Raw genomic sequence first — 144,179 nt, 5'->3', positions numbered from 1 at the left:
CTGGTTGCTCAATCTATCAAATCTCACTTTGCACCAAAGCATAAGGATGTGAAGAACACAGCTGAGTGGTGTGAAAAAAGGAACCAAGCTGAATGGTCACTCCCTGTGAATCCCATGGCTACCGTTCCCTGTGCTGTGTAAGCAAAATGATAGGAATGAGCGTGGTGGAATCCCGTCCTTCGGGATTTTTTTCCAAGTTAGTTTTGCTCCACTTCAGTTCCTACACTCCCCAGCAGATGCCAAACCCATGCTTGAAGGAGGGAAAGCTCACTTTCATTCCTTTATTGATCTATCAGACAAGAACTTAATCAATCTTCTTTATAAGCTATTAAAGCAGAGCAAGAGAAATGAACTCACCTGATACATTCAGCATTGATTGCTTCTTTCTAAGAAGGGAATGTCAGCCTTATCTGCGACTACAGCTGGGATTCAATTTCTCAGAAACAAGTTCTTCCCCTCATTAGCTCCCCAGAAATAGGGCAATTAAAAATGTATTTTAGACAAAATAGAGAATAAAATCAAAATTAAATGAACACCACTTTCATTTAAGTTTCATTAGTTAAGTGTGTTCCAGAGAACACTGAAACCATAAGATCGGTCCGGTTAAGGAAAATCTTTTAACGAAACATAAGCTGTGACCACCCCATTACTAATTCCAAGGGAAATTTTGCATGCCAAGCAACCTTGGAATCCAACAAGAGGAATTTCCACTGTATTAGACCTATCAAAAAAAAAAAAGAAAAAATAAAGGCAAAAAAAAAAAGAAAGGCAGCAAACATGCTTACTACAAAATGGACTGTATTCAGGGGATTTTCAATATTCAAATTATCATTTTAAGTCATCTTAGCAACACCTGAAGGATTCTGATTCGCCGAACTGTGCCCAAATAGTTTCGTTAACAATATAACCTTATATTAGGTACATCCATGTCCAGAGGAGCTCCTGGGAGCTGCAGCTCGACTCCTTCCTTTGAAATCATCCCCATGACTCAACAACTAAATCACCTTTCCTCTATTTCCTTGCCTAATCCTCCCCTTAAAGGAATTAAAGTGCTGTAGGAGGGTAGATGAATCATGGGAAGTGTAGTTTACAATTCCAGAGCCAAATTCAGAAGGGGAAAAGCTGCTGCAAACCACAGCTCAGTTAAGATCTTATCACCTCTGTTATCACCTGGCTTGTGGTGTAGCACCACAAAAAGGACCAAAGCCAATGTGGAAGTGATTGGAGAACAACAAACAAAACATTTCTGTTCCATAAAACAAACTGCTGGGCTCTTTTGGCAAGAGGAGATTTTGATGTAATTGAATTTATTCGCAGGTGTTCACCCTACCAAACATTGTGATAGTTGGTAGCTTTCATGCCATTTGAAATGGGAGCAGGGATCAAAACCAGGAATCCCACTGGATGAAGAGCTTGGCTTTTCCTTGCTTTGCCAGGAGTTAATGCACACACTCCCCTAAACACAAGGAACGACCCCCATGACCACTGCCAATTTATCTCCCAATCCAGATAAAAATGTGGCCTTTCTCCTGCTGCACTGTAGAAAGGAGCCTTCCTTTACTACAAACAATCTTTACCATGCAAGACACTGGAACTGGGAGAAGGCACAACTGCCACGTGTCAACAAATCTTCCTGGAATCTCAGATGGAACAGAATGGAAAGCATTTTGTCTCGCCAAACACTAAAATAAAAATGTTGCTTTCGAGCTCTTTTATTTTTTTCCTTTCACTGGAAGGGAAAAAACAGCCTTTGCTATTAAGCGTGTCTATTTTCATGGGAAATCCTTCCATTTGCAATATCTGCATATCATGTTTAAATATCTCCCCCAGGAAGATATACCACTTAATAATGCTTCTGTTTATTTATTGCAAAAATCAAGAATAGCTGGAAGTCCATTATGAGAATCTTTTAGCAAATTTAATTAATTTGTAATTAATTTTATTGGTATTTATGAGAGAAATCTTTAATCAGCATAATTTAGGCTGAAAATTACAATATTAACTAATATTAATTAAACAACAATGTAACAATTTCAATAGTTTTAATTATTTTTAGATTAAATTACCTGCTAGTCAATTCTACACTGCTTTTGAAATTAATTAGCCAACTTAAGCATGCTCTGTATCCACTAATCTACCAAGGGTAGAACATGATGTCTAAACAAGCCAAGAAATACTCCCTCCAAATGTCAGCTGGGTTGTCACAGTTTAAAAAACTACTTTTTAATCCTAATTTTAAATAAGACATGTTCTATTTGAAGTTGGTGGCAAGCTGCTTTTTAATCCTGATTTTAAATAAACTGTGTTCTGTTTAAATTTAGGGGAAGTTTTCAGGTAGTGCAGGGACTTGGATTTTGGAGCTGCCTTTTCTTTTAGTCCCTTTCCAGCTCGTGCCTGTGTCACCTCTTATTGATAAAGCAGAGTCAGTGTAACATTATTTTTCACATGTTTGAAGTGAAAAGGGGCAAAAGAGAGGCACTTCACCTCCAAACTTAACAGGAGCTCCTAAATACTGCAGCACACAAGTATCTATCAGATTATCGCCAGGACATGTTCCCATACAGAAAAATGAGTTTTCTTGGAGCTAGAGCAGCCCTTCTTCATCACACAAAGTCCATTGAACAGGACAGATTCAGGAAAACAACATTTCCATTTCTCAGCAGGCACTTAATGGGGAAAATGTCGTATATCATCTTTTCACCTTTGGACTCTCCTTGGAATTTTCCATGAAGCAAAAAAACCCTGAAAGGACAGTATTTCTTCTGGTTCATCATACTTTGAGTTTTACTGGGATAATATTGTGCCTCTCACCATGTACAGCCAGTGACAAAAGAACAAACCTTGTTGTGTTCAGGGCTTCCCTTCCCAACCAGCACTGTGATTTTATCCGTGAGGAAGAGCACAGCATTTGCAGGATATGGATCCATCTGTACGCTGGCACCGAGTTGGGTTTGAACCTTGGCCTCCTACGACATCAATATCGCTTTCATTGATCTCTGGGTCACCCAGATGAGGACCAGAGTGAGTAAATATTTCACTCTTAAAACAACTTCCATTCATCTGCTTATACTTCAGGCATGGAAATCTGCTGACAGAGAATTCTCTAAGTGTTAGCCACAGTTCTCAAAAGCAACTGGTCATTTGGGGAAGCCGAGTTTTGTGTGCTGAATTTGGAGCTCCTTGAAGAGATGAGATTTTCAAAGGGCAGCTCTGCACACTCTGAAATTCAGGCTGGGTTTTTTCTGTTTTCAGGCCAGTCATTAAACAGGTTTGATCATGGCAAAGCTGTTAGAGATACAGAACGCAGAATATAGAAACCAACGGTGCCCAAAAGGCAAACCATAAAGCAGTACATTATCTGGCAGGGCAACTGTTATTCTTATTTCCTTCAGAATTCCTCAATAAAACACCTCCATGGCCTTAAAGGAATTACACAGAATTAGTCCAATGAATAAAGACCAGGTTTTCAAATGTATTTGAGCAACTCCAGTTTCTCAGGTGCTTTGGAAATTCTTACTGTGTGTTTATTTAGACCTTGAAATTCCTAAGAATCTCAGGAAATCTCTTTTGAGTGTTGCAGGACCTGCATTATTCCTCTGAATGTCACAAAGAGACCTACAAAAATACAGGATGTTTTCCAGGGAAAAAATTAGGCCCAAAAGCTGACCTTTAAACAGAAACGGTCCCTGGTGCAGAGGGTCAGGTTGGCACCCACAGAGTTAAACTGACTAAGTCTACAACAAAGGAAAAAATATTAGCATTGCTATCTGTGTAAACGACATTAGTAGCAAGACTGAATTATCTTCTGAATTATTTTATTCCAATTATATTTTGATATAATTCAAGGTCTAGTGATTTTTTTAATGTTTGCAGTCCCCCAGTTTAATACCAGAAAAGCAATCAGTCATTTGCTTCTCAGACACCAAGTGGCTGGAATAGTTTTTCCATCCATTTGAAAAATATACAATCTGTATTTGCCTTTAAGTATACATTAGGTGACTATTGTAAGTGATTCGTAATTGTTTTTAAATAGTTGAACTTATTTTAATATGTATTTGCAGTTATATAGTTATTTAAATGTTCATGTTATCAGCAGTTTTTTTCAGATTAACAAATTGTTCATTAATTTTTCATTTTTTTAAAAAGGGTGAATAGGAAAAAGATTAAAATGTGCTTTATTAGAACACATTTTATGTGTTGCTTATTAAAAATCTCCTCTGTAACAACTGGTAATATAAAAAGCTAAAAGATACCTAGAAAAATATTAAAAATGATCCATTTGGAAGTCCAACACTGCTTGTGTGTGGAAAGGCAATACAAGGACCAGCTCAAGACCTAGGTTTTTTAGTAGTTCAGTTTTCTGAGTGTTCAAAAGTTCCTCATGATACCAAGGCACATTTGTTCTCCTAAAGGTATGATTTTAAACCAGCTTAATTCAGTACTGAACAGCATCTCTGTTCCAAGGGTTTGTGTTGCACATCCTGCCCTACGTGCAGATCTAAGCTACAGAAAGATTTCAGTGTCAACCAGAAAGCTCAGAACAGAGGCACAGCCCAGAAAAGCCCCATGTCAGGGCTCAGCCACCCCACTTCAGCATGTTCCTGCTCCTCAGAGGTTTCGGTAAAAGTGAAACTGGTGGTAAAAGAAATCCCAAACACAAACAGGACAATCTAGCAAACACTTCCCATTCCTCAGGTCCTCCAGGAGCAACCCTTCTGTTGCCAAAACAATCTTTGATCCAAACCGAAACTAAAAAGCAACTCACAAACCTACTATGCAATAAAAACAGTGAGTTATTCCATTACGGAATTGCTTAAATGTGTTCAAGCAGCAAGTGGTCCAGGATAAGAGAGAGCCTGGCTGCTCCAGTAGGCCAGGTACCTGATCCCTACTGCTCCCTGCAGTGGGTACCAGAAGAGACACCTGAAGGAGCAGCCTAACGCAGACAGTGCGGGACTTTGCCAAGGCCATGCATTTTCTTTCTTACTGATGTGAAGAAGCCCAAGCTTATTGACTTGCAGAAGCCTTCCAGTCCTCTTTATTATCCTTGACATTTAGAAAAGGAAGAGGTTTTGTAGTATCAAACATAGGTCATTATTGCCTAATGGCCATTTGTTAGTCTATACAAACTGAATTTGGTAGTTCCAGGTCTGACCCCCAATGGATGTTTGCTATTATTATTTATCAGCAGCAGCACACCTGACAACACTTTTAATGGCCTTCTCCAGGAGAGAAGTGAGGGCTGAATGGACCAAAGGAGAGAACTCTTTCAATCTGAGTGCTGGTTTCTCCAGCAAGGGCTGGAGGTCTCTCAGCCAGGCAATGGAGGAAAACGGGCCTCTGGTCTGCCAAATTTGTAAGAAAAATGGTTTAAATTTATCTTAACACATGAGGAGAAAGTGGGTAAGGCTGCACTGGGGGTCAGTCTGTACAGTTACACAACACAGACCCCCCCCTCCAGGTTCATTTTCACAGTTGCCTTGACACCTGTCTACAGCCCTGCAATTATTCATTTTGCGTTGCACCTTCCTTCATCTCCAGGAATTGTTTCCACCTATTTCCTAACACACTGAACTTCTCACATGCATATCCTTGATCCCCATGCTGATTTCAGACATGACCTTCTGCAGCATTCCAGGATATATGTGGACATAAAGAAGGCACCCTGCAGGCCACTCACATAAGCACCTCCAAATTGATGACCATCAGCTATGCTATCAATTTGAGGTATCAATCATCCATCTTCTTTGGCTCCTTTTGCCTCATGTACTTAAGTAGCGGAATTGGAAGAGACGCTGGCTCAACCAGATCCATGGTATTTTAAAAATTAATTCTGCTTTGGACAGGTCAAGGTATGGCCTCCAAGCCAGTAAAATACAGTCAAAGAGAAGAACTACACAACCAGCTGCAGTGTTCATTGCTCTCACTACAACAATTATTGACTAAATTGGATTAAAATCTATGGCTAATTGTCTTTTAACATTTAGCAAGCCTGCATTTATCTAAATCTTACAAGATCAGATGACACTGGCTATGATCACCTGAAGCATAACTTTATTTTCAGCTCATTTTTGAAGCCCACATAACTGTAAAGAAGCAGTTTGGAGCAGAGGCTCCTCTCAGGAATGTGTGCACAGACCCTGGAGCAGAAAGAGCCCCTGTCCATAAATCGTCTGGGGCATCCTTCCCTTCCATGCTGGAGAGCAGGCAGGCAGTTCCTTGGAAGAGCTGACCAAAAACATGCCCTTCCCTGCTTCTCAGCACACTGTGGATATGGAGCAAGCTGCTGGCTGAACACATAGAAATAACCTTGACCCAGACCAAAGGCTACCTGCCTGGAAGTAGAACTGTGTGAACAGTCATATTTTTATTTTCTTGCTCTTTGCCTATTTTGGTAAAACTGGTATTTTCCTGAGGCTACACAGTGATAAGAGCCACTAGGAAAACAAAAACCAGAAAACAGCAATAGCAAAGCATTAAAATGGGGGAAGAATTCTCAAAATTAAGAATAAAGTTTGAGAAAAAGTTATGATAAATTTCTTTTGAAATGTGTAATGCGGCAATTTAATTGAAACATTTCTATTTAAAAATTCCACCTTAAAATCTCTTGGGATTTTAAATGTTGGCCAGCCTAAATTCTTGTCTGAGATGGAACTCCCTTGGATTGTAGTTTGAGTAGGATATTCCCAATTCTGGTAGGATTAACAGCACACTAATATGGCAAAACTGCTCCTTTTATTGTGATGACTAAGATTTCTCTGTAGCCAACAGCCCAACAATACTGGCATGTGGCTTAGACATTTGTTGATTGAATACTGTATGTTGTCCTGAAGGCTTGTATACAAACAGGAAAAATTCTAGAAATATGTTGTTATCACAGCAAGTGAAAGGCTTGGTTAAGAACTGAAGTATTTAGTAAAAAAAAAAGGTTATTATGGGTCTGCCATATATCAGGTTAAAAGTCTAGGCAAGGCATGCATTCTGTTTACACACAAATACATTATTGATTTCTAGCAGTTCATTCATTTGCATAAAAAATCTGTATCTAAATAGGATCTTCAGTTTTAAGCCATATGTACTAAGAGCTTGACAGACTAAATAGTATTTAAAAGTGTATTCCTTACATACGGCAAAATGGAAAATATTGAAGTTCTGCACTGCAGAAAACAGAAGATTTTTAACAATGCATAGGAAAACGCATCTGTTAGATTTTACCTGTTCTCGAGGCACCAGAGCTGCACACTTGAAATGCATCTCCTTTCAACAGCTTTGTAGATTTTGTATCATAACATCACTTCAGACATTTGTTTGAAGGCAAACAGCAACTCTGTTTTAAAAGCAAAGCCATTTAAATCCCATCCAGTCCCAGATTTTTGCATCCAATTCCTACTGCAATGCCTACAAGTTTCCCTGGTACAGAACAAAACAATGCTGCTCTACAGACAGACAAGTACAGAAAACTTTAAGAAAATGTTCTAAGGTAAACAAATGAGGTTAAAGAGAACAGCAATAGAGACACCCTCAAGATTTATTTATTCAAAACAATAGTTTATCATCTGTTCCTACTTCTGAGCCACATATGTGCACACTCCAGAGCGAGCAGAGGGGACGGCAAAACACAGTTGCTGCAGTTTGCTCTTGGCTTCCAGGAGACCTTTGAAGTTGCTATCCTGGAGACAGCACAAACACAATCACAGAGAGGTGCCAGGTTTGGAGCTGAGGTCTCCTCGCTACTGGCTTATTCTTGGCCCTTCCCCTCCTGGCTTTTATTAATCTGAGGATTCCCCAGCTTAAGTTCTGAAACTTCATTTCAGTGAACGTAATGCAATTTTCCCTTTCTCCTATTGCTCTATATTTTAAAATCTTTTGCAAATAGGCTGCAAGACACCAAAATGAGGAGTGATACAGTCAGCCTGCCTTTGGAGTACACTGACATGGACCCTTCTGACAAGGTTTGTATCAGAGAGAGACAAAATAAATACTGCTGGGAACAGCACCGGGCAGGGACTCATTTTAAGCTGCAATGAAGAAAGCTGCAAAGAAGAGGAGCTGAAATAAATGAAAAATGCAGTCAGTGGGAGATCCCAGGGTGTGCAGCCTGTCTGAAATTAAGCTACGTTTGCAGACATCTGAAAAGTCTTAGGAAAACAAATGTCCCCCAGAACCTGGAAAAGCTCTCTTTTGGTAACCCAACTATGCCAACAGCAGCTCACTCCCAACAGCTGAAGAAGTGAGCTCCACTGCAGAAATGAAGCAGCTGTTTACCTGCAATGAAAGGCAAAGCTGTCGTTTTGATCTATGAAAGAGAGAGGCTGAGAGGAACAGATTGTGTTAGAGCTGGGATAAAACCTCAGCTAACTCACTCTCACTCACATCCCTGTGTCAGCTGAGCTCAAGCAACTCCAGTGGAATGGGAATATACAAATGTGAGTGGCACGTAGATAATAGTCAGAATTCCACACTGTCTCACTTAACCCACCTAGGAAGAGACAGAAACACTTACTACTCAGGGAGACAGAAGCTGACCCCACTCAAGGACCTTCAGGTCCATCCCTGCAAGATTCCTCAAGCAAATCAAGAAAACATTTATGGATACTTTACCAGTATTGATCTAGCGATCAGCTGCCTTAGATAATAATGCTGTGTCTGTACCGGAGCCAGGCCTAAACTCCAAGATGTGCAGTGAGAAAAAGACACAGGAGTTCTTTCACACAGAGCCACTGTAAAGTTTGGACATGAAGGAATAAAATAAAACTGAATTCATCCCTAACTCTCACTGTAACCTGCCATAAATAAATATTCAGAGGGTTCTGTGGCTGTCCTATGGCACAAAACTATCACTAATTTCAAACACACCACTCTGTTCAGTGCCACCTAAGTCTCCACTACTGACATGCCTGATACTCTTTCAAATATTTAAACACTGGGATTTTTAAATGAATCCATTGAATTTTACTGGAATTTGGGCTCTCATATTCTTTAATCTGCTTTCAATATATCAGTCATAGTTCCTTAATATTTAAACATTTTCTGTCATTTATTAACTCCAGAAATACTTAGATATAACAGGAAAAAAAAAAAAAAAAAAAAAAAAGAGATAAAGAAAAAACCCATCCAGCAAGTTTTAAATGACCACACAGAGGCCAGTGAGTAAGAGCAAGCACACAAGTTCCTGTTTAGGACTGATCATATTATCGACTTTGGAAGGATTTACAGGTCTCAGCTGCTCGTGTTTCTGTACCACACTACATTACATTTATGTGTACCATTGCCCTCTACAGGATGGAATCCGGGATTTATGTAAGTGTTGCAATTATTTTGCTTTCTAGGAGCTCACAAAGCAGCATATATTTAATTCCAGAGGTGGAAGACTGTAATTTTATCACAGAAGGTTCTAGATTCCAGACCTGATAACATATTCTGTGATATAAAGAACCAACCATGAATACAGACTACTGTGTACTGAACAGCTGTACCAATACATACAAAAACATTCAGAATCATCCCTTCAAAGCACAAATGTGATTGTAAATACAAATGCAGAAAGCACCTTTACCTCCCAATAATGGCTTTCTTGTTATAATCAGCATTTTATACAGGACATGTGCAATAAGCACTTCTGAATATCTAGATTATTTTTAAAACAGATCACATTTTTAAAACGTGAAATGTGAAAAGCACTTAAAATATACAAGAAGAACCCTGCAAATTCTAATCTGGCATTCTGAGAGCACAGTTCTAGCATTTTATTTCACCATTATTTGCATTCACAAAGCTGCAGCAGCAATTCTGGTTACAGAAAAAGAAGATGGTTAACTTTTACATGATATTACTTACATAATATGCCTATATTTTCATTTACAATCTGGCCTCTGGGCACACTTGGAATACTGGAAAAGGCCCACAGTGTAAGCAAAACCCTAGGTATGTTTATAAGTACAAATGGACACTGAATGAGATCTCAGTAGAGCAAGTGAGAAATTTTGGGACTAATTTAAAAAAGGGTAAAATTCTCATGAAATTCCCATCTGAAATTTCAATCTTCACAAAGTATTTATCTCTGAACTTTAAAGTGCACAAAAATGAGTTTCAGCAGACACACTGAGATCATCTCAATTTCCGTCATTATCGGAACTATCACGTCTCCAGTTTCGTGTAGTTTTCAGATTTCAGATTAAATCAAGGAATTTCTGTAAAGACAGACCAAGAGGCCACTGCTTCAGGTTAGCTGTTAACAAGGTTCCCTTCATTTAGAAATTAAACTTCATTGTGTAAACCTCATGCATAAAAAAATTGAACAGATACAGGTAGGCCTTCTAATACAGGATGAGATATCCCTAACAAGGCTTTTACCTCCATCAGTGGTAAAAAGAACTTTTAAAATTATCATTCATCTTCCTTTTTGTTAATTACAGAGAAGGAGAAATATTCTTTATGGAAAGAAAAGTTCTTTTAAAAATACATTTAGAAAAGCATTGAACAAGACATTAATAACAAACTGAAAGGATAAGCAGAATGGAAGCCTGAAAATTTCTATATTTGTATTATACAGGCATTGTTTTCATTCTTGGCACCTTATTTTTCATGGACATAAAGAGAACACAAGCTACAGCAGGGTGAGACAAAGATCAATGCTGAATGTATTACTTGGCATTGGTCAGACTCAGTTTAATAAGAAAAGAATTGATCCATTAAGCTAAACCTAATTCTTGGCCGAAAATGGTTGAAATCTCTTCTTTATACTGCTAGCTTCATAAAGACCTATAATATTCAGAAGAAACAACTCAGAGCTGAGTTTAATAAGATTAAATGTATTACAAATATACTTAACAAGAATCTATCAAGTTGTTAATGATTACTATTAATATCAAACAATTTTTGTATAGAATTTTTTATTAGAGTGGTTGTAAAATATAGCTATGTGAAATGCAATATAAAGAGGGGTTTAGGTAATTTGTAACAGCTACAATTGCAGAACCAAAACCTTAACCTATAAGATACAGTAATTTATTTTATCAATCCAGTTTCTCGTACAAGTGCAATTCAATTTGTAAAGTATTTAAGTGCCAGTCATTAACACTGTATAGCAAAGTGCAGAAGGACAGCATCTACTGTATGTGATTGTGTTATTCTATGTGAAGAGACTGCAAAATAAATTACTTTTGCTGTCAGCAAGGATGGAGCCCTATTGTTAAAACACAACTTCAGATTTCTATGAACTCCTCTACAAAGCTCCATTTCGTAGCTCTGACAGCTAAAAGCAGCTCTTGGTACTGTGGGGACGCTCTGTGCTGCCAAAGGGACACAGTGACAGTCACCTCCCTCTGCCACTCCTCCCCTGAAAAGCAAAGGTGCAGCATCAGAGCCCATCCCAAGGCCTCTGTGAGGGCCCATCCTGCAGCATGGCATCGCTGGGATGCACCAGGGAGAAAAATCCCCACCTTGGGCATACATAAAAGAATAAGAGCAGGAATTCTGCTTCACGTAGGATTTGAGCAGAAGAGGACAGAGCCGGAATCTACTCAGCAGTGGGTACAATGCAGTTAGAGTTTTAATTAAGATGACAATGTGGCAAAAAATACACGCACACAAAAATCAAACCTCTGAATTCAGCGAAGAGAATTATTGAAACAGTGGGTGAGAGTGAATGGAAAACAGCACTGGAGGAAAAGACAGAGAAGGAAATGGAAAGTACTGAAAGTCAATTATTACATGCCCAAAGGTGAGATGTGCTGTCTGGCATCAGAACCTTGTGTGGTAAAATATATACTGAGAATGAAGAAAAAAATGAAAGAAAATTAATTTATTAAAAAGGCATATTTAAGGTACAAAAATAAATATAAGGAAGACAACTAGAAAGATTATAGCATGAAGTTAAGAGAGTGACATGCTGATAAGGAAAGCAAAGGGGGAAAATGAAAGGAAAAGTTCACATAAGGTGAGGAAATTGTAAATAAAATTTTTTTCTTTTCAAGCACGTAAAGAGCATAAGGTCACTGACAGAAACAGAAGCACGCCTATGAAATGGCAAATGGCAGTTTACTAACAGGAAGGAGAGACTGCTTAAAAATGAACTCTCTATTTTATTGTACATAAAACAAGGTTGGGACTGATGACAGGATCTGACATAAATTTCCTGGGGGAGGAAGAATAAACACCAAAGAAAATCAGTAACATGCCAGAACAGCTCATCAAGAAATTAGAAAGTCTGAAGGTTGACATAACTCCAGGAATAGACAGAATTAATTCAGAGCTCAGAAAGATATGTCCAAAGAGGTAGAGAAATCATTAGCAGATATATTTAACACCTGGTCAGAATATGAGCTATACTCAAGAGAGGTTAGTGATAACCACGATCTAGAAAAATACAAACCCCTGACTTCACAGCCATGTCAGACTCTTGAAATATTATTATTTCAGGAAACAATACCATTAGGAGTTTGTACAGCTGCAAGAGAAACTGCTGGCACAGCTCACCAAAGGGATATCAAGCCTAAAGATGCCCTCAGCACTTTTAAAAGAAGAATTACAAGTTACTGATCACAATGGAATATATGGGCACACATTCCACACTCTCTAGAAAAGCTTCTGCTACATTAATACACGGAAAACTCATCTACAAGGTCAAGAAGTGTGGGAACTATCAGTAAGGTGACATGGTATGTTACAAAGAGAAAAACAGGCCAGTTCATCAATGAAAATAAACGGAATGAAATTCAGACTGACTAAAGTACACTCAGAGAGACTGGAAACCTGGCAGAGCAGAAGTGCAGAGAGATTCATTCAGTGTAGACAAATTTATGATGACAAAACTAACAGCAGATAACAAGCAAAGGGGCTCTATCCTTGGAGGTTGTTAAGTTCAGGTCTCCCACATTGATGTACTTCATTAATTTCAAATTTTTCATTATCTGTCCATGATAACACAGAGATTTCCACAAGAAGTTAAAGCTAATACAGAATATAAAAATAGATTTAAAATTTTTTAAAAACTTTCTAATACACATTTCCAGGAACTGTATCTCTCATCAGCCTGTTAATTTACTGAGTTTTGGCAGATGCTTCGAAAATCCTTCTCCAGACTTTTAAAATCTTGACTACCCTAGATAGCAGCATTTCATCTGCAAATTCTGTTCAAAGTTCACCCAATTTTAAACCACAATATTGAATAACACCAGCCCTAATCCAGCTCAACCAGTGCCATCATTGGTATAAACCTCAACTTTATCACTTTAACCACAATTCTTGGATAAACTCGAACATTCCAGTAGATTAGAGATTAGATAGATTCTATTTTTCTTTTAAATAATACATGTTGAATTATACAAATCACAAACTACTTACAACAGAATGCTCTTTTAAATCAGGCACATTTTTAAACTTCCAATTTTCCACCACAGTAGCTGGTTTCAAAGTGAAGTTATATTAAATGATTACCAACATATTAGCTGCATGAAGTGGAATGGGGCAGTAATTGCTACAGAAATGGGAAACCGACAGTTAAAATGGAAACGTAGCATGAGCAAAAGAAAAGGGAAGATGATTTCTAAATTTCACCAGCCACAGAACAGAGTCCCTTTTACAGAGCAGATGGGCAGGTAACATCTTCAGAACTAAATGGGGTGAGGGAAAAAACACTTACATATTTAATCCAGATACAGTTACTGTCGATCTAGAAAATAATCTCTTCAACTAAACATTAGATTACCTAACTCCATGCTTTGATAAATAAATACTCTTATACCTGTGAGATGATGTGTTTTCACCTTTATCTCTATTTTGGTTTTTCTACTGTCTACTTCATACATTCCTCCCTAATCAGCCACAGCTGCTGTTGGCCTCAAGGCAGGATGTCATTCAGTGCTATTACAAGTATTGCTTTGAAGCAGAAGAATGAAGATGGAATTCGTACCTGTTTGGTTGTTAATGCTTAAAGAGGTTTGCCATAAATTCCTTTAGAAAAGCCAAAATTAGGTAAGTAAAACTTAAAAAGCACCTAAAAACATCTAAAATGTGTAACATTCAAAAGTACTCAGTTGGCCTAATTCTGTTAAAAATTTGACTTCAACAGATGCAGAGTCAGGCCAGCACTGAGCACAGGAAAAATCACTCCATACAGAATAAACTCTGATCAATAAAGGTTTGGTTTTTTATGACTTAACAGCTTGTGAAAGGAGCACATTGAAAACTCTCTGTTTATCTGCACAGCACATCTCATCATGAACCAGTGCAGCACCAGTTTCTTGATGAAATTAAGGTATCTCACACCTATCCTTTAGAAGTGAGGAGACTTTTCTCCATGTCTGTCCAGCCAGATGAGAAAGCTAGCAAGATGGATATGAGGAATGGGGAGTTCTGTGATGAACACCTTTCAAGCAGACTGATCACATAAGACATGGTATGGCCAGCTGACAGTCACAGCTTTTAACTAGGACTGAGATGGAATGAAATTTATATCACTAGTTCCTGGAAAACTTTTTGTATCCAGTACCAAATTCTCAGCATGAGATGGTGATTGAAAATCTTAGGGGAAAATAAACAAACCCCAGTAAAAAACCCCACAGACACCTCTGATTATGACATCTGTGATTTCTGTCATGCCTATGATGTTTCACTTACTGCAGTTTTTATGGACTGATTTAGTCCTGATAGGCGGAAAACAAAAAGGAGAGCCCCAAACCCAGTATTTATCACACACCCTTTGTCTTTTCAAATGAAGCTGTTAAAGCATCCCAGAAAAAGGTCCTGGGAAGTATCACTGTGACAGAATATGTGTGTGCAGTGTATAGGAGGTGCAGGTGGGGGACAGGGGAAATTGTTAGTTAAAAGGACCAAATGAGGGAAAAAGGAAAAGACAGAAATTACGGTAGAGCTAATAATATGTCTGTTATACAGTGAATGCTCTTGCATTTACTCCATTTGAAATCTGGTACATGTTATTGTCTATTTTGCTTTTTAATTTTCAGCATGGTCTCCTTCAGTGGTGCTCATGTTGAACTCAGGAGTTCCTTGTTTCGAATTGTAGTGGAAACCTCATTTTGAACAATTTAGTCAGGCAATGAAGGAAAGCTGGAGGTAGTCAGGCAGCAGAAGTTTCTGCTATACCTTAGCATGCTGTCCTGATTATAGTGCTATTATAGTTTGCTGTTCATAGAAATCAAGGAATTTATGAATCATTAAAAGGGGCAGGCGATAGAGAAGCTATTATAATAGCACTCAGAAATATTACAGGAACTATCACAAAAGCTACAGTGTTAATACCATTGACTTAATATAAATGTATTTGTGAAATTATGTGATAGCTGAGGATGTGGAAATGCCAAATTTTCAGCCTCAAACCAGTCACTAGGCATGTGCACGTTTTTGATATATGGCTACATCTGTACAAAACTGGTTTGGGAGTTTAAAAAATGCACCAGAGGTCATTAAAAGTGCATAGTGATCGTGACAAGACCCTGGGCTGGAGCTTGTGAAAACACAGGCTTGGGAATATTAATAGACTTTATACTAAGTTCCTCATTTTCTTATCTTTTGCTCACAATTGCCCAGTGTATTAGAAGTATATCAGGTGCCAGACATACCCGCCCATAATGACACCAGTGACCAATTCCATGCACTTTCCATCTCTGAGAACAAGACTTCTTACTTTATTTTTTTCATTCCACAATGCATCCATAGGACAACAATGAAGCATTTTGCTTTGTGTGTGTAAACATCACGTATTCAAAAGATAGGATAGAAACATTTGGGGCAAATCCTTATTTTGGTTATGTGAAGACCTTTAAAATTAGTCTGACTTTCTGAATTTCAAATGTGTCTCCTGAAAACCTGAGCAACTCATACTTAGCATGCACTGCTACCACCACCAAAGGCATCAGTGTTTGTATTGATATTATTATTTTAGATGCATAACCATAAAACTACCAAGACCAAACCCAGAACTATTTAGGGACTACAATTTCAGGAAGTTATTCAGCTGGATTTTAAAATTGCACATCCTTTGAATAAAAGCAGAAGATATTTAACAAGGTTTAAGACATGTCTTACATGTAAATAGAATCTGTTGTATCTGAAAATTTGCTGATTTTTTTTTCTGGTCTTTCTTACACCTATAATTTTAATTGACTATTTAATTGACTCAGTGGGGCATAACCAGAGCTATTCTGCTCTGCTGCTATGGGAAGTTCTTAGCCCTGGTCATTTTGCCTCATAGGACACTGCCTGTTCCTCGTGTCAGCCCTTACCTCATCCCTCTGCTCAGTATTTTCCCAACATCCTTTAAAACAAAGGATCCAGACTCCATGCAAGAGAAACCAGATGAACTGCACTAACTATAGGCCAATTCCCCTTTCTCCTCTTTGAACTAGAGAGGCCTGGCAGTTCACTGAGAGGGTCAGGTTTGCAGGCCATTAGCACAGCTGGGAGCGCCTGCACAACACCTCCCCACGCTGCTCTCACTTGTTAGAGCTGCAGCCAAACCTCCCTTGCTTTGACGGTCACTGAAATTCATCAAGTTCAGCTCTCAGAACACATTTAAGACAGAAGGAAAGTAAGTACTTGACCAGTCTGCACCATCTTTTCTTGACAAATGCATGGGGAAAAACAGGCAAAATTCCTCAGTTCTATGTTATCTGTATTACCTCCTTCCTTGGGCACCTTGGGAAGGTCCTTTAGTTTCTCCAAGTCCTAATCCATCCAGCTGCAATATAAGCCTTCTTGCCTGACTGCTGTAGAAGAGGTACAGCCACTTCAATATTATATTCACAGATTCTTCAATTTAACAAACGATAAAGGACCAAGGAAAAAAGTATTTAAAGACTGCTCATCCGTTTCTTGCAGTGTTTCTCAGCAGCATCAAATGCAAAACGTTGGCCTGTATAGAAAAGACACTGCTGGAATTCAGACCTTAAAGAACAGCAAAGAAACTATAGGAAGTGTGTGGAAGGAGGTGTTCTCTACCTCAGAGGAGTCATTTAGTCCCTGACAAATCCCCAATAATAGTAAGCTGTAGTTTTACTCTTCATCCTAATAGCTGGGATAGAGGAATTTATACATATAGGTTTTCACAATGTTTTGTCTCAGAAATATTTATCATTCTAAGAGGCAATAGATGACATTCCATAATGCTACCTCTTACTGTAGTTAACACTGCAGGGAAGAAATCTGTCTCTGTCCTCAAGTTCCATTATAATAAAAAAAGCAATAAAAGAAAACTAACAAGTGCATATAAAGTAAATAACTATTTCTGACAAATGTGTATTTGTCATCATAGCTGCCAAGTGATGTAATCACTTGCTCCTCCATCACAATTGAGGACCACCACAAACCAGTAATAGTAACAGTTTATTTTTATATAGCACACCACATTTTAATCTGAAAGCTCTCTGCAGAACAAGGGCAAGGTGGTGAGAGACCACAGTCAAAAAACTGTCCTACAGCAACCTACAAAAGAGAGTCAGGAATCCAGTGCAAAAAACTGCCCACGTTTGAGATTTCAGTCTGTCTGGGTAATTCCAGCATTTGACCAGCCCCGCAAGATAAATTCTTCCTAAAACCTAATCAGAATTTTCCCTATTGCAGCCCATGCCTAATGCCTCTTCCCCTTTCACTGAGCACCTCTGAAGAAAGTGTGGACTTTAAAAGTGTCTCCTTAAAAGGACACATCCTCTCCCATCACATACAGGAAGACAGAAATAGAGTCCCACTTTAGCTTCAAATCTAATTTTTCAAGAACATTCCAAAACACCATGTGAGACAACTTACTCTACCAAATTTATGTATCTCTAAAGGAGAAAGTGTTGTATCAATCCAACTGGGATTTTAATTTTTCCTAGAGACACTTCAGATAGAATTACTCATTGATAATTGATGAATTTAAATTACTTCTGACAATTAACAAAAATTACAAGTGCAAAGTCCTGCTTATTGGCAAATAAAATGTGTCGGAATCTGCCTGCCTTCTTCATGTAATATTCCCTGTGCTGGCTCCCCAGTGGGATTTTTCACAATAAAATAAGCTGGTTTGTGCCCAAAAAGCACGTGATAATAAAGCTTTCCCTTATAAAGCTTATTTTGTGCAACTTATCTTGTTTATTTGTGTAAACTTATATTATGCACTTGTGGATGGCTCCAACCTGAGGTCAGAATTATTAGAGAGCTGCCACAGTTCCATGAACACAAAATCTTTCCTTAGCAATAAAACATCCCAGGACTCCTGGCAGGTGCTGTGCCTGCAAGGATGGATGCCATGCAAATCCAAAGGGCTGGGAGAAGAAAAAGCTCTCAACATTCACCTGGTGAAAAGCTGCAGATCCACAAAACCTTTAAAGACTGTGAGTAACTTACAGGCACAGGTTGCACACGTAAAAGATGACAGGTCCTGTATGTTAGCTCAAGCGGAAAGCTTGGAAGTGCTACAAACGCAGCAAATGTTGATGTGTGTATGTTTTAATGGAAAACAGAGTAGAAAAATGACAAAGCAACTGACCTTGACAGTTTTGCAGGGATAGTGCTTCCATGAAGAGCATTGGTTATTCCCACTGAGTGCCACAAGGCTGTCCAACAGGAGACAGAGGTCCTCTGATTTTTTATTTCTCAAATGCAAGAATTTGTGGTGGAAAATGCAAAACTGAAGTTGCTTTAAAATGGAAACCGCTTAAATAACATTCCTAAATAACCTGAAGCTATTGCTCGGTTTTTGGTTCTCTAATCCCATACATCCTTTGTTGTCACTTGCAGGTTTCAAAGACTGACCAGTCAGGTAATGGAATTTATCTGCTTTACACAGGCAAAAAGCACCACAGAAGAGATAAGAATTAGGCTCCTACTATTTAATCAAGTCTTCTACCACCTTTGTAATTTTAACAAAGAATTGCTATTGATATTGACTTTCCCTATGGCCTTTAACCAAATAGCCAAATGTGTGCACTGGTGCCAGTAACAACATCTGGGAGGATCTAAAGCAAAAAATAGCAGAGGTTTATCTTGTTGAGGATTTTCTTTCCCTGTGAGACTCAATTTTTTGCATATTTCACTTGGCAAAAAGTCTTCTTTATTTCTGACCAGATATTTCTTTACCCGATTTGATGTTGTACTGCTCATTGTGAAGGAAAGACAAAACCTTCAGCTCTTTACCTGGTGCTTTCAGTCAAAATGTGTGACCAGCAATTGAACACCCTTCAAACCCTCGTTAAAACATACCTGCATATTTCATCACGTTTATGGCAAGGCTTAAATGGGGCTCCCGACAGCTCAGATTCTCTTAACGCCAATGTTTTAATGAAACCAACAGTGGGGATCAAAGGTTTCTCTCATACTCTGTTTCCTTACTAAATGCATAAGGTCCGGCTGAGCTAAATGTCACATTCTGACTTGCTTGATTTAGCCCTGCTATTTAGTAGTAATTATGGACAGAAGTCTCATTTAGGTGTATTGATCCAGTCTTTAACATGAGGAATAAATTCAGCAGCTGAGCTATGGAAAACACTGGATGAATTCTCAATTCATGGCTCTCCACAAAGAACAAAGGAGCAGCAATGCATTTGCTATAGCACCAATTCTCACACACGTATGTCTGGAGTTAAACACACTAAAAAAACCTTCTCCTCGGGGAGAAGCCACAGCACGAGCAACAAAAAACCTGTGGCCCATCAATAAAGCCATGGAGGAGGAAGGTTCCAATCATGCCTCCATGGAAGGCAGTATCCCAATTCGGGAAAGCATTTAATCATATGTTTCGGTCCATCAGAATTCATGAGAGTCCTTAAGTATGTGCTTATTTTTAAAAGATGCTTAAGTGCCATTGATTTCAAGTACATGTGTAAGTGCTGTCCTCAATATAAATGATTTCTGAAACCAGGGTTGATGGGAGTTTTATCATTGATTTTAATAAGAGCAGAACAGGAACTGAAGAATTTAATGCTTATCCAAATGAATGTCTACATGACAATAAGGGAAGTATAATCATGGAATGTTGCATATTTATATTTCTGCTACCTAAGTAAAGAAATTCTGAAATTAATGAAAACTCCTAAGCTCCTCATGCTAACAAAAAACATATACCACTGAAGGGATAAGAACTTCTCTACCTCACTATCACCCTAAATTTTTACCTTTACACATATTTTCCTATTTTAGAGGTTTGTGGAGGGTTTTTTTAAGACTAACAATACAATTTTCTGGTAAAATATACTTATTTTATAAGTTATAAAAAAATCCATAATATAGTTCTATGAGAGTTACCATAATAGACTGTAACAGCTGCTATGGTCTATTGTGTAAATAAGTAATTACAGAATTTACAGACTATCATGTAAATATGTAATTATGGACTTTTTAAAATGTGCATTATTTCCTCGATAGTCTATCGTTTAAATATGTAATTATGGACTTTAAAACATGTATTATTTACTCAGACTGCAACAGCTCCTTGGGACAGAGCTGTTCTGGCCTATTGGGTAAACATGTAATTACGGAAATTTTAAAAATATGTATTATTTATTTGCCAGTGCTGCTGTCGATACATCATGGCAGCCATTTGGAAGTGGGTATCATATAGTCAATATTCTGTCAAGTTTTCATTAGTCACTTGAAGTTATTCTCTGCATGTTCTGGTCTGGTCCAAGGGAGGAAACACTCCCAAGTACATGCTTCTGGCACGGTTTAATCACAGAGGAATCCAGTTTTGGTGCTGGGAGACCACTCCACACTGAGAACCCCAGTGCTGGAAGTGGGCCCGATCCCTGCAAACATTATTCTTGATCTCAATTAAAACATCGAGGTAGGAACACCCACAGAACACGATCCATGGTGCCACTTGCATCCCGATTTCTGTGCATGTTAAGCAGGAGACAGGTTGGAGCAAACAGTTCTACAGATTATGAAGTGTGGCATTTTTGTAATATACAAAACTATGAATTCCAGATATGCTTCCAATGACAAGAAAATACTCTTCAAAGTGGTGGGAGAAACTTATTAAGGGGGTTTCACTCATCCAAGATGGAACTTCAAAGACATTATTATTCTGAAAAAGGGGCAATTACCATTACCATTAAATATTTATGTTTCTAAATTACCCATAGGCCCCAATCAGAGACAAATTCTAGGTGCTCTGCAAACATTTATGAATATCCCAACCTCAAAGACTTCACAATTTAAGAAATATTTTCGAAAATATTATACTCTATAGAATGCTTTTTAAAAGCAAAATGAATGTGGTCTTAGGTCAAAATGCATGCACTAAGTTTCTGATCTGCTGTGTCTGCATCTATTTACCAATAATTCTAACATTTAGGCATGATTTCCCTAATGGACCACAGCAAAAAGCAGAACCAGAACACCTTATTCCTGTAAATACATAGGACAGTTATGTAGAACAGGACTGTGTTACACTACGAACAATTCTATCCTTACATTGGAAATAGGAGTGGAATTGTCATTTACCTAAAATTATCTTCTCACCTAGAAAAGGAATGAGAAGAAAGAAAAAACTCAGAAAATAAAAAAATATTTTACATATAAGGAATATTGCCATAGTAAGGTACATTTGTTATTTATTTTTACTGATGTCACTGTCTCCATAGTCTGCAAGCCTTGTGTAATAATAAAGCCCTAAGAACTGAAACTAAATAGAAAACAGTAAGAGCACTGAAAAAGCCAAAATAATTCCCATCCTGATGAAAGATGGCAGGGCATTGGCTGCAGTCAGACTGAGTCCAGCGAAGTCAGCTCAACCCTTCGGGATGGGTCTGGACTAACGAGGGCAGGGCTGAAATGTGACCTCTGAGGAACAGGGGAAGAACCTGTGACTGCTTAGGTGTGAGAGGGGTGACTGGAAGGGACACAGTGAAGTTCTTTGGATACACCAGAAGACAGAGGGGAGTGAACAGACTCCTCTTTATGGCCAATTTAGATAGAACAAGTGGTAATGAAATTCAATTTGCCAAGGGAGATTTAGGTCAATGGGGTGCCCAGAAAGACTGCAAAATCTTTGCAGTTTCTAAAAATGGAGTGAACAAACTTCCACCAATAACGGCACAGCTATCCTGCCTTTGAGAAAGGAAGATGGACTCTCCACATCCTTTCCTGGCTGGTTTCTACAGGGTTTTTTTGCTCCAGAACTGACCACAAGCCATAGACTCAGTTTTATGCCTAAAAAACTAATGAAATCCACTGAAATTTTAACAAGAACTCAAAAAAAGAAGAAGCTGAATCACACAGATCTTTGACACAGTCTAAATAATGTGTATTTCAAGATCCTGTGTCATATCATTTCTCCTGAACAAGAATGTCCTGCCCTCTACCCAGAGTCTGGCAGCCCATATTCAAAGACAGGTGTGAGGAAGAGCCAGATTGCATCAGGTTGTTTTGAACTGTGAGAAAGGGATGTGTGGGAAGACATTTTCTTATCTCCATATATGTGCCACAAACGTACATGTTATTTTCAACTTTAGAACGGTCACAGTTTATTTCAGAAAGGTAGAAAAAAATTGTTTCATCCCAATCTATTGTTCACTCAGCAAGAGAAAAAAGCTGGCAAGAAAATGTATGGGAGAAAGGAACAACAGCCTGAACAAGTGATGAATGTAGGTGTTGTCACACCATGAGAACCAACAATCCACATCTGGAACATGGGAGCAGTGAAATCTCCAGCCATGACGAGGATTTTCAGTTCCCTGTGATGAGTTCCACTGACCATGGATGTTCTGTAATAACAAGCCTGGCTTTCTGATAGTAGTTGGAAATTGTTGTTCTCTGGGTACTTCACCACCTGTGTAATGCAGGCATGTTTTTTAGGAAAAGTCTCTGCAGGCTTGGAACCAAACACTGGGATTTCCTTCCAGAACCTGGGAATCTGCCATAGTCCTCGCTCTTCTGAGCTGTTTATTCTGGAGCTCAGCCTGCATTTGCAAGGTCATGCTGGATACTACTCGTCACACTGTGTTGCCTATGCGTGAAATCCTCATTTTGTGCGAAGCTCACAAATATATACTCATGTCATAGCACCTTAACATCCAGGGATGGTTGGAGCACGCCAAAGCAAGGGGGGCTCTCCCACACACTCTGCCTTAGTGTGGCAAAACAAGGCCAAGTGGGAAGTTGTCAGCTGGAGATTGGAAATCTTATGTGAAGGTTTCTGGAACCAGGTGGAGGGGAAAATATAGACCTTGCCTTGTGTGTCTGCAATTAGTTATGTGTGAAGTAGACCCACCAAAATGGGAGCAGTGTCCATTTTGTAGCAGTAATTATTATTGTGAAGCCATTTTCAAGGTGGGATTATGGGCACTAAACCGCTGGGACTGGCTGTGCTGGCCATGCGTTAAATCCTCATTTTGTGCAGACTTAATGAAAAAGATAGTTTCTTGTAATATGTTCTGTCTTGTCAGTTGCTCCTACACAGCAGTATTGGGATGCTTTCTTTGTGCTTAATACATGCAGTGATAATTTTTTCACATGTTCTTTCTGTAAATGTTCCACCACAAAACATTCTGTTAAACTGGAATTAAGGTTGTAAATATGCATTAATAAGTTAGAGCAAATTCTGTACTAATTGCTTGCCTACACAACCTCACTGCCATAGATGAAGAAAAAGCTACTGAAGAACATTGCAAGCTGGGTTCTCATCCCAGAAATGTTATTCTATCTCCACGTACAGTGGTCTAACAGAGAAACAAATCCTGTGCTGAAGTTTGTAAGAAACACATACTTGAGTATCAGGAATGCAAGATTTCACTCCCACTTCACGAACATAAAGGACAGGATTGCAAAAGCACTTGTCAGGGGCCTAAATCTGCTCTCCTTGGAGTAAATGGCATTTTCACCACTGGCAGTAGAACTAAGCCAGTAATCCCTCCTTTTGGAAACCCTATCCTGGGAGACATGAATTAAACAAATCCTATCCTTTGTGATTCGAATTAAACAAAACACTTTGGGTTTCTTTTGTTCCCTCAGCTAACGTCTTTGTACAGTCTCATCAGCCTTTCACCTGCAGTTACATCACAGGATGAACCACACATCAGAGTGATCCCAAACTTACTTTCTGTTCCAGCCACATAAAATACATCCCACTGGCAAAATTCTCTGCTAATTCCTTCAGGAATCAGTCAGTATTATTTTCCCTCTTAGCTCTGACAGATCTGTCCATTCCCATGGCTGAAATTAATTTTTTTTTCTGTTTCATAAGATTGCATTTTATTGTCAGCATATTAGGAGGGAGAACAGTACAGAGAGTAGACAAATCAGATAATAATTAACAGAAAATTAAATAACAGTAATTAATAATGATACCTTTCACCTAGTCTCTGAATGATAATACAAAAATTCACAATGGTGTTGTGAAGCTTGGTTTATTCCTAACTGTAATTTACTTTGAGGTCTTAGCATAAAAGGTGCTTAGAATTGAAAAATATCATTATTAGCATAAAAATGAGGTATGTTCTATTTATTTTGTGTATTAATTTAGCAGAATATATTTTTACACAACTTTATACTGTAAGCACAAGGTCACACAGGATATGACTTGTCACACTGTGTTGCCTATGCATGAAATCCTCATTTTGTGCAGAGCTCTGAAATATATATTCATGTCAGAATATCTTACTGTCCAGCGACAGCCCCAGAGTTTCATTCTATTACATACTGGGGAAACAGATTCAGCATCATTTGAGAGGTCTCTTCTTCTCTCAATACCCGAATGAACTCTCATTAATCAAAAACCTACAAACACTCACCACGAGAGAGCCAGCCCCAGTAATGCTCTCCTCAGCCTGAGACATGATGATATCCATTCCACCAGCATTGTTTTATCATTTCAGTGTGACTACCACGGTCAAACAGCCAAAAGAGAGCATTGATTTTACAGTTACTAGAAAACAGAACTTAGCTTCACAATAAATGAAAGAAATTGTTTCTAGGGATGGAATTTCTCTGGCACTGCCACTGTTGCATGCACTGCACAGACCCCAAGACAGATAATACACCTTTCTCCAAACTTCAGTCAGCCTGGGAGCACACACTGGAAGTTGAAGCTCTGCTTACACTGAACACACTGATGTTTGCAGCTAGATAAACAGGAGTTCCTGCAGAACTCTGTTAACCACCTACCCATCAACTCGTCATTGTTTTGCCCAGCTTTAGATGTTTTTCTCCTCTAAACACATTCCTGCTGCAAAAACAGAAACAAAATTATTTCAGTGCTATATCTCAGGGCAGCCTTTTTTTTCAGTTTCTTTTTTTTAGCAGCCATAAAATTGAGGTTTTTGTCTAAACAGCTTCAAGTGGGACACCTTGCTCATCAAAATCCTTAAATCTAAGGCAATGTCAGTTTGCATTAAGAAGAGAAATATTACCTTGGTCTTCAATAGCTCAGTAGAAAGCAACAGCAGTTTAGAGATCAGAGCGGATCACCAGTGTAGCCTCCAGACCAGAACAGCAGGTTTGACATGATACTCAAGCAAATAGCCAGAACAGAACAGCAATTAACAGTTAACAGGCCACTTAAATTAAGAGCTTTCCTTGAGAAAACAGCCTCAGACCTTCAGAGACTCTAGGAAGTAAAGTGGCAAAAGATCGAAGTGCATGGGGAATTTCCTCAATAGGCCTTTTATCTGCAGAATGTACAAACCCAGAAAAGCCTGGCCGAAATGTCGATGTAGGCAAATGTAGCAGCACCGAGGAGGAAATAATGAGAGAAAAGGAAACAAGAGATTTTGAGTAATGACCTTCTAAGCAATGGAAACATAACTTTCTTCGCTGATGTCTCCAGAGCCAAAATTTTGCATGGTTTGACATTTGGTGCTACCCTGTGTTTTGTACCCTTGTTATGCAACGTGTCACCGCAACATCTGGTAATGGAAGACAGACATCAAGGGTTTGTAGCCAGCCACAGCCCTTGGTCAGGCCACTGACCCTCCCTTGGTGCCTCCAGACTTAGCAAAGCGATGGATACACACACTGAGAACCAAAGCCACAGTTCCTGGATAAACACACCCAGCCACGGCACCAGTAAGCACCTCCACCCATTTCTGTTTCACTCACTGTTTCGGTGCACCACTGCCACTATGCTGATATGCACACCGGCTTCTCACCATCACACAACACACAACAGTAAAACCCATTGCCACAGATGAGCGTGAAAAGTGAATGTCTCAAACTCCCAGTCCCAAACCCTTTTTCGCTTACACTGCTTCGTAACTTCACAATATAAATCATTTATCTTTCATTCATGAATTTGACCTCCACGAACTTTTTAAGTCAAACAGTTCAAAGAGTCAATAAAGATGTATCTTTGCTACTTTTCTCAATCTCACATAGCTCTATGCACTCTGAATTTGAGACGTGTAGGAACACAGCCTCAGAAACATTTGTAGGTTCAGCACTGCAACAGAAAAAGCCTGGAACCAGCCAAGTGTCTTCCCCAGCCCCTGCGTCCTACTACCTCAGAAGTCATTTTGCTGGTCCTTCTGCTGCCAAGCCCTGGAAGCAATACATGCATCTCCCAAACATTCCAATACAGGGATAAGTGCGGTGCAGCAGGACTCACAGCCAGTGTGTTTGGGTCACAAAACCAGGGAGAGAACACTGCCCCTTAGCCACATCCAGAAGGGCAGAGGTGCCAAATTAGCTTTACAGCTTTCTAGCACTGAGATGTGTCTGGGGCCAGGGGACTTTTTGATGGACGCATGGGAGCAACACTTGCAGCCTGCTTGAAAGGGTCATTTCCACATTTCACAGCAGTGGCCTATGGCGGGGGGGGGGGGGGGGGGGGGCCAGTGTCAGATCAGCAGTCTTGGGGCTGGTGTTGGCAGGGGGAGGGACCCAGGCGCCTTTCTGGCTGTTTCGGGGGTGGGGGTAGGACGTGGAACATAGTTCTGTGCAGCACCAAAAGCTAAACCTGTCACTTGACTGAGGGAGGTTGGGAGCAAGAGGATTTTGGGGGGTAAAACGTTAGGAGTGCAGATGTTTTAGTTCAAGAAGATCGGGGTTGGTGCTGTTCGGGGCTGCCGCTGTTTGCAGACAAGGGCGTTTGGGAGCGAGGGAGACTGGAACAAAAGCATTTGGGGGCAAGGATGTTTGGAAGCAAGGGCAAGGACCATTGAAGGTGAGGGTGTTGCAGGCTGATGGCACTTGAGGCATAAGAGCATTTGCAGAGTAAAAACATTTGGGGGAAGGGGCATTTGGGTCAAGGGCATTTGGCAGCTAGCACGTTTGGGGGTGAGGGTGTTTCGGGGAGAGGGGTTTTGCGCTGCTGCCAGCTCCCAACCGCCTCCGCCAGTGCCCACGCTCGCTCTGCGCTGCGGCTCTCGGACACCGGGAGAAGCCTCATCGAGCCGCCCCCACAACCGTCCGCGCATCTACCCCCGCTGCCCATTTCGGGGCCTCTCGCTCCCCAGGAGCGGAGCCCCGCGATGGTGCGGGCGCGGCGGCGGAGCCCCCTCCCCGTGCCCGGGCGGGCAGTTCCCTGCGCCCGGCGGGGCACGGCGGCGGCGGCGGGCGGGGGGCGGCCGCGGGGGCGGAGCCGGCAGTCAGCGCCGGGCGCCGTGACCCCGGGGCGGGGACGGGCACGGGGACAGAGACGAGCACGGGGACAGGCGGCCCCTGGCCGGCGCGGCGGCGAGCGCAGCCCGTGTGCCCCTCGCGACACAGACACACACAGACACACACACACGCATCGGGCGGGGGGAGCCGCTCGCCCCCGCCCCAGCGCCCGCCCGGGTCCGGCCGCCGCAAGCTCCGCACTTACCAGGGCCGCGGCGAGGTGTCGGCGGGCGGGCTCCGGCGAGCCGCGACTGCGGGGGGCCGGGGGGGGCCGCTTGGGTTTGGGGGGGGTTCCGTAATCCAAGAGGCTTTGGGCTGCCAAATGTAAACACTCCGCCATGATTTCTTTGTTTAGATAATTGAACCTGCCTCCCTCTCCCTCGCCGACTCTCGCTCGCTTTTATTTATTTATTTCCCCCCCTCCCGTCATCATCATCATCATCATTATGGCTTGTGTGGGGTGTTTGTCTTTTCTTTTTTTTTTTTTTTTTAAGGGTGGTTATTTACTAGCTGCATTTATCATTTGCTGGTTTTGCAAATATATATATATATATATATTTGAGTATATCGCTATGGGGGGGGGGGGGGAGCGGTGGGAGGCATGAAGGACAGGAAGTTGTTCGCGCGGGTTTGGGGGTTGAGGTTGTTCCTCCTCCCCTGGCTGCCGGGGCCGGCGGGGCCGGGGGCAGCGGCCGCATCACCTCCCGCAGCGCCCGGCGCTCCCAGGGAAAAGGCAGCGGTTCCAAAGGCATCGCCCGCTCCAGCGGGAAGGATGCTGTGTGCAGGGGGCAGACGGGTGGAAACTTCCAGCCTTAAGTTTCTTCACTGCATTTCCTCAAAATTCAGGCTCGACAAGACAGCAGGCATGTTATTATTATCTATTATTGTTATTATTATTATGCAAGAATTCCCTGTCAGGAAATAGGGGTTTATTATAGGAACTGTACAGGAAGTGTTAGCATGACACGTTCCACCTGCAGCCCTACTTTGGCAGCAAGTTTTTCAATTTGGAAATACCAGTGTATTTCCTGTCAGTACTACTTGAAAAAGACCTCCATGCACTTCATCAGTGTCCATAAATCTCTTTCCATAGACCTGATCCTATCAGATGCCCATTTCCCAAAGCTCTGGTGGAAGTGCCTAGGGATGCAGGAGGCTGACTTGCAGTGCCAACCTTGTCAGCTACCCAGGAAGGACCTGGTGCCCCACAATTCTCATGGGGTATTTGAGGAATTTTAGGCACCACATCGCTCAGGAATTGTGCCAAAGACTCCATAAATTCTCCATGGCTTGTATTTTATTCCTTTTTGTATTAAGGAAGAGCACCACCTCCTGATGTCTCCCTATTTAATCATTTCTAGGAGGTCCTCAAATGCCACAGAATGTACAGCATTACCTTTGCTGCTCATGTATAGAAAGAGCGATACAGCAAAGACCATCTAAAGAGCTGTTATATAGAAAAACAAGGTGATTTACTCACCCTGTTACACAGTAAAGATAAAATGCTCTGTGACAGCTACCAATCATCAGATGAGTTCCCAATCCCTTTTGCCCTGAGCCTGGTGGTATGATAATGGCCACCATTCCCACAGCCAACTGCCTAGGCTTTGGAAACATATTGACCATTTGTGCGTTATTGTACCTCAAATATCGTGTCTGCCTTGGGCAGAGGTCCTTGTACCTTAAATATTGTGTCTGCCACGGGCAGAGGTCCTCTCTCGGCACAGGGATCACCCGTTTGGACCCCCAAACCTTCTCTAAGTCTCACTAATCCCTCAAAAAGCCATTGTTAATTGTTGGGATAAGGAGCTCTGTATGTACAGTGAGCACACAGAAAAATAAAAAACAGTATTCATATGTATTACACTGCCAGTCTACAGGAATACAGGGCTGCATTACAAGTTACATTTTAGAACTGCACAGGTGTTTATAAACTATTTTACAATAAAAGGGAAAGTGATTGGGTCATGGCCAGAGTGGAGCAATTGCTGTGCAGGCCTTGGAGTTGCTCTCAATAGTTTGGCAGCTCTCAGGTCACCCCTCACAGTCTGACCTCACTCCTGTTTTCCAAATACCACAACAAACACCATCATTTAGTTTTCCACAGTGTCCCCAGCTCTGCTGCCCTACTTTTTTCTAGTTCTTTTATACAGAAGTGCAAGAATATTTCCCAGTTTCTGCTTTCTCTGCTTCCCTTTTTAAGGTTACGCTATTTGCTTACAATGCTATTTTTATTTCCCTGCCAGGATTTCATTGCAATCTCCCCTTTGTGGATTTTTTACTTGTGGCCATTTAAATTCATTTCAGGCTAGAACTTGGCATAAAAGTTCGCAGCTTCTCAGCCAGATTTGAATTACTATATTTAATCCATACTCAGCTCTTAGTTTGTTTTTTTTTTTTTTTTAAATGAGAGTGAAGATAGAAATAATTTTGTTGTGGTTCCAAATGGTGCCATCATTCTGTACTGCTTTCAGATCTTGTCTTCATTCCACTAGCTTTTCAAAAGGACATGCCAGAGCATTTGAGACGTGACTTTAGAAGCATGTTGCTTTACAATCCTTTAAAAATGGGTTATTTCAGTAAAAAACTTTGTGAAAATTAAGCATTGTGGGTGCACAAGGGTATTTGTATTGCACTCTTAGATATGGCTCGCTGAACAGCAAAGCCATTTTTCATGTGGTCTAAAAGAGGGCAAAAATCTTTGTTATGCTTTGAAAAACAGTTTTGCACAATTGTGTTTGTGTTATTAATTTTTGGGAATATTCAAGCAGTGCTGTGTTGGCTCTGCAGATATGAAGAAGAGGTAATGACATGCAGATTTTTATTACACAAGATTCCATTGGATAGCTTAAATTTCCTTTCTCTATTTATCCATTTAAAAAACAAATGCAGTACTTAATCCAAGATTAATTCCATTGTGTAAGTCCAGCTGAGTAGTTGCTTGAGAAATATTTCTACAAAGTCAAGCTTTTGTTTGTTCCAGGGTTGTTTATTATTATTATCAATATTATTATTATTACTATTATTATTAAACTATTTTATTACAGTGACCAGAAAATGGCAGAGCTACTGGTAGCATTAAATAAATGTAATTAAGATAGTGGTTTTTGTCACAGCACATGCATAGGTGGTAGAGGGATCCTGTGATAGATCCTGCAGTGCTGGTTAGAGGCAGTGTCGCCAGTCAGACTGGACAGAATTTTCCAACCTCTTGCTTCCAGCTGTGGGAAGCTGTGGAAAATCACACCAGACCTGCATGATAGTATTTCCTCTGACTTTATAGAGCTGCTAATGATTGATTTTATAATTAGCTATTGTATCACACCCTGATGTGATGAGCAGGAGCAGAGAGGACCCTGCAGTGCTGGTGACAAATGGGATAAGTGGCAGTCCCCTGTCTCGTGAGCAAGCAGGCACAAATCCAGCAGATCCATGGCCAACTCCATCCTGACTGCCATGCTCACCTGTGCAGGGAGCAGGCTGCTTATTGCACACTTTGGGAAAGGCTGGCAGAAGGAGACTAATTACTGGCCTGAGTGGGGGTGGAAGTAGAAGGATCGTAGGAGAAAGTGTACAAAGAGCTGCAATAATGTCATCCATACTCAAGAATCTTTATGGTGTCTATGATGGGGCATCTCGCACTGGAAATGGGCACTGCAAAAGGCTCTTTTGCAGACAAAGTTTGAAAGAATGTCACAGATTTTTAAAACTACAAAAAGAAGCTCAAATAAAGGGAATATGCACATTTTCCTCCATTCTTCTCATTTGGGGGGTAAGTATTTATGGTAAAGTAACTAGATTCTTTGCAAAGCTGTTTTCTGTATTAGTTTACCTTCCCTGAGATTGCATATGAAATGTCTGTGAAAAAAGCAATGATGTGTAGACTGGGAGTGTTTTAATCAATGCAATATGACAATGTATCCCCTGGCCATAAAATGGTTGCAATGTGAGAGCTCTGTAATAAGCTGCCCTGTTGTTCAAGGGAGTAGAGAAAAGATCTTAAAAACAGCAGTAAAAGTCTTGCCTAAGAAGTCCAGATCCTAAAACAAGGTTGAGATTAAATCTGTCAGTCTAAGAGCCTGCATCTACTGGACCAAAAAATAAAAAGACTCAGGTGCGGAGTTTCTCTTTTGCAAGCAGATCTTTCTGCTGGAAATAGGGGTAAAAGCAATTATGGAAGAAAATATGAAAAATAAAGTTTTCTTTGAGTGCTTTGCACGGAGTTAACAAATTGCTATTGCACAATAGTAACACTGCATTAATTATGTCACTATTTTTCCTTCGTGATAGATTATTGTTAGTAATTCATCACTGTAACATATTAATAGTGGTATTAGTTTTTAAACAGAACAATCATATTAGTAGCATACTTGTCATATTAGTGAAAATTAACAAAATGATGAAAAATTACTACCAAGGCTTTGGGGCTCTAAGACTGCAAGGAAATCACTTTTTTCCCAATCCAGCAGTTTTTCAATGAGTTTTATATTTTCTTGCAAAGATAAAGAGACTGTTTTACAGTGTTCTCTGTCCAAGCCCCAGGAGCCATTTCAAAATATTTATGCCATCCTTTTAATGCCAAATGTGTGTATTCTTTTAGGATTCTAATACTGTTATGTTCTGCCTTTTAAAAGTCTGAGTGCTGTCATTCACAACCCCTGGCATGAGGTTTGAGGCCATTAACTCCCTTTTTGTTGGGGATTGGGAGCCTTTACTGTCTGGTGAACTTCTGGAGCACAATCCAACTGGCCTTTTTACAGGATTAAGGAACACTGCCTGCAGAGCCACTTATCTGTGAACTTTTCAGGGGGCTTCTGTTTGTTTGGAAAGGAGGTAGCTTCAGGCCTCTCTCACCATCCTCCATCCCACTTCCTCATCCTGGCCTTTTGCATTTTCAGCATCTTTATCTCTGCCATAGGACCTCTAGCTAATATACAAAGATGATGTATGGATTTCCCTCTAAGAGTAACAACTTGAATTAGGGAATGGGGTTATAGACTGGATTTCCTGCTCCTTGCCTTATGAATATCTGGTGCCTCAGAATCAAAAGAAGAGATAACATTGACCAAACCCTGAGAATCCTATTTGGAGCTGGAGTCACTGGTTTTGCCTATTGCTTTGTGAAACCAAGAGACAAATCTTCAACCTCTTGTGTGTTTAGAAGCCAGCAAAATACAACATTTTCCCCATTTTTGCGTCAACTTTGGATAGGCTGTTTTATAATTTACAAAGCAGTTTCTTTGGCTTAAGTCTGCTAATTTAATGGAAGACAAGAATAGATTTCATTTGATTAACAACAGAACATCACACTGGGAAAATAAGTATTTATGGCCAAGCAATCGGCCACAACAGGCCACCTTTTATTCAATAATCACTTGAGTCCAGTCAGTCAAATGCAGATGAAATGATACATTTCTTGAGTTTTCAGAATGACCAAAACGATGGCTTTATATTCTTGTCTCTGTGCAAGACTGCTTTCTTTGACTACATGATTCATCAGTGAAAGTATTTTTGAGATTTAGAAGCACAATCAGGACCAGAATTCCCAATATCTGTCTTAACAATCCTCGGTCTGTTTTTTGCCAAAGCGTCTCTTGACAAAATCCATACTGCCACAAGCTGGAACCATCCTAGGGGAGTCAGAGCACTGAACGAGCCTGCACCAACCACAGATGTGACCCACACACACAGCAGGGTTAATAACAATGCCCTCATTGCAAAGATTAATTAATGCTTATAAACAGCTTTTATTCTCAGAACTGTGGTTGGATTAGCCAGGCCACAGCATCTGTGTGAGCAAAAGTATGTGCAGCTGTGACACCTGGGCTGCGCTTGGCTGAAAAAAGTTCCTCAGTAAACATCCACAGTGATGTTGGGACCAACTTTACAGTGACCCCAAGTCCATACCCAGCGACCATCTGCCCTGAAAGCCTCTCAGTTTCTCCCATGGCAGCAAGTCTGTGTAGGGTTGGAAGTGCTGCTGAGCTCCCAGCTCTGAGTTGGGCCTGGCCCCTGTCCCCACCTCTCCCACCTTTCCCACTCCTGTGTGTAGAACTCACGTAGGCACAGCACAGCTCACACAGGGGCCACAGTGTCAGCCTGTGCCAGCCCCAGGACCCCCTGCTCTGCAGTTCCCTTCATTGGAAGCTCAGCTTTTCTCTGTGTTTTTCCTAGCAGCAGATAAACCATGGGGAGAAGCAAGTGGCTTAGGTGACCTCCCCTTGGTCTGTGAGTAACAACAGAGAAGTAAAGTTGGTATTTTACTGTCCTGTTCTGAAATTTAATTTTCCAAGTATTTCTAAGCTCTAAGGTGTTGTGCAAGTGATGGCTGCAAGCAGCTGTACACTTCCAAATGAAAATCTCCCCAGTGATGTTTATAGAGTTGTGCATGTTTTGTGGCACTGATTTTAATACAAAACATTAGATTGACATCCAATCTACATGTAACATGCATTTGACTGACATGGGCATTTTTTATACATTGATGTGACATATGCCAAGCATAACAACAGCTCTGACTGACAACACAGCAAAAAAGGACTTGTGTTATCCATGCTTGAGTCAGAATGTTTCCATCCTTTCCTATTTAGTGCTAGTAATTGTGCTACTCATAAGAGAAGGTATTTTTGGAGTAATACAGCACTGGAAATTGGCCCGAGTGGCACCTAAGTCCATGGCAGAAAGAGCAAGAGGTCTTTTTAGTCTCTAAGCATTTAGAAAAGATAACATAACTAGGGCTCCAGTGAATTGGAGTTGTCAAAATTCACACCTAAGAGAAAGGGGGTGTTGGGCCTGTTGCCAGGAAACAGCATCTGGTATCACATTTCTAACAGGATGCATGCATATGAATGCAAGTGGGAGCTGCAGCATGATAAATCTATCCCAGAAATTGCACCTCCTCACTCTGCGTTGTGGCACCCGCCCATACAGACTTCCTTGCCCTCATTCCCTAACAATACTTTCCTCAACAGCCAGAGATGTGCAGGCAGGTCATCTGCAGGGCCAGTTACAGGTTCACCTTCCGTGTGGCTGGTGCCACAGACTGTGTGCCACCGACTCTGTGCTGGGCCTGAAAGCAAGCCTGGCTTCTCTTTGTGTGGGTATTATGTTATATTATACTATATTATATTATATTACATTATCTTCTTGCACAGTGTCTAACTTGCTCTCTGGCTCAGTTCTGAGGCCACACTTGGACATGGTTTGTGTGAACAGGACTGCATTAAGCTTGCCTCCCACCACTCCTCCAGCACTGTCCCATCTTTAATATTTTCTATGCCCTGATGCCACTCTCCACGGTACAGCAACAAACCCTCAGAGTGTTTCAGTTCCTGAGAGCACAGACACACTCACACAAGAATAATTCTGTTGTGTGGACATGGGGACATGGCACAGAGCTTAGGGGAGATCCAAGGTCAGTGTGATCTTGGCCAGCTAATCTACCCTGCCCTGAGGGAAGAAGATGTATCTGGGCCTTGCTTTATTCACGGAGGAGAGATACAGACCTAGGAGATGGAAGAGAACAGACTGGGGTAATACTGGAAGTATTACTTGTGATCAGGGCACCGAAATAGGTTGGTATGGGAAGTTAAAAATATTCACTCTTAACTTTTCCAAGACTGTGGAGTTCTTTTGGAGGACAGAAATCTACGGAATATATTGGGGTAAAGCCAGGCAAAATCTTGACTGGAAATTTAAGGCCCTGAGCAGGCTCTCCTCACCCAGTGATGGTCTGGGTAGACGTCCAGGGACTCTGGGAACATCTGGTGTCCTGACAAAGTTCCCAGGACAGTTTGTATTAATCAATATTGAATGGACACTATGTTACTGAGTTTTCATAAATTTACAGACTCACAAATACTTTGTAGTTCACCAAATTAGGAAACGCACTTATTCAAGAAGGAAAACCTGAATAAATAACAGGCTTTTATTCTGGGCACCCATTCTATATCATCTCAGCACAGTTTTCACAGAGCTCTTTTTTTAAACAGCATTTCTGTTCACTCTCAGAATGGGCCATAATGCAGAAGACAAAGACCTGTTATTTATTGTTTTGGGGTTTTTTTCAATAATTCCCAGCAATAATTGTCATCATTCTAAAGTTTAAGTGATTTTCCCAACCAGATCGTACTTCTTAGATATGGAAATCTGTTAAAACTTAAACTACCTGACAACGTTAAAATTGAGGCAGACAAGGAGATTTAGGAACTGGCAATGTAAAGCCCCTTTTCTGAAGAAAGTAAAAATTTCTTATAGAAAAGACAGTGTCCCCTTACTTCCCCAGTTAGGAGAATGGCTGATGAATGGTAAAATCTGGTCTTGTAGAGTTTTAATTGCCCAGGTAGGTATTGCTCCAGGGTAACAGAGAGAAAAAGCTGGATAAGGAAGATACACAGTAAGTTAACATTCTCACAAATTATTTGTCCCCCTGTGTTTAAAATGCCTTTCATTTCAGATGGCTTTTGGCACTACAACTGTTCTGTGGCTAAGTAGCTAATTCCTTTTGTAGCATGTCATTCCCGTGTCTCTGTATGACTGTTGTATTTATTTTTAAGCAAGGCCTTGGCAGACCAATTTGTTTTACTTATGGTTTTATTGCTAATTTTAATCACATTAACCTTGTGTATTTGTAATCTCTTAAACTGTGCTTTGTAATAAAGCACTCGGGTGCTCTTGGGCAGCAGGTTTTACAGGCACATTTTCTGAAGAGACAATCGTCATATATTATGATTATTCATATCACATCTGAAATCAGGTTATGTGGCCTTTTTTTAATGGGTTTATTTACATGACTTAACAGAAAAGTTTTTTCAAACTAAAGGATTTTTGAGTGGAGAATCATCGATTTGTGTTAGAATCTGTCCATAGCTGAACAGGACAGTATTGCTTGGTACTGCTGGTCACTTGGTTTAGGATTTGTCCTATGAAGGCTGATTTATTTGAATGCTACTTTCTGTGTTGTTCAGTACCTTCAAGGATCAAGAGTCTTACTAGAAGATTCCTAACACTGATTTGTGAATGCACTTAATATAAAAACCTGAAAGGAAATTTTAGTGTAGAATTTATCTCTTCAATGCCATTCACCAAGCTGTTGTCACATGCCAGTTAATTGTAACTGCTAAATATTCTCTTTATTCTTCATATTTACTCACAAGAAACTTCTGCAGATACAGATATCAAAGATCTGATATCAGCTGAAAAAATGTGTTAAGTTTTCAATTGTAAGTATGCAAAATAACAGGTGTATTGTAATTAGAAAAAATGTCCAATGTTCAGTTTTCATAATGCATTTAATAAAATATTTGGAAGTAATTAGTAATCGATAGGTTTTTAATATACTGCTTTCTTGGCAATTGTCAGCAACGATCTGTATCACTTACTAGGAAGAAGTAGGGCAACTAATTTTTAGTGCACATGAAAATTGCAAATTAGAACAGGGAGCATATCCAGAAGTTCTGTGTTGTTATGGTGAGTAAATAAATTTCCTTGTAGGCATGTTAAATGAAAACAATAGTGGAGTGGAGTTCACGTATCTTATTCCACATAGATGTTTTTATAGCCTGATTTTTTTTTAATTGTGCCTGAAATAATATTAGTTATCAAGAGCCTTTTAATTAATTAGAATAATTTAAATTAATCATGAACAGTTTCTTCTTTAAACCAGCTTTGCATGTCTGTTGCTTTAAATTTTCTGAGGTACGAGTTCTGGATGGACAAGCCATATTTCCAGATTTCCCAGATTTTCCCTCTGTTTTATGTTATTTTGGCTGGTTTTGTCTGCCAGAGGGTACAGAAGAGGTTTAGATTTCAGAGCGATAGAGATGCTAAGAAGCAAGAGTATCCAAAAGTGGATAAGGCTGTGTGCTACATCCCACAGTCTCCCTCAGCTCCCATATAAGCACTACTGAAAGTATGTGGGCCTGCTAAGATTTTGTATCAATGTGCTGTTCATGAAAATGAGACATCAACAAAAACATGACATGGTGACCCCTCAAATCAACATCGTGTTTGAAGAGGTTTTATTGTGCCCTATGTGGCTTCTCTAAAAATGTAAATTAGCTGGAGATGTGTGAAAAGGCAGCAAAACAGAAAAACCTGCTGGGGAGGTGGTTGCGAGAGGCCATGAATAAAAGCGATCTTTACCACTGCAATTACCTTGATTTCTTTTGGAAAAGCAGTACATGTGCAAAATAAATTAGTTCTCCAAAGAAACTTCTTACTCTTTGTCAACAAAAGCTGCCTTTGGATAATGTTCCACTTGAATTGTCAGTAGAAGTTTGGAATTGAGAACGTAAGTCTGGTTTACTTGCAGAAACTTCTTTTTGTTTTAAATTTGTCCAATCCTTAACTTAAGTTCAGGTCACTCTTAAAACTCGAATCCGATCTTATTTATGAAGATTAATTAATACTGAAAAAAGGTGCATGTAAAGAGCAATTTTTTGAATTTCTGTTGCACAAGAGAAATACAAGAGCTAAAGACCTAGAATTTCCTGCTGGCCTCCAGGTTGTGACTGCCTTGATCTACCACTGGGGAGGGGGCATGTATTAACCAGTGCGAAATATAAAATGGGAAGGGACAGTCTACAACTCTGACTTTTGCCGTCTGAAATGCAAAATATTATTTAAAGTCTCACGCACAGCTCTCAGCAAACTTCTGTCCCTTTGCAATGTTCACAAGATGCTATTAGATAGTTATGCCTGCACAAAAAATTGCACACCATGTGGAAATTCACTGTGGTTGTGATGCATGTCCACATGGGGATTCATTAGGCAATCAGAGTTAATTTCATGTATAACTCCAGGTAGGGTTTAGCTTTAATGTTTGGAAATTCTAGTTACTCTGACCCCTGTGTCGTATCAGATACTTCATCAAAAGTAGTCACATTTCCAGCCACAGACTACACGTAGCACACCAGAAACACTGTCTTGTGGTTGAATCTGACAAATACATTCAGTCACTTGGAAAAAAGCATTAGGGTGGGTGGAAAACTTTCTGGATGGCAAAGAATTATTTAGGTTAGTCAGCACTACAGAGCACTGCAGAGATGTTCAATGAGACCTAATAAGCTGCACAATGGCTGCCAAATTCAGCATTGACAAATATGAAAATACACATATTGGAAGGAACAGATTGAATTGCTCATGCACATTGCTGGGTTCTAAATTAACTGTAACAACTTGGGAAAAAGACCTGAGGGTCACTGCGGGCAGCTCAATTAAACATCTGATCAATGAGCAGTGGAGGTTAAAAACGCAAACAAAATGTGAGGATGTAGAAAGAATGGGATGGAAAACAATGACAATATTATAATTGTGCAATTATACACATTGTTGGCACACTCTTCCCAAATACAATATTCATTTCTGGTCATGCCATCTTAAAATACATAGAGGAAATAGAAGAAGCCCAAAGTTAGGCAACAGAAGGGAACAGAGACAAGGAGGAACCTCCATATTAAGAGAGATTTAAAAGATGAGAAGTGGTTAGTTGGAAGAGGAAATTAATAAGTGGGGACATGATAGAGAGATATAAAATAATTAATGGTATGGAGAAGGTCAGTTGAATGCTCCTATTTACTCTTCCTCATAATGTAAAGAACAAAGTGACATCCATTAAATTGAAAAGAAACAAATTTAAAACTGATAAAAAGAAATACTTTTTTTACACAATGCATAATTAGCCTGTTGAACTCACTGCAACAAGCTATCATTATGCCCAAGAGCTTAGTAGGATTCAAAAAGGATTATACACTTATTTGGATAATGAGAGCGCCCAGGGATACCTTAGATAGGATAAAAATGGTTGGGGGTGGAGATGTATGAACCCTCATGCTTCAGGGCATAAACCAATCATTAGCTGTCTGGGATTAGGAAGAAACTTCCCCTATGAGTAAATTATTCAATAATTGTCCATTAAGGGCTTTCTTGCAAATTCCACTGAAGCATCTGGTCCTGGCCACTCACTGTAGAGACAGAGTTCTGGACCACTGATATGATCCAGTGTGGAATTTACATTTCCCAAATTGCCATGTGTGTTTGCCGTGCGGCTGGGAAAGCCATCTCTGCACCAAAAGGGATGGTTCCCTCTGTTCCGTGACCTCCCTGCTGCCTGGCAATTACCGTGCAGTTACTTATGTATTTATTTGTGACACAGAGAGGCCAGGATCAAGTTCCATCTCTGGGAGAGGACAGCTTTTCCATTTGAAATGCATCATGCCCGGCTTGCGCGGAGCTGTCTGACGCCAACATGTGAGAGCGTTTTATCCTTCAAAGTTCTGGAAAGCCTTTTGTGAGATTCACTGATAGTCAAAAGAGCATGTGATTCTACTGAAGTGTTATTATCTCTATTTTGTTTTTTATTTTGTTCCTTTTGATAGTTCACTTGACAGATTTTTTTCCTTTTTTCACTTGCTCCACAAGTGGGAAATACACCCTGAAACAATGTTTTAAAGAAGCAGTACTCCAGTCTCCTATTGCACTAGTCCTATAACAATCCAGGTTAGATTGTCCAAGGAAGGAACCTAAATTTACCCATCCTGGAAAATCAGTCAGATACTCAAAGTTACTTCCTGGGGGTGCTTTGTCTGTAGCGAAGTCAAGTAAACCTGCCAATTTTTCCTACTGTGTAATATATTAAAAATGACATGCCATTGAGATACTTTTGCATCTATTATCACTTTATGGTTTGTTCTCTGCCATTTACCCTGTTTTTAATTCATTCACTGCATCTTATGATCAAGTTTTACTATTACTATCTAGTTTTACTATTTTACTATTACCATCTAGGGGCTTTTTACTATCACTTTTTTTTCCTACAATTACTATCTACTATTTTACTATTACTATATAGTTTTACTATTACTGTTATTTACTATCGAGTTTTACTGTACCATTTTACTACATAAAATGCTGCAACAAAGAGAGTGTGAGATGAAGATGGAACCTCTGCATTAAACCATGTGTGTACATGATGTAGAACCAGTGTCATCGTTCTGGAATATCCCTTTCTCACATTTGGGACTTACCCACCGACCTCTGGAACTCTCATCTACACACATGTTTACCTATGGGTAATGCTGATAAGATCCAGTAGGGTCAAATAAGCACTAAATACAATCTAAACTGCCTTGTTTAATATATGTAATTGTCAGGACTCATTGTAAGTTTTTATGGTACTGCGACCTGACAATATTGAAAACAAAAGGATAAAAATGCCTCAAAGACAAACTGTTTGTGGAGAAAGGAGTCAACAGTGGAGAGAGTAAAACAAGGTAGATTAATCTGAGGGAGTAAATTCTTAAAGTCAATAGAAAAACAACTTTAAAACATGTAATTGTTTCATTATGCTGCATAAAAATCATCCTTAAACCACACAATTATACAACTATGTTCCACACAAGAACCATGTAAATATATTTAAATCCAGTTTATGGAAAACAGATAGAAAGAGTACTTGGAATGGTCAAATAGCTTTTATGTTTTAAACCCAACAGAATGGTTTAAAGTTCTGTAAGCTTGCTTAGAGTTTGGAAAATTTGGAATAAGGTTTTCATACAGCAAAAAATGTTTTCCTCATATGCAATGTATTAGTCTGCATTATTTGTATGTGTGTTTTAATGATACATTTACCTTAAATAATAATAGTAACCAATCTGATTTTGAAACTTCAGGAGCCCTTAGGAGATATATCCAGTGTTTATCAATCTGCAAGTAGCAGATGCAATTTCAGATGGAATACAATGGAGAAAATGAATGATGAAGCTAAGTGCAAGGATCAGCACTTCCAGAAAGCCTCATGAATAATGACAACGAAGTTGGAAGCATAGCTTTAGAAAAGTATATCCAGGGAGACCAGCTGGATTGAGTTAACAAATACTTTACAAGAAACTTTCTAAGTCTCTGGGTTGAATTCAGCTGTAGTTAGCAGTGACCAAAAGGAGTTACTATCCAACAACTCTGTCTGTGGCCCAGATTAAGTGAGTTTTCTGGGTTTGATCCAATTCCTATCTCCCCAGTGTTCACACAGCAGGAATTACCACTGGAGTGGTCCGGGTTAGCATCCTTGCTGGAAGTCTCACACATGTATGGACTGACTGGGCACAGGGAATGAGCAGTGTTGGCAGCCCCATGTGGGCTCCTCTGGGTTGTGCTGGAGGCTCTGCAGAAGTGAGCAAACGGAGTTCCTGCCTATGCTCTACACTTACAGGTAAATGGAGGTCATCAGCCTCCAGGATGCCAATCAGTGCCTTTTCTCAGCCTAGATTTCCCATTTACAGCTGGGATTCCTGGCTCCTAAAAGCCATGGACTGTTGGAGGGCTTCAGGTATTCATAGGAGCAAAGTACCAGAGAAATACAGGCAGTACGGAATGAGAAAACACTTAATATCTGTTTCCTTGAAAAAGGCTTTGTGACACTGTTGAACAGCCTTTGCTGCAATTGCTGAATTTAATACAGCATAGGGGTTTCTGCTGCGAAAGCCTCAGATCTCTGCCTGTTATGGGGCACAAATGATGCTGCATTGAAACTGTTTCTACAGCAAGGATGTAAAGTAAGTGAAGGTCACTTTAGTATAGTTTCAGAACAGTGTTTTTAAAACTTCATCCTTCAAATGAGTCCTCAGAGAAGTTCAGGCCCTTCTTTAATACACACTTGCACCAGTCCAAGCTACTGATTCTGTGGCATTGGCAAAGATTTTTCTTGGAAGATGTTCCACCCCCGATCACCACTTATGCAGGCCTGAGAGCTCTCCTGTGACAGCTGAGGATCAGGGCCATTGTGTAGTGCTGGGTTTTAGATTCTTCCCCAAAAAGTACAATTAAATGTATTAGAATAGATATAGAAAGAAAATCTCATATAAGGAATCTGAAAATGCACTGTATAAGATTCTATTTAAAAAGTAGTCCCATAAAGACTCATTGCTACAGCATATTTTCTTCATTATTTCTGCCTCATTGTATGTGAAACTATATTAGTATAATGAAGTGAGAAATAGTAGACTATTGGATATTATATTTCCTGCCTAGCAGTTTTAGAGAATTTAGCTCAAGGCAAGAGAAAATGCAGCCTTTCTGCCCTGAAGAATAAACAAAAACCTGTTACAGAAATAAAAGTGTCAGTAAGAAATCAGGTGGTCTCTCCACGTGCATCAGCACATTTCTTACCATGGCTTTAGAGAGACCTGCTTAGGGTTGGGTTGGGTTGGGTTTGGTTTGGTGTGGTTAGTTTAGACACACTCAGGTCTGTTACACACTTATGTGTATCTTTCTCTTCATAAAGAATGGGGACATTTGGGATGTGGAATAACCAAGCTGCCATTTATCAAACTTGAATGTCAGAGGAATGTTGCAAAGCTCCCTGCTTTAGGACTTCAGGTCTCCTAGATCCCAATTAAGAAAAAAATTATTTCTTTTCCTCTCTTTTAGCCCCCATTCTTTATTTTTCTTTTTCTCTATGTAAGATATCTGATATTTCAAAAATTGCTGTTTCTTTGGTGTGCCATTAGTCAGTCTTCAAACACAGAGTTCTTCCTCCACATAAATAGTAAATCCATCACAGTTTCATTTGTCAGCTATTTCACTTGCTTAAGTACACAAAGAAATTTTATCCAATCAGGGAGAGGAAGACCCCAAAGCCACAGATACCAACATTTGCATTTAACAGTAGAAAAATACGGCTATCCAAAATACAGGAACCAAATCACCAAATTACTGATAATTGCATAATTCTAGAAAATTACATACAAAAAAACAATTAAAGTTACAAAATAGCAGAGGATCAATGCTGTTGGATGAATATTAGTGGACAAAAGTCCTGTTTCTAGGAAAGATACCTTGCACTCTTTTACATAAGCTATTTTTAATGTATAGCACTGGTAGACTCTCTCTTCAGCAAGCTTATTCACCTAATAGGTTTAGGTCAGAGAGTTTCAACAGCTAGTGTTCAGAGATTTCATAACTTAGGAAGCTTATTAATTTACCAAGTATTTGTTTAAAATGTCTCTTTTCCCTTTACCAGGCCTTAACAATAAAACAAAAATGTATTCTCAAAGCAGTGGATCTTCTACATTCCATTTCTACAGTGGAACTTTCTACATTATTAAAAAAAAGTAAAATGTCCAAAAAATCATACTCTTAAATTCTGATATTCTTAAATGTTAAATGCACTGACTTTCTGCTGAATCTTGGGCTTGGCCAAGTAAAGGCAGTGCACCTAGAAGAACACACAGACCTAAGTAGCCCTTTGGCTTGAAAGCTCACAGTTTATATAAATAAGTATATGAAACAAATTTATAGTATTCAGAAGCCAGCAAGGCAAGTAGCCCATGTCAGAGGTTGAAGTGAGGTGATTTTATTCCACTTCCATGGTTATGTCTTTGGACCTTGGTGTCCACCCGAGCTGCTTTGAGAACCTGGACTCCCTTGAAATTGCTTGCTGATCTCTGGAAGCTCATCGTCTTTCCGGCCCCCTTTTTGCCTTTCAAAGAGAGATCCAAGAGTTACTGAACCTGGATCTCCTCCACTCCACTCTCCTACTGCTGGATATTTGCCCCCCTTACTCCAGTTCAGACTGCTGCAGTAAGACAGAAGGCCAACAAGAGCTCCCTTTGCATGAAACTGCAATCACTGGCATAGCTTTGGGCAACTTAAAATATAAAAAAATGGCTGTTCCTGCAGATGGAAACCACAAAGAATAAGGAGTGCTCTTGTGACCTTGTTTTTCCCCTGCCATTTATTCTAGTGAAGCAACACCAAGATACCCTCATCCAAGGACTTCCCACTTATTGCTGCTTGAGGACATGTTTGGAGAAAAGGAAAATTACCCTAATGAAAGGCAGCTTCCAGCTCTGCACATCAAACTTCATTAACTGACATTTAAACATTTGCCTCTTTACTACAAACTGCCATTAATTTTCATCCTCTTACAGTTTGCTCTGTATTACAGCACAGTTAGCAGTTACTTCACTGCTTGGATCTGTCACTTGCAGTTTCTTGGTGAATTCACAACACATGTTGTACCAAAATTCCTTTGTTTTACCTTACAGCCCAAACTAAACCACTTTTAACAATATTTCCCAGTACAGATGCCAGTCTATTCTATTTCTCAATTGTGACCAAAGAATAGTACTTCAGCAGTTGCCTCCAAACTCCATGCTTTGCATATATCCCAGAAAGCAAACTTATCCTAGGAGTCAGATGATCAGTTTTGCGGGAAAAACTGTTTCAGCCTTCAGCTAAGGCTTCCTTTCTATCCAGAGCTTGCTGTGAACTGAGTTTTCTTTCTGGTAACTTTTCAAATTGTTCTATATGACATTTCTGTATTTTCTCCTAACTCAGTCATCCTATCTTTGTTGCAGGGATAAGACCTGTAATATATTCTCATATTTGCCACAGAGCAAGCACAGATTCATCTAAGATGTGACAACCAGCAGGTTTTCTTATCTATAGAGAGGGTCATCTGTTGTGGTTAAGAATATGGTGCAAATGATTGTACCAGTATATTGCTAATGCTTAAATCTACATTTCTATGTAAAATTAATTTTCTCTATTGTCTGTAGTTGCAACTTGGAACGCCTTCCTTATATGCACTATAAAATGTTAATAGTAAAATTTAGTGTGACTTTATGACTGTGGTGTCATTTTTCTCAGCTTGATCAGCTCTTTCAAATGGCATCATTATGATCAAAGTTGTTTACAGTAATAAAACAAGAATAGTTCCAATAAAATAGTAGGTGCCTTTACAGTTAAAGAGTAGCTGGCATTTAAGAATACAGCAGCTCCTCATTCTGTGGGTGCAGAATCATTCAAGTTCACAATATAGTAGAGTTAATGCATGTAATTACGAGATTGCCCCCCTCAGGATTTGAGGGCATTGAAAGAGACAACAGGAAATACATTATGAATCTGAAAGAGGGAAAAGTACCAAAATTACATATATATATTGACTGTGGAAGGAGAAACAACTGCATTGAAGCTTTGAAATCTCCAAAATTGTGGATTACTCTAATACAACATTATTGTTCACCAGTAATTTGTCACCAGTTATTGACTTCTGAGAATAAAGTGGTGACACTTAAAGGTGCATTTATAAATATTTCATCAATGTTACAAGATTAACAGAATACTTCAAAACTAACTTATTGTAGGCATGTTTTAATATGTGGGAACACAGATGAGTGATGTTCCAAAAGATGTTTCAGGAATGACGGTGTAACTATCAGCTGTAAACATTAATGCTCTGGGACATAGGAAGTAATTTATAAAGCATGGGTCTCTATAAAATCTTTAAAGAAACTTTGTAGTGGTAAGAACATAATCAGTGATGGTGCTTTACACCACTTCCCTCCTTGTCCAGAGTCAGCTTGGATATGGTGCAGCTCTGTAATCTGCTGGAAAAAGAGCTCAGCTGGGAGAAAAAGCTACAAGAGGCCTCACAGGGGGGTTGAAAGCTGCTCAGGACAGTAATAGTGATATTTTCTTGGTTAACAGTGATAAGTGGTGAAGTTGGGATCAAGGTTAAACAAGTGAAACCTCACTTGGAGCGTTCATATCCTTGGCAGTAATTTATTAGCAAAGGTTTTACCTGGGACAGTAACAAGTAAATCCCAGAGTGATGGTTGCTCTCCTACAATTAAATCTAGTAGCAGTACTGATTCCATTTGAAGGCTGTACTTCAAGATTGCACTTCCCTGACAGAGAACTGAGGATGTGATTGATTTACATGACAGTGTTTTAACTGAGAACACCATCAAATAATTCAAAACCAGTTTGACATCTTGGAAGACAACCTTATATTAAGAAACGTCAAGATTGTAGAGCACTGAAAGAGAAGCCCATGATGTATTTTTTCAATGAATACCAGAAGTGGTAGGGATGCCTACCTATAAAACTCCTGAACAATGTGTTGCAGCACATTGTATCCTTGGAAAGGCCAATCAAGTAGCACATTATATGGTACTTGTGAAATGTTGCAAGTCTTGGAATGAGGAACAAAAATTTGAAACAGGCATATAAATCTGAGTCACGCTGTTAGGGCTGAAGAATTTTCTTTTATCTGGATTACCCTGCTCCTCTTATTTGATGTTGAAAGGTGTTTATAACTGTTAAACTGGGAATGAAAAATATAAGCCAAGATAATGTGATGTCACATTCACCCAGGAAGAAGGCTCATTGAGGAAATCAAAGTTATATTTGACTCACGGGATAAGAGAAGGAGATCTATGCCTGGAGAGGAGCAGATTCACATGTTTTAACCGGAAGAACAGCCTTGCTAAAATGATTGCCTCATGTTTTCTGGTGGTAAACTACATCCTTATTACATAATTGATTTTTGAAAATGTACAGTGCTGCCTTCTCTTTTAATCTTACAGATGTTGAGTGACTTTCTCTGCCTTTTCAAGCACTTTTAATCACTAGAGACTCATGTCTACAGGGTACGTAACACTGTGGTTACAACACATGGTGCCAGACAAACAGAATTATTCCTGTGCAAAGAGAGAACAAGTTCAGTTCTGAGCCTTTAGATGCTCATTATCAGATAGACTTAAACATATTATTGTCTGTACACATGGCTGGCAGTTCCACCAAAATCAAGAGAGTTGCAATGCAGGGAGGTAAATATTTGCGTAAATCTTTGCAAGATTTGGGTCATAATAGCAAACTCACATTAAAGTATTGTTTTGAACAAAACAGCCTCATTTCATACAGAAGAGTTTTCTTCACAGAAAAAAACCCATCCAGTCTGGTGGACTTCCCAGGTGGGACCTGATGTAGTTACACAGAGCAGTGAGAAACACACAGCTCCAAGAGCCAGTTTTCCTTCTCCTTTGCCCTGCTGTATTCTCTCTTTTTTTCCTTCATCCCCCTTCCCCTTCTTCTGGCTTGTGCAAGGGTGGGACAAAGGAACTTAAACTGATTAATCCTTTTCAGACTGGAAGGCTTTGCAGATTTATTACAGGACAAAATTATTATGAACAGCTGAAACTGGAAATACTCTTTGATAGGGGGAAAAGTATTTAAAAGTTTGCCTGCCATGCCTGGTAAGGCCAGAGCTGGACTATTTGAATAAGCCCTTTGAAGCTTGCAGTTGCCTGAGTTCATTGTCATCCACAGCTACAGTCCAAGATGACTGGAGCTGCTCCAGGCTTTGCAAACTTATTACAAGCATAGGTGAGTTGCTGTCATCCAATTGGAGTGTCCATTAAAACTTCAAAGGAGAAGCTTGATCTAGTTTTCCTTCTCATAATGTGTAATACTTATTACAGAGAGATTAAGCTGCTCTCATTTTCTATGTTGAATCTAGTGTAGGGCCATGGAACATATTAAGGTTTTGACCAACAGTAAAGAGATGAAATTTTCATATTTTGCTACTCATGACCTTGGGACTGCCTAAAATGGCAGCCACCTTTAATTCAATGCAATCGTGCCTAAGCACATCCGTACTTTTCCTCTATTGATGTTTCAAGAGACAAAAAACCCATAAAAAGATGAATGTTGAGTGGGTTTAGAAGGCATTTTAAAAGCCAGGCACTATGCTAGGCCAAAAATGAGAGACCCTACCATGTAAAATAGTCTTACACTCATCTGGTAATGCTATAAATTGAGGAGAAAAAAATACATAATTCAGTAAATTAAGTTTGAGTGCTCTGTCCTACCCTGAACTAAGTCTGTCTCAGCGCTGCACATTAAAGACCTGTAGTGTGTGCCTGAGAAATCAATGTTAAAACAGTGAGGTTTTGTACATCCTTTAATGCTGCATTGGTATCTGCTCTAACATTACCAACCAGCTCAGCACAGCAAATCATCTCATTTTTCCTGATGGCACTGACCAGAACTGCAGAACAGAGGAGAGAAGTGCTTATATTGCTTACACTGGTGTAATCTATAAAAAAACCAACCAACCAAAACAGAACCAACTGGATTTCTTCCCTTTTTTGGTTCTTTATGGTACCTAACAAAAACTCAGTAACAAGGTTGTTTCTGCTTATAAAAACTAAAACATTTGCAAGGGTTGCATTGCAAGGGTTGCAAACCCCATCAAGTTTATGGGATAACCAGTCTATTTGACTTGAGCTGCTCCAATCAGAGAAGTTCTTACTTATGGTCACAGAAGATTCTACTCTCACCTCCCATAGCATAGGATAATTCCTCTTTAAACTAAGGAATTATTCTGGATTTACAATAATGTAATACTCTATGAGCAGAGTATGAGTATGAATTTGTGTCTTACTCCACTTTTTACATGCGGTTTTCAAAGTTTTGTTTTCACATGATTTGCTACATTGGGAGGGCCAGTGGTATGAATGTGGCAGGCCAACAGGGAAATACTCATCCTCCTGATATTTGGCAATAGCTGAGAATGTTGTCCCAGTGAGGAGGTCATTCTCCCAAAGCTTCCTGTAAAATCCATGTGGAAAGACAGGCTCCTCTGGAGAGTGTCAGAGAGCACCTGAATTAGGCTTCTGCTCTGAGCTGCTCAGTGAAGGGTCCTTTCACTCTGCTCATGTATAGGAAGAGTGCCTTCCCCCCCCATATACATCAGGTGCCTAAATTTGCATGGAGGGAACGACGTCCCTGGAAAATCTATTTTGTGGATGGATTTTTGTGCATAGACTACATGAGTAGTGGAAGAAAGCTTTTCATTTGGGGGGGTTAATTTGGACTGCAGTACAACTGTATTTAAATCTTTTTGCAAAGAACAACCTTTTGCCTACTGTCCTAAAGAATTTATTTGTTTTCATGAGTTTGTCTCAACCTTCAAGTTATTGTAACAGTTTTGTGTATTTAATATACAGTGTGTGTTAATATCACAGACAGTTTTATAACAGCATTATAACTTACACCATTCCCTCCAGCTTTTTATGGACATCTACGCTTCTGCATTAAACTACTGTAGCTTGTGGAATTTACAGTAGAAATCAAGAATGAAGCCTGATGAAAAGCCTTTTAAATTGTGGTGTAGACATCCACTGCATCCACCTTGCAAAAGGACTAAAATGAAGAGAACTCTTATGTGATAATTTCTAGCAAGAGTACAGGATTACCATCCTGCTAGACAAACCATAAAGGAAAAATGATTGTGGTACAGTAGGAAGGCTAACTTCATCTTTTTATTTGAAGTCAAGTTTAATTATTTATGTTTTCTGAGGAAAATAAAAGCAGAATGGTAACTATGCATTCTTAGTTTAATGGAGGGCTCATTTTAGATTCTGCAGCATTAAAATATAACCAGTATATCCTATCTAGAAAAATAAAAGCAGAAAGGACCAAACAGATAGGCAGAAAAACAGACAGACAAATACCCTACTTCTGCAAAAAATTGAGCTAAACAGTGAGGAATTGTGTAATTACAGAGTGGTCTAATTACTTACTGTACTTTGAAGATATATTAATTCTTAATTGAGAACTGCTATATAATTTTTAGTGTAAGCTATATGCAAGTGATTGAAGTTCTTATTATAGTACCAAGCAAAAAGAAAAGACACAAAAAAAGCTGGGATGTTCTTTTAATGTTAGAAATACTCTGAATTTCTACTGAAAAATATAATGGATGACACAATTTATACTTCACATTATCAGTAGATACTACCATAACCTCACCATGAGGCAGCACAGGTTGTCATATCCAGTTACTATTTTGTTAGGAAATAAATGACTTCTGGTTATCGTGGGCCGATGTGACATGACACTGTAAAATCATATTGCAGTCTATGGTGAGCAAGATGATAACATATGTCACCACTCCACTAAACCTGTGAAAATCCCTTGGAATTTCTATTTATTAAACCTCATGTTCACCACTCTGTACAGTGTAGGGCTTCTTCCCTGGTTACAGTGCAGCACTGCTGACTCTTAATTGCTTCTGCGGATTCCATTTCAATAGCAATCAACCTTAAACAGAGCAGTGAAAACTCTCCTTAAAGAAATGCTATGAGCATTCTTCAGAAGGGCTGGCATGCTGCTGAATTACCTCAAGGACAGCTCTTTAGCCACCTGTGTTGCTGCTTGCAGGCTACGAATTCAGCTGTATTTAGCTCACAATTAAAGCACAGCTGACCCATACTAGAAGTCCATTACCTGCATTTAGACTCTATTTACCTACCAGTTCTTCTCTCTATCACTCTCTCTCTCAGTTTAGTCTTCTCTGTCTTACTACAGATGTTCTTAATCATGAATTCCTTAATCAGGAATTATCCTGAAGGAATACTTTGAGGAAAATTATGATTAAAGAATCTCAATGTACTAGATAAAAGCAATTCCTGCAGAACTGTCTTTGCAACACAAAGCAAAGAAGCAAACTGAAAAATTTATCTCCAGAGTTTAGGACGTTTGAGTTCATATAAATGTCCAATCTCTTTTTTTACTTTTGCCAAACTAACATCCCACAGCAACAAGCTCCACATTGTTTGAGGAGTATGTCTTCTGCCTTAAATATCCCTGAGTGTTCTTATCATATGACAAGATCCTAACTCTCCTTATCAAAGTATTATTTCATGACTTTTTATCATATCTACCATGAAGCCCTTCTGTGAAGCTGGTGATGCCAATTGTTCCAGTCTTTCCTCCTTATCCTTTGTATTCTTGCCAGAGAGAACTGAGCTGCTTCTATTTCTGCAAACCTTGTGTTTGCAGCTGGTGACCATGATTGCACACAATATTTGAAATGCAGAGGACAACCAATCTAATGACATTAAAAATGAGTTTTTCATACTGTTCTTTCTTCCTGTACCAAAATTTTCTACTACAGCTGCATGCCAAGTGGAGGAGTTTATTGCATTCTTGACAATGCTCTCCAGGTCCTTTTCCTTTGATACAATTAATTTAGAACTTGCTAAGGTGTAAAAATAGATTTTAAAAACCCCAACCTTGTAAATTACCTTAATTTGTAATATCAACATGGAACTTAATCTGCCATCAAATTGATCATTCACCTAACTTGTTTATTTTCTTCTGAAGTTTCTTATTACCCTCTCCAGATTTGATTAACCTGAATAATTTTGTGTCACCTGCAAATTTTATCACCTCAATGCTCATCCCTTTTTCCAGTTCATTAAAAAGTATATTAAACTATGCCACTCTTGACGCAGAATAGCACAGACTTGATGTCAAATTCTACTATGGTGAAAACTGAGAATTCATTACTTCCTCCTTTTTTATAGCTCCTACTTGGATTAATCCATGACAAAAATTAAGTGAAATCTTTTTTGACTGATACAGGAAGTTTGTTGGACATGAAATTTCTGGTTTTGTTTCCAGCTTTCTGACTGCTTAATTTCTTCAAATTTCCTGGGGGTTTGAAAGGTTAGAATTAAATGATTAGGCAGTTTACTTTTATCCATATTTTTATGACATTTTCAATGAGTTCTAATAGATAAACTGGTACAGGAATGTCTTGGTGCATACGGAAAATCAGAAAGACAATTTTTATTTACCAGATCAGGTTCATTTAAAAGTAGAGCTCTTTGAACACCCGAGAGCTCAATATGAAGAATGGAAATATTTTTACATGAAGGAGTCCTTGTCTCTACCTCCTTGCTGGATTATCTGCTGTATATAAAATACTGTCAGAAAAATTCTTATGAAACGGCAGCACATGCCATTTTTTTGGTTCTAAATTCCTTGAAAATGTATATTGCATTATCCAATGGTTTCACAATAGCTGCAGTGATTTTTTTTTTTTTTTTTTTGTGATCTGATGATTTAAAATCATCCATTCATATGAGGACAGGCTGAGAGAGCTGGGGCTGCAGCCAGGAGAGAAGGCTGATGGGAGAATCTCAATGTGCATCAATATCTCAGGAGAGGGAATGAAGAATTAAGGAGCCAGACTTCTCTTGGTAGTGCCACTGACAGCACATAAGACAATGGTCACAAATTAGAAAATGTAAAATAGAGTCTGGACACAAGAGAACTCTTTTACTGTGAGGATGGTGAAACTCTAGAACAGGATGCCCAGAGAGGCTGTGGAGGCCCTTTGTAGAGATGAACTTGATGGGAACAGTCCTGGGCAACCAGGTCCTCCTGACTCTGCTGGAGTGAGGGGGTTGGACTAGATGATTCAAGAGGTCCCTTCCAACCATAACAATTCTGTCTGAATGCATACAGAATATTTAATTATCATTATTTGAAATTATTTAATGATACCCATGACTAGTAATAGTCTAAACACAGGAATTAATGAACAAGTCAAACAGAATCCAAAACCAGACAAACCAAACAACAGATGGGAGTGGCTGCATCTTTGGTGAAGCTCTGAATTTCCAAATCGCTGAACTAACTCCATTTGAAGACAATCTTTCAAAACCTCTGAGATGCTTTGATACATTTACAAAATGTATACCAAGTGCCTCTTCTTTGTGCATAGATTTAGTCCAGTCATATATGCCCAGTGATAAATGTAAACTGTCAGAATTTCAAAACATCATGAACTGAATGCACTTCATGAAGAAGTGAGAGAAGTGATAAATCCACCCTTAACTGATTTGACCTGAAACAATTCAGTTCTTTGTGTCAGTGTAGTTAAATCCCCAAGACATGATTTTGTGGGTGAGAATGTGAGAAATGCTTTAATAGGAACTAATGCCTCATTATTTTTTCCAGTAAATTCGCAGAATGAAGTACTAATTAAATCATTAAACCCTTGTGCTCTTTTGTACAGACTACCTTTTTTCATAATACAAATGATGAAAATGTTTCAACAATGGGACTTGAAATACATTTTAAGGAATCTTTCTCCCATTGTTGCACGTTAGACATGTTTTGTGGTCTGTTAGTGTTTAGAGTATGAAGAAGAGACTTCTCACTTCTTCCAAAGCAACAGAAGGGACATCTTGAAACAGAACACAACAGAGAAAGGAAATATTTATGACCAAGAGGAGCATGTGCTACCAGCACCAATTTTAAGAGGTGTCAGATATTTCTGGTGATGAAAATCTTCTTTGTCTAAGGTGAAATGGGCTACATTCTGTTTCTTTTATTCCAAAGATGAGATGGATTTGAAAAACCTACCTGGCTCCTTGATGCAAGGATTCGCCACATGAGATAATCTCCAGCACATTACTATTGGCAAGCAGATCTTTCACCCTTTTTTCTCCATGCATTACAGAAAATATTAAATCAGTTTGGTGTCCATAAAACTTTTGATCCTAGGAACAGCCTAGGGTACTATCATTATCTTCAGGAGAACCATTTGTAGATCTTCAGTAGGTAGCACTAATTTAATTTCTTTGCTAGAGAAAAAGTGGCTGATTTTCTAGATCAATATTTGATTGAATATGTTTGAAATGTCAGCAGATAAAGGCCCCTTTTTCTGGCCCAAAGAGTTTTTGAACCACAGAGGTATACTGTTCTAGCTCCCCTGGGATCTGACTGCAAGGAGGTCTCAAAGATCTGTTAGAAACCTTCCCGCTGTTCCTTGTGTTCTTCCAGCAAGACTTTCTAAAGGTTGAGATGAGAAGAAAGAAGATCAAGAACCAGAATGTCTTTATATCCATTTTTTAATCTTTCCTGGTGCTTCTCTTAACTAAAAATAATCGTTTATAACACCAGTTTACAAAAAAACTCCTGTAATAGGATCATGTGAAAGAAAGAAAAAAACAGTGAGGGCCAGGCCTTCAGATTTGCTTTAAGAAGATGCTCCAACAACTTTTGCAAGCCATTGACATTTGAAGGGCTTTTTCTCTTTCATGACACTAATTAAAGCAGAATATCAATGTATCATCATCTTGAAAGTGATCTATTAAAGAGATTTGCTCAAGGCTGGAAAACTAGGGCAATGGACACATGTTTTAGAACTTCAGAAGAAAAGTTGCCCAGTTATGTTAAATAACTAGAGAAAAGCATGAAAGTGAAAAGATATTCTTAAACAATGATAAGAGATGCTGTTAGAAAAGTGGCATGATGTGAGAGCCTGCATCTATATATTCCATAGAAATTCATGCCAAATACACGCACACACAGAACTCCCCCCCCGAGCCCCACACAGAACAGGGCACGTGTTCGTGCTGTGCAAATGAGGAGGTTTCTTTAAATCTTCAGGGCCTAGAGGTCCATTTCTCAGAATGAGACAATGAAATATTGTCAATGGAAACTTTTCATACAACTGAGATAAGAAATGCATCTGAAGAGTAAACCATATTGTCTATCTTGACTACATGTATAGCTTGATGTTACATGATTTACAGCATATGTGCTTCTGCATAATAAAATCCATTCATCTGAACATTAAAACATGATTTTTCCCTCATAATATATTACTTAGAGCTTTGATTTTATCTTTAAAATAAGTATGTTTAACTTGCTAATTATGTACATGCACTTTGTTAACATACAAATTAGGAAAACTGTATCGAAGATAGTGAAAGCATGTGGTACCCAATCAGTCCTGATGATAGCAGTTCTTACTCATCTGCTGCAGAGTCTAATATCAGTTTTCTGCCAGCTTTATAAATATTGTATCATCTGCAGAGATTCAAAGTCTCTGCTTTAAAAATGGCTTTTCAATTACTCACTATTTGAACAACATTGCATTCTACTTTATTTCACTGTGAAGTAAAACATATCCCTCTAAGTCAAAACTGTGTAAGGTATAGCAGTAGTTGGTTTGTCATTTCAGTGACCCTGGCGAAGACTTTCAGTCTTTTAATTTCTTTTAGAAGCCACAAAAATGCACCAACATTTCTGTTAATCTCTTGGGAAATAAAGAAAAAAAGATCACTACCACTCTTTTATCTACCATAATTTAGAAAGGTCCCCTAGTAACTGCAGTGCCTTGTATGTAAATAAATTGTTGGTTGCTCATTACTTCATAAAAAAAAAAATTAGCAGCTTTGCCACCCACTATTTCTGCATCACACCTAAATGAATAAATTATATCAAAAACACCTCATCCAGTTGCTATACCAGGTTCTGCTAACCGAAACCATAAGCCTCCAACAGCGAAGTCAGATACCCAATAGTCTCTGCACGGATCAAAGTAAGCCAAACAAAATCTATGTTTTGTACCTGCTCCCAATACATCTGGGAAGCACTGTTAATGAAAAATGAGGTTGATGTACCTATTGCACACTTTTGGATTATTGTTCACTACCATCAATCTGAAACCTAATGAAACAGAGACCACCTACAGTGGAGGGATATTGTGTCCATCTGACAAACTGCATCCAATTTACGAACTGATGGGATGGCATAAGCTGCCACTGGTCATATGATTTTCAGCTTCTGATTGGTCATACATTAAGTATTAGTAATGGGGCAATGCCATTTCCACTATCATTCTCTGGCAAGAGTAAAAGTATTACATAGTGCACCATAATTCTGTGATAATGATAGCATGCAATGTGCTGGTTTCTTCCCACTGTGGACACAAAAATTGTAGGAGACTTGGCTTCTCCAAACTGTCTTTATGGAATTAACAAAGAAATATGCTTGCCATGACATATATTGAACCTTTTCAGTGCCTTTCTGGGTAACTTTATGGGCACATGTGTTATGTATGTCACAACCAAACTCTGCAGGAAGAGATAAAATAGTGCACACATCACACAATGGGTATAAGCAATGGGCAACCCAGGCTCCAACCTGCACAGTGCACAGAGGTTTTTTCAAAGAAAAATGCTGACTCTCTAAATGGAAGATGCTTTAGTTTCTGCACCTGTTTTGCTCAGTATCTTGTTAGGCTGCTTCTACTTCTACTATATGTCATACTAATAGGGAGAAGCAAAACAGGGAGAAATTATGATGGATATTAGTTGATCCTCTTGTTATTGCTAGAAGTGATTATTGCTTTTTCCTGCTTGGGCTCCCTCAGTGTACTCCTAACAGAGTGCAGCTTATTAAAAAGCTCTGCTGTTTAAGTTTTACTGACATAATAACCAGCTCTCTCTTTATGGTTGTTCTGAAGTCGATTCACTAGCCACCTGTCAGTTTGTGAAACAAATGTTAGATTTTCCTAATGACTATTAAGATTTTCCATGGATTTTTCTCCCATCATATCTCTCTGAACTTGTCCAGCGCTGTGTTTGTGTTTGTGATTTATGCTTAGCAGGTGTTTGTTTGCTATGGGTTTCTAAATGTTGGCTTCCTACTGTAAGGAAAGAATGGGAAGGTGGGAATGGGTTTATAATATTCTGTATATTGTTCTACAACTACAAAATGGATTTCCAGCTGACACCCTATGTGCTGCCACGAATTAAGCCACAAAACCCTATCTGTATCAGCAATATACCAAGTAATGCAAGTGAATTCACAGTTAAGACTGAAGCTCCATTATTAACTCACTATATTGTGCCTGGATATTGCTGTACATATTGTTTGGTACATTCCAGGATCACTGCAATAGGTAATCAAAAGCACGTGAACTTACAATACAACTCCAGTCTTCCCTATGAGATTCTGTGCCTCATTGTTTTAACCAGACCTCGTTTTGTTTTTTGCTGAATTTTGGAAACATGAATTGTATCTTCTGCTATTTCAGTTGTTCAACTTTAAAATTTTTGTCGAGGCTATACATGACCCAGTATAAAATATCCTTAGTGATCTCCTCTGCAACTGCGTTAAATATTTTTAAAATGTTTTAAATAACATTATTCACATAATTCTTTAGATCTACGATGCTAAAAAAAAAATCATTGAAATTAGCTAGATTAGAGCAACCCAATTTTAAAATGCTTATTCCTTACTTGATACACTGTCCAAGATCTTATCAGAAACATTGCAGTGTTTGTTATAAATACTTTTTGCCCCTAATTCTCACAGCTGTTATTCACTTTAGAGAGGCTAACTACTGCTGTGAAGTTGTGGACTGTTCAGTGTTATTACCAGCATTGAGATTTTCAATCCTGTAGCTGTACAAACACTGGAATCCTGTAGAAATCTTACCTTTTCTTGTGCTGCAGCTGTACAAATGGTGCAATCCTGGAGAAATCTTACCTTTCCTTAGTCCACAAAAGCTTCTGAGGCTGCTCCTGTCACCTGTGGGATCATTACCCAAAGCCTCCCAAGTCGCCAGAAAAAAAATGTATAGCCTTGGCAGGGCTTTGGATTATTCTACATTTTAACACACCTTTCCCAGCTGGGTTCACATATACACAGCTCCCCTTTTTCCCCAAAGACAGCTCCTACTCAGCATAGGAGTCATCATTTACTTCTGTCCTTCAGGGACTCCATTGCATTTTGGTCACCTTTTCCTCCCAAGTTAGGTCTTGTTTTTTTCCAGTGCTGCTGTCTGAGCATGATATGGAGTTTTCTTTTATTGTTACTTTCTCATCTTTTCTCTCATGTTTACCCACGTAGTCACTGGCATGATCTGTAGATTACTCTTATGGTCGTATAAAATTTTGACCTTTTCCTGGTGTCTTACGATGGCATTGCTATACCATAAAGGTGAAGGAAGTTATTGCTCAGCTTTCTGGAAAAAAATTGAACTAACTCAACAAAAGATACTGCAAAAAGCTGCAAGTACTTTAGTACTGTGGGCTGGTTTTGATTCACCTTAAAATCATGAATCTAAAGGTTTAAATCAGCATTTCACTTGAAATTAGAGCCTTCTATAAAGAATTAAATCTTAACAACAAGCCAATACACTTCTTGGTGTTTGCAGGATTCTACCAAAAAATTTTCTTTTAAACCATAAAAACTTTTTATCTGTCCTTTGCATGAATTTAGTTACTGGTCTTTATTCCTCAGCTATTCAGTGCGTTCAGAAATTACAATGCATACAATTTTATTTATCATATAACTTTCCTTTGGATCATAGAGATATGCACTAGAGCCAAGACTGGCTGTCATTTACCAACAAAAGGTTGTTATTTTTGTTGTTAAGTGTCTGTGTGCTGTTTTGACAATAACTCTTCTGTTTCCTTGTCTCCTCTGCTTAAACTTCATAGCACTTACTAGATAATTTAGAAGTTCTTCTGAAGACTGCTGCTTATCAATATTTGTTAGCTCCATTTTGTAATTCTCATTTGAGGAAGGTGTCATTTGATTTATTTCTTTATTTGGATATTTACTACTCTATAATAAGAGTACCCAGACAGTGCTCTGGGCTCTACTGACAACCTTTTAAATACGCACATAAATAAATACAATTTCCAGTTGTCACAAGATCCATCAGAGCCCAACAACAAAATGTATATAACAAAAATAATTTGTCCCTACAAAGTGACTGATAGTTCTGGTGACCTCACTGGAACAGGAGCTGTACATCATTACCATAGAACCATAATGACTTCACCAATCCCTTCCACCTGTATTCTTATAGGATAGGGACTCAAAATGGGCTGAAGGTGATAAAACACGATTTTACAATGTGAGGGAATGCACCTTGTAACAGTTATAAGAGAGATGCTTCTAATATCTGTAAGGCAACCTAAGAGAAAAAAATCTGGCTGTAAGAGATCCTGATTACATCACTTTAATCATTAGTCTTAATCTTGTGCACCAATTCCTATGGGTTTTTCCGTAATTTTATTGGTTTTAAAAGGACACAGCCAAGCTTATAATAGGCCTAGTTAGCATTTAAAGAATACTGATGCAAACTATCTGCCAGACAGAATCACACATACATGTGTGGGGATGTAAAATCTGAGTTCTGGTATTGTACCAGTGGAATCCTTTTTATCTCACAAAGTCTGCAACAGTGCTCTGCAGCTCTTGAGAGAGGGACTTTTTTATATAGTATTTGAATCGCCTTCCTTTTAAAATGCTGCTAACTGTGAAATTAGTGTTGTCCCTCAAAGTGCATAAGAATAATTGTCAGTAATTGAACACAGTTTGGGGGCTAATTATATAGAAATTGATATTAAAAGAATACTACAGGATTGATTGAGTTTTGCAGTTCATATTTAGTTTTCAAATTACTAGAGTTGAAAGGCTGTGGTAAGAAACAATAAAAATCCATTCAAGGCTGCTAAAGCAAATTAAGGTTTACTAGTCCTCTGAAAGACAAGTGATCCAAGTGAGGTAATGTAGGAAGAACAGTAAAAGTGTTCTTGAAATTTGCCATAGATTTAAAATATCAGGTGTTTTAGGATGATATATGTTGAACACATTTAATTTTTCCACCGAATTTCCATTTAAATGCTTGAGGTTTCTGGTTTGGGTTGTCTCAAAAAGGGAAGAAATGCCTTCTTTAGGTGTATAAGCTCCAGAATTTTGTTGAGGATCCATGTGAGTCAGAACATGCTGAGATGTGAGAGGAGCATAGGCTGTCAGGACCTTGATCTCTGCTTTTGAATGGGAGCAGGAAATTGGTTTTGGGGAGAACTTTTTCAAACCCACTTGTTCTAATCATAAAGTGTCATAGGTAAATGGGATCTTGACAAAAGTAGAGAATATGAACTTACCATTGTTCCTCATGCTGGAAATAATCCTGTAACCCCAGGAGCAGTTGAAGCACTTCCAAATTTTCCAGGAAGAAGAACTTTAAAGCAATAAGAGAAAAGAAAGAGAAATCATGTACACTGTTGCATGTCATAAACTCAGAGGATTTCAAATCTATTGCATATTTCCCTGCAACCAGAAATTGCTGGAAATTACTGGACAGTTAGGGGAAAAAAACAGTCAAATAAATATTTATCTTCCCCCCAAGTTTATTGGAGTAGTAATATTTCCTTTTTAAAGTAGTAGCATGGAAAGACCACTAAGGGATATTTTAAACATACATGTGACAATGCAGAATGTCCAAGGTGTGAATATCCTATTCATGAAATATTCCAAAGGCAGGCCTAAAACAATTTAATTCAGGGTTTGTTTTTTAATTGAAGCTTATAAGTATTGTGAGGAAGACAAAATCCTTTTCTGATTTGTCTATTTTTCTATAAAAATGTCATTCTTTCTTTATAAAAAAATCTAGAGGAGGTTTGTAAGAATAATTGCTGATATTTTTCTCTTAAAATTACTATAAAAAACTATTACAACAAAATTTTAAATAAATACAGTCTAGATAAGTATAAAACAAATATTCTCTTAAAGTATTTTTTTTAAATCTGTGACATTTTGGGTTCCATATAATTGTTTGGAGGGTGATTATCTTGCTATAAATTTTAAGGATCATTGTATCAAGTAATTTGGATATTACAAGAACAGTGAATATTTACATTGATAACAAAAATGTTTCTAAAATGAAATAGCAAGCTTTGGAAAATAACTGAAATATATCTCAGTAAAAAAAAAAAAAAACCAAAACAGTTTCCCTCAATTAAGACAAAATTTAAGGCTAAACGTTTAAAAAAAAATTCCAGAATGAAAAGCTGTGGGGAAAGACTGCATAATACTTGCAATCTCTAAAAGACCATTAAGTAAGGAATTCAGAAATAGTTTATGATATTGGAAGAAGCAATAGTTTTGCAAGTCATGTGAAATGCCACAGTGGTAAATATATGCAGAAAAACTAAGAGCCACCCAGTGCTCAGATACCAAACATGATTCATTAGTGAGCAATTAAAATGTTATGGGGATGAAGCATAAGTGTTCTTTCTTGGAGGAGATGCCACTGGCTAAAGTTACAGGCAGTGGAAAAGGAAGCACACTTAGATATAACAACCCACTGCAAATGCATATGATTAAACAAATTTATCTACCAAAATGGATGTACAAACTACAGTTAATGAGTCTGATGAAGGCTTTAATGGATGGGGGTGCATTAAATCTGTATCACATTGCTATAGGTCCCAATGAGCTTTCTGAAGCAGCTCTGCCACATAAAACCCAATTAACTCTCAGAGTTAAATACAAACTGAACTTCTCCAGATGGCCCAATCATTTGGAGTTAATTCAGACACTTCTGACTGGGTTAATAGTATGGTCACTGTGCTAAAATAACAAACAAACTTGTAAGAACTTTAGAGATAAGAAAGACAGGAATAAAGCAAACAAGCTACAGTGGTTCCCTAGAACAGGAGGTGAAGGGATCACGTTTAGACTCCAGAACACAAGACAGCTTTCAGTTTGGGCTATCAGCCAAGGAGCCTGGCAAGTCTAACTCTATAAAGAATTTATTCCTTCAGCTCTTTTCAGAAGAGGTTTGCAAGAATTAATATTTTTCACAGTTCCATCCACATCTAATCTTTAGGAATATCTTGTTGCAGATTTTGAAGGGTATGGACAGCATGGAATCAAGTAATTACTACTCACCTGCTGGGCAGTGAGGTAGTTCAGCTCCCAAATTGGAATGTGAAATTTCTGTAAAGGAGAAAGAACATTAGACTCAACAGAAATGCGCTTTTTCTTCAGCCTGGAAGAATTTGGTTATACAGAAGAAAATCATGATAGAAAGCTAGAGTTGACCCTGTACAAATGGATCTAAGTGTGTGCATGGAATACCCCATACTTGAACATATTCATCCATGACTTCTTATGGTTCGGTACTTCCTTCAAACAATGCATAATGACAGCAGGTTGAATGGCAGAAGGAAAAATCTTCGGAATACAGAAGACACGATTCTGCAGGTACTGCAATGCTTTGAGATTAAGCATGGTCTGCAATCTCAACGGTGTTATGGACTATTTGAATATTTACTGACATGTGCTTCTAACCCTAAAAATGTAACAGAATGCTCACACTTCTTTTAGTTCAGAAAGTCTCTTGCCTAATGCCTAAGAAATCAGTATTACTTTAAAATAAAAATATCCCATATACAAATGATGTTTTGATAAATCCTGCTGTCCTTGCTGAAAATTTATTGTATATTAACTCCTCTGTTTTGAAAAACTGGTGAATTATTGTGCTTTTTCTCTCTATCATTATCACTGCCATTTTAAAACATGTTAACAGAGATTTGAATGTTACATTCCTGGCAGGAATTTTCACTGCTGGGAATGTTGCCTTTGCTTTAGCTGCCTTAGAAATACGAATCCAAGGTCAATATGAAAACAGATTTTCCTTAAAAATAATCCTTCCTTACAAACAGCTCCCACATATTACTGAATAGTACAACATAACTGTAATATTGCACAGTTTCACCAGAAAAATCTTTCAAGCTTTCAATAGCTTCGAGGCCATGTAGTTTGAAGAAGAAAACTTCAAAGATCAGCCCTAAATCCTAGTCCTTCTGTATGACTGCACTCTTAGCAAAGTTCCTCCCTATTTTCTTTGTAATCTTTCATGATTTAATTAGAAAAATCTTTAAAAAACCTTTTTTTTTTTACTGTAGTAGTATAACATCTGCATTTTCAGCAATATGCTGTTTAATCACACTGGGTTATAAAGTGAAATTCTTACTACTCAGTGTAATATCTTGTAGAACCATGTGTTTGGTCTTTTAGTGTCCCTGACTCATCATCTTATATTCTTCCATCAACATTTTAATAGCCACTCTTAAAAATGTAATTTGATGAATAATTCTCTAAACCTGTTTCAGTTTTGTTGTTTCTTTAAAAAGTTATGTCTCTGCACTTGTTTTTTTTCTGTGATTACTGCACCTGAAACTAATTTCAAGCACTCAAACACAGCCCAGGGCCAGCATAAGCTCAGAAGTTGATAGAGCTATACCAGGTCTGTGTGTTCTGATTCTCAGGTAGGACAATTTTTTCAGTGTCAACTATTTCACTTTTAGCTCTATTGTATGTGGGCTAAATGTGTATTTATAATATATATTTAATATTATATATCTAGTGTGTGGTATGTAGTGTCATTTGAGTGTAGGCAACTAAATCCTGGTTTAACCCTGTGTTCAGTTCATAAGTGCTTTATCCACCGCTCTTACAGTCAAGAGTTTCTGTCTTTGTTCCTTCCTAGTCTAAGCCAGTAAGTCTAAAATTGGGAATATTTATTCTTTTATTTTCAATTTGTAAATAGCTACCACAGAAACCAGGGTACCACACTGACTGAGAAAGCCCAGAAGAGTATCACTGTCATATTCTTCCTTTGACAGAGTTTGTCTTGTCTTCAAATTTTTTGGCTTCTTTTCCCCCTAGGAAATAGGGAGATATGAACTACTCCCCTGCATAAAGTGTTAAAAAAACCCCAAAACTATCCCAAAATCAAAACCCTGAACAGAATAAAAAGCTTTAAGTTGTCGGTGATTGTTACGGAAATTCCAGAAAGATAAATAACTTGAAAAACCAGAGGGGAAAAAAGGTGTAGATGCTAAATATATGATGGACAGTCTACACCTAAAACTTGAAGACATACTTTGAGTTCTGATTTGGAAAATGACTATGCAGTACTGTGCATTATGGAAGCTATATGCGCCTACTTGGGTTTCAAAGCACATGCTGCAGAGTGGCCAAAAAATGAGAGTATTTTTTCCTCTGTGTTTAAAAAAAACCCAGCCCAAACTGTACACAGATTTCAGCCAGATATTTAATGATGCACCAGAAAACTACTATGTTTCTATAAGGGAATGAACAGGGGGCAGGGTGGAAATCACAATTTTTTCCTTATTTTCAGGTGGTGCTGCTGAAATCCTCATGTCTTGCTATGCCCACCTTGTGCTTTCTTAAGCAAAATCTTTAAAGCACTTTGGTCCTTGAATCCGTGTTGGACTGGATGTATGCTTTTGACCCACAGGTGATAATTATGAAGCCTTGTTCCAAAAGTGGAAGGACTCTGTATTGTAACTTATATTACTAGTTAATTCTTTAAAATGTAATAATCAGAGCCATTGTCTGAACTCAATTTCATTACACATGAGCAAATCTGGAATAAAGTTACTGCAGTCAGGTTAAAGTCAATGAACTAGATCAGATTTATATTGGCTCGACTGAGATCATAAATTGGTCTTGTAATTGGACCTTTGGTTTTAAATAAAACATTTGCAATTGGCTATTCTGCCCAGGGAACAGACAACTGTATCTTGACAGAGTTCTGAACCTATTAGAATTAGTTGGGAGAGAGTGACTAGATGATGAACATCAAATTCCATAAAAGAGAGAGAAGTAAAGCTGCAAATAGGAAAGTGCTGAATTTGAAGAAGATTATCCTTAAACTTCCATCTGCATTAGCAGACCAGGAGAAATGTGAATTTAAAGTAAAATATTGGTCGTGAGGCTATGATATCCGTGGCACTTTCTACTTTTTTCTATAGCTGGGTTTAAATGACTGAATGGGCATTTACAGCTGGAGTGCATTAGATGCATTTCAGCATTTTCCACTTGAGTTTAATCCAAAAGGAATTTGGTTAATGTGCTTCAATACCACATCACGATGTGAATCAAAGCACAGAACATCAGGACAATCGGAGATTCACTTCAAAAGCACAAATGCTGATCTGAACTAAAATGGCACTAAAATAAGAAGTACTCCCAGGTACAGAGAGTGATTTGTAGGCTTTGCTGAAGATTGTTTATACTCTCGGTGGAAACTCTCTTACAAAAAGGCCCTGAGTGAATTCTCAATGTTCTTTAGAAGAAGAAGACACGGCAAGAAGGCCTGTGAATCAACTGCTTTAAACAAAGAGATAAAATTATCTTGTCAAGATCAAACTATCCTTGCTGAGTTTTATCCAGCTAATATAAGAATGGTATATAAGACAACTTTTAGGACTGAATTTCTCCTAAATGAAACTATTCAGCAAGGAACAAGGATGTACTGAGATAACATCAACTTTCCTGCTGACCTTTAAGAGAAAACATCAATTGCAGGGTAGATGCTTTTAGCCCAAACCAGTTAACCTGGCAAGGCTAAGGGCTGAAATACAGCTTTTGCTCCATTTTACAGAACATCTTCCATGCTCAGTGCAGATGAAATCCCTAACGTGTTGATGCTGCCTTTATATCCTTTCCACAACAAGGTGTCTTACAAGTCAACTTGCAGAAGAATCCCACATTACTTGATAACAGAGCATCTTCAGGGCAAGGCAAGAACTGAGGAATCCTTCAAACAGATAAGGCTTGGTAGTGAGGATGCTCACACAGTGATAGACTGCCTTGCTTATGCACCTGCAGCAGCCACCTCAGCTCTGGATTTGTGCTTCCAGAGCTTTTCTGGAAAAGACAATGTGATCTGCTTTCAGTGCAGCTTTTCATGAGCGGGGTGTCTGTCTGTCTGTCCATGGCCTGAGAGAGGGGCACAATCTGGGAGTTAACTGTGCACTGCAGAGACAGCCCAATGGGAATTAGTTCTTTTGTTTAAGAATAAACTGACTCTGACTGCTGCTTGGGCATGTGGTTCCTTCAAGACAAAAAGGCAAATAACTGGGTTACAGTTAGAAAAATGGCTTTAATGAACAGGAAAATGGCATTTAATCTTTTGGTGCATCCTGCATTTTATGACTAAATTTCATGGGAAACTGTGTAAATGGAACATAATTATTTTTAAAATAGAATCCTTTGTTATTAGCTGTATAACTGTCGTGTGTACATAAAGCACCCTGCTGTACAGACAAAAGACTGGAAAAGTTTCCTGGAGAGTTTCTGCTATTGAAAGAATAAAAATTGAAGCAGTGGGATGAACTTTTGGTTCACAGACTCAAATACTGAATGTTAAACCTGGCTGAGAGAAAATCACTTTATTCTGATAACCGGATTAGTTAGAACAAAAATAGAGAAAATTAAGAACTGAAGAGCAGAAAATTAAGGTGGAATGCAATTTAAAGAGTAAGTAGATGATGTAGGCTTTCATTTTCATCCCCCCCAGTGTCCAGCTAATTAAAATTACAATCAAAATGAAAGTCTAAACTTGTAAATATCTTTAGCTAATGATTTTGTCTTTTTAATCATCTTCACATTCAAAGACTTTATTTTATTCATTTAGAGCTTTACAATAAAATGAAATTGTTTTCCTCTAGTAAAATCCTTTTAATTTTCGTTATCTGTTTCTTTTTACATCATACATTATGTATTTTCCTCTTTTCTTTCTAATTTCTGCACAGCATTCTCGACTCTTATAGTCTGTGCTCCTCTTAGGCATTTACTTAAAACTGTTATAAAGTTAAATGGAATAAAGTGCTATAATGTAAACTTTTTGCTTTGTGCAAAATCCCTGGAGTTGCATCTTCTGTCTTGAAAACTAATCTAGACAAACAGCAACTTTCTTCGTAAGGTACATCGACAATGAATTTTTAAGCCACTGATCACATAATAGTTATTGTTCTGTCTAAATTTAAAATTTTATCTCCTTTGTTTCTAAGACAAATAATGGATTTGCCCCAATTTATTGACTGCTACTTGTGGATAATAGCTGGGTTTTTTCTGTGATTTGTTAGGTCCTTTTTGGTTTGCATGCTTATTTCACTGTGACATTTATAAAAGAACATACTTAGTTTTGCTTCAAAATTTGTTTTTATTATGCAACTTTTCTAAAGTGTGCTGAAGAAACCTTGAAACTGGTGGTTGGTGGTACAGTTCTGTCTTAATGACTTCCCTCATTTTGGATAATAAGAATTTCATTTTATTTTGCTAGACAACATTGCTTTAAAATGGGCACTATGGCTGTAACTCAGCTGTAACAATGTAACACCATACAGATACATTTATTTTGGAAACCACCTCATTTCAACCTCGGTGTTACTTGCATGATCCAGCTACACTGTAAAATCTGAGGATTCTGCGCTGGATTCTGGGTGTCAGACTGGATTCTGAGCTATGCTGCAGAGATGGATTTGTATTTCGTGTCTTGTAGTTAGAAAATCCCACAAACAGGTGATGCCTTAGGTTTTAACTTTCATATTTTTCAAATCCTGTACTGCTTAGTATGTAACTCTGAAACTTCGTACAGCCTGTTAGCTACTGTTCTCTCACAATGGTTAGACGTAACAAACCCTCTCTGGGCCTGAACTCAAGGACACCTTGTTTCCCCAGGCCCCAAAATATGTAAACTAAAGTCTCTGATAGGAGGAGCAAACTTGGGGTGATTACATCACTACCTGAAATTATAACTGGAGAATTAACCCTGATATGCAAATGGACCAAACTTATAAAAGTGTGAAAAAATCTGTGACCCAGGGTCCATCTTGGGTGGAGTCCCTTAGAGGCTTTTGACTGCCCAAGGTGTACCTTTGAAGACCCTTCAAATAAATACCTGCTTTTATTCTCTTAATCTTATCTAGCCTCTGTTTCCAGGTAGCCACTTCGAGGCATCACAGCAGTGCCAACACCCAGGTGAAACACCAGAAGTTCAAAATACTCAGATTTGGTAGCTTCTGCTGGACAAAAATGCAGTGTGAATGCATCTAAAGGTGCTCAACCTTTAGCTTTACAGAAAGGTGTTTCTCATCTGTAGTGGCTCTTCTGGATGCTTCAAGCCATGTGTCTACAGGAGGTTCATGGGTGGGTTTGCAATTTCTAACCTACCTTTTTTGACCTACCTGAGACAATTTACACGTCAATCATCACTCTGGTACCTGAATTATCCTCAGGTAAAACCTATTAGCAGCACAAAAGATCCTAAAACCTATCATAAAGCATCTGACATGTTTTAGATGTTCTAAAACCTCTAGCTGGAAGAAAACATTTTCATTTGTTGATCTTTGCTTTTCTTGGACATTAAGAGGAAAGCATGCTAGCATTATACACTTTTTTGTAAGATAATGATCAGTTTTATACTGGTGGACATATACAGCTCCTGAAATAGTCCCATTTTACACAGGTAAAAGCAAGGCCAGATTTTGGCCCAGCATGTTTTGGAATCTCTAACAGCACACAGCCCCTGGTTCTGAAAGGCAACTTTCATCTGGCTGCTTGGAAGATCTCCAAGAGCTTGTGCTCTGCAAGGTTTGAAAGGGATTAACTGCATACTCTTGTGCCTTTAGAATCAATATAACATATGGATTGGCCTCATCTTCCTGAGCTGCCACTGACTGCAAAGGGAGTATTTGTACAATTGGGGAAGATGTAATTGGGCTTAAAGGCTCTGTGTTTTTTATGTGCAGAGTTAATTTATGTGAATGCATTAATGTTCATACATCAGTCATTTTGCTGGGTCATCTGCCAAAAAGAGTGCCAAGACTTTGCCTATATATACAAAGATGAACATGAGCTTTGAGAGTCCTCTAGTCCCAAGACATTTTTAAAATAGCCCATGCTTACTTAATCATTTTATACTGTTACTAGATCAATCACTGCTCTTGGTTTGGGTATGATATTAAAGTTATTTAAATACACAAGAATAATTGCATTCAAAATCATCAGAACAGAGGTGTTTGCTGCTTAGACACTTGTGTGAACAGCTGCACTGCTTTGCACTGAGGTGTTATGAGGGAGGTGTCCAGAGTCTCTGTCTGAATTTGTGAGCTGTTAACAATGAAAAATGTTTTAATATAGCCAGAAATAAAAGTAGAGTGTAAGACAGCTCTATGCAAATAGGATCACAGAATGGCTTGGGTTCAAAAGGACCTTAAATACCATCTAGTTTCAAAACCTGTCATGGCTAGGGACACCTTCTACTATCCCAGGTTGTTCCAAGCCTTGTCCAACCTGGCCTTGAACAATTCTGGGGATGGGGCAGCCACAGATTCTCTGGGTAACCTGTGTCCAGGCCTCATTACACTCACAGGGAAGCATTTCTCCCTAACACCTAATCTAAACCTCCTCTGTCCCACTTTGAAGCCATTCTCCTTTGTGCTATCACTACAATTCCTGATGAAGAGTCCTTGTAGGCCCCTTCAGATACTGGAAGGCTGCTATGGGGTCTCCACATGACCTCATCAAGAACTATTTTGTAGCAAGAATTGCTTGGATAAACAAAGCAAGCAGTGTCTGTAAAAACTGTGCCAGTAACAGGTTGTGGCCTAGGAAGATGGTGGTAAAAAGGAAAGCCTGGTGGTTCTCACCTGTGTGCTCTTCCACTGTCTGATCTAACATCTTGCTTCCAAAGAGGGAGGTTTGGCTTGTGGATGTGCCATCCTGATGCTGTCTTCATGTCATCTCTAATGCTTCTGTCACAGCTTCAGCAAGCCAAGCCAGCCTAAAAAGAATTAAAAAAAACACATTAGCTTTTGGTCAGTGAACAAACTGGCCCATTGTACAAGGGCATTGATTGGGAACCAGAGCTGGCAGAAGGGAGAAGAGGCTGCAGGGACAGGAATGCCAGGAACATGGGGAAGGGGAGAGCACAGCTGTCCTTGACAGCAGAAGGGAGCCTTTTGGGGGAGCAGCAGTCCAGTAAAAGCCCTTCCAGGTAACAACCATGGCCTCCTGCTTTAGACACAGAAAACTTCAGCTAGTCCCAAACATGGCTATTGGTGAGTCTGAGGTGTGCTTTAAAACAGTGGAAAACTGAAGCTCAAGAGAGGAAAACTCTGTAACTGGCTGAGGACAAGGCTGGAGTGGTTTTTTGGGTTGGTTTGGTTTTTTTTTCTTTTTGCCTAGGGCCTCAGTTAAGTTTCAGTGGTTTTCTATACATACAACTTTGTAGCTTTTAGGCACGAGGAAGCAAATTTACCTTTATTAAAGAAACCTACAACTGCACAGTACTCAAAGTAGCATTTTGATATATTTAGTTATGAGTTCTTACATACTGTTTTACCCTTAAGAATTAATAAGGGCTGGAAATTTTAAACTGTGGTCTATAGTGCATTTTGGAGAGGCCTGTGATGTTGTTCCCTGGTTTTTAGGTCTACTTAAAAGATAAAGCCAGAATAGGAAAATAGTTGTTTGTAGGAAAAATATACTAAACACTGTTTATAACACCAGATTGTGTGACTGCTAGGTAGATGAGGAATCACCTCAGGAGGGAGGTGCTGCTCTCTGAAATAGAGATGCTTTGTATCAAAAAATAATCTAAACTAGAAAAGTTTGAGAACACTTGATTGATGGCTTTTTGCTCTTAGTAACATTGACCTTCAGTGGCTTGAGATACTATTGTAATTTTTCAATTTGCTATTCTAAAATCCAGATTTCATAAACATATTATTATCTTTCCATTATGATTACTTATTGCCTCCAAGGTCTACAATACTTTCCTGTAACATCTAAATGGAAATGGGATTAGGATGAGATTCTGTCACTCAGGGGATCTGTGGAAAAAGGTGGGGATGTGCACAGAAAAGGTCATTTCTTAGGGGTGAGATGAATGAAATGACACTGAGTTATGAAAAAGGACAGCAATAACAGTATTAGCCATTTTGCATGGGTTTAAATGGATTGTTTTATGTTGGAGACACCAATGCTGGAGAACAATGCACTGTTATTTTCTTGCCTTTCATAACATCCTTAAATAAATTAAAAAATCAGCTCTTAGAAAATCCACATTATTTCAGTTTGGTTCCATGTGCATTCTGAGTGATGAATGTACTTTCTTTCTGACTGTTTTTGGGATTACTTAACTAACAAAATTTAGACCAGAAATTGATGCTTTCAAGTGTTTGCTCTGTACACTGCTTGTTTTGCCAGCAGAGTCATGATTTTATTGATGACTTAACTGGCTGAATATGATATTTGAATGGACAAGTAATTAATAACATACTCCATTATGATTCTTCTGGCAAACAATAATCGTAATTAAATTGGTATATGTGGCCTGTGCCTGAAAGATCAGATCAGTACTCCTTTCCCTTGAGGAGCAGCTCTGTCCAACTTCTCACTGATTTTGTTTTTTAATTTTTCTGCTTTAAAAGTGCTGGTCTGGTGCCAGATCAAAGTAACATGATGCTTCAAGTAATTGTGTTTTTTTACAAAGTTTAAAAGTGTGCAGTATATACAGTGTAAGATAATGATTAATGTTTTCTGGGCCCCAGTAGCAGAATATTTTATGCTTCTGGTCTTACAGTATTTTTATTAGATACATTACTTCGTAACTGCACTTGGCTAAAGTGACTTGACTTTTTTTTAATGCCAGAGACTCAGATAAACATGGCCAAAAAAAGAAGAAAAAAACCACTGCCTTCAGTTTTGCACTTGATGCAATTAAGAAATAATCAGTGGACCTGGTAAAGTACAGAGCTACTTCACAATTAAATAAGGTAATTTCTAGTGCAATACATACTGAGAGAAAACAGCTCAAGAGGAGAAATGTTTGGTCAAAATTAAATTAATAGATAACATGAGGGATACAAATTACTATGAAGCATTGGATTAACTGCTCGTGGTGAGCCATGCTGGGTAGTGAAAGGCACAGGAACAGCTTCAGGGGGGCAAGCTACGGAGGGGCTGAACATGGTGTTATTTAAAACCTGTTCCTTCGTATATTTCGAAAATGTTTCTTGCATTGCTAACAATCTTGCATTGTCCAAGGTTTTCTGGAGCAGAAAAGGGTGAGCGAAGCAACATTCTTGCAGAGAACCGAATCTGTCTTTCTCAGGTACACTGATAGTTTGCTGGAAGTCTGGAAATCACTAGTGACATTCCAAGGTATGAAAAAACGTTTAACAGTGGTGAGAATATATACTTAGTAGCGCATATTCCTGAAAATCTTACTATGATGAGTTTACATGTCAAATCTTGGGATTCTCACCTATCTATTGCCTCCTAGTGCATTGTATATTATATTTCCAATAGCCTCTACAATATAAATCTGCAAAGGGTTTGACTGCTTTTGACTCTTCTATTTCCACACAATCCCCATGTACAGCTCTCCCAAGCTAAGGGAACAGGATTTAGCTGCAGGTGTAAACATTTGTACTGTTTTCTTCATTTCTCTTTCGACCCACCTCCTGTCTCACAGGTATAGTTGCTTGTGCCACACACCTCCAAGATGACTGCGGTGAGTCACCTATCTCTTCATAAAACTGTATTTTCTTCCTCAAATATATCTAATTAGGCAAAAAGCTGTGTTTTCTTTCTTAAACATGCCTATTTGGGTAGAAATTGAGTCTTGCATGATGCTCAGCCTCAGTGATATGCAAAGTTTTAATGCCTTCTGAAACATATGCAAAAAGCCCCTAAGCTTGAAGTTTCTCTCCTGCTGCTTTCCCACATACTGCAGCTGTCAGGTTCTGGCAGCAACCCACCCAGAAAAGAGAGGAAGGTTTTATCCCAACACCTGTGTGAGAGGGCAGGAGGGCTTTTATGACCCTAAAAGCGTTATAGCAGGAACTTTTCTAGTGACTCCTAGAAAAGAATGCATAAATCGAGTAACCCTGGGCCCGGGTGGCAAGAAAATCTCCATGACACAGTCAGCTGAGCCTTACTTAATAGTTATCCTTACTTAATAGCTAGTCCTTACTCAATCCAGTCCCCTCACGACGTGCTGAAGAGCAAGGAAACCCCGTTTCTGCTCTAGAGAAGCCGTGCTCCTTCAGCGCTCTGGAAAAGCCGCTCCCCAAAGTAGAGGGAGCCCCTCCTTGCTGTGGAGAAGCCAGGGCTGCTCCTTGGGATTCTGGAAGCTGCTCCTCCAGAGCTCTGGAAGCCGCGGGGGGTCTCCCTCAGAGTTTCCCGCCTTCGAGACGCGCGCGCCTCCCCTCAGGTGTTCTCCGCTCCATAGGTGCGCTTCCCTCAGTGGCACGCACCTCACCCCTCAAGTGCGTTCCTCCCCTCAGGTGAGCTTCCCCCTCCTCAAGTGTACTCCCTTCAGCGACACAACCCTCACCTCAGGTGTGCTCCCCTCATCGACACAATCCTCACCTCAGGTGTGTTCCCCCCTCAGGTGTGCTCCCCTCAACGACACAACCCTCCCCACACGTGTGCTCCCCCCTCACGTGTGCTCCTCTCCTTGGGTGCGCTCCCCTCAGCGACACAACCCTCCTCTCAGGTGTACTCTCCCCTCAGGTGTGGTCCTCTCCTCGAGTGCGCTTCTCTCGGGTGCGCTTCTCCCCTCAGGTGCGCGCCCGCCTCAGCGTCGCGCGCCGCCCCTCACGAGCCCGCCTCTCCCGCCCTTCCCCTCAGGCGCGTGCGCCGCCCGCCGGCGGGGGTGGGGCCTTCGCGTTCGAACTGCGGCGGCGGCGCCGGGCGGGAACATGGCGGGAGCGCGGGGTCTGCTGCGGCACTGCCCGCTGCTGCTGCCTCAGGACCGCCACGGCACCGCCTACGAGGGCTTTGTCACCGCCCAGGTACCGCGGCCCGGGCGTCGTTTGGCCGGCGGACCTTACTCCGAGGCGGAGGGGGGGATGCTTCCCGCCCTGCAGGGTCTGGGGAGGGACCGCTTCCCGCTGTGCCGCGGCTGGGTCTGAGGGGGAAGCGCTTCCCGCTTTGCCGGGGTTCCTGACTCAGCCACCGGGAATGTGAATTAGGGGATGCCGTTTCCCTGCTCTGAGGGATCCCGCCGCCGTCCCGCGGGTTTGCCCAGGGAATGGCTTCCTGCTAACTTTTGGGCTGGGTTAGTTGTGCTGGCAAAAGTGGTTTGGGGGCAAGGTTGAATGTGCCCGCGTTCGTGGCCTGTGGTAAAAGTTGACAAAAATGACTGATGGTGGGTGTGTCCTTCCATTTAGTTGTGAAGCTTCAGCTGAAGCGGCTGCATCGTCCCTCGGGATGAGGAAGGCGCGGTGCAGGGGCCAGAGCATCGCCTGAGGCGATGCTCCCAACCCAGCTTTGCCATCGCTGACACTGTGCAGCTGTGGCTCTTTAAAATACCACATACATAGAGCTCTGAACGGGTGCATTTTAATTTAGAAATAGCGTGGGACTTTATTCTGCTAAGTAGAAGGCAAAAGACATGGGCTGTGTCCACTAGCTTTGTCAAAAATGTAGTTGACATTGAGATTGAAAGGGACTAGGTTGCTTTAGACCATTTGCAATCGGGTTGTGAATATCTCCATGCATGGAGAGTGTGCAACCTCTTAGATGGCCTGTTCCATTCTCTGACCCCCCTTCACTATTAATGAGGGGTTTTTTCATTCCGTTTAGGTGGTATTTCCTGTATTTCTGTCAGATCGGGCTGTACTTTTTTTAGTCCTTCCCTGATCCTTTTCTCTAGACTAAACAGCCCCAGCTTCCTCAGACTCTCCTGGCATGGGAGATGGCTTTGAGCTCTTGATCACCTTCAGAGCTCCTCCCTGGACTAACTCCAGTATGTCCATGCCTTGCTTGTGCTGGGGACCAGTGCTGCCTACTTCAAGGTGTGCTGAGCTGGGATGGGGTCTGGAATAAAAGCTTTAAGATAAGTTATCTGCCCCCTTTGCTTCACGCCTTCACAGACTTTCTTCATTTCAGTTCTATTTTGATCATCTCATAAGAAAGTAGAAGGAGGACCTCAGTAAGGACTGAAAATACAAGTAGGTGGGATTTTGAAGCTGCCCCATGTGGATTGCACTAACAGGAAAAAAAAATCAATTTATATACTTGGGACTGTTTTTTTTACAGTTGGTAAAACTCTGCTGAAATGTGCTGTGGATTAGTGCCCAAGGTTCTTTTTAGTGTAGTTACTTTGATGATAAGTGTCTGTTTTGACTTCTACTGGAGTTAAAGACACACTTTCATGTGCAATAGCATGACTTGGATTAAATTACGTGTTTTAGTCTTGTCCAGATTTGGATAATGTTTATTTTTCTCCTGAAAGGTGTTATGTTTTCTTTATGAAATGTGATGTATGGAAGAGTTTTTACTGAATATTGTGAATTAAAGGTCAAGAGTATTTCAACTTCAGAATTAAGATCAACATTATTTGTACCTGTCACTCATGCTGCTTTTTATCCCTAAGGAAAGAGATTCTGAATAATATTCCTGAAAGACAGAAAAGACAAAGTTTCTTTCTTAGTAGCTGATCTGATGGGGAACCATTCCCACAAGTGTCTTAATATTTTTATTTTCTGATTCGCCTATTAACTAAATACTTCTTTTCAAGGGTAGAGACTTCCACATCAGGATACTGCTACCGGTGGATTTTCAACTGAAAAATGCAAGGTAAGAGAGTTTTATGACAGCAATTTCTAAGTCTGATGTAGCAAAGTTTGTTTTGATAAAAGCAATAATGGATATGAAAATGAATTATTGGGGTTTTTTTTTTCAATATCAGTGTTACTAATTAATTCTCACTGGTTTTAGCTTAACCTTGCAACAAAATTGCACAGCATCAGTGTTAATAAATGCTGACAATAAGCATTGCCTATATCAAAATATTTTGTTGTTAATTAACTTTGAAACATGTTGTAATTAATTGGTTGTATTTATGTATATGAAGCAATGTACTTGGGAAAATATTATATTTTTTATATAATTTATATTTATAGATCATTTATATGTCACCATTTGGGAAACAGAAAATTCAGTGCAAAGTTGTAAATTTAGGCAATTATGTACTTGATGGTTAACAGAGCTTTTTAACTTCATTTTCTGTTTGCTGTTTCTGTGTAGTAATTTGTATTACCCAACTTTTCTTTGAAAGCTCTTTTCTTATTCCTGTGTTTATCCCAGCAATCTGTGGGAAGTGGGGTGAAAGGGGCTAATCCACATACGTGGATGAGCCTTTAACTTTGTGTTCCATAATTCTGCCTAGGCCAGCCCACCCCAAACTGGGAGCAGATGTGATATTCCATAGCTTTATTACATTCTGGGTTGGGTAATTAAAACTGCATTACAGGTAACTTTGACATTTCCAGGTTATCGCTTTTAAATATTAGTGTATTTTATGAAGTCACACTTGCTCGCAAGAGTTATGTTGTTGTTTTCAGCACAGAGCAGGCTTTTTGCAGGTAAATGCTTAATTTTTAATGGGCTTCAGCATACTGACATTTGGAAGTTTTAAGTAACTTTGAACATGGAACTCAAAGAAGTTTTGAAGTACTGTTTCCTTCCTTTGTTTTTTTCCAAGAAAAGCTGTTGTGCTTTTGCTGTAGAAGGCTTTCTGCTGTCTTTTAAAAATCACGTACTGGGCATTTAAAACTTGTACAAAACACTGTCTAGGATAGAGTGCAGCTGGCATCTGAAGAGGATCCTGCACGGATATCGGCACATTTTAAAGCAGGTATACAAGTTTAAAACCACTTATTTTAATATTCTTACTAAACATTCTTAAATCTTTGTTCATGATTCTGAAAAGCTTGTGTTCACGCACCTATTCTTAAAGGGTTAAAGAACCCTCCTTTCATTGTAGCCAAGATTTATTTTTAAATGCCTGAGGTTTTACAAGTAAATATAATGAGAAATGGATAGAATTTAGTAAATAATTATTTTTATTCAGCCTTTATTCTTTTTTTTGGAGATCAGGCTGGAACAATTTTTAATAAATGACTGATGACATTTTACTGGAATTTTTCTTTACTCTCTCAAGTGGAAACAGATTTTGCCTTTTCTTTTAGCATATTTACTTTTTTAAAAGTTGTTCATAATGCAAAGAAGAGAATTCACATTAATTCTTGAGAGACTTAGTTCATTCTTGGGATCTAAATTGTATCTCAGTATCCAAAGGAAGCTTTGGAGTGAGGATACAGCAGCCTTAGAATACTTTGTTTCTAAGGAGGGGTCTTTGCCACATGTGTTGGTTGAGACACTGTATCTCATGGACCGGATTCATAAATATATAAATGAGTGATGTCATGTGGTGTGACCGAGGGGATGGTTCCTTATCAGTAAAGTTTCCTGGGAGTTCTCTTCTGTAATTGAAAAGTTTATACACTTGGTCTTTTTAATGTTTGGTTTGACAATGCAATACCAGAAAATCACTTGGACTGAACCACCAGAAGTTATGAGTTACAGAAGATTAACTAATCCTGTCTTTCCTCCAGAGGCTGCACAGCTGCCCAGATCTTGTCAGCTTTATGGTGGAGCTGAAAACTGTTTTGGTGAGTGACAGAATATATGTGTGGGACATGGGATGCTCTTAGAGCTTTGGGTTTCACTTTCAGTTTTTTACAGGTTACTGTTCCGTAGATTTGTGGCTGGGGTTTTTTAAGAAAAGCTGATTTTGAATGTATGCTGTTCATGTAATAGCTGCATAAATATTCTTTAGGATTTTAAGTGACTGTTTCTCTGGACGTTGGAGTGCTGCAAAAATTTAAAATCCCAGCAAGGAATCTCAGTGTAGAGCCGTCCTCTTTACAGTGATTTTGTTGGAATTCCTGTTATTGTCCAGATGCTAAAGCAGGCTTGTAATCATACAAAGGGTTGCGCAGTCAGTGGATTGCTGAAGGTGCTTTCACCAGTCTGACAATTTGACAAATATATGCAGAAAGCTTTTTTTATTTTCCTAATAGTTCAGAGGCTGCTGTTTATTCTTCTTTTAAAAGTTTTTCAAGTCTGGGGTTGAAGAGTAGCAAACCCTTTAAAAAACATGAAACTGGCAATTCTTATGTCTTAGTAAGACATTGTTCTATGAGCATTCTTGCTGATGAATACTTCACCCAACCTACTTAACTTTAGGAATAGAACACAGGAAGTATTCTTCAGAACAACAGCAGAAGTTCCTCCTGGTATTACACTGCTGCTCTGCTATGCTTGGAATAGGCCTGAGTAAGAATGTCTGTTTTGGAATATTGCACAATAGTTATTTCAATCTATTTGCCTACATACACAGGCACTCAGAAAATGAGAATGCAGTGAGTATCTAATTCATTCAAAATAGCAAAATAGTGATCCTCAGTTAGTGCAGAGAGTGAAAACACAGAAGGTGGTGTGGGAGAACTGGGCAGAAATAATTGTTAAACTTGTCTTATTATAGATTATATTTTCACATAAATATATATTTTATTTAAAATTATTAATACTTTTATTCTAAATGTCATAAATTTATGTGTTCTGTAAGCATAATTTTAGCTTAAATGCACAACACAACTGAAACACATGGTTTGGGCTTATTTTTCACAGTAACATTAACTTCTTGATAAAAACTTCTTTTTGAGACATTACTACATGCTTGGTGAGTGTCTGTACCAAAACTTGCTCTAAGGGATCATGTGATGTTACAACTGAGAAATGGATTTTGTTTTTTGATTGCTATATAAAGTTTATATATATATAAAATATGGGAGATTTCATAGATGTGTTGTCTTTGTGGCAGTGGAGCCCAGGAGACAGCTGTGGGCTTAATAGAACCTTCTTTTGAAATGTTCTTTCAGTCAAGATGCTTGACTTCAAATTTATTAGCTGAAAAAGAGGCACATTTGATATTTGCATCTGAAGACTCCGTTGTCAACATCTGTGGGGTTTTTTTAAATTGCAGATGTTTTCATTACCAGTATCTGAAGTAATTTACCAAACAGCTTCTTTGTCTGCTTTAGCTGGAGGCTATAACAAAACAAATGCAGTGTACAGTTAATTTTACATAAGCTTAATATTTTCAAATGAATCGCAAAAATCACATGGCTAAATAGATGCAAAAATATTGAAATTGCTCTTAATGATGTTTTTAATGTTCTTTTAAACAGGAAATTGCTTTAAAGAACACACAAGACCTGCACATACCACGGCCTCCAGAATACTACTCCTGTCTTGTCAGAGATCTAGAAATACTGGGCTGGAATAAGTATGATTATTTTAGTTCTTAACAAACATCGTCTTTAGAATATCTGTTCCTCTTTTGTATTTGTGAGTTGAACATATCAAATGTACTTGTTCTGTTCATTTACCCTATTCAGAAACTGATTTTGCTTTGTTTTTAAATTAAAAGAACCCAACAAACCTGTGTCAACTGAAGGGATATTTTCTGTCTCAAATAACTGAGCTGAAAGGTGATACACTACTAAGCTTTGTACAGCTGGTTGTGACTATTCCTATAGATTATGGTTGATCATTGTGTGCCTTTATGCTTTCAAAAAACATTTCATACTTTTTCAGAATTAGAATAATAATTTTTAAAGAACCTGCTCTTTACAGCACAAGGATCTTCTTAGAGGAATTTAGTATTTAGTCCACAGAAAAGTAAATCTACCAAAAAAAAATGCATGAGTGGAGGGGAGATTTGAAAAACTCAATCCAAACCTTTAGCAAATGTGTATTTTGTTAAATGAAATATAGAAGCCTTAGGTGTAAGAACAGTTTTGAGTTTTCCACCTGATTTCTATATATATGAACAGCATGTGATTAACATTAAGTGGGAATTTGCTTTGAAGGCCCACTTTTATTTTAAGATTTAAAACACCCTTGTGAAACCAGCTGAAGTTTTTGTCAGTGGTTGCCGTTGTTAATATGTAATTGGGCCATACTCTATTTAAATTTCACAGGCTCACATCTGAGAATATTAGTTAAAATTGCTTAAACACGTGGGAAACAAATTTTCAATTATGCTTGCTCTCCCAAAAGGGATAAAAAACAAAACACCAACCAAACAAAACAAACAAAAAAACTCCAAACCCCCAAAATCTTGAAAAAGGTTTGGGGAAGTCCGTCATTAATCAAAGGACTATGCTGCACATAGGAAAAATCACATCGGGTTTACTCTGACTTGGAAGGAGAATAACCTAGATAGGCAATTTGAAGTCCCTTAGCGAGTCACACCTCTGATTTTAGAGTGCTTTTAACACTAAAGGGACTCTCTAAGAAAGCCTCTTAACTGACACTGATTTTGAGTTGTAGGTGATGCTTCTTTGCATGTCAGTTAAGAACCTCCTGCAATGATCTTTCAGCAGAACTCCCTTGGTTTGGTGCTGGCAGTGAGGAGCCATCACTGCTCATGCCTTGAGCAGCCTCCAGCTTTATTTAACAGGATTTTTCTTAGGAAAACCCCTTGTTTGTTGTGTACCCCAGATTTACTCCTTTCTAGCAGGTTTGGGGTCATGCTGGAAGCTGACTGCACCCAAATCCTACTGAAAAATGGAAGGATATGGGTGGGAAAGAGAGATACACCTGCAGGAGTAAAGTTACAGGAAAGGCTCTTCTAATACTATCCCTTAATCAAGCTGGTTGATTCAGTGACAGTGTCTTGGGAAGGTAAATTATCATCTATAAAACACATGTAGGACTCTTATCACCCTCATGAGGATTCATAAAGGCTGCCAGTGTCTCTTAAGTCCGTGGTCTTTCAAATCTCAAAGCTCTTCTGCTTGATATTTTCCCATTTTTTTCATAGAAAGTATCTTTTCCTCTTGCCTTCTCCATTTCCAGAGAATCCTGCCTGGACCTGTGCTCTCAGTCATTTGTGTGTCATGCTGGACTTCAGAGATTTTCCTAAGGCTTTCCATCTTTATGCTGATTCCATTTTTCTGTTGTGGTGATAAAATGATGGAGCCTACAGAGGAATAAAAGTCTGTAGAAGTGAAATATCACCTACAATTCCTTATGTGTTTATACAAATATGGGATTCTAAACTAAAATAATCCATACTTTTCTTATAAATCAAGATTGAAGTGGTCCAAACAAGGTGAATGTCAGAACAGGTAATTTAAGATCCCAGACACCTTGGCAGCATTCCTTTAGTTTTTCTGTTCTCCTTTGGTATGGAACCTCCCAGCATAGTGCTGCAGGCACCAGTTGTGCTTTGGTGTGGACACTGCTGCATGTATCCATGCTGTGCCTTAGCTGCTGCTCTAGGAATTCCCCAGCCCAGGAAGCGGTAGATGGAGGGGTGGTATAGAGGTAGTTTCTCACCTTTACAAAACTCTGACACATTTTTGAGGTAAAGTTGGAGTAAAGCAGGAGTAATGATTTTTTTTCCCCCAATTAGAAGAGGAATGCTCTAATTCTTTCTAAGTATATCAAGTTTAATGGACTTCAGTTGAATTATACTTTCATCAAGACTTGTCTTTCTTTCAGCTGTTGTGGAGAAATACTCCCAGAAATCTGCAGGTCTCTTTAATGTTGCATTAATCAGCATTAAACATGAAATAATCTCTCTCTCTCTCCCTTCTTACTACCCCTATCTGTATTTTTCAGTTCCCTCATATTGAGGCTATTTCATTTGTGTAGGTAATTTTCTTCTTTTCACTTCCTTCCTAGGGATGTGCCACCCTTTGGTGTACATCTACTTTTTCTTCCAAAAGCCTCTACAACTCTGTTGCCAGTTTCACTTGAGAGAGCCACGTGACTTTTTCTAGTATGTAATGGTTTAAAAAAATAAATGTTACTTAGGCCAGCAAGCAGATGCTCTCTCTGAACTCTCTTAGGCCTTTCCATCAGTCTGGGTGATAAGTCGTGCAATTATCTTGGACTGCTTTTTATCTTTACGCAGGAATGACAGTAAAAATGCCAAAATATCCACATGCCCAGTTTACTGGTAAATATATGGGGAAGTTTGAACCTTTTTGGTGATTGTTGAAGCTACTAAGCAAAATCCATCTTTAGAGAACAGTATATTTTACAATTGTATCCATCTTCATTGTGGTGGGAGGCATGAACCAGTGCCATCTTAAGCTAAGAGTCAGTGATTATGTCAGAAGTTTTAAAACTTATTCACATTTAGTATGTGCTTTCTGCTTGCTCAGGTGCATGAATACGGTGTAAAACTGTCATGAAATGGAGGCAAATCATCATAAATAACTCATTTTTTACCTGTTTGGGTACTATTTTCTGCAGAAAATCAATTTCAGAATATGAACCAATATGCACTGAATTTCCCACAATAATAGTATTGATAATAAAAGAGAACTTCATTGAAGAGAAAAGCAAATCAAGAGCATAAAAGTCTCATAGAGTAAGAAAGTGCAGAAATGGATCAAAGATTTGACAGGAAGTTTAATGTGTACATAAGTAGAGGCTGACAGGAACATGCTGTGTGTGTCAAAGGTTCCAGTGATGGAAAACTGCAACACGGTGCTCACTGACCACAGCGTGAGCCCTGACACACGTTGTAAATAACCCAGAGATATATGACTGCATTAAGCACCAGGCTGGTGTATTAACAGCAGTAAATCTGGAGCAGCAGAAATGCTTGGCATATAGGACTTCCTCTGATTAATATTTGTAACAGACTAATCAGGGTATTGCAAACCTTTCAATCTGCACTTCTTGCAGGGCTCTAGGAGTTTTCTTTTCTCTTCCAGAGTGGCCTATGTGGACACTGGGCTGACCACCGTCAGGTTAAAAGCTGAAGACTCGTGTGGTCGACAGCATCTCATCACTCTCAAGTTAAATGCAAAGGTAAATTGATGTGGGACAAAATACCTTGAGGCTTCCTTGAAATAAATCAAATTTTCTTAATTCGTTAGGATTTTAGAGTGTTGTTTTGTTTGCTGCTATGTCTGTTCTGCAAGGTAATAGGGCAGTTAAAAAAATTTTTTGGAGAGTTTTCAGACTAACTATATTTAAAATTAATACTGGATTATGGTTATCTGTAAGATGCAACTCTGCACCACATGAAAAACACTTTGATATTGCACTCATTTTACTGGATTACAGACAAAGCCATCTGGGAGAATTTCCTTCATTATCACTCCGTCCAGAGACTGTGCACAGAACAAGAATTAGAGGATGTTGGGTTGGTTATTATCAAGTCTTACTGTTAAAGTCAGAGATGTAGAGATTTATGAAAAACTGAAGTCAGTCAGAAAAATTATTTCTTTTTAGTCTAAATAAATGTCTAATTTTGACAGTACTTGCAAATCAAACCCATGGCATTTGCAGAAACAGAAAAATTTTAATTCTTCCTGGTACTTATCACTGAACTCAAATTGCAATGTTTCTTCATAGAATGTCTCGTTTCAAGGCATAAATCTCTCATCAGAGACTGTGAATATCCAGGCTGTGTGGTGACAATTGCATGGCAATAACTGTTGTCTTCAGAAAATCAGTCGGGGGAGAAAGGGATCTAAAAGTGTCTGAGTGTTGTTGTTTGGGACTATCTGTGGTCCATCATTTGGAGTTATAATCTTGAAAGCATGAGGCGTTGGCACAGTATTGTAAGATTAAATCCCACCTTCACAGGCATCCTATATTCCTTTAGAAACCAGGAGCTTTCTAGTCTTACATAACATGAACAAGCTTTACCTTTGAGGGGGAAAAGGAGGGGGAGAATACTGTTTGGGAATGAGTTGCTCAAGTGGATTTTAAAAAGAGTAAAACTGTTCTATGTGCAGCGAGTAATGAGTGCGTAATTAATTTGCTAGTCAGTCCATTATTAAATACACTGATGGAAAAAATCCATCAGGAAGTACAATTATGGTCTATTTAATGTGCAAGGAGAGGAACCAGGTTGTGTTGTTTATAAGGGATAAATACAATACTTTGTGTGACACCAGAAATTACGTGCAGCCTGTTGCCCTAAGGTTTTCTTGCTCTTAGGACAACAGAAGTAAAGCATTTTAACTGTTTGAAAGTATAAAAATGCAGAAAAAATTACAGTGCAATATTCATTTTTCCCAAGCAGCTCCCATGGTCAAACAATGACGCTTGTGCATTGGCTGGTTCTGTTCAGCCTTAACTTTGCATTGTCCTGAGGGAATGGAGATTCCAATTTTCTGTCCTTGTACAAACTTGTGTGGTTTTCTTAAAGCAATAAAATAGCTGAATATTCCTCATAGCAGAAGAAAGCACCATCTAACAACAAAGGATGTACGAAATTAAAAGATGAGATTATCAGTCTTGTCTGATTTAACAAGTAATCATCTTTTTTTCTTTTTTTTCATTTTGTTTTCAACTGTTTGTTATGATGAAGGATCAATTGCTTGTCCTTTTTAAGCCATGTCTGGCATTTAAACTTGCCAGACAAAATTTGTGTGTGAAACATTGTTTTGGTGACATGGGGATTTGATTTGCCTTCATACACACAGCCACTACGTTTGGAAAGACTTGGCTGAAGTATTTTTTGGGAAGGCATTTCTTTTGATAACCTGCTTTAATAAAAGTGTGTTTATTTTCGTTATGCTGTTTCTTTGATTGAGATCAGTGCAGGAGCATTTCAGACCCCAAGGCTTCAAATAGGCCACTGCAAGGATTTGCCTGTTGTGTAGTAATTAAGACACTTTGGTAATTATCTGAATGATCTGGCAAGGGGTATGAAAATGCTTTCTCTAGATAAAGTTAGCTGCATGCTCAGAAACCCAATATAAATGTTGTATTTAATAATTGCTTAAATTGTCCTCAAGAATAATAGGATGATTTCTGACATACACTTTTGATTGTAACTGTAATAACTGAAGGTATCATGGAGTTAGCAAAACTTTTATAGCTTCATTTTTTTTTAATACAGCCCTTTTTAAAATTTTTCTTATTGATGTCTCTTAATTTGGAATGAGGGTTTGTTTTAATTTTGGGTCTATGTTCACTCATCTCTTTCTAAATAGTTCTGTACTCTAGATTACTTTCCGTTTCAAAGCACAAAATGTTGCCAACCAAAACAAATAGTTTCGCTTAAATGAAAATTAGCTCTTGACTCATGGAAGGGTTGTTTGATTTTTAAACTTTGCTATTCAGTATGTGTAATTGAGGAGAAATTTTTAAAAAATATTTCATGCTTTGTGTCTTAAGGTTTCTTTAATGTGCCTCTGTGACCACTGAACACAGAAAATTGTGATTCTCCTGCCTTTACTAAATACTGATATATAAAACATTTACATGTAGCTTTCTTCTTTAAATGATAATTAACACTCATAACTATTCCTGAAAATGCTTTACATACTGTTTCCTCTCAGAGCCAAGTTCTCAAGATGCTTGAAGTGCTCATATTTTGTTATCAAATTTGGCAGCTGAGTATCAGTCTGACTTTAAATCACTAAGAAAAAAAACCCAGAAAAACTGTATTTTCTTTCCCTCCCTCAGTATCCTACAGAGCCACCAGATTGCCTTGTGGATTTTCCTGTTCCTTTTGCTGTTTCCTGGATGCCACAGGTAACTGCTGGACTAGGCAGCTTTTTTTAATAAAAAATACATATGCAGTGGAGGGGTGGAAACAAGGGGTTTGGTTTGCTTTTTAACTCCAGCTTTTCTCCCTGTGTGCATTTTATTTCTGTATGTGCTCATGAAAATGTAATAACACTGAACTCCAAATTCCTTATTATAGTACCTTAAATATCTTCTTTGCCATGAGATGTTCCTTGCATGCTGTGCTTGTACTGGTTGAGTTTTTTCTAAGTTGTTTATATGACTGAAAATTCTCTAGGAGTTATGGTGGAAAAGTGAAAATGAAATGAAATGTATAAAAAATTATTGTCTTCTAGAAAAGAAACACCCTTTCAAGTTGACAGACACTGAAAAAAGGAGTTGGTTATCCTATAGAGTTTCCCCCATTTCTTATCCTATAGAATATTCATAACTTAATAAAACTTTTCCAGTTATAATCCATACAGGAAAGTATTTAATGAAATTCAGATTTCTTAGTTTAACTGATATTGCTACTATAAAGAACCACATTGTCTCTTGTTGGTCTCTCACATTATTTCATATACCTTTCTTCCTGAATACAACATGTGTGCTTTTTAAAATGAATTTAAATGTGACCACTTAGGTACAAGTTAATTTGAAGTATATGTAGCAAATAATTGATATTTAATTTCTTTTGAATCAGGAAAATAGATTTTACATAAATGATTGTGTCTGGTATTTCTCTCATAAAGGTTTCTACCCAGCAATAAATACTAAATTTACATAGGGAACATGGCTGGGAGGTTGCAGCAGGATGAGTTTAAGCTGGGCATATAATTTTTCTGCAGAGTTCGAGGTTCTGTGTGTCACCTCAGATACTCTAATATTGAGAGGGAATAACTGCAAGAATCAACCACTGCAAATGAAAAATATATTTATTTATGTAATTTTTAGGTTTTGATTTTCTGGTGTGGTTTGGAACAGTTTAAATAAATGTTTTTCCCTTAAATTCTGCTGGAGTCCCTACACTCTGGCTGGGATTTCAAGTGCTGTTTCCAACCTCAAACTTAATACATACTTTCAACAGTGTTTTATTAGTTTTACAGCCTTGCAATTTTTGTTGCCTCAAATTAACAACGTTTCAGACATCCCTGACAGTGACTGCTTCTCTGTGTTTACTGATAGTAATTTTAAAGATGGACTTGTGTTTTAATAAAATGTTCTGGAAAAACAAGACATGGAGCAGCCTTCAACAAGTTAAAAATGGGAGTGGATATACTGATATTGGCACTACATCCAAGGGAAAATCCACTGTTAAAAATACAACACTCTGATGCTTAAAATCTTTTTACAGTTAGAATTACCTGGGGCCTGTTTGAAAACATGAACAAAAGGTGTTTGTGTGTAACTGAAGAGCTGCTTTTGAAATCATGAGACACTAACTCCAGCTGCAGAGAGCCTGCTCTAATCCTGAACCAAATACGAGCAGACAGAAATGCTTTAGCCATACAGTAGCTTTTGCAAATTGACCTTGTGTGTGTGGGTGACATGAACCCAACACTTGTGGGGACAAATGGCTTTGGTAATTGTGTAAATTGTGTTTATTTTCCAAATGCGTGGAAATCACTGCGGCGAGCAGCCCTCACACCGTGATAAAATATGGGTTAAACTTAAATAATGCTGCAGCACCACTGGTAGCAGAATTCAGCAGGTACTCAAGTGCATGAAAATTTTGGTTCCTAAAAGGGAAAAAGAGCATGCTAGACCTCTTCTCTAGTGAAACAACATGATGTTGTGGTACCAATTGGTCTTAAACTTTTAATATTACCTCTTTAAAGTATAAATTGACAAGGCTTAACTAAATTGGTGCAATGGCACCATTAGAATATAAACTCCTATGAGAGAAAACATAAATAGATTGCAGGTAATTGATTTTTCTTTCCCACCCCATGTGTTCTGCTGCCTATTTCAGGCTCATGGATTTTAAACTTGAGGGGTTGTTGGGGTTTTTTTCCTTCTTCTTTTTTTTTTTTTTTTCCCTTCCGTATAATAATAGACACGGCTTTATGGCATCCATATTAAAAATGGGTAATTTTCCTTATGGTCCCTGTCTTCCTGCTGGGTTGATAATGTTTTGATGTATTTTTCTTTTGCTCTGATGAGAGGTCTGCTGCTGCTGCTCTGACATATTCATTTGGATGAATAATTATAACTTGCACAATGTCAAGCTGAAGATGGTGGGGTTTTGTGCGTCATGACAAGCCCAGTAGCCAGTGCAGGTGTCTCACAGCATGAGCAGCAACAGCCAGTGGATTCTGGCTCAGAGGAGACGTTTTAGAGTAGTAAGAAATCAGCACCAAGGGCAATGCTGCTGCTGCTGCTCCTGTTCTAAGTGCCAAATAAATGCAGAGTGCTTCTCAATGACAAGTGCAAGAACATCTACTTATTTCTGTTATAGCCTTTTTCTAAAGAACCAGATAAATGTGCTGTCTCCAATTTTAGCACACGCTGTAAGTGCAGTTCTGCAGAATCAGGGTGTCTCACGTCAGGGTAAGGTTTCCATACTGACCACTGCCCACCTGGCTGGCTACATGAAGGTCATGAGAGTGGAAATTAATGACTAATGAGGTCGTGCAGCAGCCGGCAAGGAAACAGGAATGCAAGGTGCAGAAGGTGGAGTGGTGGGAATGAGATTATTTTTCAGTTATTTAGATGAAAACACAATAAAAAACATCGTAATTGTGCTTCTTTCTTGGCAAAGGAACTTCACAGACACCAGCTGTAAATACAGAAAATGGAGATGGTTGGCAAGACACTTTATAAAGATTTCAGTCTTGTGTCTTGGCTTAACTTCTGTTAAGGAGAGGGGAATTGTTAAACTACTGCTGACGAGAAACTGTTTCCAAACAAATCTAAGGAATCATAAATTCTTTAGGTGACCCCTTTTCCGTTTAATGAGTGTTTGCTTTATTAAATTGTATTTTATTTATGAATTCATGAAGGGCAAGAAGGTAATGGCATCTCTAGTTTAGGCTATTTCACCTTTCCTACTGGGGGCTTTGCAGGTGTTTTAATTTTGGATAAGCAGATTTTATGTTAGGAAGAATTTTAGCCAAAAAATCTCAGAATAAAGATTTTATTTTTATCTTGGTTTGAAAAATGATTTGCAATAAATTTTTCTGTATTTACCTTAATTAGAATGTTTACTGCCATTTGATCACTATTTAGTTCATCCAGGATTTGGAGCAGATGCTTGAAATTTGGCAGAACAGCCATATAGGTTACAGCACTTCTAAGAAGTTCCTGAAAGGCTTCATTGGTTTTTTGGCAGGCACAGGCTTGAGATTTTCTCTTTATTCTTCCCGGCCTCTGTGGCTCTAGAAATAAGAATCAAGAGTAGAGTGACATTTTTTCCCATTCCTTTTTATTACTTTGATTGGAGGAAATGGTGTATGGGCAATAAGGCTGGACTTGGGAGAATGTTTGAATTGAAGGAAGAAAGGTATTGGCATGAGGAGGTCCCGATGATGAGGTGGAGATGAGAGTGCAGAGGATAGAAATGGAAATAAAAAGGTTGAGAAACCACATGAGACTTCCCTGGCAGAAGAGAAGGCGTGTTCCCCTTGGAGACAGGGAGGTCCAGAGTATCTGATTTTCCTGGGACAAAGCCAGTGGTGTAAATGGATGAGGGATCCATGGAGTCTGTTAACACAGAGTTGACATCGGGGTCACCGTTTCTGGGGACCCATCAGAGCCAGTGTGTTTATGGAGGATGGAGGAACCAGTCTGGCTTTGTGAGTGCTTTTAGAGTTGGGGTGAGCAGCACTGATAGTCTGAAAGATGAAATTCTTATTTTCCAAAGACTTTTGACATATTTCACACAAATTCTAACTCATTTGTGCAAGGGGAACCATGAAAAAGAGTTTGTGCTGTTTGACATAATTAACAATGGTCTTGGTCTGATTTAGACCAAAGAAAAGTGTGATCTCAGGCTGTTCTAAAAGTGCTGGGCAGTGACCAAAAATTAGTTGGTCAATCTAATAAAAAGGAATATTGAAGTTTTCATGGTTTGCATGACAAGCAGGTGATGTATTTAAATCGCTATAGATGCATTTATGTATATAGCAGGAGACAGCTGGCAACATCAGTGAAGCATGCAAATAAGATCAAATGAACAGTGTATAAAAAAAAAGATTTAACTACCTTTTTAAGGAACATCATTGAAAAATTACAATTAGTATTAAAATTAATTGGATTTTAAAACTTATCTGTGGGTTATAATCCCTTGATGTTTCTTTTTTCTAGTGAAACCCTTTGAATTCCCAGAAGATAAAGATAAAAATGATTATTAGAGGATTTATCTGTATGTGATACAGAAAAATGTAAAAAATCAAAATGGAAAGCAACTGTTGCAAGTACCAGAAAATTATGCTATTAATTTAAGTGTCATCAGAGCACAAAAGATCACATTTCAGGACTGTGTGAAAATTATTAAAATACTGGAAATAATGGTACTTAAGATGAAGATACTATACTCTAAGATGTGGTTAAGTGACTGACACTATTATATCACTTCAGGTATTATAAAAGTAACAAAATGCTTTTAAAGATAATAAGCGTTACATTTTGAGATTGGCAGAATTCACACTTCTCTGCTTAGGTGCTTTCCTACTTTAATATAATTTAACAACAGCAGGAAAAAATGTAGCATTTTATTTCCAAGCTACGCCGTTTCTTCCTAAAATACGCATGCACAAAAATATAAAAAGTGATTACATAGAAAAATTCTATTTCTTCATCTGAGAATGATCAGATAATTTGTTGCTCTTTGTCCAGGTGAGAAAGGAAGAATATAATTACTGTGGATTAAAGGAAACTCTTCTTTCTGTATTTTGTTTAATTCACAGAAGAATACCTGTCTGAGAACAGAACATTTAATTTGCTTCTTCTTTTGGACCTCAGGAGATCCGAAATCTGTCCCTCTCTGGGCATCTGCACCTGCAAAGAGTTCACTTGACCACCAAGTGTTTTCTCCTCTTGCAGAAGTCTTTTCCTGGGGAAATAGTGACTTCTTTTTGCCCACTGATGATTTCAAAAGATTTCTTTTGCATTGCTGTCCTGTATATTGTCCTGTCCAATGAAAGATATTTCTGATTCTGTGTAATCCACTCTCAAATATTGAAATCCCCCACGTGTAATCCTCTGCTTATTAGATGGTTTCTCCTTCTCTTGCCTTATTTACGGGGCTTGAACAGTGATCTTAAGCACCTGTTTCTGTACTGCTTAATTTTGAGATAATGATGATGATGTTAGGTGCTATTCCATGGTTTTTGCTATCATGATACACTGGGACACACACATGGATTTTAACACTCCTTAAATGAAAAATTGTTTTTTAATTATTCTCTTGGGCCATTGGTGGAAACTCTTATATAATCTGTTTAAACTTCTTTTTAGAACTCCTTAATAGACATTTACAATCAGTTCCTGGCAGCACTGGAGTCGCTGAAGGAATTCTGGGATGCCCTGGATGAAATTGATGGGAAGACATGGGTGCTTGAGCCAGAAAATCCCACACGGAGTGCTACAACCAGAAGAATTGCAATAGGTAGGAAAAGCTTTAAAGGGATACAGTGGATTTGAGAAGTAAAACTCCAGGAGCTGTTTTGTTTTCCTTGTCTCATCAGATGATGCTTCTTTGAGTTTGGGAAAGGAAAGGCAGCACTTAAAGACACAACTCTTCTTTTGTGTTGTAAAAAAATAGCTTTCCACAGAATACTGATCCTGTTTGGGAAATTCATTACAACTTTCTGGTGTCAGATAAATGAAAATTTCTGCAGGAAAACCTTGTGTGTTTGTAAATTATGAACATGGAACTGTCAACAGCTGAGCACCTGCATGGTAACTGGAAAAATCAGTATTTGTAAAAAATCAGCTTAGGTGAAGCCCTTACCTCAGTCACAAAATCCAGATTTTTAAACTTTAGATTCATCCTATCCTGGAGGGGAAGGAATATTACAGTGCAGTCCAAAGGGAGAAGAGGGGGTTAAAGAAGGCAAGTGGGAAGGACAAAGAAATAAAAGAGAGGAAATGAGGCCTCCCTGTTAACCACCTGAAAATGTACCTCAGTTTATATGCTCACGTCTGGCATTTTAAGGTCTTAATATACATAGGATAAGGAATTTTGTAATGGTATGTATAAGATAAGAAGTTGTAATTGCCACTGTCAGAGGCTGGAAATGGTGGGGGGATGTTATCTTTGTCAGAAATGTGCTGATTTTTAGCTGAAGTCCACATCACCAATAGCAAATTGTAGAAATGTGAGCACACAGAGTGAACCCACGTTGTCCATGACAGCTGTGGAGGGAGGGAGGGAAGGAGAAAGGGAGGAAGGAGCTGGAGGGGAGCTGCTCCATGGGAGTGGAGGGAAGGACAGGAAAAGTTCAGCAAGTGGCTGGAATGAGGTGGGTCAGACACCACTTTGTGTGCTGTCAGGGGGGCTTTGTCCTGGTCCTGCTGCCCTTTGTCACAGGCCAAGGAAAAGGGAAGAAAAGCCTCCCAATGAGCCTTGGAGCAGCTGAGCAGAGGCAGGATAGGGCTTTGAGCCCTTTGTTGTCGGGCACAGAGGACCTTCAGCTACCACTGAACTTTGATTTCATTCATTCCCACCTCTTCCAGGAGGGAAAGCCTAACACAAGCTTTAGCTACAGAAAAGGTTGGGCTTCGCCTGGGCTTGTTCAGAAGAGACTTTGCTGTGAGCTCTTGGAGCTGGATCCAGAACACCACTGAGCTGCTTCCCCCTGAGGAACTGAGCCCTTCCAGGGATGGTGGGGCATCTTGCAAAACCAAATGTTTGCTGTTTCAAAAATACAGCATTGTCGTCTCAGGCCTGCAGTTTGCTGGGGAGGGGACTGACTTCTGCTGCTTAGTATTGGGTTTGGGCTTCTCTTTTTGACTATAAAGATGAATTAGTAAGTTACACGTCTACTACCTTTAAAGTTTCACCAAGATTTTGGATGGATTTTGTCATCTAGCTTGAGTTGATTAGGTTTATTTCTGAATAAGTGTTAACCTTAAGACAAGTCTAAAAGAAATGCAAGCCTGGCAGGTTTTTTTTAATCAGTTGCTATTTTTAATTACAGTCTGTGGAAATGTAAATATTTAATATATACTGATATTTTGTACAATCATTTGGATACGTCCAAACTTTGTTATTATTTATCCTACTGCAACCCAGCCAGAATTAGCCAATTTAAAACTGCTTTTAAAAATGGTTCCTATTCCAAATCCTTGACTGCAAAGCTTCCCCATGGCCTTGCTTTCTCCTTGCAGGAAACAATGTCTCAGTGAACGTAGAGGTAGATCCTCGCCATCCAAACATGCTTCCAGAGTGTTATTTCCTTGGAGCAGATCATGGTAAGGCAGCAAATTCCACTTGTCTCTCCTCTGGACTCAGATCTCTGATCCAATCCCTACCTGAAACCTGGGAGGTTCACTGGGGTGATGCCATGATTTCTGTCTGTTGTTTGCAGCAGTGAACCCGCTGAGAACTAAACTCAACAACAACATGCACTTGTGGTGAGTGTCTCCAGTAAAGCAGACTGGAAACCCAAATGGTGTTTGCCATTCCCACTGTGGACTTTTCTCTCCCCCTCTCCCATCTGCAGGGATCCGGAAATCAGTTTGTTACAAAACTTGAGAGAGCTCCTAGAAATTGATTTTCCATCTCGTGCCGTGTTGGAAAAAAGTGTAAGTTAGTTTTGGTTAACGATCAGTTGTTATTGCTGAACAAGGAACATTTAAATGGTCACTTTCTAAGAGCCAGGGACAATTAGAGACTTAGAAGAGAGGTGATTGGATTAATACATTGTCACAAGGACTTCTGAACTTCAAGCAACAGTTGTCAGAGCTTGTTAACCTTCGCTTAGAGGTGCACACTTCCCTGTGGCCTTCATAGCAGTGAGGCCATTAATAAAAGGCTCCACTTTAAAAGGAAAAGAGGAAGTTCCAGAGTAGCTAATGAGATGTGGAAACTCCAAACATTCTGTTATGGATGCTGATGACTTCAGTTCTAATTAGGTAGAGCTGCTTGGAGGGGACAAGAGGCCATCCCAATAGTGGTGCATTTCAAACAAACTGGGAATTAATTTTTGACAATGCTCTAACACTGGATTACAAGCTTTGCTTTCACACGTGAAGCTTCTAAATTAAGATCTGACTGAGGGTTTGTGTCTAATGTCAAATCATTATTAACCACTATGATTTGTCATTAACGAAAAGTTGCCAAAAGTATGAAAATGTTTGTTGAATGAGATGTAATTCAGTGAGGGGGTGAAATATAACCCAGTCAAGTCTTGCACACCTGGAACCCAGTGTCACTCTATGCCATTATGGCCTAAACAGATAGGTATTAAAGGCAAAACATAGTAATTCCAGCTAACAAAAACTGCAAAAGCAAAGACACAGGTGAACCTGTTTGTGTGTTAGCAGCCCATCCCTTCCTTTCAGCTGTGCTGTTGTGTTCCAGGACTTTGCCAAGGACTGTGGCATCTGCTACGCTTATCGGCTTGACGGCAGCACACCCGACCAAGTGTGTGATGATCCTCGCTGCGGGCAGCCCTTCCACCAGGCTTGTCTCTATGAGGTAAAGTGACCAGCGGGACAAACTGCTCATTAGCTGGCACATTCTGGAAAACAAGCACTGCCCACTTAAATCTGGAAAGAAACAAGCACCTGTAAGGAACATTATGGCAGTCACTGTGCTTCCGCTTGTCCTCACACCCCCAATTCCTACATGAGCTCTCTGGGAAACAGATCCACCCTCTTACTTTCAGTGTACCCTGTCAGGTGTTCATCAGCTGAACTCTGATTGATAGGTGGTTCTTGAATTGGATATGAAACCAATGTGACTTTTAACCCATTTCCTTGTGTTGCAGTGGCTACAAGGCCTTCCTACCAGCAGACAGAGTTTTAATGTCATCTTTGGTGAATGTCCCTATTGTAATAAGGTAAGGAAATCCAAGGAGTAGGATTAAATTAGAGTGAAAAAGGCAAAGCTGGTAACAATGCCTTTTCCAAAGTAGAATTGGTGGCTACTATCTTCTCATTAACCTGCTGGAGTAAACTGTAAATTCCTCTGCATTTAATGCATCGGTGTTTAACTAAGGTTTTCTGACACAATATAATGACAGTCCCACACTCGTGCCAGAGTAAATAAAGATCACACTCCACTGTATTTAACGATACTTTTTTAATGGTGCTGTAACAAAAGGTTCGGCTAAAAAAAACCCCAACAAAAATAATCCAAATAATCCAAAAGAGAATCCGTAACTAGAGTGCAGATGAGAACTTGTCTGTACAAGGTATGTACTGACAGGATTATGTAAAACTTCTTTTTCAAGCCCCTGACACTGAAATCTTCAATGAGGAAGCTCTAGGAAAAAACTGCATGGTGGGAACACCAGTGCACTCCCACTGAAGACACGGGAGCAGCAACATCAAAGCCAATACAAGGACAGTACAATGAGCAGCAGAAGCACCAGAACAGCTGCAGTGTAGGGGTAGGTTTCATCAGCAAATGCCAGCCTAAACACAACAGCGAGAGAGGGACGAGTGGTGTCAGCACCAACCGGGGATGCTGCTGGAGGAACTGCAGTTACAAGGTGATTGTGTTTCTTTCTGCATTCTGAGAGTATTCTGTAGGGGTCAAATGGTGGCAGCTCTCTTGCAGTGTCTTCCTGCAGGGGAAAAAAAGCTGTAATTATAAAGCTAGTATTAAGTGAGATGTGAATCAAAAAAAATGAAGATGCCATTGAGGTATTTAAGTTATCCTAGAGAAAGCAATACAATTCTTATGGAGGCTTACCTCTGGAATATGCATGCATATGGCTATTGTATGGTAAGTGTGTAACATAAGACACAGTTAAACGCCTCCTAAAGAGACTTACCTATATTTACTATTGAAGTCTACAGCTAAAATTCTTATCTTTGACTTGTTTCCAACAAAGTTGAATATATTCAGTCTTTCCCATGTTCCTGCTAATAAAGGTTTGTCCTGGAAACTCAAGACATGATTTTAAGTGTGAATTTGCTGGTTTGATTTCTGTAAGTTTTGCCTTTTTTTTCAGTGAAGCTGAACTTCTCCTGCCCATCACAGGGAACATAAACTGATAGAGTGGGGCTTGTTCTGGCTGGCCAGGGGCGCCTGGGCTGTTTTACATCTCCAGCAGCAATGCTGTCCTTGGCCAGCCTCCACCTCTGAAAGGATCCCCAAACACCACCATCCCACTTCTCACTTAGCCAAGACTTAAGAATCTTTTCCACTGTCCCTTAGAATGAGGGACAGCTTTGGTTTCCTACAGAGCTTTCCGTTACCAAGCTCCTAAATTATGTGAGAGGAATTCTGCAAAATGAAGCTAAGAGAACCCTGCCTTTTTTCCTTCTCCAGTTTCTCATTTGAATGGCTTAAATGTTGCCTGACACCCATTTAAAGTCCCTCCTATTGTGCAGAATATTCAGTGAGTACCACAGAATGGTTCTACATAGAGACAGCATGTTTAATCCTACTGGAATAGCAGCTTTTCCATTAGAAAAACTAAACCCAAACACAAATATAATCTAAACACCAGCCCAGTGATTGGTCCCTTTTCTGCAAAAACTCTACCATTTGAGGACTAGGAAGTAACACTGGAGTGTTTTCCTGTTCAAAAGTTGTGTTTGACTTGTCAGACTCCATCTCCCCTGCTGGCAGCCAAAACATCTCCCAGGATGGTTCTGCTCACCACTGTCCTGCCTGGTGCTCTCAGGTACAGCTGTGCTTTTGCTGCTTCCCTCTCCCAGCTTGTACCGGAGTCTCCAGGCAGTGATGATCAGACTGCTTGAAGCAAAGAATTTTGGATTAATCATAAAGCTACCTTAAAAGTTGCATTTTTGTGCTCATTAGAAACTGTCCTCATTTAACCAAGTTATTTGTTTCTATGAAAGAAAACCAGGGTGCAATCTCCTCACTAAAATACACCAAAGCTCCAGAGAACAGGAGCACAGGGTGATCACCGCCAGGGATGTGGTGCTGCATTACTTGTACTAAAGCTGATTCATTTTTTCATTTTTTTTTCCTGTACAGTTGAAGAGTAAGACTGAAACTATTCATTCAGCCCTTTTATGCACTAAATTACCAATAATAGTCAAGGTGAGTTTGTTAACTGCTAAAATCCTCTGATGTAAAACTCTGAAGTTTTCCACTACACAGAGAAGGAAACTCCTGAACTTAGTTTCTACCATGCAAACAACAGGGTCCACAAAGGGATATGAGTTGGGAAATCACAATCTGCATCCAAGTGCAGGGCTTTGCTCTGCAGCTGCACTGCACACTGCAGTGGCAGCAGGCCAACAGTACAGGCAATTACACACAAACCTTTAGTGTTCGTGGCGAACACCGAGTTTGCATATCCATAGTTGAGGCTTTCTTGGAGGGGTTTTTGGAACTCTTCTTCTTAGAAAAGCTGATCTTTCCTTCTCAAGGCACTTGTGACTGTTCTGTGGTAACACCAAACCCCTCACCTTTTTTGGGTGCTCAGGCTCCTGACGAGTAGTGTAAAATCTAAGTGGCTTCTCTTCCACCTGGAATTGTTGGCGTGTTCCCCGAGTGTGGGGCCTGCTCAGGCAGCTGGAATGCTCCTCGTGGCCCCTGTTTGCCTTCTGCTGCACTGGTTTTGGGGAAGGCCTGGGCAAGGGAGCCTGTTGAGGTAAGACAGTAACTGTGTGCTGAAAGGAATCCAGTAAGTTCAACTTATTCCAGCTCCTGATCTGGCACTTGGAGGCACCAGGTTTGGGGCAGATCAGGCCCTTCTGGCACTTATCCCCTGGGCCCTCAAGTTCCTGTTTGGAATACTGGAAACCAGCAAGCATCTGCCAGCTCCTGGAGTTTGTGACAGAGCCCTTGGCTCTTTTCCAGCCCTATTCTTCCTTGCCCTCCCCAAAAGCTGGACATGGAGCTAATGAACAGGGAGATCTGGTGCTACTGCAGGGCCCAAATCCTCACCTGCTGCAGCTCTGCCTTGGGAGGTCTCCTTTTCAGTTTACTTGGCTTTTCTTCTCCCAGGAGCTGTGTGCCTGACCCTCCCACACACACTTTGTTTTGACAGGCAGGTTCTTCACCTTCCAGCTTTTTTCCCTTCTTCTGAGCTGGTTTTGGTGGAGGCTTTGGGAGGCGAACCTGGGATGAACAACAGTGAGCATTTTGTACAGTGAAAAAAGCCCAGAATTCACACAGAAAAATAATGATCTTCACTGTACATACACACCTTAAACAACAGCATCATTTTCCAAAGAGGACTTAAAGCAAAACTTTTAAGATTTCACTTAAAAGTTCCAACAGGACTAAAAGTGAAAATAAGTGGTTTTACACCTAAAAATTACCATATTTCATCCTAATGAGATTACAGCTTGGTATTGATGCAATTATTTTTAGTCTGATTTCTACAAGATCAAGTAAGCAGGGAGCTGGCCTCACCCCACTTTCCCTTTGCCACAACGTCAGCACTTCCACTGTAGGGGGAAAAGCTGAAAATATTTATTCAGGGCCAAAAACTGTGGTAAATAAATTTCAGAATTAATGCAATTAATCTTTTATCACCTATCTCTGGTGTGCAACTGGAACCAAGAACCACCTCAAGATTAGATAATGATACTATACAGGGAGTAATATCCTAAAATCCTTGCTCTGTAGCAATCCACCTCATCAAGGAGCTGGTGCTACAGGATCCTCTGTTACAGGTGTCTGCTGCTCTTCAGAAGGGAATTAACCCCAGATCCCCTCATTTCCTGTGTACCAAACTGGTACAGGTGCAACCAGACAGATCAGCTGGAGTCAGATCCTGCTCACAAGCAACAAGTGAGGAAACAGTGGCTTGTATGCAGTGGCTCCCGCTATTCCTAGGTTGTCTCTTCAATGGGAGAAGTGTTTGGTGAAGAAAAGGAGAAGTGAGAAAGGGAACGCTGAGATGAAAAGTCAGGCCTAGGATCACTAGAGGCATTGCCACGAAGACAGGCAGTAGGAAGAGCCTACCTGTCATCCAGCACTGTCAGGGCTGCAGCACCAGGAGCACCAGGCCACTGAAACATTGCATTTTCTGGAAACAGCAATAAATTTCAAGAGAGTTCAGTTAGCTGCCCTCTCTACTTGTATTTAAGTACTCCTTACATCCTTTGAATAACCCTAACATTGCCTTTCTGCAGCTGTTTTGCAGCGAGTGTTTAGAGGAAACTGGCTCATGTCAGCAGCAGAACTGGCTGAAGGAACAGGCTGCAGTAATACACAGGTGATCCTGGTGCTCTCACTGTTCCAAGAAGTGAGACACTCGGCATTACAGACTTCGCTGAAAAAGTGCTGACAGGTGCCAAGATTTAGTAACACAGGCATTCCCTCTGATCCTGTTCCTGGCCATCAAACCCAATCCCACTGAGTCCTGCGGCACAGGAATGGTGATAACTGACACTCCTCAGCCAGGGATTTTCCAGGGGGGTGTGACTTGCAAATAGCCAGTGCTGCAGCAGTTCCTGCAGCCTGCAAGGTTGGGATCATCTTTTATGCCACAGACTGTCGAGTCTTAGGCGAGGCTTAAGAAGGAAACAGAATTACTATTTAGTGTCTGACTCTGAGAAATCAAAGATTCCTGTGAAACAGAGATCCAGCAAGATCAGCTGGAGATCAGTTAACAGCTACCTGATGCTCTGAGTCAGTTCACAAAACAGTGCAAACTTAAAAAAACTTCTCAAATAAGTGAGGACACAACGGTCACCATCACAGCCACAGAAGTCCTGTCACCAAAATAGCTTTTGGTTTTGTTAAAATTAGAAAAAAAAGGGGTAAAACCAGAAAAGTCAATAAAGTGCTAAACTAAGTATCTGTAATTACCAAGATCAAAACCCAGTGCCTTTTCATTAAACGTGAACTTTTGTTCTGCCTTCCACAATACGTAAATAGTGCTGACAATTGGTTTGTGAGGCACTTGCTACAATAAAATCTAATTGTATCATGAGAGAAAGGTGACAATCAGGAGATCATGAAAAAATTACATATTCTCACTGGTGGTTAATTAGCCATGCAAAACCCCCTCAAACAGATATTCTCTTCTATTAGGAATGATTACTGTGCAGGCCTACAGATGTCAATACCACAGTCATTCAAATACTTCTTTCCCTACTAATTGAAGGTTGTAAAGCTCTGGTGCCAAGGTTTTGCTTCCAAAGAGCTAATTTATGACTAGAAGGATATTTTATGTCTTCAGTTGCAGCAGCTACAAAACTCAGCAAATCAGAACCATCTGTGCACTGATACTTGAATCACCATTCATCTCGCAGCCTATCAGTCACATTAGTTTGCATCCTGCATTCTTGGCTCACGTACACTTGTGATGGTCCAAAGTTCACCAGGAATATTAAAAATGGATGGGACCCTGACCCTGCCTTATTGCACACGCCCCAGAGCACCGCACGGGGCTGGTGCACATGGGGACTTTCATAGGAACAACGGGACTGACATTTCTCAGGAAAACTGCTAATTACCTCCCTCTCTGCTTAGGGAAGCTGGGCTTTATTAACTCAGAGCACTGGAGGAAAATAGCACAGGAGAGCTGTCACTTGGAAAATCCTGTGCCAGTGCACACCAGCAGCACAGCTAAAGCCACAGGAACATCTCCTCCACACTGGGGCTGCAGGAGGATAAAGGCAAATGACAAAGAACAGCCTGAAAGCAAGAAAATGAATTAAATGCTGTCACTAATAAAGGTAACTTTGCTTTTAATCTGGGACGAAGGAAAAACCTGGCATTCAGGCTTGTCTTCAAGATGTTAGTGAACAAAGTCCTTGACTTCCCCATTATCCTGAAAGTAAATCATTCTCCACAGACCTACTGCTTTGAAGTGAGAGCCTGTAGGTCAAAAGGACTCATGGCAGTTCTTCCTCCTTGAGGGTTGACATTCCACTTTTTAGCAAAGCCAGGGGAAACAGGAATTAACAAACATGGTGTATTTAAGGCAGAAGAACTGCTGTGTCAGTCTCATCTTGAGAGCTTTAACTATTTCCTCCTCTACAAAAGGAAAGGCAACAGGCAGGAGCTATCAGAAATAATCCCAGAGCTGTCCCACTCACTTTGGACACCTTAGCAGCGCAGTGATTCCGTGTGCACGCTGCTCCTGCGGAAAATTCCAGTGGGCCGTCGTAGCGCATCCCACTTGACTCCAGGCCATCCAGCAGGATTTTCTTCAGCACTTGATACTTCGGCTTCTCATCATAAGCTAAGCCAGAAACAGAGGCCAGAAACTTGGCTATTTCACCTGTAGAGCAGATTTGACTGTGAATTTCACTGAATGTAACCCCAGAAGTTCAGAAAGGATTTCATTCCAACACGGATGCCAATCCTCCGCTGCCAAACGAGACAACACAATTTCAGCTGAAGACACTCAAAACACAGAACTGACAATGTCTTGTCTTTTTGGGAGGAGAAAAGGAAAAGACCGACTTGGATAAACAAGCCAGACCTTAAGTGCTCCATCTCGTTATGCTCATGCCCTAATTCCCACAGCACTGACAGCTATCCAAGGATAAAAATTAAAATATTTTATTGACAAGTATTGATAGTTCTGTGTAAAAGAGAAAAGTCTCTGATAGATTACAATATTCCTTTAAATATTAATTACTCTGAACAGTATTATTTTAATCTGCATAAATACTATACTGGGAATGCTTTGGAAAAACACTTTTTTTTTTTTTAACTTCAAATATTACTATTGTTTTTCTGATTGCATCCCAAAACAGTCCAACAGCAGCAACATTTTTCCATCAAGTGGTTCAAAAAACAGGGAAACCACTGAATGGGCAGGACTAATGCTAGTAGGAAAAACATATGGGGGGTTCAAGCTTTTCTTTCAGTTGAAGACCCAAGTGTATCCTAAAACTGGAGTGCTACACCAGATATTAGCATCTGGTCAAATCCCAGCAGGAAAGATTTATTAAATATGTATACACATCATGAATAAATTTTGCCTAATACACAATGCATTCCAATAATTCCAATACAAAAGCACTAGGAAAATAAGGGAATAAATCAAAAATAGATACTGACCTTTGGTGTTTTCCCTGGGTTACTTTTGTATTTCAGGGAAGGAAGAAACAAGACAAGACAAAGTGTCCATCCATTTGCTTTTTTAAACTCTGAGCACCAAGCAATAAACCTTTGGTAGACAGTTGCTTACTATTTCCATACTAACAGCTACTTCTGTTTCCAAGATAGTCACTGCTTCCCAACACCTTGGATTACATATGGCCAAGATCCCTTCTGTCACTCCATGGGATACATCACAGACTGAGCAAGATTCTTTTTCTTTTTGAAGACTTTGTTAAATTTGTGTTACTTCCACTTCTCTTCTGCTCCCCCCCCCCCGAGTCAGACATTGAACTGTGTTTAGGAACAGGCTGAAGAGCCATGGGGTACAAGTGCAAGTACACTTACTGCAGCTGCTTCCAGGAGAATCCCACCTCAGCACTGAATCTGGGAGCTCATCCATAAGTCTGAAACAACACCAGAGTGCAACAATTTAATGCAGCTTTGGAGCAGGTGATTCCTCATTTGGGATTTAGGAAGACAGCAAGTCTCAGTTCCAAAGGGAGTAGACCTCCAGGATAGCTAATGATTCACAGGACTGCTTTTGAACCCAGATCCCCCCTCACCAGCTCCATTTTTAACTCTTTGCACGCTGCTGGTTTCATCAAGACCAGGCTGATACCTAAAACTGCACTTTAAGTTTTTCTTCGCAGCTATTTTAAGCTTTCTACAAGGAAAAACAAAAGCCCTTTAAGCAAAATGGTTTGTTCTGATTTCAGATTGATGATTCCCATTTCTAATTTGGAATTTAAGCAGCAGTTCTGCTTTGCCTTCCCATCATTTAGCATGAGGTCCTCTCTGCCATGGAGCACAGGGCTCTCAAAATTACACCAGGCATGGCAGGGCCACAAGGGAACAGGGAGGTCACATCACCTAGAGTCCCGCACGCTTCATTAGCGGCAGGGCCACAGGTGTAATTCCTGTCCATCCAGAAACAGGAACAGCAAAGAAGCTCAGGATCAATTCCTAAAAACAGGAAAAACACCAGCCCTCATCTTGGGCAGTCTAGCACCCACAGGAACCTGAAAATTAAGACAGTTAAGAGGAACAACCTGGACAAGATACCTAATTCCAGGAAAGTAATTTATTAGAGTAAGAGGATATTTCTGATGAGTGGAATCTGTGTAATTTTCTGTGCATTTCCTTGAAGCCTCTGTTTGCTCAGCATCCTGGAAACATGAGCCATCCAAGGGTTAATGGCAAGGGAGGAATCAGCGGAGCAGCTTGATTGATTAAATTGATTTCCCATTGAATTGTGTAAGTGTTACCTTGCAGGGGGCTGTGTAATGATCAGAACTTCTAAAGGAGAGATATTAAATGTAGCAGAGGGTGTCAATATTTCCAGCTGCACTCGGCCCCGTGCACAGGCTGCAGCCACCCTTCCTGGTGCCGGGAGCCGCTGCCCCACAGAACCTGAGCATTGATTTCCAGGGATCAGCCAGCCCCAGCAGGTACCTCTGGTATGACTTGCCCTACTAAAAAGTTTGCTGCCTCCTGCACTTGTGAGGTTACTTCTGGGTAACTCCTCTGCTGTGCAGCCTGCTACAGGTACCACGTGCAATTAAATCCCCCAGTCTCAGCTGTGAGGGCAAAGGAAGCAAACACTGATCCACTGTTGCTTTAGAGAGCTCCAAGTAAGTCATGCTGGGAAAAAGGAAAGATTTTCACCAAGCTCCTTAGTGTTTTGGTATTTAATTATTTGTAATGGCAGTAGGCTTATGTAACATTAAAAACCTACAGAAAAACATCTGAAAAACAGTATCATATAGAAAGTTAAATAAATTGAGTGCACATGTGGAAAAACCTCCACGAGATGTTTGTACTACGGTCGCTACAAAGTGCCCGTGCAGTTTAACGGAACCACACAACAACCTTCTGTATGTGCACTAAGGCCTGTGCTAATTTACAAATGTTTTCTTTGAAAAAAAAGAGTATTGGAAAAATACACAGCAGACAAAATGCCTGTGTACTGTGCACTGGAATTCATCCTCTCCACAGCAGCACAGACATAAACATGCAAAGGAGGGTAGACGTGCACATAAAGTTCCCATTTTAACTGCTTCCAACATCTCTCTTAATTAAGGAAAATTGTTTTAGCTTTCTCCTAAGGTGCTGTTCTACAGCATGGAAAGCTGTGTTTCCCAGAGCTGGGAAATGGTGAGGATGCTGCAGGGTTCCAGGCTGGTGTGTCCATGTGCAGGGGGGGGGGGGTTTGTCCTTACTTTGTTTTCGCAGTCTGGACAGCTACAGGGTCCTTGAGGTTCTGCTCCCAGGGCAGCTTCCCACACAACCACTGCAGCATGCAGTAGCCAAGGATCTCAAGGTCCCCTCGTCTGGATGGGGCTAAAATGTGGGAAAGGGGGAGGGGGAAAGAAAAAAAAAAAAATACAATTAAGAATAGGAACCTCTTCTTAGGAAATAGAAAAGACTTTGATTGAACTGGTGCTGATGAAATATGAAGAAGCCAAATGGGCAAAGTGTTTTGTTTGTTCAGCTGTATTAGACCTGAACCGCCCCGGCATTTGGCCACAGGCCACAGACAGGCAGTGACTTGTTCCTGCTCAAGTGAGGGTCAGCTTCCTCACCTCCTCCAACTCCATCCTTCCTCAGTCTGGCCTGTCACATGGACTTGATCCCCATGGCCTCTGACATGATCCAGACAGCCCATAACTGAGTACCAACACTTTCTCAAAGAGCCAAGCAGTAAAACAAAGAAATAAATGTCTGCTGCTAAATTGCTAACACATGTTCCAGGAAGTCCATGGGGTCCACATTGGTCATGCAGGGACTCTGTGAGAGCAGACTAAACACTGATGGCCTTTCCTGTTCTCCCGCAGAGCCGTTTGAACTCGGATGCTGGGACAAAACTGCCATCTAGTGTGCACTGCCTCACCAGAGCCTGCTCCCGGCTCCAGCCGTTTCTGTGGAGCTGTGCACAACCCAAAATACACTCGCTCTTTAGCAAAGTCCAGGGTAAACTGCCCACTGCTGCTTCCAAAAAGGAAGTTATTTCAGGAACAACTTACTCTTGCTCTGCACACTGCAGGCAGAACACAAATACAGGAGACAAAATTAAATCAAAAATTAACCCCATCCCTGAGCATCATCTACACAGAGAAACTGAAGTTAACCTATAGATTGGCTTTTCCTAGAGAAAGAGGGAGGGGAAAAGTGCAATACCAACAGGATTGCTATTGCTTGCTGCTACCCAGAGGAAACCACACTTGCTAAAACTGAACAAGCAGGAGCACTGCAGGATTTCTTTGACTTCCAGCCTACAAGTTTGCACGTCAAAACCACATGGAATCTGCAAAACCAGAAACTGTTTGTTGTGATTAAAGACAGACAGACGTAGAAGTTAAATTTATGCTTTTCCAAAATTAATTTTTGCTTTCCAGGAAGGAAAGAAGAGTTCAGACTTGCTTGGCACTTTTTATCCAGCATGAAGACCAGTAGCTGAGCACTGTGCTGTTAATCCCGCTGTAAACAGATATCCTATTTTATGGGCCTTCATTAAATAAATTCCAGAAAGTCACTCAGCAAACTTATCTTTTAATTTAAGAAGTCATCTGCTAAAAGCCACGGTGCCAACACATCATAACTGTTGCTTGTTCCTGTACACACATTACTGTAAAAGCAGCCGATTAGTTTTTATACATTCCCTATCTTAACTGCTCTTAGGCTCGGGATTATTAAAGGCCCCTGGATCCAACACCGCTGTGCTGTCCCTTGGGCGTCGTTTATTTTCTGCCCTGGATTCAGCAACGTCCTAATGCAAGACTTGGCTCCCATATTAAAATAAAAACACAATCTCCACCACTTGCTGTTCTGTAGTGATTTCTCTGGCCATAAATCTCCCGGTAACTGTGGAACAATTCCATTCACACACATGTGTTCACAACTCCTTTTTCCATTATGGCAATTCCAGATTAGATCCATGTAAGCCAGCGTTTTTGACTGCAGATCCTCCAATTTTCACAATGCCTTCCTGGCACCTGTTTGTGTGAGAGAGGCTACAGAAAGTGGCCTTTTGAGGAAAATTGTCAGAATTCCAATGGACAGCTTTTTTCTGGGGGGGATTCATTGATGTGCTTCTATAAGTAACAGCAAACCAATCAGATTTCAGAAGTTACCCCAAGATAAGTCATTTTCTGACAAAACAGACCCAGAGATTAAAGGTTTTTCACAGTTTGGCCATGACTAATGACCTTCCCTCTCACCTGCAGCTCTTGCAGCCACTCCCTGACTAATCCTGGGACAAAGCCATGACAAACCAGGAGCCTTGGCTGACACCTGCCCAAAGCCACAGCGGGCACAGGGACAAAAAGGTACATGGAGCTAAAGCACCCCTGCCCAGCAGTAACAGGAAATGTTTCACAGGACACAGTAACTCCCCTATCCCTTCATCTCCCAGGTCACCACAAGTGCTGCTAAATACAGACTTTTACCTGGGTTTTTGTAGAACCACACAAAAATCTCAGTGTTTGATCCTTTGGCTGTACTTGCTTATTTCTCTCTGCTCCATGTAAGCTAAATCCCTCAACTTTTTAAATCCTTTAGATTCTTGTTAAAAAGTATTTGATTAATCTTTAATGAGTTAGTATTGTCCATGGACAATGGAATTATTAGATTTTCATGCCAAATAGAGCACTAATAGAAACATTTCAATGATATGTTTACTTGCAAAAATAAATCTGCTCACACAATTGAAGATTACAGGAATTCTTGATAAACATCAACGGCGAGAAATCAATCTGCTTTCACTTTAAATATGACAGCCGGGTGAAAATAAAACAATTTTGCTTGATAACTTGTCACAGTTACAAGAGTGCACACTTCAACCAGTACTTACTTAAATCAAACCCTTACTTCTCTCCTAAAAATCTTTCTGGTTCTTATTTTTCTTTTTTAATAGATGTTTGATTTCTGCTTTTCGACTCACAGGATTTTTTTACTTGTATTTTCGTCTCATATGAAGTAGTATTTAATGGGAACACATTGGTGATGTTTTATTTCACAGTATCTTTAATTTTTTTAATTTGGAGATTTAAGGCCTGAGTCTGTTCTCAGTCCTGCCAAGGTAAGTCGGGAATAACTCCACTGAAATTGATGAACTCACAAGCACATAAATGAAATCAGAGTTTTAAATATACCCCAAACATACTCAACACGCAGGCACAGGGTCCAATAACTCAGAATAACCGAAACAATTCACCTGAGGAGAAAATAGGTGATGTATCTCTGTACACTGGATTTGGCAGCTATCTTAACTCTAATTTATATTCAGATTATTATTTCCAAATAGATCAGTGATATCACAACAGCCACAATATACTCTCAAAACTCCACTGCTCCCAAGAACTCCTCTGAAACGGAAGTAAAAATAGGAGTTTTCTCTATGGCCTCTGTTGAGCTGATTTTCTCCAGCCTTTTGTAAAGATCTAACAAGTGACAGATTAAATATTCTCTTATTTTTAATTAGCACTGTTACATGATAATTTCACTACTGGTGATTTTTTGGATTAGAAGCTTTTCACAAACAGGAGCATTTTGGTTGCTCATATTGCATGGACATGCAGTGGCACCTCCAACTCTCACTGGCATTACAGAACACAAATTCCCAGTAACTCACAAATAGAACTCACACCGCAGCAGTAATCCAAAAGCCCATAAAGGAAAGGAGGGTTAACACGACCATGGGGAAATACAATTATGATAAAAATGTACCATCACAAAGTGATATAACTTAATTCAAGGCTGAGATTATTAAAAACCAGACAAATACAAGACATGCCAACAATCAGTGCTTCTATTAGGGGTAGGAGAAGTGAAAAGACAAAAAAAAGAAAACCCAAACTGAAACAAGCAGATAATGAAGTCTTGCTTTCCCCAGGTCCCCGTCAGTCTGAGGAGCTCCCTGCAGCAGGACAATGACCAACGGAATAGAGTGAGGCTCCAGGGAAAAGGTAAGAGAAGTACATTAAATTTATGATACATTTTAGTGCTTGGAGGTCATTCCACAGAGTTATCCAGCCTCAGACAGGGCAAATTCCAGCCAGGAACCACCTCCTCTCATGCCCAGCCCTGCACCATCAGCTGGGCACATTGCTCAAGTACTCCCTGACAATAACCACCAACTCGGAATGCTGGAAAGAAAAATCCATGGCACCACCACAGCTGGAGTACAGCTCTTCCAGAGAACTCAGTCTGTGACATGGCAGAGAGGGACACTTCCTGCACCAGCCACAGTCTCTCTCCAAACTGGGATCCTACAGATACACACTTGATGGGTTGAACAGCTCATGGGCATGGAACACACAGCAGAGCTGCCAGGAGGGAACAATCAGGACTGGTGGAATGGCATGTGCTGAAAGGAAGAGGGCTGGGGTCCTGATCTGGTGGGGACAAGTTTATGCAGTGGGAAGGTTGGAAGGTGCAAGGGAACTTCACCACGAGATGTGGGTGGGAGATAAAATGGTGGTGGCAGGAGATGCCGGTACCTGGTCGGAAGCAAAAGGTTCCAAGCTTGCAGTAAGGAGAACATGTGGCAGGAGAGTGGGGACAGGAAGTTTTACTCTTCTTTCATATCTGTGTGGCAGAAAAAAAGAATCAAAAAGGTAAGGGCCTTATTATAAGTAGGGGTGGGCAAGCAGCTGAGATTCACTGCCTTTCTGAACGCCTGGTGTAGAGAACAACAGCCAAAATTAAACAGCCCATTCCCAGGCACGGTCCTCAGTTGTGACAAAGTTGTAAATGCTCCTCATCTTATTCTTGCTGCTTCTGGACATACCTGGCAGGACAGAATAAGCTTCCAGAGGTGGCTGTAGGAGCCTATCCAATCTTTTCCTTGCTAGTGACTCTTCTTTCACTTATAACCACTTCCTGCTCCCTCTTCTGCTGGGCACACATTTCTAATCCAACTCTCAGGAACTAAACCATCTTTTTATTTATTTCCCATTACAAAGTTCCACCCATTTTTTGCCACACTAGTTATATTTTCCTTTTATTATTTAGGATTTACAGTTTGTCCTGTACACAGTCTTTGGGAAACACATATCAAACTACAGCAGATCAATAATTCATTCGACTGACAAAAAAGAGAAAAAAATCCTGCAGGCTCCCTCTGAATCCTAACTATGCATGGGCAGATGCCAAATCAACCTCTTGATCCAGAGGCACTCAGAGCTCTGTTCTCTGGAAGCAGGCTCCCAAAGAATGTTTCCAGGCATAGGTGTTTATATTCCTGCACATCCTTCCTCACAAAATGAACCCTGCACATATTTTACTCAACAGAACAGGAAAAATGGCCAAGCACTGAGCTGTGTTTTTAATACCACAGACCAGCTGTCAGAGCAGTGGGGAAAACCAGCACGAGGACTGCAGGGCTTTCCCTGCCGTCAGCCCAACGCTGGCGTTGCCCTGGACAAACCCAGTGTCCCAGCGTTCTGACAGAGCTCAAGGAGCACACATGTGCACTAACCCCGTGTGAGGGGCACAGAGATGCCTGTCCAAAGTCCCCACTCCTGTGGAAAGCAGCATTTACTACTCCAGGTGATATCAGTCCTGCACGGACTTCAGTGGGGCCTCCACTGATGCAAGAGATGGCAACACTGCTCGGAGTTACTGTGGAATGCTGGGAGAAGGGACAGGACTCATCTTGGAATCGATGGCAAACACAAATATATGCTGGAGGGAATTCAGCATGGACAGTTCATACTCTTATGCTCATCAATGATAGCAAATTAAAACTGGGCTAACGCACTCAGTGCACAGGACTGGAGTATTTAAAAGGACCTCAATATGTTAAGTGCAGTAAATCTCCAGAGAAATTAGGTATTGACTGCATGCCTCACTGAGGAGAAAATCTACAAAAATCCATAGGAGGCACTGATCCAAATATTACTTTTTAACACTAACTATGGAACAATTTTTTAAACGTACACTGAGTACAGATATAATTCTCTTTAATTATCAATCAACAAACCAAAATGCAGTACTGTTTATGCAGGCTGGTCTTTAAAAATGAACACAGTGAGCACACTCCAATGCGACACTAAAACCAATGACACAGTTGTGCCCTGTGAAATTTGCATCAAAATAAAAAGGGTTTCAATTTCAAATACCCACATGCTGGTTGGGATGGGATCCTGCCACAAACCCAGGAATGCCAGTGGTATGGGTTGGATCCTGTGGCAGAGGCCAAGTTGGGCCCTGCTTGGTTCCAGGTGAACTCCAAACACAGCTCATAGGAGCAGCACATCCCACTCTGCCTTACAAGAGACTGTCAGAAGAACACGGACTTATCCCACCACCCAAAAGTGTTTCCCCGTGGTGGCCACTGGTAGGAACCCTTCTGGATCTCAGCGGACTGCACAACTCTACACCTGGTGAGCTCCACAGAGAGCTTGGGGAATAAGCCAGCACGCAGCTGGGTTAAGCTCTGCATTCAACTACGGAAACTCTGGCGTTGACTTAAATTACTGGGAAGGGAATGCATTTGACTGGCTCTGTGCACGGAGGGTATCAGCTCCAAGCATTGCCAAGAGGCACTTTTGAAAGCTACAAATTCCTAATTTGGTTAAAGCTTCAGCACGTCCCTCGAATCACTGCATGTATTCAGTAGCTGCTTCATGAGCAAGTCAAAATGTTCTCATCTGTCCAGCTCAGCATAGCCACTGATGCTGTTCAGGGGGCTGAGATATTTATGTTGCTACACACATGCAGCAAATGCCCTCTGGAAAGGATCTCATTTATATAAAATAGCATTTAAAAATTAGAATTATATTCCTAGAGCATTGAAATAACAAAATACTCCACTCTAAAAAGCTGGAACGTGACACCAGAATAAAGATTGTCTCTGCACCTTCCATTTGCCAACATTAAGACTTTTCACAACACCCCACCTCACTTTATACATGAGACTGTGCTGAGACTCCACCACAAGTGGGGAATCCAGGAGACTGCTGAACACAGAAGCCTTTTGCCCCAGCTACTGGAAGTCTTTCAGCATCCTGAGACATCTCTGTGACTCAACCTCACACCAAGAGAGCAGGGAAACCCATCGCTGTGTTCTGCCAGCTGGACCCGTGCAGTCCAGCTGCACATGCAGATTTTCCCTGGGACCTTGAGAGCTCTGCTGGCAAGTGGGAAACTCTGGCAATTTGACCTTAATGGACTGAGGTTGTCTGTCATGGTTTAACCCCAGCCAGCAAATAAAGTACCACACAGCCACTCATCCCCTGCCCCTCCCTGGAGGGACAAGAAGGAGAATCAGGGAAAAAAATTAAAACCCATGGGTTGAGATAACAACAGTTTAATACTCTCAATAAAATTTTTAAAATACTAATAATGAAAAGGAAGGTAAAAGAAAGGAACAAAAGGAACAAACCCCCTGGCACTAAGTGATGCACAATAGAGCTGCTCAGCATCACCTGAGCAGTGATTGGCCCCTCCCAGCCAACCCCCCCAGTTTATCCACTGCCCCTGTTATCCTGGGATATGGAACATCCCTTCGGCCAGGTCAGCTGTGCTGGCCACGCTCCCTCACAGCTCCTTGTGCAGCTCCTCACTGCCAGAGCACGGGAAACTCAGCAGTCCTTGACTCAAGGTAAGCACTGCTCAGCAACAACGAAAACTTCCCTGTGTTATCAGTGTTACTCTCATCCGAAATCCAAACCACAGCACTGCACCAGCTACTGGCATGAAAATTAACTCTGTCCCAGCTGAAACCAGGACATCATCACACAATGTCAGAGCTGGCATTCCATGTGAAGAGTTTGGATGCTCTGCAACATACCAGATCCCACATCATGTTCTGTAGGCTCTTCTAGAAGCAGCACCAGAAAAATCTGTGGATTTTCTGTTTGCAGCTACTAAGCAAACACTTTTCAAGTGTAAAAGGGGGGGTAAGCTCCCTCAAACTATCTTTCTGAATATTTTGTTTTGTGGTATCCTCTGCTTTTAACCAATTCTATCATGACTTTAGCTACTTGAGGAGGTTATCCAAGACACAGATTACAAAACTTACCTCACACTTCCTCTGCACACCTTTTGCCACCCAAGCCTGTAAAATTTCCCTGCACTTTCAAATAAAAGGAAATATCTGTCCTGTAATCACATACCCATCCACAAACACTACCAAACTGGCTGCTATAACTACCCAACTGCCAAATCCCAAATACTCCAGCTTCCACCCACCCTTCAAAGAGCATCCACATCAAATACTACTGCACAGCCACACCGCTCACACCACCAGGCAAAGCAGGCAGAGTCAGGTCTCCAGAAAACACTCTGCATGCTTGGGAGGGCCAGAAGCCTCCAAAACAGATGCTCTCCTCACCACAAAATATTTTCTAGCAGGTGAAGTGGTGCAGTTGTCTTAGCAGGAAATACTTGCTGGTCTTATTTCATTTTTCCTAATGACCAGAGTTAAACGACTGCAGGTTTTAACAGCTCCAGCAAATTATCAAGACCCTCTACATTACATGGTCAATGGTCCTTTTAATAGAAAAAGCAATAATATACAGTTGTTTGTGCCAACTAAAACTCGTTAGAAAGTATTAGTTTAAGGTAACAGTTCAGCAGCTATTAACAAGCACAAATTCCTGCAGTTATCACTCATGACACTGATCCTCACCAAGCTGGCAGCAGCAAACCATCCCTCGTGTTTGAGATGATCTTGGGGGTGAAGGAGGGGAAAGGGGAAGGAAAAGTTAACAAAAACACTCTTTTGTAGCAAGAGTCAAAGTTTTTCAATAATCGCCATTTTTTTCACTAGCATAACATTAGAATTGACTTTTTGTCTTGCTGACATAGCAACTAAGAAAGTTGTGTTGCATTGACCATATTGATTGTGAACAATGCAGCCATCAGTGGGACTTTACACCATATATTTTCAATATTGACCTCCCAGTCCCTTTTCCATGGCTCTCTGGGTCTGCTATTGGATTTGGACTGCAGTGTAATAAACAGCTAAGGTTTAATTAATGGTAAATGAATACAAGACATAGGTTATGACTTTAACTAATTAGGGAATTGTTGAATTAAGTCTGCCTTGGAATGCAAGGCAGTACAATCAATATCCAATAAAAGGACTATGTATGTAATTTACCTGCAAATGTGTTTCCAATACCATCAAAGTGAGTTTAAATAAGTAAGATATATGAAAGGCTACTGGAAAAAGATTTCAAAAAGTTAACACTTTATGACTTCAAAAAAGGTTTTTCTCCTTGCAGAAGGAATGTCATCTTGACATATCCTCCCATAACACAGATGGTGACACTCAGACACAGCTCTCCCTAAAGGACAGTGCAGACTCCAAACCCTTTTCCTTGACAATGCAGCATTAGCAAATCCTGCCTCTGCAGGGTACAGCAGGCACAAACCAGTCCTCCCAACATGAACCAATTAAGTTGATGTTGAGCTCTTCTCAGGGTGTCCTGGGCTGCAGTGCTGTGTGTGCAGAGCCTCTCAGGGTTCCTCATGCTGCCCCTTCCTCCAGCCCTGGGGAAGCATTCCCAGGCACACAAGGAGGTCACCCCATGAGGGGCTGAGCAATCCCCAACACTGCTTCTCCTGTGTACAGCAGCTCTCACAGCCTGATTACTCATTCTGTAATCACTCATCTGAAATAAAAAAAAGAAACCTACCTACTCCCTTGTGGGCATCTATGCTGGTAAACTCTATTGTCCCATTATGGCCCTTCCTAGGATTTTCCTGATACTGTTTGTGGTTCCCATTGGGACAATATCTGTAGCAAAGTCCGTAATCTGCAAGATAAACCTGGAAGACATGAACAGACAAATGAATAATGCTTTTGTCCTTTGAAAGTATAACCTTTATAATTAAGTCTTAAGAAACTGATAGGTTAAGGACAGCCTTAGATCTAAATTTTATTAAACCAAATGGTGCCTCAGGATAAAATATGTACAACTGGGGGCTATAACAGCTGCCCTCCCCATTTAAATCCTTCCACTACTATACTCTTATCTTATTTCAGAGTCGAGCAGAATTTCAGTCATTTTATTTTGTTCCTGAGCTCTCTGCTCTCCAGGTGGGCATCCAGACATCATAAACTGCAATATGCCTTTTACGCGGTCCCACGTTGCTTATGGGACCCCTTCCTCCCCCAACTTAAGCAGGCACACACACATCCCCCTGTTTGGATTTTCCAGCAGCTGAGACTCTTCAATTCTACTGTGCAGCTTCAAAACCAGAGGAAGAGGCAGCAGCTTCCCCCAGCTGGACTGGACACAGGGCTCCAGGGCCCCAGGGACAGTGGCCACAGGGCTGCTGGGCACCAGCCCAACCGTAATCCCACGCTGTGGAATGCCACTGTCACTAACGTCCTACATAAACTATTGAAAGTGTAGGATAAAACAAAGTGAAACAAACCAGCTCTTCCCAACCCAGGAAACCATCTAGTAAACCACTCCTGAATTTATAATACATTTTTAAAAAGACACAGAACCAAACTCACTCTCAGCTACTCTGAAGCAAATACACTGAGTTACATCAACGTAAGAGAAAAAAAATTGGGCCTAAATTGCATATACTGCAATAGTGCCACATTCACCATTCCAGCCACAGATTTTTGGGGCAAAACCTCAATCATCTGAAGGCACAGAGATCACTTCTACTAAACCTTATTATATGATAAAGAAAAACATCTTATTCAAACCTTAGTTTAGTTTCCTCTTTAGCTACAAAACAGTTTATACTGAAAAAGTCTAAAATGAACTTTTCTGGCACTCACTTGCAATTTAATTATGTCACTGCTGGTAAAGGCAAAAACAAACAAAAAACCCTCAAGAAAACTTAATGCATTACTGTGGAGCACATTCTGTTGAACTACTGATTCCTGTTTGTGCTTCAGGCAACTTCAGACCCCGGGATTGCTGGTCTCTTGGTTTTGCCATTTCTGCTGCAGGATCTGAGCTTATCTGGAGCGTGTAAGCCGGGCTGCAGCACTCGCTTCCTGCACAGGGCTGGCTGTTAACATTATCGATGGTGTTTCTCACCTGACACACCAGCCAAACTGGGATACAAGATTAAAGACCAGAGGCATGGATGGCTACAAAAGCTGAGACAGGGCATCAGCTGGCTTGGGCTGACCACTTGGATTTCCTCCTGCATCTGTTCTGCAGCGTATTCCTGATGCTCTGGTGCTGCCCAAACTGAGCCCATAGTCAGAGAACTCACTCAAACTACCCTACACACCAAGTTTTGTGAGTCTTCTGGATCCTTCGTGGGCTGGGAAGGAGGGAGGACCCCAGAAGGTGCATTCTTCCCAGACTCAGTGGTGCACTTTGGATTTTGCTTGACTACAGGTCTCTGACATGGACAGGAAGATAAAATACCTTTAAAAATTAAGGCTATGCCTTACATTAAAATGAGGTTTTAACTGTTAGGAAAAGAAATAGACCTGCAGCACCTCTGGCAGCTCTCTGGTTTGGGCTGGCCATACCAGTTTATGTGATAGAGACTCCCATGTGACAGCCCAGCCTCTTTCAAACTACATCAACAACAGGCCACCTACAAAGTAGCCAGGAATATTTGTTAGTCAAACTTGAAGTAAGTTAAAAAAAACCCCAAAACCACATATCCTATCACAGTAACTATGTTCTTTTAAAGTTTTAAGCAGCTCCATTAATGCAGTCCATTTTTAACCAACGGATTTGCTTACAATATCTCCAGTAGCAGTATCAGCAGAGCAGTTTTCAATTTATATGGAAAACCCCCTAGAAGTGAGAAGCAGCTTTAAGTTATCCTGCACTGACTGATGATGGAAAGACCTGGAAATAAAGAGGCAACTGTTTCTAAAGCCACTCATGCAGGGTGATCCTAACATCTGATTACAGCACTTTTCCTCAAAAGCTGGCCATGAGTGTCCCAGTTCAGCTTGTTTCTAGCTGGGCCATTTATCACTTCCCTAATTTTCACACCACATTTTTTCCATAAACATGGCAGCCTCTTGGCCACCAACAAAAATCAATCCCCTTCAGCTTGTACAAAACCAGCAATGCACTGTTACAACCTTGCCACAACCATTATCAGAATGACTGTGTTATTTTAAATTACCATTAATTTCATTTCATCAATTCTCATTATAACCCTTTCATCATTAAAAAGATATATAGTTCTTTATAGCTAGTTGTCACTTTTTGATAATGTAACACTGCATGCCCTTCCAAATTTGCTCAGAATATGGTAGAGGTAGCTAATTTAGAGTTTATAGTTGTTGTGGATTTTTTAAGGGTATAGGAAAGGGGAAAAGCAGATGAATATTAAAGAATACTGAGAAAAATTAAGGCAGTTTTCATCTACATGTTCTTTTCTTAGGAGCAACAAAACAAGAACAAAAAAAAAGAACAAAACAGAACAGAGCAATAAAGACAAACAAGACACTGGAATAAGAAATGGTGCCATGGGTGATGAAGGAGCAGCAGGGACATAAGCCCAGAACAGCTGGGCTTGGCTGTGGTACATTGTACACTCCTTCCCACTCACCTACTTATTTTAACTCGTGTTTTTGTTCAGGTTTCTCTTCTTTACACATCCCAGTCTGCACAGACTCTGCAATGCTAGGCATGGTCTGTTTTTAATAGACTTTTGGTTTAGACCATGAGCCAGATTTCTGAAGTCTTCACCTTTAATTTCATGCACATGTGAATGTGCCCATCTTGGCCAAGTGAATTATCACAAGCACAAATAATTACCTGTGAGCACAGGCAGCCAGCCACAGTTTCAGCCATCCTCTTCCCTTTTTGTGCATGACTCCCTCACAGTGCTTGGTGTCTGAAGTGCTAAATATCTCCTAAACATGTAATTCTTACAACCTGTACACATGATGAAATTTAATTGCACTGAGCTGGGTAGTTATCAGCCTGGCCCTTTGGATTCTTGTGGTATTTCCTTTATCTTGAAGGACAGAGCAGGAGATTCCTTGCTGGAAGGATGACTGTACAGTGATTTTCTTTGTGTTTCCATTCCTAGGCTTATGTCATGCCTGTAAATAAGTAAGTTGATACCTACTAATAAGAGGCAGATTGGTTGCCAATGGCCAGAGTGCTGCCAGGTTTGCTTGGACACTGGACCACAAAAAGGATAAGGGCAGACTGAGGTCCATTTCAGGACAGGAAGTGTGAAGTTTGTAATTGGGACAGAAAGAGCATCTTTCACAAACAAAAGCCAAGGAAGGAGGGAAGCAGGTTACCAACAGAGAGAGGGGAAGGGGCACAGGGCATCTCTGCCTACTGGAGCCTTCCTAAAAACACCTGAAGGAGAATAGAAAATATTTGAATTTTTCTCAATTCATCTGCACTTCAGCAAGTCTGTCCCAGTGGGCTAAAAAGCAGGAATCACAACGATTCATCTCACAATGAAAAACAGCTTGAAGTCAGAATTGCTTTCACACAACTTTTTCCCATAAGATCAATGCATGATTTCTGTATCTTTTGAAACAATTTTGTATTTTTCGATCTCCAATAATCAAGTCAGAGTTCTATTGTGTAACTATCTTGTCTAAGAAACACTTAAAACCAGGACTGAGGTGTAAAAGCAATTAAAATTTACAGCTTTAAAACCCAAACAGACTTGAGTCTGCAACACTGCAGCAAGTCTGCCCATAGAATCCATGGGGAAAAACTACTACAAGGTGGTTGTGTGGAAGAGGTGCTCCCCCAAACCTAATTTATTTAAAATGCAAATTTTAAGCTCTTGTCTCGTGACCACTTGTCCCTCTTAATAGTATCACCATTTAAATGAGATTAATAGATTTGAGTTTCTTTCAGAGTCTCTATCAATGCTGCTTGTTCTGCTTTATGATACAAACAGTTAGAACCATGCACCGAATTATCTTTAACTCTCCACAGCCCTGAGACTGTGCTTCACCTGTAATTTATAGGTCTGATCACTTCAAGTTTCCTTTGAGGCCTCTGTGAGATTCATGGGCTGTGCACTCCCCTCAGTCCATCACTGCTGCTTTGTCAGTCCCTGTGCAGGTCCGTGTTCAGAAACATTGACTGCAGAATTGATCCTGTGACCTGTAACTCAGGGAATGGCCTCGCTGCCTCCTGCTGAGCACATCTGCAGCTCTTTGAGGTCACTCGATTGGGAGCTTCTCCCCATTTCTAACCATCATTTGGAGGTCACACAGTGACAGAACCTTTACTTTATTTGTTTCTCTGCTGTGCCACAGGAAGTAGGGGATAGCAGTATGGATTCCACATGCCCTTTCAGAAAGGGGACTGTGTTATTTATTGGCTGTGGTGTAAATTCACCAGGTTAATTTACAGGAGAGAGAGAGAGAGACCAGCAGCAAAAATTGCATTTTTTCTGTCATTTAGTAATTTTTGATGTGTATTCTTACGTGCAAATTTGTCACTAGCTTTCAGCAGTTGCAAAAACCATAAAGTTTAGAATAAAGTACACATGCTTTTCTGAACAGAGGTTTATGCCTCTTCATCACAACAGAATATGGAATTATATTTTGAGTAGAGATATAGATTATTTTTAAGAGACGAGTTTTGGTTTCTTTTAAAAACAATTTCTTTAATTCTAGAATGCTTACAATTTATTTTCTCTTAAAATCCTAGACCCTAAACAGAAAGAACCCACCGGCATAAAATTCTTGAAAAACCTCACCACAGAATTTGTTAGGTCAGGCAGTTTTATTATGCCAACTGCCCCTGGAGCTACAGAAGCCCTGGGCTTGTATTCCTGAGTTGGAGTTTGCCACAGGCTAGATGCTCTCACTCCCTATATATGAGATTAGGTTGATCATTTTACCTTTTTTAAGAAAACAAAAACAACCAAGACAATCAAGTTATTCACTGTGTTGGCAGAGAGAAAGGTGGCACAAACACTTCACACTTACAGGAATGAAAGTTTAACTCATACCATAGAAATGCAAGCAAATATTAGAAATTCTCCCCATTAGCACTTCTGAACTAGAATGTGAACTTTTTAAAATGTTTTATAGAATAATTGCAGTGGAAGACAAGTTTTGCTGAAACAAAATTCTACAGAAAATCTCCCAGCAGTGACATACACTTTGTACTGTTGAGTTAGGAGCTACTGGACTACCTATTGATTTCTTTTATTTAATAAACCCTAAAACATCTACCCAGTAACTCACAAGTACCTTACTTCTAACCCATCAATGAGTTTACTATCATTAAAGCAAATTACAAGTACAGCACAATCTTCATACAAATAACACCAGAAACAAATCAGAAAAGCACCCAGCTATCTGCCCAATGCCAAGTCAGCTACAAGTATGAACATTTTATGATTACTCTAAGTGGACACTTCCAAAGTGATTGCAATGTGAAAAACTGCAGCATTTCTTGCTGTCATAAAAATACACAACAGCCAAGACAAAAGCAAAGTCATTTGAGTTATGCTAATGGTTGCAGATTGTCCTGGCTCTAAAGAGCTTCCTCCTCTGGATTCGGCAGAACACCATAAACTGTGCAGCACTAGCTGCTACCACTGTATAAACTCAGGGTTGTCCCTGGTTTTAAAAAGCCATGCTGCTTTTTAAATGATGTCTTTCAGAAAGCTGACAAGTTAAATTTGACTCAGCCATTTAACTTGAAGCTTTTAGAAAGAGCAGATACACTTGAATGGTTCACCTCCAATGGCAGTGAGCTGCTTTGCAAGATCTGTTTATCACTGCAGCAGAGAAACCACAATTGAAGGAAGTATTGCTTACAGCTAATTACATTTAAGTGAAGTTGGAGATGTCCTTTTCTCCTAAAGGATTTTTTTCCAATTAAAAAAGCATACTTAGATTTTATTACCTGAAGAAAGAAAAAAAAGACATCAGAAGAGCATGTGGAATGTGGCAGGACCAAAAGATTTGTTTCAAAATATTTCACCCAAGCACTTCCATTTCAAGGCTGGCTTTAGAGAACGGCAACTTTAATCCTACTCACCTGTTATATCCACTACAATGAGCAGGACAGGAGAGTAAGGGCAAGGAAACAATTCAAGGCAATACTAGAAATCTAGAACTTCCAAGAATGAAAATACAATGGGGCACATCCTTAATCTTTACTGATACCCTTTAACTGGCATAACCTAGAGCAGCAATTAGGTCCTCTTCATTAGTTTACCCATCCATACTGGTGTCCCAGTCAGCAGAACACAGGGAGAGCCAGCAAAGCATAGCTGTGTCCTGCTTCTTTCTCAGCCCTTAAGCTCCACAGAGCCACTCTCAGATCGGTTGTGAGGGGATGTGAATGTTCATGCATAAACTCCTTTTAATATATGAATTATTGCAGCAGAACATATTAACTTAAAACTTTCCAATGGTTATAAACACAGTAGAGTAGAAGTGCAGATAAGTAAACACACTTACCTCGTGTGGATTGCTGTAGCCCAGAAGAAGATTTGCTGCTTTAATGTCACCATGGACATATTCATTTTCATGTATGTATTCCAAAGTATCCAACTAGGAAAGAGTTTAGAACAGAGCAGAAAACATCATCATCTTCTCCATTCTGCCCCTAACCCTGCTACCAAATATTTCTCAGTTGGACAGGGGAATCAAGGGCTACACAGACTGAGCTGACACATTTGGCTTGGACTAATGATGGCAGAGCATGAACAAGCCATACTTTGCATGAGATATCCCAACTGCCTGTGAGTACCAGCTTCTAAATCACAGAGCAAAAACGAAACCAGGACTTCATAAACACCAGAGGAGATGATGATAACACCAACTTAGAAACATCAGATTCAATCAGTTCTAAAGGTCTGGCATAAATTTAATCCAGCCAGTTATTACATGGCATGCATTTCATGTCACAACCCCCCTGCATCAACACCTCCAGCTCCTTACTGAGGCACAAATAGCTCTAATTATTAGTAAAAAACACATTTGCACTTGGCAACTCATATAAACAACAACCCAATCCTGACCTTGGGAGAGCACAAAGGGTATTACAAGTTTATCAATTACGTGACTATGAAAGCCCTTCATTTTTTAAAAAATATTATTGTTTAAGTTAAAAGGATGCTTTGGATGCATCCAGTCCAAGAGTTCCTCTTCTCTTAAAGAAGACCATTAGAAGAACTTAAAGACCATTGCCTCTACTCCATTTTCTGTGTACCTCTGCTCAGCAATAGCAGTATTTCACAACACAAACCATGTTACAAAGGAGCACATATGTAATCTTCTGTTGGAATGTGCCAGTCTACACCCATTTGAAAACAAAACTGGTATTTGCAGACTGGCCAAATCCTGGCCTGTATGATCAGTGTGTTCAGCAAACACACTGAAAATTTGGCATTCAGGCATGCAGTTGTGAACTTTGACAAATATGGATGTCTAATACAATACCCTTCAGACACTGGAAAAAAAAAAATCAATACATGTTGAAACATGAGAATAGGCTTACGCATCTCAGTCTAGACACACACGTTGAAGTGGATGGTCTGTGTTTTTAACCTATTAGGAAAAGAATTGGTTTGACCAAATGTCAGTCTATAGGGGGTCTCAATACTGTTTTTTTCTAAAAAAACCCAGAGAAGTAAGAAAATACATAGCATTTACACGTTTAATTCTAAACTCAGCAGCCACCTAAAGGCTGTATTAGCAAGATAATTCTCTAGCTGAACTCTGCAAATTTGAGCCACAGTAATTTCCTCTCTGTGCGTACCATTCGTGCACCAAGTTGCAGAACAATCTCCTTCTTAAATCTGCTTCCACAATCTTCAAAGATTCTTTGAAGGTCTTGCCCCAGTCTCTCCATGACCATGAACCTGTAGCTATCAGGAATATGGAAAAGGGAGGAATCCTTTAAGGCATGACTGCAAGTTTGTGTCAGATTGAAAAGACTTCATCTCCATTTTTGAAAATGGGTCATCAGTCAAATTGAGGCTTAATTACCATTCATCTCATTACCTTTTTCCCTTGTACTCAGCCAGGCCTGATCCCCAAAACACTGGAATTCCTAAACACCTTATTTTTTTGAGATTCATCCATTTTCTTACTGTAATAGTAAGAAGAACATAACATTGGGTTAAAGGCAGCTGAGAACTCCAGGTCTGGGGTGTTTTCTCTGTCCTAAGGCTGGCCTGTCTCTGGAGTCCATTCATTGCTGTACACACAATAAATGGGGCCCTGTTCTGCTGTTTGGCTTCTGTTCTCCCTCCTGATCAGGAAGGACAAGGACAACACCCAAGTAACAAAACCTATCCTACAGCTATCCAGAATTACCACAGCACCAACTGGGACTGGTTCAGGGTATATAAATGAGCTGGCTTTCAAGCTCTAAAGCAACAGTTCTTAACAGAAGTAGTTAAACCCAAACTTGTCCTTACATCTACCTGAATCAGAGTTGAGACATTACTTACTATGCTCTTGTTTTGCAGCCCTCTGGTAAAACTTCAGCTCAGAAAATAAGGGGCCATTTTCAAGATATTCCTGTTGAGAAAGAAATAAAACTGGTATCATAAAAGGCATTGAAAGACAACAGTTTCTTAAGAAAAGCATGTAAAAAATACCAAGAGAATTAAACCCTTTTTTCTCCATCTCACATATTCCATGTCACCTGAAATTTAATTTTAGTAGGTAGCTAAAAAGAAAGGTTGTTCGGCAATGCATTTTCATAAACAACACAGATTCTTTCAGATACTATTTAAGACACTATTTTCAGAAATATCATAGATCAGGTGTGTTTCAGGTCATAGTCTAATTTTCCTTTCTAAACTATTTAGGGGCTGTAATCAAGGGAAAAATGTGTGTCATGGAAATGCCAAATATATCCCCAAGCAGGCAAAGGATATAAAAAACCCAAAGAACCAAAAGCCACAAGCATGCAATAGAGACCCAATGCTGAAAATAAGGATAGATAATTTAGAGGAAGAACTGCATGCAAGTCAATAATTTAGAAATGAGATCTACACATTACCACTTTAATGACGTGCACTGCATCATCTTCTACAGGAACCTGAGTTTGAGAGGATGCTGCAAAGAGATGGAGATCAAGCTGTATGCAGCAAAATGCAACTGCAAATAAAGACTGTGTTAACACTGAGTCAGGCAACCAAAAAATACACAACAAAAGATAGTCTGAATTCCTGCTTTTAAAGGTCAGAGCTTTGCCAAGCTCAAAGAAATATAAAACAAAAGCAACACACACAGAAGTTTTAATCAACAAGTAGAGAAGCAATTTTAAGCCACGTTTTCAGAAGCCTCCCCCTGCATGTTCATTAAGGAGTAAGCAGGATGTCCTCAGTGCACGTTTGCACCACAATGAGCTATTCCATTAGGACAGATGCTGTTTAAGTCATTCCAGCCAATTGGAAAACCACTGTATTTGGTTGCTGTCAATCTACTGTCGTGACAAAGACACCACTTAAAAGTTCTGACCTACATTATGCCTCTAGACAGGATTGTCTGCTTTCCGCTATTACAATTAATTTGGCCCTAGAACTTGATTTCTATTCTGGCACTATTTAGACACTGGCCTAAGTTAGGGATAGCACAGCCACCACCTGCCTAAAGGGGAGCTGAGGGATTGTGCCTCTCAGTGCAAGTAGAGATTTCAAAACAATAATTGACCACATGTGCCAATTACAGCCCAGGAGACAGAACCTCTGTGCACAGACAATGCAATCCTATTTTCTTCTGACCCTGAGAGAACTATCAGCTCTCTCTGATACTACTGAAGCTACATGGAGCTACACCGGGATTAAAATTTAATGAGACTAAATCATCTTTCAGAATCATCACTGAAAAAAGGTAAAAAGAATACAGTTCCTAGGAAATAAGTGTCCCTTTCAAACTTCTGATAATGATCAAATACCAACAACAGTCCAGGTGTGAAACACTTCAACCATCAGCACACACAAAAATAGACCACTTTTATCCACATAATAAAAATCAAGTAAACTTGGATCTAATCAAACCATCCAAGCTTACTTTTTTTGATGGTCAGGGCATAAAAATACTTTTACAATGAACAGACTCCTTCAGCTGCCATCTTCCTTCAATTCTGTTCAGCATGTGGGTTGAATCTGACAGTGTACATACCCCAAACACCCACAGGCTCCCCACTGACACTTCCCCATGTGAATGCTGCTGTGCCAATAACACATTAAAATAAAATTTAAATATTAAAACAGTAGCTCTGGAAGGTGTGAAGAACTATCCATAAACTCACATAAGTAACAGTCACATTCAGAACACAAAACTACTAGAAGGGAAATTTTGGTACACTTTGAGATTCTTACCATATTGTTGTACTGAAGTGGGAATTAAGGCACAGGCGTTTATGTCTTTTATTTTTCTCTGCCACATATAGAATATGTGTTAATAGAAGACATTAGTTGAAAGGAGAACATCCCATATGTTTTCACTGCATTCAACAACATTACCCAAACAGAATTTTATGTGCTCCCTTTACTAGCAGAGATCAGAAAAGAACCTCTGGATAAGAAAATGTAATTCAATACCAAGTTACTGAATAGAGGGGGTTGATAGGTGTAGAGAAGTATCAAATTTAAATGTATTTGAAAGAGTCTGATCTAACTTCCCTGTAGACTTCTTGACATTTTGTAAAGAGAGGCCTCATTCATGATAATCTGGAACACAGTAACAGCTGTCAGGGTAATGAAGAAGAGCAATTAACAGGAGGTAGCCCAGCGAAAGGGCTTCGCCCCTGTGGCTCTTACACTGTGCTGGCTTGGATGCTTTTGGAGTCACACCGAAAGAACATCCTGAAGGAAAATAAACCCAAACGTAACTGGCAATGGTTACAAAGTGAAAAGGGAGAAAAATCAAAGCTCAATAAGATACTGAAACAGGTGCCCCACAAAACGAGTTACAATCGAGACTACCAAAGAAGAAAAGGTATTCGTTTTATGGCACATACATGGAACAAGGCACATCAGTCCCAGTGAACAACACAAACTTCTTACACAGATAATGCTGGGACAATCAGTCTCATCCATACAGATAAGCAGAAGTTTTATGTGCACCTTTTGTTACATCACTTTAATTACCATTCAGATCTCTACCAGCAATACTCCAGTCGCAGCTCAGAAAAAAGACAGACAATTTTTTTGTCCATAAATAAACATAAATGGTTTTTTAAAAATTGTCTCATTACTATGTATAGCTACTTAACAGACTGGAAAGGCTCCCAAGGTTTAACAAACAGTCTGATTACATACCTCATAGACCACCACCACATACTCTCCTGCGAGTTTAGCTCATAGTTAATTACTGTATACTCGTAATTAGCCATGTGCTAGCCTCGTTCTGTGTGGTAGCACATGGCTATTTATAATATTACAATCAGTTAAATGCTAGACTGCAGGACAGTGAGCAGAGACTCTGCAGGAGAGCACTGCTGATAGGCAGGAGGTCTCTGATGGCAGATAAGTACTCACAGAGAGTACCAGGAGCACTATATGGTGAGATTATGTTTGCAAAAAAACCTTAAAATAGCATAACAAGGGTATGAGTTCCCAGGTTATGCTGCTTTTACCAACTAGAGATGCACAACTCCTGATATTTGGGGAGGGGGGTGTTGATGCAGGCACACAACCAAAACCATTGTCTGCATAACTGGGAGCGCTGGCACAGGATGAAGCTGTGGAGCAGGCTGTGGCAGTTTTCACCTCATGCCAAGAGGAGTCTCACAAAACATTTGCAGAGGGCAAAGGGCACAGCTCTGCTTTCCCTTCCTCCCCTTCATCCCACAGTCACAGCTACCATACCAGTGAGGAGCACACAGCTTCAAAATGCCCTCTGAAATGAAGCAGTGCAGTAAGATTCACATCCTAGGCCATAATTCCCAAGTGCGGTGCCTGCACAAGTAACTTACCTTACCATGTCCAGAATTCCCTGGTTTCACCCAGCACAGCAGTTAAGGCCTCATCATCCACTTTAACCATGAATTTCATCCCTTTTGTTGCTGAGTGCCACCACTTTAATTAAAGGAGCTCTCTAAATGTTAACAAGCCATGGTAACAAAAGGGTGTTTGTGGCTGAACTGCCATTTCCTACAACCCCACAGCACAACTGCAGCCTGACAGAGGAACGTGCCAATTCCCTTTGCCAGTTCAAACGTGCTTGTTGTAGTTTTAGCAGTTAATTTGTGGCAGCCACATTTGGAATATGGTGAAATATTTTCAATGGCTCTCACAGAACCAGTTTTGTTGACAAAGTTTACACAGTGGAAAAGAAAACAGCATTAATTTGGCAGTTTGGAAGAACATCCCTGTTCCTGTCCACAGCTGGTGTCTTTGCCACTGCTGGATATTTTGAGGATATATTTGTTTGGGAAACATGAATAAAAGTATTTTCAGAAGTTCTTTAGCTGCTACTATTTTATTTTTGCTTTGTTCCACTCATTAGCTAATCCTGAAAAGTGATATATCAACTTAGTTTTTGCAGAAATCAAAACTAATCTCAAAAATATCACATTTTTGAGGTCACAGGCTACCTATTAAAAAAGCTGGAAAAGTTCTGACCCTGTTTAAGTCAAGGCAAGACCTGTTAAATACAATGGGTAACAAATGGGAGAAATGTTGCTCAGAGCATCTAACAATAAAAAAAGGATCCAAGCTGCAGCAATAGAACTACTGAAAACAAAATGTACACAAGTAAATAAAAAGTAGCATTTGCTATTAAACACAACTTCAACCATTTCCTACATCAGGAAGGTGCTAAGGCAAATGTTTACAGGCAAACAAAGCACATTGCCTCCCCCTCCCACTGCAATATCCAATTATTTCCCAAAAACTGAAACATTCAGTGTTTGAAGGGTGTTCACACTCCACTTTTGATGCAGCCAAAGGACAATCTGCTTCTATTACTTTATAGATGCAGCATCATTTCCTGGACAGACTTTTCTGAGCAGTATATTTGAACAAGTTTTATTCTAGATTCTTCCAAGTAGCTCTAAGAATGTAGAGGGGTTTTATACAGGTAACAGGTACATAACCCTCCATAAGGCCCATCTTCCTTCAACCTGACCAAACCAAACTGATTTTGGGACAAAATAGTGTTCAACTGCTCCACTGCTTCGCAGGTAACTCCAAATGCCTCCAACTTAAGAACAGGTAGGAAATTTCACTACATTTCTTACTCATGTTTCCGTGAAACCTTAATCGTGGCTCAGCAGAGCCAAAGTTTTTGTATTCCACAGCAATGGAAGCCAATTGTTTGACTTTCAAAGTTAATTACGTTAAGCTGGAATAAGGATGACACATCCTTTAACCCCAGGCAGAAAAGCTTTGCATGGCCTGCTCTTACAGCACTCTCAGATGGGAGCCCAGGCCTCTAATATTTAAAACTTGATGCACAAACTGTTTTCTGGCAAGATTCTGCTGCAGCCCATCTGCTGGTCTGACATGGTGCCCACTTAGAAGATACAATGCCAGTTTCAGTAGGGTTCAGGTGCCAAAGACAACGGAAGGAGTGCCCTCTGCAAGGCAACAGGTACCTTAGCCGTCCTCCAAAGCTCCTCCTACATCCCCCACTGAAAATAAATAAAAAATAAATTTTTTTGCACTCCCGACCCCCAGCATTACTCAGAATATATGGAAAAAGAATCCCCAACACATGATGTGGCAGAACTCTACAGTGTAACAGTAATGATCTCTGCAGGCTTTTTAACAGGCTTTAGACTACTGTGCAAAATGAATTACACTTTCCAAGTTAAGACTTTCAGCTTACAGAGGACCAAAAAAGAAAGAGGGAGGATTGCAGAGGAAACACTCATCAGCAAGAACTAGCAAAGGTAAGGAGTATTTTCTCTTTGACTGATGGTGCAGATCCTGTACCATGCAGTCAGCCCTAAGTAACCTCTGAGTAGCAAAATCAGGCTAAACATGTAATTTAGTTTGCCTACAAACCGGGTGCTTGCAGTATCTCTATTTGTACAGTTTAATGTCAGTGACTAGACAAAAAGACCCTTCCTGAAGAGGTGTTTGTCTACCAACAAATTTATTTTCACGCTAAGGTTCACTCACACCTGCAAGTACAACGCATTTTAACATCTTGAAGTTAAGGAAAATCCATCCCTATCCTGAGTTACCTGCTAGTGCTTTTAGTTATAGGGCTTCCTTAATTAAAATTCTTCTTTCCATTGAACTAATAAAAATCATGCTGTATTATATTTCAGTATCATTTTACTGCATTTTTAATTCATTTGCTGCATTATTTTAATTTAAGCAACTCCTGGAGGACTTTGTTTCTCCAGAACCAATTGCTAAAGCAGATTCCTAAGCAAACCAAGGAATAAACAGTAGGACCAAGTGCACTTCCATCAGTGCTTCTCTTCCCTTGACACAGATACCCCCCCGCTCACAACTACACAAATTATCTATGAAAATTAGTCTGAAACAGGAACAAACTCTTTCACGCCTCAGCCTGATTCCCTGAATACCAACAGTTAGATTGCACTATGATCCAAGCTTAAAAGAACAGGCCACGCCAGACTTTGTCCTTACCTCCACCAGTAGCAGGGCTCACTGTACTGCTAGTATTAAAAGACAATATTCACCCATTTAATCACTATTTACTGCTCAGGAAGAAAGTCTTTCCCTCTTCCTTGAAAATGTGAGGAAAAATTCAAAAGGATAGTGCACTGGCTATGCTGATCCCCAAGCAGGGCAGAATTCAATGACGACTTTATCAACACTTATTTTCCTGAGCTTCATAAAATTAAAACACATTTACAATGTACTAAGTTCTACTGTAAAAGACACCATCTAACAAACATTTGTACATAAATGTAAAAAAAATTTCTATTTTTCAGAACCATCCCTTTCCATGAGAAAGAAGCCAGCAAGTAGATAGTACTTTATGTAGCAGTTTTCACTGTGACAGAGGAATCTTAACAAAACATTGTGTGACCTTTCTGCATTTAAATTTTCAGTCCAAATTGTACATTAATAGAGTGCTTGCAGCAGGACTAGAGAATGATTTATATAAAGACTGGTGTTAATTACTGGCTGTGATCAGAGAGATAAATGAGAGAACGTAAGGCTCCTCAACTCGGTTCATTTTCCACTGTTCTCCACAGGGCTACAAACCAGTTGTGAGAGCACCAATGTTACAGCCTTCCTCAGCTGCTCTTCACTCTGCTCCCCTTATCAAAGGGGTAACAGCTCTACCTGAGGTGCCTGAGAGCAAATCAGCACCAGTAACACAAAAATAAAACTTCCAATGTACAATAGCATAGTTAATTCCTATTTATGAGCCACGTTGCTCTTGCTATGGCAAAAACAGTGCTTGAGATGACATCTCTATAGGGCTTCTGTGACTTTTCTCCTTAGCTGGGAGGAATCAGTGTTTGCAAGCCTTCTGCTGCTGGATTTGCTCTGGCTGAGACCAAAGTGAAAAGGCAAGGGAAGGAACAAGTCAACAAAGAAGTAAATAAGTTGGCACAGATTGGAAAGAGTAAGACTAACCAGAAAACAAGGGAAAGCATTTGTGAGGCAGGACAGAACATGAAGATGGTGGTAACTTTCATGCACATAATTAGAAGTTCAGAAGCCCTATATTTGCATCCCAGGACTCAGGGTCAGTAAATGGCTTTCAGCAGCTTGGATTTAGTGAACAGAACCTTCTTCCACAAAATGCACCCCTAGTAAATACATTTTGCAGAGATGCCGTAAAATTTCTCAAGAACATTGTTATAGATTAATGGAGTATGGAATACCCTTAATGGGAAATTAAGCTATAACAACCACATCAAAATCTTTTACACTGCTACTGTAAAAATACTTATTAAAAGATATAGCTGGCAAAGTTAACCTTTACTTTCATAAAAGGGCTGTGCTCTTCATACCTGGCAGGCAATCGAACCTGTCTCCACTCTCCAGTCTCCCACCTCTCTACAGCTCTTTCTGGGTGAGCTCCTCTCTGAAAGTCAGTGGTCCTCTCACACCTTTTTCTAGATGTTCTAAACCCAAGTCTGAACAGCTCAGAGAAAACAGGTGTCTCCAAGCACCTGTACCTTAATCTCAAAAACTTGTCATCTACTTCACTCCCCTTGGTTCTCAAAGACAGCTGAATTTTGTAGCATCAAGCCCCCAAAAAGCTGCTGAATATAAAAACATCAGAGATCAAGAGGTGGACAAAAAAAAAGCAAGCTTCAGTGTCAATACTTAGGGATAAATGTCCCTTTTCTCTTTAATTGATGAGCTACAAGGGGAATTGAGCCTTCAGTTCAGTGCTGCAGGTAGCATTCACTGTTCCTCCTGAAAGAAGGGATTAAATGAACACACAAATACCACTACAAAAGTGGCAGCTGCCTTTCCTCAGCCATGCTGTCACTTACAAAAAAACAGAGAACAGCAACACCAACAGTCCCTGATTGTATTCTCATTCTAATCCACTGACTGCTCTCCACCTCAGTTCAGTGGGAGCCAAACTGCAACAAACACCTCAATATAAGAAACCACCTTGGTGGTCTCTGCGATCAGGCAGAAAACTCAAATCTGCACGGAACTCTCTGAATCCCACATCCTAAACCACCCTCAAGGTCCAGTGTGATTTGGCTGCAGCAGGAAATGACAGAGCTGTATTCTGAGTGATTCAGGAACACAACATTACTTGTCTTACACTTGGAGAGCTACACCCACTACAGCCTTGCTTTCTGCACTCCATCCCCAGCTCCCTCACACCCTTCTGTCTGTGGGAGACTTCTGCAGGTTCCCATCTTCCTGTCCTTTACCTTTGAATGGCAGTACCCAGAGACACCTTCACTTTTTAGCTCATGCTAAGGTCTATTTTCTCATGGTAACATCTCTCATGTGCCCAGCACACAGCATCTCTCAAATGTAGCCAACTAATGGTTCATAATAAGGTAATAAGATATATCAAAAGGATGTATCATAATACTAAGATATATCAAAAGGAAAAAGAAGGTAAATACTCCAATATGTGTCCTACCCTTCCACTCCTCTGTATCTGCAGTTAGCTGAAACCCCTATCATTGCCACTGGTTCTGTCTGCAGAGCAGTGAGGAATAGTGTGAACTACTGAAATTCCAGAGAAAACCAAACCAGAAACTTCACTACAGGAAGCTCTTGGATTATACTGCTACTGGATATATAGCTGATTTCTGCATCAAAGGAAGCTGGTCTGTGTATAGGAACGACTTGCTTAAGTTTTATGCCTTAATATTCCAGAGTTAATACTACTCTAACTTAAAAAGATCATGTTAGGCTCTAGAGACAATATAGTAAACTGCTTCTAGATCATTCTTTACTCCTCAATACAAGCTCAGTTTAGTTCCAACCAGACACTTTGTGCCATGAAAAAAAGAAAAACCGAACCACCCGAGCTCATATTGCCTTGAACACAGGATTTGCTCTTTCACAGAGCCCAGCAACACTAACATACATTACACCCTCTGCAGTGACCCAGAATGCTTTACAAACTGCCTTTCAGAACTATTCATTCCTCACAGAGCACAGACTGACTGAAATGCAGCAGCTTCTTTTGAAGGAAACACAGAAACTTATCTAGGCCAGAGCAAATACCAAACACCACTTCCACCTCTGCTGAAAAGATGGGAATTCAGAGGCAGCACCCAGCTAAGTACTGTTACTGTTTTGTTTCCTGGATGAAAACTGATTTACTCTTGGCCAGAAAATAATACTTACAATAACCAGAAACTGAAAGAGGGCTACAGAGCATTAGGCTGGCATAAGGCCAAAACCGTGACTAAGAAAAACACTTTTCCTTTGAAAAGCATCACCTGGCAGTGCTCTTCGGTGGTCTTTGACACAGTGGCACCTTGGTTGCCCCCCCCCCTCAAGATCCACAGAAAAGTGCATTAGTATCCAGCAAAATGAGCTGGACAGGCCATGGAGAATACCCTGCATCGTGAGCAGGAATGGAACGGAAACACCAGCTCAGAAAACCACTCCTGGACAAGGATCACCACCGGCATGTAAACAAGAGTAACTTTTTTTAAAGTTACTGCCTTATCCAGCTCAGAAAGTTACAAAGCAATCTGCAAGTCACCCTCTTAATTATCAGCGGTATTTTACCTAAATAGATCAAGCCAAATCCTCCCTGGCCGATCTGACTGCCCAGCCTCCAGGTTTTTCCTTCGGTGTCTTTCAGGATCATGTCTTTAGGGAGCGGGACTGGCAGCTTGCCTCTGCCGGGACCTTTGGGCGGCATCGTACCTTGAGCGAGCAGAAAACGAAAGTTTGTTGAAAAATAGTTACCGGCAGGTACCATACCCCTCTATGTGCTTTGCCCACAGGCACGGAACAGGGACGGGGCGATGCCCCTCAGCCCGCTCCCCCTCACCCACCTCCACAAAGCCCCCTCGGCCTCCCCCCGCCGCCGGCCGCAAACTTCCCAGCCGGGCACTTCCGCAGCAGCAGGAGGAGGAGGAGAACGTGGCTGGACGCCGTCTTCCCGCGGGGAAACCCGGGGCGGGGACCGGGGCAGGGCCGGGACAAGGGACTCCCGCGGCGGCCGCCTCCTCACGGCCCTCAGCGCGGGGGGGGCGGGGCGCGCGCCCTTTCCCGCCTCCCCTCAGCCCCGCCCTGAGGCGCCGCCGCCACCGCCCCCCCCTCAGAGGCGCGTAGCGGGAAGATGGCACTTGGAAAGTCGCTGTGTCTCGGGCGCTCCGGCTCCTCGCTTCGGGGGCAGGGAGAGGGGAGACGGAGGAGCAGGGAGATTACGGAGAACGGAGGAGGAGGAGGGAGATGGAGCAGGGAGATCATGAGGGACGGAAGAGCAGGGGGAGATGGCGTCCGCGAAGCTGCCTCAGCCCCAGGTGTTCCCGCTCTCCCGCTTCTGAGGCTGCGCTTTGCACGGGAGGAACTTTTTAAAATTATTTAGTGCATAGAGAAGTAGGAGATCAGACGGTCTCCTGCCTGAGGTAAAAAAGAGAACAAAATCTCAGCTGACCGGATTTGGGGTGCAGCAGGCACTTTCAGGAGGTGCAGCAAAGTCACAGAGCTGTCATGGTGCCACGCCTCAGTCAGGCCACTTCAGTTTTCCCTCAGGATCTTCCTGGCAGAAGTCAAAGGTAACAATTTGCACCAAGAAACACAGGTACTCACTCCAAAACAGCACAGCGGAAGAGGCTATGGCCACCTCAGGCTGGTTCCAGGCAGGGACAGACGAGAGATGCAGCTGACCCAAGAGCTAATCAGCGTCATCACCTTATAAATTGGCAGTGAAGGACATTGTGAGGTGAGTTTTAATTCCCCAGGATCCCAGGGCACAGCTTTGATCACAAGCCACCATTTTATGCAAGCTTTGCTTTATCAATAGGGTCCGTTCACCCAGGTACGAAACACCTAGGCAGTGCTCCCTGGAGACCACCACACCATGGCCACAAGCCCTTTTCCGAAAAAGGGGGTATAAAACTTAAAAGTTTAAGCCCATTTTTTAAAAAAAGTACTTATCTCTTTTTTAAAAGAAAATCAAAAACCAAAACATCAGCAACCACATAATTTGCAAATGAACTTAAAAGTAGTAACACAGATTACGACTGCAAAGCTTATGTATTGCCATCAGTAAATGAAGTCTTTATGTAAGAACCCTTTCTGCTTCGTCAGCCTTGCAGGCTCTGTGGTTTTATCATTACTGAAAAGACCAGCTGAAGAATTGCCAGCAGAAAGCTCACCCATAAAGGGAACAAAGTCAAAATTTCCATAAAGCATTTTGTAGAGTTTTTCCCCTTTGCAACAGTTGTCAAAACAGACTCTAGGAGGGTGGTGTTGGGGTTGTTTTGTTTATTTAAGAAAGCAACCACAGATGCCCAGTTCAGCATCAAAGAAACCATCACCATTATCAGTGTTATGTGTTACCTGGGTAAAGGATCTTTCCAGGATAAAGTTACCTCTAAACAGTTGCCTGGGAATCAGAGGCATCTATTTAAGGAGAAAACTTTTTTGTTCAGCTGTTGCAAAGAGGTATCCACATGATTAAACAGAAATGAAAGCATGATCAAAGGGCTTCCTGCTTCCAAGCTCTTTCCCTGCCCACAAAGTTTCACCAGAATAAGGAAGTGAAACAAATCAGATGATTTGTGCAGGAAAAAAGAAACCAAACAGGTTAAGTATGAATAAATAGTAAAAGACATGATCCTGAAGGAGCAAAACGGATTAGATATTCCTATTTTTGTTTTGTTTTCAATTATGTAAGAACTGGAGCTCCTTTTGTCCCCACAAAACCACTGAGAATACTTTAACATCAGGAAGTTAGTGGGATACATTGATCTCATTAAAGGCTGGGGTTCAATACAAAACTTTGCAGCTCATAAATATGAGTTGTTTTGACCTCATTTCACACATTTTATTCATGAGCAAAGATAAGATCACAAAAAAGAGAACAAGTTCATGGAGTTCTGAGGAATAATGAAGTAATCAGGAAAATGCTATTTCAAAAATAGCCATTACAAGCTAATAGCCAAACTAAAAGTGAAAATAGATGCACAAGCACCTGTTAATGAATACAGCCACAAAATGCAATCAGTTACTGGTTTTGAAAATAAATTGGGCTACGTGACCTATCCCTTTGACTCCTGCAACACAGACACCTACAGAGGTAACTGGGGTTTAAGATCCTCAGTTTTTAAATGAAAATTTCCTTTTGCTAATAAAAAAAAAAAAAAAACAAAACCAAAAAAAGCAACTTTACCGCTTTAACTTCATCCAGGTCCAAGAGTATCCCAAGTCTGAGCCATCCTTAATATCTTGCAGCTCTACCACAACTTTTGCAATTCAATATTATCCTGTGTTATGGGAGGGTTTAAGGCTTATCTCCTACAAGTCATGGAAAATACCTGTGGGTTTGTGTGGCTGTTTTGTTTGAATATTTTTTTTTTATGAGAGAATAGATGCAAAGTTAAAGATTTTCAAGCTTTTATCAATCATTGAAAGAGTTAAAACCCTCAAAGACAACCACTCAGGAAGGTAAGAGAAACTAGTCATATGACTCATACAAAAAAAAAAACCCCTACTAAAAAGAGAAGTTCCTGCACACACCAGGCCATTCCTGAAGAATGAGTCTATACTTTAAATCCAGATCTTAATAAATATTAATAAACAACCGTAAGTAGTAGGCCCACAAAAAAAGTGTGTAAATGTCACCAGCAATTTTTTTATCACTTGGTTTCAGACACTTTAAAACACAAAATTCACACACACATATTTTTAAAAATTAATGAAGACCAAGAGCTTTACCTAAGAAAAACTCTAAGCAGATTAGAACTTGATTCTAGAGCCTTTGGCCCTATAAATAGCACATTCACGTGTTTTGTGGGTGGGACTAAGAAATGCTCTTTTCCTGTTGGGCTGAACTGGAGATGGGACTTTTCTTCTTTTTCCCTGTTTATCATCACCCAGTTAGCAGCCCTCCCAAAAAACTGAGCTTCATTTAGACAGGTTAAATAAAGCCTAGTGGCCTCTTCACAGTTCTACAAATTAGAAGTTTGGGGAGGTGATAAAGGGATGAATGGCCAAAATAACTACACGTGTGAGGGTGGTTTTCTGGTTTGGGTTTGGGTTTTTCTAGGAAAGCCTAATTATGACAAGCAATTTCCCTTCAAGGTGATACTGCTACTGCCAAATTAAAAAATCCTAGTAGGAGAAAGGTGAGTATGCTCATAAGAGTGAAAATGTACAAGTCCTGCCATTATCACCCTCTTTCTAGGATATGTTCTGGAGAGTAACAATCAGCTGTGCTGGTTTACCATGGGCTGCATTTAAAGAGTGTGGTGAGATTCTCATGGAGTCAGTGCTTTCTTTAACTGTTTAATAAGACAGCAAACCTGTCCTGAGGCTGTATTTGTCTGTGTCTTTGTCTTAAAGCACTGTACATTAAACATTTGGTCCATCTTCCATTTATTTTAATTTTTTTCTTCTCCTTGCTCAAACCTAAGCTTGAATATAAAAGATTGCAGTCAATTATGTGAAATCTTGCAGTGTCACATGCACAAAGCCCCTTAAATTTGCTACAGTAGGTGAGCACTTGTAGCTTCTCTCACCACTGCATTGTGATGCTTTTGTGGTATTTAACGCTGACATTTTAGCACTTCCACATTCAATTCTCGTGCTTTGCTCCAGATCTCACTGATGCTTAAAATATCATGGCTAAATTTACTCCGGAGATGTAACATCTCTGTATTAAGAGCATTGACAACAAGGCATCAAGTTTCAGACTGCTTCCCAGTTTGTGCTGAGAAATCTATTTGTGTCCCTGCATCTGTGCAGCTCCTGTGCTCCTGCCGTGCTCATTCCATTGTCGCCGTGCTCACTGCTGGTTCCTCAGAACTTTGGGAGTAATTACTTCTTGCAGTATCCAGGGAGCTCCAGCATCCAGGGGCCATGTTGCTCAGCTCAGTCATTGTCTGGGTGCACTGACACCCATTTCAGAGCCTCCTGACTATTTTGTGTGACTGGCCCCATGATTGAGATCACGTAATTACAATAATTAGGAAGCTCACCTCAGGATATTATCAGAGCAACCCACCCAAACCTAAGTCCATATGGTTTGAAATAGCTAATGAGTCAGTTAATGTGCTATGTCCAGGAGTAATGGACACTCAATATGGATGGCATGGAGACATCATTTACCAAATTCATGACTGATTAAGGTTTTTCATATAGGCAGTTCTTGTATTTTGCATCTCACAGTGAGTTCAACCTATTAAAGGTGTTTACATGTTAAACAGAACAGAGGAAAGCAGCTGAGACTTGTAAAAGGCAGGTAAGAAATTAGTCCTCTCTTTAAAGGAAATGTGAAAGATTGGAGATCTGGGAACTTCCATTTGAAATAGATTATTTGAAAAGTGCTGTTAAGGTATGGGAGATGACAGTGGCAATAGGTGACATTTGCTTTAGTGTAAAGTAGCCTGAATGAATGACTCACACTTCCAGAGGGGCTGCTTTAGCCTCTGGAACTTTTAACACTCACCTTGCTACCGATCCCATGGAATTGTGCAGCCAGTTCTACACCCTGAACTCACCAGAATAGGAAATGAATACAAGGAAGGCAAACTTCCTGGCAGCAAAAGCACCAAAAGCCCTGAAAAAGGTAAGAAGGGATGTCTGGCTTTTGAATGAGCTACAGAATCTGCCCAGTTAGGGTCAGGATTCTTCTCACTGAGGAATTATTTTAATTTTAAAATGCTGCTCTCTCATCATCTTCATGGCTGTTGGGATGAGATGTTACTCCCTGGTCCTATCGCTGTAACTGCAAAGATGGTCAGACCCTGGGTGTGTTCCTCATCTCTTGGATGTCAGAGGTTTTATTGCTCCTGCCTTTAGAAAGCAATTATTGCTGAGCACTGAAGAAAAAGTGTTTTCTTATCCATTTTTATTTCCTTTCAGAAATGTGTGAAGAGGTAATGTAAGTTTATTGCTGTTGTGGGAATGGATTGTATTTGCAGGGAGAGCAGCATGTCTAGTGCTCAGAGCAGAGAAGGGGATCAGGAAGATTCCCTTTATGGGAGTAATTCCTGGAATCCTAATCCCGGTTCTGCTACTGCCTGACCTTGTAGGAATAATTTCATATTGTTTCATTTTATCCATGTGGAGCAGTCTGGGTGGCTTGGTTTGAGGCACTGACATTCTCAGGTGTGTGTATTTTTGCCACAGCTGTTACCTGATGAGAAGGTGCATATACATCACTCCAGTCTTTCCATTTCTGAGATTGTCCACGTGAAGTTGTTCAAGAAGGGAAGCTCGTCTGTCATGGCATTCATTATTCACATATCAATGCTACTTTTTATGTATAAACTTAATTATGTTGATAGGATATATTAAATATGACTCATTTTACTGCAAGATTGATTTTTTTTTTCCCTGGCCTCAGAATAAATATTGATTTTCATGATCTTTAAATGTAGTGCAAAGGTTGTTATATTAATGGCATATGAACAGAAAGTAGCCCTGACCATGCAATATTAATATATTTGCATTGTTATTTCTCAGATCCCATCCAGAAAAAAAGAGGCAGGATGCCAATGCCTTCTTTCCCAGGAGAAATCAGGGAGCCATTGACTTTCCTGATTGTTGAGACTCCTTTCTATTTGTCGTTGTGTTTTGGTTTTTTGGTTTGAGGTGTGTTTCGGGAGTTTTTATAATTAAAAAATTAAGACCAGTGATGAAGTGGCAGATAGTTTGTATAATAAATATAATAAAATTGGGATGGGATGTGTTTGCAGCATGCCCAGGAAAGCGAGGCACTGTCCTAACCTGACAGTGCTCCGCTTTCCACTGCCACGCAGTCAATTCCTAGTGCAGAACTGCAGTTCTGGGCGGAGAAATGGGATAGTTTGGTGCTTTGGGGCTCTGATTTCAATAATCAGGCCAGTAATTTTCTTAACAGCTTGTTTTTAAAAGCTGTTGTCTTATTCAAGTGAGGTTTTGCCCTGCTTATGTGACTTCTTTTTTTTTTTTTCCCTCCCTTCTCTTCTGTGTTTTTAGTGACTCTTGTAAATCCAGGCTTGGAACTGCTTTTCTAATGGTTGGCTGAACCAAGACAGTCTGTTGGTTTTTAATACTCCTCACAGAGTAATCGTATGTGAATTTTCCATACATTTTGATTTATAAGGACAGGGATAAAAGGTTACACATTGAAATAACCTTTAAATAATACTGTATAGTTTCTATAGGTCCCGAGAAAACAGTGTCCTGTTTAATTCATTACTAATTTCATGAGCAACAAAACCAAAATAGAAGTGCCCTTAAACAATTTGCTGAAGAATATAAAGTTGTGAGGCACTAAAGTATTGATGTAAGAGAAAAAAACCCCAGAATTTCATGATACAAAATATAAGTCTGTGCTTTTGGAAACTGCTGGTTTGAAGGAAAAAGAGGAGAAGCACAGAAGGACCATGGGCTGGTAATGTGACTTTAGAAGTGAGGAAAAGTCGGGTTTGATTCTAGGTTGTATCAAATCAAGTGGTTTTATTATGAAATTCAGAATACTTGTTTGGTAGTCTTTCATTGAGAATTCATCTTTACAGTCCTTGAGTGTTAATCATGTTAATACAGTCCTTGAGTGTTAATCACCCTAACCCTAACCCTCAAACAATGCAGAGGGCAATGCTCATATCCAGTTTTTCTGTGGGAAGCAGAGCTAGATTATGACTGAACTGAGTGGAAGAGGAACCCATCTGCTGGGAAGCAGTTCTTTTAAGAAACAGATTTGATAAGAAGTTGTGAAGAAATTTCTTGCCAGAGGCAGAGTAAGCAAAATTATGTGTTTTCAGGTGTTAGGTGTGCTAGGGATAGGAACATGCTCCTTTGCATAAACGGTAAATAGTAGGGAATTAATTAACTTGATAGTTGAATTAAGAGCTGAGCAGAGGACAGAAACAGGATATTTGTTTTGTACCTTCAGAAATACCATGAAAGGTAACCACGAGGCTGAATTTATTGTAATGCGAATTATTTTATGATATGCAGGGCTACATTTTGCAATCAACCTATCTCTCTCTGCTTCGTGTTTTGAAGACCTATTGCTTCCATATACTTTCATCCCTTGCACAGGAAAAAATGGAGGCGAGAACTGATGCATTTGGAGATAATTTTGTCTTTTCCCCATAGGATTTTCTAGGAAAAGGAGAGATTTCAGCTCATTTAAACGCTGTTATTAGTTTGGTGCTTCCAAAGCATAGAGATGCAATAATGGTTTTGTACTATTCAAGTAAATTAAGACAATGGCATTTAACAAGTGTTTCAGGAGCATCCTGGGCTGTTTGTCCCAGAAGTTTTCAAGAGAAAATCGAATTTGTTTACTTGTTGACTTAATCTGTTGGATGAAAATGCATCTTTCTGCACTTTTCTGTGACTTCAGAAATTAGTAACTACATTTATCTATTAGGGATATCAAAAGAAACAGTTAATGTCTGTTCCTGCATATGGTACTGTTAATTTGCTTGTTTGTGTGTCTGTCTGCTCTTTGCTTGTCTGCTTCTGTGTGTGATATTTTATTGGAGCACATGATTTGAAGAAGCTGACTGCCTGCTGTGGTGTTTATCCGATATAAATTCTACATTAAATGGCAAATTTTAGACCTATCAGAGACAGAAGACTAAGTCCATCCTTTGAAATCCTATTTGTATTATTACTTTCTAATGAATTCTGTACTACAGCAGGTGTCAAATCATATCTGTTGTTTTGCAATCGAGTATGAATAGAAGATGTATTGCTATTGCAAATGAATCTAATATGAATCTAATGAGCAGTAATGAGCAACTGTTTTGTCATTATTGAGGCAACCACTGTGATGCTAATAAACTCTCATTTCTGCTCCTTAGAAAAAAGCACTGACCAGGATTTATAACATGGCCTTAATGTCCCAAAAGCCTGAGGCAAAAGAGAAGAGTGGAACCCCTAAACTGAGCATAATTTAGTAATTTTCTGTGTGGCAGGCTTCTTATTTTCTCTTATTAAATGCAACCTGGTTTAAGTCTTTCAAGCTTTCTTACATTTGAAAGGAAAAAGATGAAGAATGAGTATCTATTAAAGAAACATAAAGTTAAGAAGATGGGCATTCTGCCTTAATTTTCTTTAACATAAGTAGACTAATTCCACACTTCTGTACTTGGCAGTGCTTTTGTAACGATAATGGCAACTGTGTGCAACAGTTTTAAAAGTAATCACTTTAAAAGTAACAGGCCATTAAATCGATGTTGAACTATAGTATATTTTGGGGGAGCTATCACAACTCTATTTTAACTGGAACTTCATTTTTTATATTTTTTAAAATTTATTTTCACTGTGTGTGGCTCATAGGACTGCTGAATAAACAGAAATACTTTTGATGCAATAGAGTCAATAGCTTACTCCATAACTGAAATGTAACCGAGCTCTGACTCCTGTGTGGCTCTGCCTTTTCCAAGAATAAATAATACATAGAACGATACTTAAAGCTGTGTAAGAGGGACAGCTGGGTCTATGGTGCTTACAAGTGGAGCCCAGGAAAACCAGTCAGCACTGCTTTTCTAAAAGCTGAGTACTATCCTTCCATCAAAAAGTAATGCTTCTGTGTATAGAGTCTTCCTGGAGCCATCTCCCTGTGCAATAAAGATGCACTGTGGAGATTCATTTCAGTGCTTCATTTGGAGGCCTGAGCTGTTCTGTGTAGGGTGCAGCTGTTTGGTTTACTACAGTACACTCCAGACTTGCTTTAACTGCTGGATGGAGACTGGATTGCCAATATTTAAGGTATTATATAGACCCAGCAGTGAAACTGTGAATTCCTGAGCAAGCCAGGGGGTGGGCATTAGGACAAGTTACAGCAGTCATCTCTCAAAGTTGCAAATAGGGTGTCAGAGGTTGTAGGAAAGCCATAAACTGTTCCTTCTGTGCTGGGGCATTCAAAGGACTTATGGTCCCCTGAGCAGGAGCTCGCAATAGTTCTCATTTACTGACACTCCAGTTCCATCTCGATGCCTAAGGAGGGAGGGGAGAAGGGAGTTGGGCTATCAGCCACTCTGCCAATGCTCTGCTGTTATCTGGGTGGGCCATCACATTCAGCTTCTCCTCCTATCATCGGCAATATATGGATCAGAGTTACTCATCTTTAGGTAAATCACAGGATTATTTTTCAGTAATGCTTGATGTGCAGAGTTGAAAAAGGCAACTCAGCTTTACAGCATCAGTGTTCTAGAACTCGCCAGGAAATACCTTTCTAGATACATTCACTCCAAAATTCACGTGGCTTCATTCACTCCAAGTGGAATTACATCTACTACTCCACACCTTGTTTGTACCACAAACCAAGGCATGATAAGGGGAGACAATCAGGAGCTTTGCTTTGAAAGTAGAACCCAAGTACTGGTGGAGATGCATCTCTAGTTTAGAAAGAAAGAGGAAGCAAGAACAAGTCCAGACACAAGAATTACTGTTAAACCACCGTCTCCAGACAGTAGAGTCTGTGAGTTGCACATGATGGTAAAAGGACTGTGGTTATAAAGATTTTGGATGAAATATCTGATTTCTTTGTGCATTAGGGTGTAATGTTCTATGTTAGTGTCTTTATTGGGGATTTGATTCCTTAGATGATGCATAAACTTTTGTGACACATCTAATGAAGGCTTTTACATCGCTTATGGAATTAATTGTATCATACATACAAGTAACAGTTCTAAGGAATAAATTAATATTGCATTAAAGTTCAAGACTATTTATATTTCACTTTGGTAACATTTGGTACAATTTCACAAAATCATAAAAGTTAAGCCAAAACAAATCCCATGAGGTCATCTGGTCCAACACCAGTACACAAAGCAGGACCAGTTCTGAAGCGTTATTAGTCTTCAAAGCTAAATCAGATTGCTCAAGGTCAGAGCTTTCCTGTCATTTGAAAGCTGTAACAGTTTGTTATTGAATGTCTGGCAGTTTTATAACAATTTACATTTTTCCTGATTGCTTTCATCTGCACTAACAACAGACATATGTTACAGTGGCATCCACAGGTCTTTGCTAGGGCTGGATCTTTCCTAGAGCAAACATGGCAGAAACAGGGAGGTGGAAACGTCAGCTTTTGGAGATGTATTTTATGACCACAAGGTAGGGATGTTTCGTGGTGGTAGAAGCCATCTTTCTGATACTTTTATGATGTAGTGCCTCATAGACAATCTCTGCATTCTGGATTCATGACTCATCTGTATGTGCTAATGAATGGGCTACAAACTTTAGTGCCAGAGGCAGTAAGTATTGAGGGGCTGTTTGTCTGACAGTCTTTTTTTGGTGCTAATAAATTTTGCTCCCACAGAAAAGCAAAGCAGTTATTAACTGTGAAGCCAGCTTGTCATGGAATTGCTGAGTAGGAGAAAGTTGGGCTGAATGTTTCCTTAGACACTGCCACATGTTTGAGGGTCAGTAAGGAGCTGTGCAGTAGCCATTCTCATGCTCTCTGGCCATAATTCTGGCAGCTCTGGACATTTCTTTGAGGTCTCCCTTACCTTCTGAAGTGCTGGAATAAAGTAGAGATGTTTGATGTGTGAGGCCAAAGGGGGCTTGAGCAGTCAAATACTCAGAAGAGAGTCCATGTGGCAGCAACATTCCCAGAGATGAGAAGATTAGATGAGAATGGAGAGAGTTGGCAGCAAGGGAGCAAAGGAGAGCTTGTAATTTGTACAGACTACGCACAAATCACAAGAGGCATCATCATGAGTGTGTGGATTACACAACTTTCTCCTGGGCAGGGGCTGAGAGAGAGAGAGAGCAGATGTTCAAGGCTTTGTGTTGTTCACCTTGCAGCCAGGGTCACAGAGTGGCCTCTGGGGCGTACCCAGAGTGGGTTGGGTAGGAAGAGGCTTGCTGTTGACAATGGGAACAGACAGGTTTGGGAAGCAGATGTAGTTTAGATCATCTTGGAATTCTTTAGCGATGCAGGGAACTTTCCTGAAGCACTACCAGTGGTGCACAGACCATGGTGCTGACTGCCCTGTTTGCAACAGTGTCATGCTCCACCTAGAAAATTTCACTGAGAGGATACAAGCAACTCCAAAATAAAGCCCTGTAACTGAAATAACTAGAAATTCAGCTGAGATAACTATGATTTTTCTACTTGTCTGAGATGAAACTGCCTCATGTAAGTGTCTGTCCCTGACATTGTCATTACATCACTACAATGACCTACTGTAATTGAGTGGTTCATCAGATCGAGCCTTTATGGAAAGTAGATTGCCATGGGAAGGCATTTGAGGAAATCCCTTAAGGATATAAATATCACTTGCAGGAATCCAGAGGCATGTCTTTAGGAAAAGAAAAAAGATTTCCTTCCAAGAATCCAAGTCGTCATATGCTACTACTTTTTACATAAATAATGAAACAGCTGTTTAGCGCAACCATTGAAAGCTTGCACTAGCTTTGTTTATGCACACCAAACCCCAGAGAGTCTCCAGAGACATCCTTTCCCTTGATTATGGCTCTCTTCTCTGTTCTGCTACTTCCTCTGAGTAAATGTCAACAACAAATTAATCAAAGGGTCATTAAGCTCTAATAATCTATCCCAGTCCATTCCCTTGTTCACAAAGAATAGAATCACAGAATCATTTAGGTTGGAAAAGACCCTGAAGATCATGAAGTCCAACCATTCCCCCAGTACTGCCATGTCCACCACTAAACCATGTCCCTGAGCTCCACATTTACAGGGTCTTTCAAATTCCTCCAGGGATGGTGAATCCACCCCTTCCCTGGGCAGCCTGTTCAGTGCTTGACAATCCTTTCAGTGATGAAATTTTTCCTAATATCCAATTGAAATCTCTCCTGGTGCAGCCTAGATCTTATCCAGTCTGGATTGAGAAGTAGAGTCTTGCACTTTTTCTGTGTTAAAGAGCTGACCCTACTCTTTCAGAGTGAAGGGCACCTGAATCCAAATGAGAGAGACAATATGCATAAAGAAAAGGGAGTTACATTCCCTATTCTAATAGGTGGCAGAAAATCTATAAAGGAGCTCTTTGTAAATGTGTTCCCAAGGCAAGTAAAGGAGCAATAATGCAGCCAAGGTAAATGTTACCCACACAGCAGAGGAGCCTGCAGTGTACTAGCATTAGGGAAGGGCTATGTGTACTGTGCAGCATGCTAAGAACATATGGATACGGAGCACCACAACCAAAAGAAGGCCATTCCAGATGAATTGCAAGTCCCAGGATAGGGAGAGAGGAAGCAAATCTATACCTCAGCATTCCAAAACTGGGGTGACTTTAAAATGTCTAGAAACCATTTTGGTTTGCTTTGTGTACTGACTGTGAAATATGAATTATAGAAGATTTGCAGGGATCTTGTGAAAGGAATGTCTTTCTTAGGGGCTATAAAAGTAATCTTTGTTTCAAGTCAATTCCTATCAGCTCTTCCATCCTACCAAGTTTTGACAGGCCTCAAATTTGGCCCCATTAAGTAGGCTGGGTGTGGAAATTAGAGGGTTTTGTAGCTTGTGATTATTAGAATGGATGATCACAGTGGCTGTCACAACCTTCACACATCTCTGGAATTTCTAGACCTTTCAACTGTACACACTGTATTGTTAATCAGAAATATGCATTGTTTTTGGTTTCACAGCAGTTCTGCTCAGTAGTTTAACATAGTTTTGTAATCCAAAAAG

General features: G+C 40.0%; 2 protein-coding genes across 4 annotated transcripts; one reads left to right on the top strand and one right to left on the bottom strand.

The window, feature by feature from the left end:
* Window positions 1–73,301: 73,301 nt before the first annotated feature.
* On the top strand, window positions 73,302–94,382 carry FANCL (FA complementation group L; the record flags this gene model as incomplete). The annotated part of the gene is made up of 14 exons (XM_082302631.1): window positions 73,302–73,394; window positions 75,125–75,183; window positions 76,183–76,243; window positions 77,004–77,060; window positions 78,642–78,739; window positions 82,191–82,287; window positions 84,904–84,972; window positions 90,403–90,553; window positions 92,278–92,361; window positions 92,478–92,523; window positions 92,613–92,694; window positions 93,473–93,589; window positions 93,882–93,953; window positions 94,347–94,382. 14 exons carry the CDS (start codon window positions 73,302–73,304, stop codon window positions 94,380–94,382), a joined length of 1,122 nt encoding a protein of 373 aa, XP_082158757.1.
* VRK2 (VRK serine/threonine kinase 2) lies at window positions 94,275–131,516 on the bottom strand. 3 transcript variants are annotated; one of them, XM_082302628.1, is made up of 15 exons: window positions 131,410–131,516; window positions 131,138–131,278; window positions 122,029–122,084; window positions 121,472–121,541; window positions 121,020–121,107; window positions 120,775–120,883; window positions 119,472–119,564; window positions 112,756–112,888; window positions 103,330–103,450; window positions 101,456–101,514; window positions 100,096–100,280; window positions 96,986–97,159; window positions 96,505–96,681; window positions 95,727–95,821; window positions 94,598–94,682 (listed from the first exon to the last, which is right to left on the bottom strand). In XM_082302628.1, the coding sequence occupies exons 2-14, from the start codon at window positions 131,271–131,273 to the stop codon at window positions 95,747–95,749; spliced, it is 1,476 nt and encodes a 491-aa protein (XP_082158754.1). In that variant the 5' UTR covers window positions 131,274–131,278; window positions 131,410–131,516; the 3' UTR covers window positions 94,598–94,682; window positions 95,727–95,746. The 3 variants fall into 3 exon arrangements, with proteins under 3 accessions (XP_082158753.1, XP_082158754.1, XP_082158755.1); XM_082302629.1 differs by having other exon boundaries at window positions 95,727–95,818; XM_082302627.1 differs by lacking the exon at window positions 95,727–95,821 and having other exon boundaries at window positions 94,275–94,682.
* Window positions 131,517–144,179: the final 12,663 nt, after the last annotated feature.

Source organism: Coloeus monedula (assembly GCF_965178545.1).
Source record: "Coloeus monedula genome assembly, chromosome: 2".
Lineage (NCBI taxonomy): Eukaryota > Metazoa > Chordata > Aves > Passeriformes > Corvidae > Coloeus > Coloeus monedula.
This window is presented reverse-complemented; position numbering and strand designations above follow the sequence as displayed.

What these genes read in the sequence shown, in the direction of transcription:
- VRK2 (XM_082302627.1), bottom strand. Translation starts at nt 131,273, where the DNA reads ATGCCGCCCAAAGGTCCCGGCAGAGGCAAGCTGCCAGTCCCGCTCCCT. An exon ending in GCTACAGCAATCCACACGAG is followed by an intron (nt 112,889 to 119,471) that starts GTAAGTGTGTTT and finishes CATGTCTTCCAG; the next exon opens with GTTTATCTTGCAGATTACGG. An exon ending in CCAAGGCAGAGCTGCAGCAG is followed by an intron (nt 96,682 to 96,985) that starts GTGAGGATTTGG and finishes TTACCTCAACAG; the next exon opens with GCTCCCTTGCCCAGGCCTTC.